We start from the raw sequence: 121896 nt of genomic DNA, 5'->3' as shown, positions 1-121896 counted from the left end.
GAGGGTGGTGAATGTCTGTAAATCCCCACCACAGAGGGTGTTGAAGACTCGGTGATCGTCCTCACATAAAACAGAGGCTGGCAGATGTGTGGAGACCCAAGGGATCGAGAAAATGAGGATCGGTAGAAGCATGTGGCTGAGATGGGAGAGTAGCCTCCATCTTGCTGATGGTTAAAGGGGCCGAATGGCCTCCTCCTGTTGTTTCTCACTTAATGCTTCAGTGTTCCTGTCCAGTAAGGCTAGAGGAATGTGAATAAAAATGAGTGTTTATAAACATAGACTGATTTAAATGACAAACACGAGGAAATTTGCAGATGCTGGAAATTCAAGCAACACACACAAAATGCCGGTGGAACGCAGCAGGTTAGGCAGCATCTATAGGGAGAAGCGCTGTCCACGTTTCGGAACGTTTCAGGACTGTCGAAGGGTCTCGGCCCGAAGCGTCGACAGTGCTTCTCCCTATAGATGCTGTCTGACCTACTGCGTTCCACCAGCATTTTGTGTGTGTTGACTGATTTAAAAGAAACCTGCTCATTTTCTGTGTGGGTCTGAATTGTGTGTCGGGATGGGAAGTGAATCAAAACTATAACTCTGAGAACTCTGTGACCTGGGGCTGGAGGGAAAGGGATCGGGGAAGATATGGAAGGAAAATCTAAATACGTATGGAAATGATATAGGGAAATAATGAAATAATGTGGAAAATGCGGCGGTGGGAGCAGTCACCAGTCACATGGGAGACCCTCCAGCGAAACGTGATCATGTTTTAACGCAGATCGGCCGCTTTTGCGGGTTTGTTTCCGTGGCCCCGCCCACCGCCTGTGACGCAAAAGAAGCACATTGCGCATGCTCACAGGCCCGAGCCCGACAGTGATGTTTTTTCGTTCTTTGTGGAAGTGGGTCAGCGGTGGGTCCAGGTTCGGGATCGGGAGGGGGTCCTCGCCCCCTTGGACGGGGAGCCAGAGACGGATTATTCTCTGCGGCGCAACACCTACAATTTCCCTTCGGTGAGTATTGAAGCCGGTCCCGAGCGGGGAGGTTTGACGTTGAGTAGTGAGTTAACTTTCCCGAACTCAAACAAGAGAAAATCTGCAGATGCTGGAAATGCGAGCAACGCGCACAAAATGCTGGAGGAACTCAGCAGACCGAGCAGAATCCAGGAAAAGAGTACAGTCGACATTACCGGCCGAAACCCTTCGGCAGGACTGGAGAATCAAAGGTGGGGGTGGGGAAGGGAGAGAGAAAGACAAGGTGATCGGTGAAACCTGAAGGGGGAGGGGATGAACTTTCCCGAACTGGCGGCCTCGCCTCGCTTCCTTCACAGAATCTGCCGGGGTCGGTCCGGGTTGTGAGACCTTCACACCGAACCGTCTGAGATGAGCCGCCGCTCAGCCCCTGTTGTTCTGGTCCTATTAGCCGGAGGAAGTAAAACATGTTTCTGAATTGCTACTGACAAAGAATTGTATAATTTGTGTCCCGTGTGTTATCTGAATGTACTTGCCTGTGATGCTGCTACAAGTCAGTGTTTCTCTGTACCTGTAACTTCCCGTACTTGTGCACTTGGCAATAAATTCAACAGGACCTGAGAAATCTCAGTGAGATTTGATTAGTGATGATCATCTTGGCAGCTCGGTAGGTCGAATGTATGCGACAGTACACTGTTAAATGCAAAACCCTGAACAGTGTTGATAATCAGAGCGATCTTAGACTCCAAGTTCATCGCTCCCCGAAAGAGACTGCACAGACTGATCGGGTGGTTAAGAAGGCAAATGGCATGGTTGTCTTTATCAGTTGAAGCATTGAGTTCAAAAGTCGGGAAGTTGTGTTGAAGATTTATAAAACTAGTTAGACCACATCTGGAGTGTTTCACACAGTTCTGGTCGCCCCCATTCTCGGAATGATGTCGGGGCTTTGGAGAGGGCGCAGAAAAGGTTTACCAGGATATTGCCTGGATTAGAGGGCCTGAGCTATAACGGGAGGTTGGACAAAATTGTGTTGTTTTCTCCGGAGCCGTGCCACCTGGGGTGAGACTGGATAGACGTTTATAAGATTACCAGAGGATTAGAAGCCATGTCTCAGAAAGGCAGCGTCCATTAGCAAGGACCTCCAGCACCCAGGGCATGTGGTTTTCTCAATGTTACCAGCAGGTAAGGAGGTGCAGAAGTCTGAAGGCTCACACTCAGTGATTCAGGAACAGTTTCTTCCCCTCTGCCATCCGATTGCTAAATGGATATTGAACCCTTGAACACTACCTCACATTTAAAATATATAGTATTTCTGTTTGTTGCACGATTTTTAATTTATTCACAGAAACATAGAAAACCTACAGCACAATACAAGCCCTTCGGCCCACAGAGTTGTGCCAACATGTCCCTACCTTAGGAATTACTATGGTTACCCATAGCCCTCTATTTTTCTAAGCTAGTATTTCTTTACTTTTCTCCAGTGTCTCCAGGTACCTATCCAAAACACCATATTCTACCCCCCTCCACCACCGTTGCCGGTAGCCAATTCCACACACTCACCACTCTCTGAGTAAAAAAACTTATCTGTAACATTTCCTCTGCAACTACTCCCCAGCACCTTAAACCTGTGCTGGCTTTTCATAACCATTTCAGACCTGGGAAAAAGTCTCTGACTATCCACACGATCAATGCCTCTCATCATCTTATACACCTCTATCAGGTCACCTCTCATCCTCTGTTGCTCCAAGTAGAAAAGGCCGAGATTTCTCAAACTATTCCAATAAGGCATGCTCCCCAATCCAGGCAACATCTGTGTAAATATCCTCTGCACCATTTCTATGGTTTCCACATGCTTCGTGTAGTGAGGCAACCAGAATTGTGCACGTTGGGGTGTGACCAGCATCACATATAGCTGCAACATTACCTCTCGGCTCCTAAATTCAATCCTACGATTGATGAAGGTCAATGTATCATATGCCTTCTTAACCACAGAGTCAACCTGCGTAGCAACTTTGAGTGTCCTATGGACTGGGACTCCAGGATCCCTCTGATTCTCCACACTGCCAAGAGTCTTACCATTAATGTTATATTCTGCCATCATGTTTGACCTAACAAAATGAACCACTTCACACGTATCTTGGTTGAACTCCATCTGCCACTTTTCAGCCCATTTTTGCATCCTATCCATGTCCCACTGTAACCTCTGACACTATCCACAACTCCCCCAACCTTTGTTTCATCAGCAAACTTGCTAACGCATCCCCCCACTTCCTCATCCAGGTCATTTATCAAAATCACAAAGAGTAAGGGTCCCAGATACACTGTAAATGATTTAGTTGTTTATTTTTATTATTTTATTTTGGTTTTTTTTCCTTCTGTAATATGTATTGCATTGAACTGCTGCTGCACAGTTTTCAAATTTCATGACACACACCGGTGATAATAAACCTGATTCTGATTCTGAGTGGACAGACAATCTATTTTTCCTGGGGGTTGAAATGTCTAATATATTTATGGTGAGAGGAGATGTAAGCAGCAAGTTTGTTTCTTTACACAGAATGGTGGGTAGCTGGAAAACTCTGCCTGGGGTGGGAGACCCGACTGGTCACGTGATCCCGTTTGCCCCTCCCATTTAACAGCAGATGGGCAGCACCTGTGCATCTGTTTCCGAGGCCCTGCCCTCCGGATGATGTGACACTCACTTCGCGCATGTTCACTGTCTCCGGCCGGGCGGTGTTTTCTTTTCCGCTCAGTGCTGAAGTGCATCACCTGTGGGATCGAGGGAAGGGTCCTCACCTCCTGGGTGGGGGAGCCAGGGGTCGGGATCACTGTCTGTGGGCCGAAGATATTGCGTTCCCATCGGTGAGTATTGAGACCGATCCCAAGCAGGGAGATCCAATGTGGGCCGTGAGCCCCGAACTGAGGACCAATTACTCATTTATTTTCCGATTATCCGGGCTGGTCAAAAATGTGTAGACTTCACTTAATCTGCATTGAATGATCCAAACCTGGAGCCTGGGCTGTCTATTTCTGCAGAGTTGAAATGGGAGACCCACCAACAGATCACGTGAGGCAGTTTACTGTCAATCTTCCCTACCCTTCACTTTGTGATGCAAGATGACGTGGTGTGTGCTCAGAGTCCCTGGCTGGGTCAGGATGCTTCCTGTATGTTGTGTTGGGGAATCTGATGTTGGTCACTGAGTCTCGTTAACTTCCCCCAACTCGCCTCGTTTCCTGAGGCTGCTCACATTTGCAGTTGAGCTTTCTGGCTGTTGTGTCTTCTCCCGGACTGGGGTGGGTGAGAAAGGAGAACGTCCCAGGTTTTGGGGATCTTTGATTTCACTGCCTGCTTTACCAAGGGACTGGGAAGTCTAGGGGGGAGACTGGTTTCTGTGATGTGCATGTGGCCGAGTGGTTAAGCAATCTGAAGGTCATGAGTTTGAGCCTCAGGCCAGGCAGTGCGTTGTAGCCTTGAGCATGGCACTTAACCACACATTGCTCCTGCACGTTTTAAGCCCAGATGGATCAAATCACCTAATCCTGTTCCTGTGTCTTATGTATTACCATGACAGAATGATGGCTCCTTCTTATCCCATATTGTTTTGTGATGTGTGAGGGACAATAAAAGATTGTTCACTGAGATTATTATATTTGGCTTCAACGATTAAATTTCAGTGAGTTTTGTTCTTAGTAACATTAAGCAGAAATGTTTGGTTCTCCTTTTCATTGTTAATGTGCTTCATTATCTCTCTGGTTAATGTTAGACCTGTGGTGAGAGGTTTATTGGAAGAAAAACCCCAACTGGAAGCAAACCATGACTTAAGATGTGGGAACAGCAAAAAGTGAACTGGCCCGAGGATTGAGGGCATCAACTGGAGAGAAGAACTCTGAATCAGCTGACTTGGAGTTCCCAGTAAGTCAGTGAGGAGGAAGTTTGGTGAGTCTCATTTACTCAAACACTGGTCCTTTATACATTACATACCTGTACAATAGAAGGTAGGAAATAGTTGGTGAGACTGAATGTGCCCAGAAGAACCATTTATGCCTCTGTCAGGCACAGTTGCAAGCACTCCAGGTCTGGTAATGTGCTTCCAGCAGCCCAGCCCTTTAAAATCACTTGCATTTTGTGGAAGTCAAATCTGGATAAAGTGGTGGAAATCGGGCAGAATCTCAAGTTGCTGGAGATCTGCACTAAAAACTGAAAATGTTTGAAGTCATCCTGACAAAATGTTATTAACCTGAATTGTACAGATTGTTCCTCTCCCCACAGCTGTTCCTTACATGCTGAGCAGTTTGGTAATTCCAATTTCTTTTCATTACATTCACTCTGGATTGGTTTATGTTTCCTGAAATGTACCGGTTTTAATGTGGAAGTGGAAATGGCTCACTCTGTGATAGTTGAACAATAAAGTAACCACAACTTTTCCCTGAAAATTACCCTGGTGCCAATTAGTTTGTTATTCCTAGAAATGTGTTCAGTACAGTTGTTGTGAACAAGGTTTACAAGAATAATCTCAAGAATGTTCGGTGTTATGTATGAGGAGCATTTGATTGTTTTGGACCTGTGCTCAATGGAGTTCAGAGGGACGATGGGGGTGGTGGGGGATGTTTGGTTAAGTAAACCTACCAAATGCTGAAAAGCCTGGATGCAGTGGACATGGAGAGGATGTTTCCATTAGACTGTGATCTGACAGCACAGTCTCAGAATAAAGAAGTTTCCCTTTAAAACTGAGTGGAGAAAAAAATTTGGCCAGAAGATATCTGATCTGTGGAATTTGTTGCCACAGAGGTTGGTTGAAGCAGCCATTTGGGTATATTTATGACAGAGATTAACATATTCCTGATTGCTGAGTAGTTCAGGGTTACAGGAGGAAGGCAGGAATATGGTGTTGGAATGAAAATCAGCTGTGGTTAAATGGTGGTGCAGACCAGCTGGATCGAATCACCTAATTCTGTTTCTGACTGAATGATGGCTCCTCCTTATCCCATATTGTTTTCTGATGTGTGAGTGACAATAAAAAAATGTTTACTGAGATCATTATATCAGCCTTTAACGTTTTGTTCGTAGTAACATTAACTAGAAATGTTTGGTTCTCCTTTTTATTGTTATTGTGCTTCATTGTCTCTCTGGTTAAAGTTAGAGGTTTATTGGAAGAAAAACCCCAACTAGAAGCAAACCACGGCTGAAGACGAGGGAACAGCAACAAGTGAACCAGCCTGAGGACTGAGAGCATTAACTGGAGAGAACAGCTCTGCCTCAAGAGACTTGGAGATTCCATTGATTCAGTCAAGAGAAAGTTTGGTGAGTCTCATTTACTCAAACATTGGTCCTTTAGACATTACATACCTGTATAAGGGAAGGTGGGATATAGTTGCAGTGAGACTGAATGTGCCTAGAACAACCAGTTATGCCTCTGTCAGACCCAGTTGCAATCACTCCAGGTCTGGTAATGAGCTTCCAGCAACCCAGCCCTTTAAAACCACTCCCATTCTGTGGAAGTCGAATCTGGATAAAGTTACTCAGAGACCGTACAGTACAAACTCTTTATTCCAAGCACCCGGGGCTTATTTAGTTAGTTGCTCAAACAGGACCAGTCTGTGACTGTTCCCACCCAATCCACTAACTGACTAACAATTCCCCTTGCACCACAGATATATCCATCCAGATACCCCCACACAAGACAGGCTGGAGCCAAAGATATTTACTACATGACAGGCTGGAGCCAAAGATATTTACTACATGACAGGCTGGAGCCCCTAAAGACAAACTACAAAATAGTCATAATGGTTTACACAAACAGAACAGACTGAAGCTGTCCTATCTCTACATGTGAATGCGCAACGAGATAGGCATCTTGAAACCCTAGCTAGCTACCCGCAAGAAGAAACATGGCTCAGCACATTGGTTGATCATCAGCAGTTTCTTTCAGAAAAACAGGCTGCTATTGTTTAACGACGTGTTAACCATTTTACAGACTTTATCCTTCCCTCCTTTTGATCATTACATTATCAACAACGCAGTAACTTTTTACTTTTGACTTATCAGTGGGTAAAGACAGTGTACAACAGTAATTGTAACAAAGATATGTACAACTATCAGGACATAATGCAGTATCATGCCCCACATATTACCAAACAGGCCTTCAAAGATCACCATTTCGACCCTTCGGTGAACCCGTGTAAATCCTGCCCTACTTTCTTGATGCTGTCAATCTCCTTTGCAGTGTGCTCGGAGAGGGGTGTAATGTTAGTAGATTCATCAGGGATATACGTGCAGCATTCTGTGTCAATAACAGCACAGGTTCCCTATTTCTCAGCTGGGATAAACTCTAAAGCTGTACGATTCTGTATGACTGTTTGCCAGATTGCTATCATTTCAGTGGATATTTCTGTTACTTGGGCCTGTGTTTCTGTCAGGGCCCTTGCAGTGTTGTGGCCAGCTCCTCAAGTGCTGTAGCCAAATTGATGATCTCTCGTGAATTCCTGGCTACTCCATAGGAGAGAAAAGTAATCATCCAAAATCAATCAGTCTCAGTTGTTCCTCTCGACTGCTGGGCACCTGCGGTTCTGGCTAGGATGCATGTTTCCCAGTACAGGAAGTTCCGTTTGATGGGCGCCTGAGACACCATCCCTCAAAACACTGACAGCCACAGTCATCTCTGTCTGGACCACAGGTCCTCATCTCACTTCCCCAGATGTTATTTGAGAAAGCCCAGGCTGAGAGTTCCTCACTCTGGTTGAGCAGGATTACTGACATTGGAACCATAGTTTTACCATGCTGTGGAATTTCAGCACAAACCCAGCAGGCCCCTAGTTCTACCTGTTTGGCATAGGTATGACAGAAAGACAGAAATGTGTTAACATAGGGGCCCCCGGATGCTGGGGTGAGCCCTCTCAAAGACATAAACATGAACACCACTAACAACCAATACATTTTCCATTAGTCCGAGAGAGACCTTCTGCACAGTTCCTTCAGTAACATGTTTGGCGCCTAATGATGTATCCACCGAGATTGCCCCTTCAGTTTCACAGCCGTGGGAATGGTCGGTAACACCTGATATGGTCCTCTCCTCCGAGGTCCAAGATTCCCTTAATTCCAGTTCTTCATCAGGAAAAAAAATCCCAGGTTCCATGGTGCGGAGTAGTTCTCTTCCTTGTAAGCCTGTCATACCTGTGAATGTATGCTTGGAAAATCTTGGTTAGTTGGCATATATATTTACCCATGTCTTCCCCTCGCGTATGAATATCCAATTTTGCTGGTAGACTTTCTGGGAGCAATGATACACAAGGTCTTAGTCCCCAGGGTGTTTCCATGGACCATCCATAAATGATTTCAGCTGGTGACAACCCTGTTTTCCCCTGTCGGGTAACCCTCATGTGGAACTGGGTGACGGTAGGACCTTCAACCGAGTCCAGTCTCCACTGTTAGATTGGCCAGTTTACTCTTCAGAATGCCATTGGCTCTCTGCACTGTGCCAGCGGCCCATGGGTGGTGTACACAGTGGAATTGTTGCTTGATAGCTAGTTTGTTACGTACGCCTTTGTTTACCTTCATCACGAAGTGTGGGTCATTGTCAGAGCTCAGCATCTCTGCCAGGCCGTACCCGGGAAGTATTTCCCATAATAATACCTTCACAACAGTCACAGCAGTATTATTGGTAGTTGGAACAGCTTCAACCCATCTACTAAACACATCTATAATATCTAAGCAGCATCTATAGCAATGTACTCTAGGCAATTCAATAAAATCAACCTGTAGACACAAAAAGGTCCACCTGGCAAGGGAGTCGTACCCGGTGTGCAGGGTACAGGTTACCAACTATTCCCTCCTTTCCCATGTGCATACAATTATGTATATAATCGACCAATATTGGTAAAAACTGTGTAGGAACACAAACCTGTCCCGCTAGGTGATCCAAAAACCCAGGTCGGGGTCTTTCTGGCACCCCATCTGGGACCACAGTTTGTGCTCCTCCTCAGAGGCGACCCCTGAGAAGAACAAAACTCGAGGTAGCTGTAGAGCAGTGAGTAAGTTGTTTACAATGGTGGCATTACTAATGGGGTGGCCAGAGGAAGTCAGGAATCCCCACGTTCCCAGAGAGCCCCATAGTCATGTACAATTCCAAATGCATAACGGGAGTCTGTGTAAACGTTCCCACTTTAGTCTGTTGCTGGGATACAGGCACGAGTCAGAGCAAACAGCTCAGCCTTCTGGGCGGAGACAGCTGCTTCAAAAGAGGCCTGCTCAATTACTTCACCGTCCATCATTATTGCATAGTCAGAATATTGTTATCCTGCTGGATCCACAAAAGAGTTTCCATCCTCATAAAACGTTGCCTCGGGATTGAGGGGATATTGCTATCTGGTGATCCAGACAGGGGCAGTTGGTGCGACAGACTTCTTGGCCTGAAATTGCACAGAGATGGGGTACAGCGTCTTGGGATCGGTCAATATTAAAAGGTTGTCTTACCAGATATCCCGTCTTCACCTCAGACTCCTTCCCGTATTAGACTAGACCCACGGCAACGTCTTGCCAGTCTCCCTCGGTGCTGGAGGCTTGTTTCGTTAGGGTTTAGGCCAGGAACCCTGGGCTCTTTGGCTTGAACCCAGTGCAAACCCTAATGGTGGTATGGGGAACTACCAGTTCTGTCTGTTGCCAAAGGAAATCTGGAAATTCGGCCAGTAATGCAAAACCGTCTCTTCCTTTAACCTGTCTAATCATCGTGACTGGGAACTTCTGTCCATCGAGGGGTGCATAATATTGGCTTTCCTCAGTGGCGCACCCCGTAGGGTCAAAGCACAGAGTCACATGAGGGTCGGCTGCTGGCAGAAGGAGTGGAGTCCAAACTAAGTGCCCTCCACTTGGGGGTCGGAAACTGGGGAAGCTGTCGGTTGTTCACCTGTCAAGGGTGACAGCATTGTCTGTGCAAAGAATCTCGACTTCCAACAGACAGAGCAAGTCTCTCCCTGCAAGATTACACCCCCGTCTGGTGGTGACTGTAAATGAAACCACACATTGGTTCCCCTGGAATTCCACCTGCGGTGGCTGGGTACGTGAATACGAACCTTCCATGCCTTCGAACCCAGACAGAGTGATTGTAGCATCTGATAGCTGGAATCACTTTTCCGATACTATTTCCTGATCGAGACTGGTTGTGGTTGCCCTCATATCAATCATAAATGGAACTGGATTTCCAGCAACTTGCAATATTACATTGGGCTCTTCCTGACGGTTGGCACTCATGGTTGGAAGCATCTTCTTGTCAATTTCTAAACGGGTTGTTGTCCCCACCTGTCCCTTGGTAGGTTTTTGTTCCCATTTCTGTTCCTCAGATATAGCCTGCTCGCATCCTTCTTCCAGCTGAGCATATTCACCTTTAATATTAGTTCCCTTCGGGGTTGATCGAGATTCGAAAGTTGGGTCCTAATGATATGTCAAAGCTCGTCGCATTAGATTTCGGTCATTGTCAGTCCAATCCATATTATTTGTTTTAATCATGTTGGCGAACTTAGTTGCTAAGCATTGGAGCAGTAGGGCATTGAACTGGGGGGACAGATTCCCATCATTAAAGTCTTGGTCTCCTGCGAAGGTGCCGTAGCAGGCCACAAATCGCTCTCAATAGTCTGGTCCCAATTCCCCAGGCTTAGGTTTGCATTCAGGTACTTTAGTGATGTTTACAGGTTGCTGGAGAGCCCTTTCCAAGGCTTGAATGATCTGGTCCATCTGTTCATTCTCATTATGTTTTCCCATCTGTAACTCCTGATAGGTTTGGTATCTCAATTCTGCCTTCCATTTCCACCCCTCATCAGCTGAGAGAATCATGCAGGAGAGACCGAATAAATCTTGCAGAGTCGCATTAAACATTTGTACAGTACTGTGGACACACTGAGCAAACTGTGCTGGTTTTTCTTTTCTATCTGGGGCCTGATTCATGATCACTATCATTTCTTGAGGCTTCCAGGGAGCATACACAGGATTCACTGAGGGCTGTCCCTCCTCCTAGTCCTAGGGGGAGCGTTTGCTACTGCTGTTCGGGAGGATTTAAACTAATGTGGCAGGGGGATAGGAACGAGTGCAGAGAGACAGAGGGGTGCAAAATGAGAGTAGAAGCAAAAAGTAGTAAGGTGAAAAGTAAAAGTGGCAGGCAGTCAAATCCAGGGCAAAAATCAAAAAGGGCCACTTTTCAACATAATTGTATAAGGGCTAAGAGTGTTGTAAAAACAAGCCTGAAGGCTTTGTGTGTCAATGCAAGGGGCATTCGTAATAAGATGGATGATTTGAATGTGCAGATAGTTATTAATGAATATGATATAGTTGGAATCACAGAGACATGGCTCTAGGGTGACCAAGGATAGGAGCTCAACATCCAGGGATATTCAATATTCAGGAGGGATAGACAGGAAAGAAAAGGAGGTGGGGTAGCTTTGCTGGTTAGAGAAGAGATTAACGCAATAGAAAGGAAGGACATTAGCCTGGAGGATGTGCAATCGATATGGGTAGAGCTGCGTAACACTAAGGGGCATAAAACGCTGGTGGGAGTTGTGTACAGGCCACCTAACAGTAGTAGTGAAGTTGGGGATGGCATTAAACAGGAAATTAGAAATGCGTGCAAAAAAGGAACAGCAGTTGTAATGGGTGACTTCAATCTACATTTAGATTGGGTGAATCAAATTGGTAAGGGTGCTGAGGAAGAGGATTTCTGAGAACGTGTGCGGGATGGTTTTCTGAACCAACATGTCGAGGAACCAACTAGAGAGCAGGCCATTCTAGACTGGGTATTGAGCAATGAGGAAGGGTTAATTAGCAATCTTGTCATGCGAGGCCCCTTGTGTAAGAGTGACCATAATATGGTGGAATTCTTCATTAAGATGGAGATTGACATAGTTAATTCAGAACCAAATGTTCTGAACTTAAAGAAGGGCAACTTTGAAGATATGAGATGTGAATTAGCTAAGACAGACTGGCAAATGATATTTAAAGGGTTGACAGTGGACAGAAACATAGAAAATAGGTGCAGGTGTAGGCCATTCGGCCCTTCGAGCCTGCACCGCCATTCAGTATGATCATGGCTGATCATCCAACTCAGAACCCTGTACCTGTTTTCTCTCCATACCCCTGATCCCGTTAGCCACAAAGGCCATATCTAACTCCCTCTTAAATATAGCCAAAGAACTGGCCTCAACTGTTTCCTGTGGCAGAGAATTCCACAGATTCACCACTCTGTGTGTGAAGAAGTTTTTCCTCATCTCGGTCCTAAAAGTCTTCCCCTTTATCCTTAAACTGTGACCCCTCGTTCTGGACTCCCCCAACATCAGAAACAATCTTCCTGCATCTAGCCTGTCCAATCCCTTTAGAATTTTATACGTTTCAATAAGATCCCCCATCAATCTTCTAAATTCCAGTGAGTATAAGCTTAGTCGATCCAGTCTTTCTTCATATGAAAGTCCTGCCATCCCAGGAATCAATCTGGTGAACCTTCTCTGTACTCCCTCTATGGCAAGAATGTCTTTCCTCAGATTAGGGGACCAAAACTGCACACAATGCTCTAGGTGCGGTCTCACCAAGGCCTTGTACAACTGCAGTAGAAACTCCCTGCTCCTGTACTCAAATCCTTTTGCTATGAATGCTGGCATACCTTTCGCCTTTTTCACCGCCTGCTGTACCTGCATGCCTCCCTTCAATGACTGGTGTACAATGACACCCAGGTCTCATTGCACCTCCCCTTTTCCTAATCGGCTACCGTTCAGATAATAATCTGTTTTCCTGTTCTTGCAACCAAAATGGATAACCTTATATTTATCCACATTAAATTGCATCTGCCATGAATTTGCCCACTCACCTAACCTATCCAAGTCACCCTGCATCCTCTTAGCATCCTCCTCACAGCTAACACCGCCGCCCAGCTTTGTGTCATCCGCAAACTTGGAGATGCTGCATTTAATTCCCTCATCTAAATCATTAATATATATTGTAAACAACTGGGGTCCCAGCACTGAGTCTTGCGGTACCCCACTAGTCACTGCCTGCCATTCTGAAAAGGTCCCGTTTACTCCCACTCTTTGCTTCCTGTCTGCCAACCAGTTCTCTATCCACATCAATACCATACCCCCAATACTGTGTGCTTTAAGTTTCTACACTAATCTCCTGTGTGGGACCTTGTCAAAAGCCTTTTGAAAATCTAAATATACCACATCTACTGGCTCTCCCATATCCACTCTACTGGTTACATCTTCAAAAAATTCTATAAGATTAATCAGACATGATTTTCCTTTCACAAATCCATGCTGACTTTGTCCGATGATTTCACCTCTTTCCAAATGTGCTGTTATCACATCTTTGATAACCGACTCTAGCATTTTCCCCACCACCGACGACAGACTAACTGGTCTATAATTCCCCGGTTTTTCTCTCCCTCCTTTTTTAAAAAGTGGGGTTACATTAGCCACCCTCCAATTCTCAGGAACTAATCCAGAATCTAAGGAGTTTTGAAAAATTATCACTAATGCATCCACTATTTCTTGGGCTACTCTGGAATGCAGACCATCTGGCCCTGGGGATTTATCTGCCTTTAATCCCTTCAATTTACCTAACACCACTCCCTACTAACATGTATTACCCTCTGTTCCTCCATCTCACTAGACCCTTGGTCCCTTACTATTTCCAGAGGGTTATTTATGTCCTCCTTCGTGAAGACAGAACCAAAGTAGTTATTCAATTGGTCTGCCATGTCTTTGTTCCCTATGATCAATTCACCTGTTTCTGGCTGTAAAGGTCCTTACATTTGTCTTAACCAATCTTTTTCTTTTCACATGTCTGTAAAAGCTCTTACAGTCAGTTTTTATGTTCCCTGCCAGCTTTCTCTCATAATCATTTTTCCCTTTCCTAATTCAGCCCATTGTCCTCCTCTGCTGGTCTCTGAATTTCTCCCAGTCCTCAGGTGTGCCGCTTTTTTTTGCTAATTTATATGTTTCTTCTTTGGACTTGATACTATCCCTAATTTCCCTTGTCAGCCACGGGTGCACTACCTTCCCTGGTTTATTCTTTTGCCAAACTGGGATGAACAATTGTTGTAGTTCATCTATGCGATCTTTAAATGCTTGCCATTGCATATCCACCGTAAACCCTTTAAGTATCATTTGCCAGTCTATCTTAGCTAATTCACGTCTCATACTTTTAAAGTTACCCTTCTTTAAGTTCAGAACCTTTGTTTCTGAATTAACTATGTCACTCTCCATCTTAATGAAGAATTCCACCATATTATGGTCACTCTTGCCCAAGGGGCCTCGCATGACAAGATTGCTAACTAACCCTTCCTCTTTGCTCAATACCCAATGTGGAATGGCCTGCTCTCTAGTTGGTTCCTCAACATTCATATGCAATGGCAAGCATTTAAAGATTGCATGGATGAACTACAACAAGTGTTCATCCCAGTTTGGCAAAAGAATAAACCAGGGAAGGTAGTACACCCATGGCTGACAGGGGAAACTAGGGATAGTATCAAGTCCAAAGAAGAAACATACAAATTAGCCAGAAAAAATGGCACACCTGAGGACTGGGAGAAATTCAGAGTCCAGCAGAGGAGGACAATGGGATTAATTAGGAAAGGGAAAAAAGGTTATGAGAGAAAGCTGGCAGGGAACATAAAAACTGACTGTAAAAGCTTTTATAGATAACGAAAAGAAAAAGATTGGTTAAGACAAATGTAGGTCCCTTACAGTTAGAAACAGGTGAATTGGTCATAGGGAACAAGGACATGGCAGACCAATTCAATAACTACTTCAGTTCTGTCTTCACTGAGGAGGACATAAATAATCTTCTGGAAATAGTAAGGGAATGAGGGTGAGTGAGATGGAGGAACTGAGGGAAATGCATGCTAGTATGGAAGTGGTGTTAGGTAAATTGAAGGGATTAAAGGCAGATAAATCCCCAGGGCAAGATGGTCTGCATCCCAGAGTGCTTAAGAAATTAGCCCAAGAAATAGTGGATGTATTAGTGATAATTTTTCAAAACTCCTTAGATTCTGGATTAGATCCTGAGGATTGGAGGGTGGCTAATGTGACCTCACTTTTTTAAAAAATGAGGGAGAGAGAAACCGGGAAATTATAGACCGGTTAGCCTGACATCGGTGTTGGGGAAAATGCTAGAGTTGGTTGTGAAAATGTGATAGTAGCACATTTGGAAAGAGGTGAAATAATCGGACAACGTCAGCATGGATTTTTGAAAGGAAAATCATGTCTGGCAAATCTTACAGAATTTTTTGAGGATGTAACTAGTAGAATGGATAGGGGAGAACAAGTGGATGTGGTATATTTGGATTTTCAAAAGTCTTTTGACAAGGTCCCACACAGGAGATTAGTGTGGAAACTTAAAGCACACAGTATTGGGGGTATGTTATTGATGTGGATAGAGAATTGGTTGGTAAACAGGAAGCAAAGACTGGGAGTAAATGGGACCTTTTCAGATTGGCAGGCAGTCACTAGTGGGGTACTGCAAGGATCAGTGCTGGGGCCCCAGTTGTTTACAATATATATTAATGATTTAGACGAGGGAATTAAATGCAGCATCTCCAAGTTTGTGGATGACACGAAGCTGGGCGGCAGTGTTAGCTTTGAGGATGCTAAGAGGATGCAGGGTGACTTGGATAGTTTAGGTGAGTAGGCAAGTTCATGGCAGATGCAATTTAATGTGGATAAATGTGAGGTTATTCACTTTGGTTGCAAGAACAGGAAAACAGATTATTATCTGAATGGCCGATTAGGAAAAGGGGAGGCGCAATGAGACCTGGGAGTCATTGTACACCAGTCGTTGAAAGTGGGCATGCAGGTACAGCAGGCAGCGAAAAAGGCAAATGGTATGTTGGCATTCGTAGCAAGAGGATTTGAGTACAGGAGCAGGGAGGTTCTACTGCTGTTGTACAAGGCCCTGGTGAGACCACAGCCGGAGTACTGTATGCAGTTTTGGTCCCCTAATCTGAGGAAAGACATTCTTGTCATAGAGGGAGTACAAAGAAGGTTCAACAGATTGATTCCTGGGATGGCAGGACTTTCATATGAAGGAAGACTGGGTTGACTAGGTTTACACTCACTGGAATTTAGAAGATTGAGGGGGGATGTTATTGAAATGTATAAAATTCTAAAGGGATTGGAGAGGCTAGATGCAGGAAGATTGTTTCTGATGTTGGGGAAGTCCAGAACGAGGGGGTCACAGTTTAAGGATAAAGGGGAAGCCTTTTAGGACCAAGATGAGGAAAAACTTCTTCACACACAGAGTGGTGAATCTGTGGAATTCTCTGCCACAGGAAACAGTTGAGGCCAGTTCATTGGCTATATTTAAGAGGGAGTTAGATATGGCCCTTGTGGCTAAAGGGATCAGAGGTATGGAGAGAAAGCAGGTACAGGGTTCTGAGTTGGATGATCAGGCATGATCATACTGAATGGCGGTGCAGGCTTGAAGGGCCTAATGGCCTACTCCTGCGCCTATTTTCTATGTTTCTATGTGTGGAAAATTAAAATCTCCCACAATCACAACATTGTGCTTACTGCAAATATCGGCTATCTCCTTACAAATTTCCTCCTCCAATTCTCGCTCCCAATTAGGTGGTTTATAATACACCCCTGTAGGTGTTACTATACCTTTCCCATTCCTCAATTCCACCCAAATAGGCTCCCGAAATGAGCCCTGTAATCTATCCTTTCAATGCACCGCTGTAATATTTTCTCGGACAAGCATTGCAATACCTCTCCCTCTTGCCCTTCTGATTCTATCACACCAGAAGCAACAAAATCCAGGAATATTTAGTTGCCAATCACACCCCTCCTGCAACCATGTTTCACTAATAGATACAACATCATATTTCCAATTATCAATCCATACTCTAAGCTCATCTACCTTTCTTACCTTGCTCCTAGCATTAAAATAGATGCATTCAAGAAACTTTCCACCCCTTTCTCTCTGTTTATCCCTAATGGTGCAAACAACTTTATTATCTCTTTTTTCCTTCTCCCCTACATCTTCGGTCTGAGTGCTCCAACATCAGGGAGGAAGTTCAAATCATCTCTGTGTTAAAAGTTTAACCATCACGGTGACTGAAGGCAGCTGCAGGTTCATGAGGGACTGTTGCTGTCAGATTCTGCAGTTCTTGCGGCTGCTCATCGCACCCAGGACTGAACCCTGGTCACTGAGCATTGGAGGAGTCCGTTCTGCTGATGTTAGCCTTAAACTAGACTGGTGTTTAATATTGTGGATCTGTGAAAGATAAATCAGTTCTGTATCAAGTCCCGTGTCTCAGGTACTAACTGTCTCTACCACACTCACAATGTACACTAGAAAGGCCACTCAGCCCATCTGGTTCCTGCCCATGTTTCTGTTCCATATCAGTAATATGAAAATCTACCCCTGCCATTCCCCTCTCACTCTCCCTGAGATGACAGGTTGCAAATAGTCACCACTCCATGGGATAGGAGATTTCCCATGAATTTCATGGAAACATATAAATGCACAACACATTACAGATGCTTTGTCCCACATTGCCGTGCCGACCATGTATCTTACTCTAGAAGCTGCTTAGAATTACTCTACCACATAGCCACCTATTTTCCTAAGCTCCATGTACCTATCTGAGAGTCACTTAAAAGACCCTATTGTATCCGCCTCTACCACCGTCACTGGCGGTGCATTCCACACACACACCACTCTTTGCTTAAAAAAGTTAGCTCTGACATCTCCTCTGTGCCTACTTCCAAGCAGCTTAAACCTATTCCCCCTCGTGTTAGCTGTTTCAGCCCTGGGGAAAAAACCTCTGGCTATCCACATGACCAATGCCTCTCATCATCTTATACACCTGCATGAATTTCCTGCATGATTTTCTCCGGGCTGAATAAGACGATGAGCTCACTGTGGTTGTGACGTTCTCTCTCTCCGTGTGTCTGATGTCACAGCCCCGCCTCACTCAGGCACTTAAAGCGACACTCACAGTAAACGAACCTGCGGTCTCATAACACAATGCACCTCTAAAGTCTGACAGCAGACTAGCGAGTGAATCTTCGATGGTGCAGAGTCAGAAACCGAAGATTTGCCAGTCTGAGTCAGGGGCTTCACAGAGAGATGGGGTCCAGAGGAGGAGGACGAATAAGACCAGCAAGATGTGGTCAAAAGTGAAAGATTAGAAGCATTTGGAAACTGGTTGATCGAAAAAAAAGGTGGTTAATTTCTGCAAAACACTGGTGGAAATCAACAGATCAGGCAACAATTGTGGAGAGGAATAAATAGACAACGTTTAGGCAGAGCCCCTTCAGCATGCCTAGACTGTGTACTCCGCTGCTTAGTTGCTCTCTGAATTGCAGAGTTCCTCCAGTATTTTGTGTGTGTTGCTTCCTCTACCTCCTCTTGCTCTGGACTTTTCTACCGGTGAGAACATGTTTTGTCCCATTCTCTCTGGGTACGTAATGATATCAAACACCTTTGCCCTGGGAAACAAGTAGCTTTCACATCACAAATGTGCCAGACTCCAATGAGACAGAGAACTGCCCTTCCCTTCATACTCATTGGGATTTCATTCAATGAGTTCACCACCGTCAGTCATTGGGGGAGGGTTCAGGGGGAATATTTATGTAGAATACAGAAACTGGTGATGCCTGCGTGCATTGTGGTGATGCAAAAGTTGCTGGAGAGTTTGCAAGTGGGAAGAAGTGGAGTGATATTTGGAAATCTGACTTTTTAAAGCGTAATTTAGCAATTTAGCACCTGTGGACAATGTGCAAAAGTTTTGGAGAAAATCCTTCATTACCCATTACAGGCCTGCTACGTAGGTTGTGTGAGAGTGCAGATAAACTGGATCGAACCCAGAGGAGATCAGAACGTGATTTGCTAGTGTGTCACTGTGCACATATTGTCACTGGGTAAAAAATGCACAGTACAAGATTTATCTGCACACTGGTTATTACAAATTAGAGGGGAGATTATTACAAATTAGAGGGGTATTGGAGGGAAGGAGGGGAGACCTCCAGTGTCCCTGATGCCCTCACCTACAAGATGTGCAGCTTGTAACCATGCACTTCAATGAGCTGCAACTTGAAATGGGTGAATTCCAGATCATCCAGCAGTTGGAGGGGGTGATAGATATAACATGAAGAGAGGTGAGTTACACCCAAGGTGCCGGACACAGGAAACTGGGTGAGAGTCATGAAGGGGAATGAGGTTAAATATCCATCGCAGAGTACTCTAGTGGCCATCCCCCACAACAACAGGTGGACCACTTTAGAAGCTGTTGGGGGGTGTTACCTGGCAGAGGAAAGTCAAAAGGCTGATCGGGGATTCATTAGTTAGAGGAACAGAACAAGTGGGGAGGAATATCCTAGTGGTAAGGCTTGATAGTGGTAGTGAGCAGGGGAGGGGGTGATGTGGTTAAAATAAGGTGGATGGTAGCATTTTTACACACCTGTCCATGTAAATGTACTGAGTCATGGAAAGTAGACTGTGCAATGTATAATTTCCTTGTTTATATTTAGAGACATTTTTTGGTGTATAAAATGATGAGGGGTATTGAGCGTGTGAGTGGCCAGAGGAGTGTTTTTTTATTTTCCCAGGGTTGAAATGGTTAATGCCACTTTTCCACACTCCCATAGACCCTTTGTCCATCTCCAGAGTAAGTAGAGATGGAAAAATATTTAAGATCTCCCCCATCTGCTTTGTTTCCACACGTGGATTGCCATTCCGGTCTTCCAGAGGACCAACTTTGTGCCTTGCAATCCTTTTGCACTTAATCTATCACTAGAATCCCTGAGAATTATCCTTCACCTTTTCTGTGACAGCAACCTCATGCCATCTTTTAGCCATCCTGATTTATTTCTTATGTGTTCTCTTGCATTTCTGATATCCATAAGAAACTGACTGCCTATCCCTGTTATGCAATTCCATTTTGTGCTTTACCAGGGTCTCAATATCTCTTGCAATCCAAGTTTCCCTACAGTTTCTATCTTTACCTTTTATTCTGACATACCCGCTTACTACTTTCAAAATTTTGCTTTGAAGGCCTCCCATTTACCAAGCACACCTTTGCCATAATGCAGCCTGTCCCAATCCACAGTTGCCAGATCCTAGTATCTTAATTACAGGTGTTGATCCATGCCCTGAACACATCCACCTTTCCAACGCTGCTCCTTGTATTGAAATATACAGGGCTCAGCATATTCACTGCACCAAGCTCAACTTTTTCATTCCTGACTTTGTCTGAGGCCTGAACAACATCTGTGTCCACAACCTCTCCACTATCTGTTCTGTTATTCAGGCTCCCATTCACCCTGCAACTTTAGTTTAACCCTCCTTACCCCCACCTCCCACCATGCAGATCTATCACCCCTTTGGCTTTCCTCTCCCAAATCAATAAAAAGGAGGTGCATACCAGGTATAGGCAGATAGGAACAAATGGGGTCCTTATGAAATACAGGAAATTCAGGTGAACACTTATGAAAGAAATAAAGGCATGAGGTTGCCCCAGCATACAAGGTGATGGAGAATCCTCAGGGATTCTGCAGACTTGTTAAGAGCAAAAAGATTGCAAGGGAAAAAAACAATTCTCTGGAAGATCAGAATGGTAATCCATATGAAGGGATAACATAGACTTCAGGAGATTTTTTTTTGCATCCGTATTTACTCAAGAGATGAACACAGAGTCTATAGAAGTGAGGCAAAGCCGCATCAACTTCATGGACCCTGTACAGATTACAGAGGTGGAGGTGTTTTCTGCCTTAAGGCAAATTAGCATGGATAAATCCCCAGGGCCTGACAAGTTGTTCACTAGGACCCTGCGGAAGACAAGTGCAGAAATTATTGGGGCATAAGCACAGATATTTAAATCATCATTAGTGACAGGTGAGGTACTGGAGGATTGGAGGACAGACAATGTTGTTCTGCTGTTCAAGAAAGGCTGTAAAAATGAACTAGGAAATTATACGTTGGTGGGCTTGACATCAGAACTGGGAAAGTTATTGGAATGTGTGTGCAGGAACCAAGTATATACTGTAAGTATTTGGATAGGTGTGGACTGATAAAGGATAGACAGCATGGCTCTAGCCAATCTTTCAGAGTCTCTCGAGGAAGTTATCAGGGAAGTGGATGAAGGCAAGGCAGTGGATGTTGTCTACATGAACGTCAGCAAGGCACTTGACAAAGTCTCATATGGGAGGTTGGTCAAGAAGGTTCAGTCACTCAGCAGTCAAGATTAGACAGTAAATCGGATGAGACACTGTCTTTGGGAGAAGCCAGAGTGTGGTAGCCGATGGTTGCCTCTCTGACTGGAGGCCTGTGTCTAGTGGTGTGCCACAGGGATCAGTGCTGGATCTGTTGTTGTTTGTCATCTATATCAGTAATCTGGATGATAGTGTGGTTAACTGGATCAGCAAATTTGTGGATGACAACAAGACTGGGGGTTTAGCGGACTGCGAGAAGACTATCATGGCTTGCAGTGTGATCTGGATCAGGTGGGAAAATGGTTTTAGAAATGGAAAATGGAATTTAATGCAGACCAGTGTCAGTTGTTGCACTTTGGTATGTCCTACCAAGGGAGGTCTTTCACAGTGACTGGTCGGGCATGGAGGAGTGTTGTAGAAGAAAGGGACCTGGGAATACAAGTCCTTAATTCACTGAAAGTGGTATCACAGGTAGATAGGGATGGAAAGAATGATTTCAGCCCATTGCCCTTCATGAACCAAAGTACTGATAACAATAGATGGATGTTATGTTGACTTCTAGAAGACATTGGTGAGGCCTAATTTGAAGTATTGTGTGCAGTTTTGGTCACCTACCTACAGGAAAGATGTAAAAGAAGTTCAGAGATTTCAGAGAAAATTCACAAGGATGTTGCCATGTCTGGAGGACTTAGGTTATAAGGAAAGATTGAACAAATCAGGACTTTATTCCTTGGAATGCAGAAGATTGAGGGGAGATTTGATTGTGATAGAGAGGCACAGATAGTGTTAATGCAAGCTGGCTTTTTCCACGAAGATTGGGTGGGACGACAACCAGAGGCCATGGGTTAAGGGTGAAAGGTGAAATGTTAAGGGGAACATGAGAGGAAACTTCTTCACACAGACAGTTATCCGAGTGTGGAATGAGCAGCCAGCACGAGTGGTGCATGTGAGCTCGATTTCAACATTTAAGAGGTTTGTGTTGGTACCTGGATGGTAGAGGTGTGGGAGTGGGCAATTTAAATAGTTCAGCACATACTAGATGGCCCAAAGGGCCTGTTTCTGTGTTGAAATTTTTTATGACTGTGACAACAACCTGAAATAATAGAAAAATTCACTCTAACCCCTTTTGACAGCTGTGAGGACCAACCAGTCATTTCAGCAGGAATTTTTAGGTGGCGTTTAAACTGTGGCACTTTAAGTTAATAATACATAAAAGAAGATCCCAGCTGCACGTCAAGAAAAACTATTTGTGTGAGACTGTTTCAGTTACTGTGGGGCCAGGCACCCATGCAGCTCAGCAGGAACAGGGAATAATACCAATGGAGAGAGTCAAACTGAGCCAGGTCACAAATTGGAGATGGCAGAAATGCCCCATTCTTATACAGACAGGAAGAGCATCAGAGAGATTGATGGTCATTCCAGATACCAGCACTCTGCCCAGTCAGGAGATGATTTCTCTGTCCAACTTGGCTTCAACCTCATTGTAACAGTGTGATACCAGATCAAACCTTGGCAACTCAAGTAATCTCATCTGTAATGTTGTCCTACACCCATTGATGGATTTTGTAAATCTTTTTACAGGTTAAAAACGAGAAGGAATTCATTTCCAGGAAGCTCAAACATGGCACACCAGTTTCGTTGTCTCTGTCTAGATATTTAAGGAGCAAGGGATTCAATCAACCATCCTTCCGGCTCAGACTGTGGGGAGGGATTCACTCGATCATTTGACCAACTGGCAAGACCATCATTTTGCACAGGAGAAAGGCCGTTCTCCTGCTCAGTGGGAATGGATTCACTCGGTTATCACAATTGAAGGTACATCAGCAAGTTCACACTGGACAACGCCATTCATCTGTTCTGTGTGTGAGAAGGGGTTCAGTCGGTCATCCCACCTGTGAACACACCAATCAGTTCACAGCACATCGGGCAGAGGCTGGTCATCTGCTGAATTTCTGGGAAAGGATTCACTCTGTCATCTGACCTAATGGCTCACCAGCGAGTTCACACCAGGGAGCGGCCGTTCACCTGCTCAGTCTGTGAGAAGACATTCACTCGGTCATCCACCCTCCTGAGTCACCAGCGAGTTCACACTGGGGAGAAGCCATTCACTTGCTCAGTCTGTGGGAAGGGATTCAGTCAGTCATCCACCCTACTGGTACATCAGCGAGTTCACACTGGGGAGAAGCTGTTCACCTGCACAGACTGTGGAAAGGGATTCACACTGTCATCCCGCCTACTGGTACATCAGCAAGTTCACACTGGGGAGAAGCCGTTCACCTGCTCAGTCTGTGGGAAGAGATTCACTCATTTATCCCACCTACAGAGTCACCAGCGAGTTCACACTGGGGAGAAGACGTTCACCGGCTCAGAATGTGGGAAGAGATTCACTGACTCTTCCACCCTACAGAGACATCAGCGAGTTCACACTGAGGAGAAGCCATTCTCCTGCTCAGTCTGTGGGAAGACATTCACTCAGTTATCCCACCTACAGAGTCACCAGCGAGTTCACACTGGGGAGAAACCGTTCATCTGCTCAGAATGTGGGAAGAGATTCACTGACTCTTCCGCTCTACAGAGACACCAGCGAATTCACTCTGGGGAGAAGCCGTTCACATGCTCAGAATGTGGGAAGAGATACACTGACTCTTCCACCCTACAGAGTCATCAGCGAGTTCACACTGGGGAGAGGCCGTTCACCTGCTCAGTGTGTGGGAAAGGATTCACTTGGTCATCCGACTTACGGAGTCATCACCGAGTTCACACTGGGGAGAAGCCGTTCACCTGCTCAGTCTGTGGGAAGAGATTCACTCAGTTATCAAACCTAAAGAGTCACCAGCGAGTTCACACTGGGGAGAGGCCATTCACCTGCTCAGAATGTGGGAAGAGTTTCACTCTGTTATCCCACCTACAGAGACACCAGCGAATTCACACTGGGGAGAAGCCGTTCACCTGTTCAGAATGTGGGAAGAGATTCACTGACTCTTCCACCCTACAGAGACACCAGCGAATTCACACTGGGGAGAAGCCATTCACCTGCTCAGAATGTGGGAAGAGATTCACTGACTCTTCCACCCTACAGAGACATCAGCAAGTTCACACTGGGGAGAAGCCATTCACCTGCTCAGAATGTGGGAAAGGATTCACTCAGTCATCTGACCTGCAGAAACACCATCCAGTACACACTGGGGAGAAGCCGTTCACCTGCTCAGTCTGTGGGAAGGGATTCACTCAGTCATTCACCCTACAGAGTCACCAACGAGTTCACACTGGGGAGAAGCCGTTCACCTGCTCAGTCTGTCGGAAGGGATTCACTCAGTCATCCACCCTACAGAGTCACCAGCGAGTTCACACTGGGGAGAAGCCGTTCACCTGCTCAGAATGTGGGAAGAGATTCACTCACTCTTACAACCTACAGAGACACCAGCGAGTTCACACTGGGGAGAGGCCATTCACCTGCTCAGAATGTGGGAAGGGATTCACTCAGTCATCTCACCTACAGAGTCATCAGCGAGTTCACATTGGGGAGAAGCCGTTCACTTGCTCAGTCTGTGGGAAGGGATTCACTCAGTCATTCACCCTACAGAGACATCAGCGAGTTCACACTGGGGAGAAGCCGTTCACCTGCTCAGTCTGTGGGAAGAGATTCACTCAGTCATCGCACCTGCAGAGTCATCAGCGAGTTCACACTGGGGAGAAGCCGTTCACCTGCTGAGAATGTGGGAAGGGATTCACTCAGTCATCGCACCTACTGGCACACCTGTCAGTTCGCAATGGGGAGTGGCCATTGTTATGAATCCCTAGGTTTTGTTTGCTGTGGACTGTCATTTTAAGAGAGATTAAGAAAGCGAATCAGTCTGACTTGCAGCTTGTTTACATTGCTCGCAGCTTTGTTTAGTTTTAACCGAGGACAAAGACACTCAGAGTCAGGTGGAGATGAAGGAGGAAAAATGGAAGGATCAAAACCAGGGAACTAGTGGCCAAGGGTCACTATTTAGAAGTTTCCTTTGCCCATAAGGGTGGGTTAATTATCAATTCACCATATAGCGAATGTGTGGTTGTCCCCTCATTTGATCCATAGGAGTGGATCTGATTAGGGATATCCTGTGGAGACCACTTATGTGTTAACCCTTGCCTGGCTGTGGTGTGGTCATTCATTTGAAGATGATACCCCTTATGACGAGTAACTTTTGGTGATAATTTGTATGTACATTTGTAAAGATGATGGATAAAATCTACAGTGACAGTTCTCTCATTTTACCACCATGGAATCTGTGGAATTCGACATAATTGCCTTCTCTCAACATTTACCCTGGATTACAAATATCTTTCTCTCATCACGTATTCCATGGTTGAACTGAACTTTAATACTTTACCATCTCAAGACTCCAAGCCCTGAGCTCAATAGTTTGGGAGTTATATTTACACACATATATACACATAACACTCATGAGGAAATCTGCAGATGCTGGAAATTCAAACAACACACACAAAATGCTGATGGAACACTGCAGACCAGGCAGCATCTATAAGAAGTACTGTCGACGTTTCGGGCCAAGACCCTTCGTCAGGACTAACTGAAAGGAAAGATAGAAAGAGATTTGAAAGTAGTTGGGGGAGGGTGAAATGCAAAATGATAAGAGAAGACCTGAGGGGGTGGGATGAAGCTGAGAGCTGGAAAGGTGATTGGCGAATGTGATACAGAGCTGGAAAAGGGAAAGGATCATGGGATGGGAGGCCTCGGGAGAAGGATAAGTAGGCGGGGGGGGGGGAGCACCAGAGGGAGGTGGAGAACAGGCAGACAACTAAACATGTCAGGTATGGGGTAAGAAGGGTAGGAGGGGCATTAACGAAAGTTAGAGAAGTCAATGTTCATGCCATCAGGTTGGAGGCTACCCAGCTGGTATATAAGGTGTTGTTCATCCAACCTGAGTTTGGATTCGTTTTGACAGAGGAGGCCATGGATAAACATATCAGAATGGGAATGGGACGTGGAATTAAAATGTGTGGCCACTGGGAGTAGTCTGTTGCTGCTGGTTCATTTTTAAAGCGTTACGGTTTGTAACAAAATGGGGCTGCGTCTGGGATATGAACAAATTTAAGGATTTATTTATTATCGATATCATTTGGAAATCCCTATTGATTTATTTGTGCCTGGAAAATCAGCAGCAATGGATTTTGATAGATATCTGGAAGTGTGAACCTCTCAGGCGTTAGAGGACACCAGAAGGATTGAGTTGTTGAGTATTGCTAAAACGTTAAAACTTGCTAACGTGAAATTGACAATGAGGAGGGCAGAGATGCAGAGGATAAAAGCTGAACATTATGTATCCGAGGGTGTGTTTAAAGTGGATGAGTTGGAGGTGTTTCCTGAAAGTAAACCTCGTGAGCTTGAGCTCCAGTAGAAGTTAGAAAAATTCAAGATGGAGGTTGTGGAAATGCAGAGGCAGTTAAGCAGACAGAAAATTATCTTACAAAGTGTAATTAAGGGGAAGGCTTAGCAAGCCTATTCTGCCTTGACAGTTGCTGAAGCAGCTGATTATTTTTTTATTTATGCTGCGCGCGCCCCCCCCCCCCCCCCCCATTCTCGCTACTGGGCTATAAACGTGCAGGAGCAGTGTGTAGTTCAGTGCTTTGTTCAGGGACACACACGCTGCCTCAGCTGAGGCTCAAACTCATGACTTTCAGATCGCTAGTTCAACACCTTAACCACATGGTCACGCACCACACATTATGACCTCATGATGCAGGCTGCGCTCAAAGCTGATGAGTTGGTCCCACAAGCATACAGGCAAAAGTTTAGAAATTTGAAGAAATCTGTGAGCCAAACTTATATGGAATTTGCTTATGAGAAATTTGTTTGTATTGCCCGCTGGTGCACATATAAAAATGTACATGATGATTTTAACAGCTTGAAAGAGTTGGTTTTAATTGAAGAATTCAAAAAGTGTGTCCCTGATGACATAAAGACGTATTTAGATGGAAATTATGCTGCCACTATGCAGGAGTCTGCTAGATTAGCAGATCAGTTTGCTTTAACTCATAAGGTTATGTTTACCCTGAATAAGAGTTTTGAAAAGAGTAGCAGGGATAACCAGGGTAAACCAGAAATTAATGCTGGGATTTGTCACACTTGTCAAGTTTTGGCTAAACCTAATAAGGTCATCCCAGTGGCCCCACTCCAGCCTATACCTGCATTCGGTGAACCGTTTTCCAAAGTTATAGTGCTTTGTGTTGGCCTATTGCCAAAGACTAAAGCTGGCCATCAGTATCTGCTAACTATTATGTGTACTGCATCCAGATTCCCAGAGGCAATACCTCTCAGAAATATTAAAGCTAAAACTGTGGCAAAGGCTCTTACCGAGGTTTTTTTTTTACTTTATTCGATTTGCCTCAAGAAATCCAGTCTGATCAAGGAAGTAGTTTTACATCTGGGTTATTCCAGCAGGTAGTTTATGAACTGGGAGCAAAACAAATTACATCATCTACATACCATCCGGAATCACAAGCGGCTTTAGAAAGATTTCACTCTACCCCCAAAACAATGATTAAGACATACTGTGTTGAAAATGGAAACGACTTTTGTTCGCAGTAAGAGAGTCGGTTCAGGAATCATTGGGCTTTACTCCATTTGAACTTGTATTTGGTCGCAGAGTGAGGTGAGCTTTGACCTTGTAAAAGGAGCGGTGGATTGATGGGGATGTACATGTTAATTTGTTAGACTATGTTTTAAAGTTCAAAAATAAACTACACCAATTCTGTAGTCTAGCGAGACAAAACTTAAAGATTTCTCAAAACAAAATGAAGTGTTGGTTTGAGAAGCAGGGTTGCGAAAGAAAATACCGGGTGGGGGATAAGGTGCTTGCCTTATGTTGACGAATCCACTTCAGGTGAAATTCAATAGACCGTATGAAATAGTCTCTCAATTTAATGATGTGAATTATGTTATTACAACACACGACCGATGTAAACTAACACAGCTGGTACACATAAATATGATAAAGCCTTATTTTGACAATCAGGCACCATCTGTGAATGTTGTTGTCAAAATATATGAATCTGGCAACCCTGAGAATGAAACAATTGACTCGTCAGAGACTTTTCACAAGCCGAACATGGTCCCAGTTAGACTAATGAACTCCGTTGTTCCAGAAAACATTGATAACAGGTTGTCTCATCTGCAACCAAAGCAACAACAACAGCTGAAGGAATTAATTCTGATGTTTAAAGATTTATTTCCCGATGTTCCCAAGCAAACCGCGGTCTCAGTACATGACGCAGATATTGGTCAAGCCAAACCCATTAAACAACACCCATATTGCATGAACGTAGAAAATGTATATTGGCTGAGCAATATGTAAGTGTGGAAACAGATTCAGTAGGTCTCAGAGGCACTGATTATGGGAAGGTAAATGCAGTAACAAAAACAGATGCCTATCCTATCCCTAGGGTGGATGATTGCATCGATAAGGTTGGAATAGCTAATTTCTTACAAAGATTGATCTGTTGACAGGGTATTGGTGTGTTCCATTGACGGACAGAGGTAGAGAAATTTCTGCATTTGTGACACCATCTGGGTTGTATGAATACAATGTTTTGCCTTTTGGAAAGAAAAATGCTCCAGGAACATTCCAGAGAATGATTGATTTTGAAATTCGAGGGTTAGAACACACAGATGTCTATATTGATGACTGAGTCACAGGGAGTGACACTTGGGAAGAGCGTATCTCTGCAGTAGAAAAGCTGTTTGACAGGCTTTCCCAGCCCAGCCTTACAGTTAACTTGGCTAAGAGTGAATATGGCCATGCCACTGTGACCTGTCTTGGCTGTGTTGTAGGCTCCTGTTCAGGCAAAAGTCCAGGCAATTTCTCAAGTTCCTATTCTGACTGCTAAGAAGGCTCTTAGAAGGTTTCTGGAAATGGATGGATATTATTGTAAGTTCTGTAAGAACTTTGCTGCTATCACTCTTCCTCTGACTAATCTCCTGAAGAAGGGTGAAAAGTTTGTTTGGACTGAACCTTGTCAGGAGGCATTTGATCGATTGAAAGTTATTATTTGAGATTAGGCCAATCAATCTAGTATTCTCAGCAAATTTAATTAGCAGATTGGAGTTGTGGGTGGCAACACAAGTCATGGGTGCACAGAAAGTAAAGGAGAGGGCTAAAGAGACAACCCTGTGGGTTACGTGTCCTGAGGGTCAGCGAGACAGAGGAGATGGAGCCCACTGTTACTACCTGCTGGCGATCTGACAGGAAGTCCAGGATCCAGCTACACAAGGCAGGATGAAGGCCGAGGTCTCTGAGCTCCTTGTCAATACTTCATGCCTTTGTATGGCTACTGCTCTGCCCATGACTACAAGGAACTGCAGAGAACATCAGAGAAACAAGCCTCCACTCCATGGACTCTCCCTACACTTCCCCTTCCTTGGAAAAGCAGGCCATGTACACAAAGAACCTCATAACCTGGACATTCTTGCTGCAAACCCGCTCCCACATTGGCAGAGAGATACAAAAGCCTTAAAGGTGTACCTGGTGTACCACCAGGCTGAAGGATGGCTTCCTGTCTGTGGTTATAAGCCAAATGAATGATAAAATGGACTCGGCCTCACAATGTAACTCGACGTGACCCTGCACCATATGTCTATCTGCACTGCACTTTCTCTGCAGCCAGAATGCTTTGTTGCAGTTATTTTTTTGTTGTATATGAGCTCAATGTACTGTTGTAATGTATCGATTTGTGTGGATGGTACATCAGGCAAGATTTTCACTGTAGCTCAGTACGTGATGATAATAAACAAATTCCACACTTTAATTGTGTGGAAATATTAGACAGACTGAGCTTCTGCTCCGGAACCACAGAAGGAAACTGACCTGTTGTCATTTCTGTGGAAAGCAAATATATGGAAAATGCTTCAATCTCTCATTACGATCTGCAGTAACTGGGATCAGGTGACCAGTGGTGGGCTCCCATATCAATATCAGAATCAAGTTTAATAGCACCGGCATATGCCATGAAATTCGTTGTCTCTGCGGTAGCCGTAGAACCTAATTCTTAACAAAAGATTTTAACAATTGTGATTTAAAATAAGTATATATATAGTACAAAAATAGAAAAAAATAAAAATGTTGTAATCTATTCTAATTGTGTAAATGTAATAAACTATTTTAATTGTGTGGAACTATTTGATCCGGATGTCACTGCGTTGTATGAAGGGTACAAAGGTGAAGCTACACGTACACGTAGAGCAGTGACCCGCAAATGCTGCAGATCTGCAGAAAAACGTGAACGGGAAACGGGACCACGTGACGGGTGGAGGGACTCCCACCTGAACCGGTGACTCTGCTCCTCACCCCTCACACACTGCCCGACCCATCTGCCGCATTCCCCACATTATTCCATATTTACACCAGATACATGTCTACTTTTCCATACCATATCTACCCCGATCCCTTTCCCTCCACCCCCAGGTCACAGAGTCACGGGCTCGATTCCCATCCCCTTTTTCAGAGACTGGGATCCCTGGTTCAACCGGTAAAGATGCTGTGCATTTCAATGTGTTCACCTCTCAGTCCTCGACTCTCTAAATGACATTTAACCATATAACCATATAACAACCATATAACAATCACAGCACGGAAACAGGACATTCTGGCCCTCCTAGTCCGTGCCGAACTCTTAATCTCACCTAGTCCCACCTACCCGCACTCAGCCCATAACCCTCCACTCCTTTCCTGTCCATATACCTATCCAATTTTACCTTAAATGACACAACTGAACTGGCCTCTACTACTTCTACAGGAAGCTCATTCCACACAGCTATCACTCTCTGAGTAAAGAAATACCCCCTCGTGTTTCCCTTAAACTTTTGCCCCCTAACTCTCAAATTATGTCCTCTCGTTTGAATCTCCCCTACTCTCAATGGAAACAGCCTATTCACGTCAACTCTATCCCTCTCAACATTTTAAATACCTCGATCAAATCCCCCCTCAACGTTCTACGCTCCAATGAATAGAGACCTAACTTGTTCAACCTTTCTCTGTAACTTAAGTGCTGAAACCCAGGTAACATCCTAGGAAATCGTCTCTGAACTCTCTCTAATTTATTGATATCTTTCCTATAATTCGGTGACCAGAACTGTACACAATATTCCAAATTTGGCCTTACCAATGCCTTGTACAATTTTAACATTACATCCCAACTTCTGTACTCAATGCTCTGATTTATAAAGGCCAGCGTTCCAAAAGCCTTCTTCACCACCCTATCTACATGAGACTCCACCTTCAGGGAACTATGCATTGTTATTCCTAGATCTCTCTGTTCCACTGCATTCCTCAATGCCCTAACATTTACCCCGTATGTTCTATTTGGATTATTCCTGCCAAAATGTAGAACCTCACACTTCTCAGCATTAAACTCCATCTGCCAACGTTCAGCCCATTCTTCTAACCAGCATAAATCTCCCTGAAAGCTTTGAAAACCCACCTCATTATCCACAACACCTCTTACCTTAGTATCATCAGCATACTTACTAATCCAATTTACCACCCCATCATCCAGATCATTTATGTATATTACAAACAACATTGGGCCCAAAACAGATCCCTGAGGCACCCCGCTAGTCACCGGCCTCCATCCTGATAAACAATTATCCACCACTACTCTCTGGCATCTCCCATCTAGCCACTGTTGAATCCATTTTATTACTCCAGCATTAATACCTAACGACTGAACCTTCTTAACTAACCTTCCATGTGGAACTTTGTCAAAGGCCTTGCTGAAGTCCATATAGACTACATCCACTGCCTTACCCTCGTCAACATTCCTCGTAACTACTTCAAAAAATTCAATAAGGTTTGTCAAACATGACCTTCCACGCACAAATCCATGCTGGCTACTCCTAATCAGATCCTGTCCAGCCAGATAATTATAAATACTATCTCTAAGAATACTTTCCATTAATTTACCCACCACTGATGTCAAACTGACAGGTCTATAATTGCCAGGGTTACTTCTAGAACCCTTTTTAAACAATGGAACCACATGAGCAATATGCCAATCCTCCGGCACAATCCCCGTTTCTAATGACATCTGAAAGATCTCCGTCAGAGCTCCTGCTATCTCTACACAAACTTCCCTCAAGGTCCTGGGGAATATCTGGTCAGGACCCGGAGATTTATCCACTTTTAAATTTCTTAAAAGCGCCAGTACTTCCACCTCTTTAATTGTCATAGGTTCCATAACTTCCTTACTTGTTTCCCACACCTTACACCATTCAATATCCTTCTCCTTAGTGAATACCGAAGAGAAGAAATCGTTCAAAATCTCTCCCATCTCCCTCGGCTCTACACATAGCTGACCACCCTGATTCTCTAAGGGACCAATTTTATCCCTCACTATCCTCTTGCTTTTAATATAACTGTAGAAGCCTTTCGGATTTACTTCCATCTTATTTGCCAAACCTAACTCGTAACTTCTTTTAGCTTTTCTAATCTCTTTCTTAAGTTTCCTTTTACATTCTTTATATTCCTCGAGCAATTCCTTTACTACATGCTGCCTATATCTATTGTAGACATCCCTCTTTTTTCGAACCAAGTTTCTAATAACCCTTGAAAACCATGGCGCTTTCAAACCTTTAACCTTTCCTTTCAACCGAACAGGAACAAAAAGATTCTGTACCCTCATAAGTTCACCCTTAAATGACCTCCATTTCTCTATTACATCCTTCCCATAAAACAACTTGACCCAATCCACTCTCTCTAAATCCCTGCGCATCTCCTCAAAGTTAGCCTTTCTCCAATCAAAAATCTCAACTGTAGGTCCAGTCCTGTCCTTCTCCATAATTATATTGAAGCTAATGCTATTGTGATCACTGGACCCGAAGTGCTCCCCAACACATACATCTGTCAGCTGACCTATCGCATTCCCTAACAGGAGATCCAACACTGCCCCATCTCTAGTCGGTACTTCTATGTATTGTTGCAAAAAACTATCCTGCACACATTTCACAAACTCTAAACCATCCAGCCCTTTTACAGAATGAGCTTCCCAATCTATGTGTGGAAAATTAAAATCTCCCACAATCACCACTTTGGGTTTACTACAAATATCTGCTATCTCCTTACACATTTGCTCTTCCAACTCACGCTCCCCATTAGGTGGCCTATAATACACTCCTATCAGTGTTACTACACCTTTCCCATTCCTCAATTCCACCCAAATAGCCTCCCTAGAGGAGCTCTCTAATCTATCCTTCCAAAGCACCGCCATAAGATTTTCTCGGACAAGCAATGCAACACCTCCTCCTCTGGCCCCTCCTACTCTATCACACCTAAAGCAACTAAATCCAGGAATATTTAGTTGCCAATCACACCCTTCCTGCAACCATGTTTCACTAATAGCTACAACATCATAATTCCAGGTATCAATCCACACTTTAAGCTCATCCACCTTTCTTACAATGCTCCTAGCATTAAAATAGATACATTTAAGATACTCTCCACTTCCTCCTCTCTTTTCATCCCTAGCAATGCATTCAAATTTATTATCCTTTTCTTTCTTCTCCCCTACAACTTCGGGCTGAGCGCATCCCTTCTCCATCACCTGCCTTCCCTCCCTCACACACTGTCTACTTACTTGCTCTACTGGTGAACTGACCTCCTCTCCCATAGTTTCCTCAAATTGATTTCCGCCTCCCCATCTTACTAGTTGAAAGTCTGCCCTGTAGCCCTAGCAAACGTCCCAGAGTTATCACATTTGATCTTTCTTCAGGTTATGGCCCCACCTCTCCAGGGATCAGTCAAGTGAATCTTCATTGCACTCTCTATAACAAATACTCTCTAACCTCTTTGTTCATCCTCTATGGAATTAATTTCCATCTTCTGCAGCCCCATGTTGCCCCCACCACAAACCTCCCACCTCCCACACTTGTCACTATTTTCACCTTCCACCTCCCCCCTCACCTGGATACACCTCTCACTCCCCAGCTCTTGCCCCATCCCCACCCCTCACCTCTTTTCTCTGACTATTTCCCGTCCACTCTCAGTCCAGAGGGAGGGTCTCGGCCCGAAATGTTGACGGTCCATTTCCCTCCACAGATGCTGTCCGACCCACTGAGTTCCTCCGGCAGTTTGTTCTTTGGTCTGTATAACCCGTGTTAATATGGGGACCGGGATTTTACACCATATTCCAGGGTTAGGGTTAATGGACTTTTCGGTGAGACAACAACATTAATCACGGGTTTCATCACTGAATCCAGTGTTGTGAGATGTAAAGTCCCCTGTTATGTGTCCGGCTGTGCCGTGTTGTTGGTGGAGTGGGCAGCGTGGTGTTCGTCTCGATTCGGGTCACAACACCAGAATTGCCAGCGGGGTCCACACACACTGTATTAGTCAACAGAAAACCTCCCGTCCCTGCAGTCTTTGTCTCCTGGTAAACTCAACACCCTGACAGTGTGGACCATAGATACCCCTTCCTCTCAGAGTCAGGGAATCTTCAGACAGCTGATCGCTGAGAGGAATTATATTTATTGGTCATTAGAGTTCACCCAGATTCGTTTGGACGGATTTGATGTGGAGTTCGGGGTGTCATAGTGAAGGGGCCGGACGGCCGAACTCTCTCCGTTGTCCAAACATCCTTCCAGGTGAGGCGACACTTCACCTGTGAATCTTCCGGGGTCGCCTGTTGTGTCCGCTGCTCCCGATGCGGCCACCTCCACACTGGTGACACCGGCTGCTCCGCAGTTGTGCCGGGTAGGAATGTTTTTTAACGGGTGTCGATATTTTTCTTCCCTTTTGTGCGGGAGGGGTGGGTTTGGGGGGTTAATGATCGGGATGCCGTCCTTTTTGATGCGGGGGGTGTGGACGGAGTTTCATTTTTTTTCTCTCTGAATGACTTTCATGCTTACTTTGTTTCGTGGTTCTCTGGAGAAGAAAAAAAACTCAGCGTTGTTTCTGCTTTGATAATAAATTAACCTTTGAACTATCCACTCTGAGCGGGACTTCCCGGTGTCCAAACATTTCAATTCCGATTCCCATTCCCGTTCCGACGTGTCATCCCATCCCTTGCCAAGATGAGGCCACCCTCAGGGTGCAGGATCAGCAACTTATATTCCGTCTGGGTGCCCCCACCGAAACTGATGGCATGAATATCGATTTCCCCTTCCGCTGAACAAATTTACCTCCCACCCCTCCCTCCCACTCCCTCTCATCCTCTCTGTCTTTGTACGTCCTCTCACCTGCTTACCACTTCACTCTGGGTCCACTGCTCCATCCCTTTCTCAATATATTGAAGTGCACCTGTCAGTGTCGATACTCAAAATATCCTCACACGTCAGGTGTTACATGGTTCGACATTTATACATCCTGTTTAGTGTTTAAATATATAAAAAGTTAAAGAAGCTTGAATCTTTACATAAATTATTATCGCAACTATACGAATAGAAAATATTGTATTTTGGAAGTGACAAATGTTAACGGGAGGAGAGCAACCATTTGGGAGGTTTGGAAATGCATTTCATCTCGTTCATTGCCTCACTAAATTACTCTTTTTCCTATCAACACAAAGAGAACAAGAGCCTCTTTTCAATCAACTACAATTGGTGGAGCGAGGCCAAGGATTTAATCAGCTACTAATGATATGAAATGACGTAAAACTAGCTTGTAGCCTAGAATTTTTTTTTTCCATTTGGCTTCCAAAACAAAACTAAATTTATCCAGGTGTAGAAGAGGATTTTGGATGATTACCTTGAATATTTCATCAAAATCAGGCCGAAGATGAGCGAGCAGTGAATTTTTGTTTCATTATTTTCGACTCTTAAACATAGGTTTCGATGTTCATTCCGTGCTTAATATAGCTCCTTCCTGGTCTCCAATGGTACCCATTGGAAAGAGTGGAAAAATGCTCACATTTGTGTACAGGTATTTTCCAGCTTCCTAGGACAATGGGTCGAGCGAGAAGGAATTTCACAAATACCTAAATTAAAAACAGTCACAGCTCCAGGATTTCACCAAAAATGATCAAATATCCTAATATTATTAGTGGTACTTTTCCCCACCAGCCAACACCCCCGCTTCCGTAAAATTCCCTCTATTTAATATCCGGGGTTGTTAAATTCCGTGCTTGTTTATTTTGACTGTTTTACAGAGGTGTCAGAGCGGCGCTCCGGTGAGCTCTGGTAGCACTGCACCCCTGAATGTATGAGACAGTACAGTGTTAAATGCAAAACCCTGAACAGTGTCGATGATCAGAGGGATCTTAGACTCCAAGTTCATTGTTTCCTGAAAGAGACTGCACAGATTGACCGGGTGGTTAAGAAGGCAATGGTATGGTTGTCTTTATCAGTTGAAGCAAAGTTCAAAAGTCGGGAAGTTGTGTTGCAGCTTTGTAAAACTTGTCAGCCCACATCTGGAGTGTTTCATACAGTTCTGGTCGCCCCCATTCTCGGAAGGATGTCGGGGCTTTGGAGAGGGCGGAGAAGAGGTTTACCCAGGACACTGCCTGGATTAGAGGGCATGAGCTATAACAAGAGGCTGGACAAACTTGTGTTGTTTTCTCCAGAGCGGCACAGGCTGGGGTGAGACTGGATGGACGTTTACAAGATTACGAGAGGAATAGATAGAGTAGACAGACGTTCTGTTTTACCTGGGGTTTGAAATGTCTGACACATTTAAGGTCAGAGGAGATGTGAGGCGCATCTGTTTATTTCCACAGAATGCTGGGGAGCTGGAGTCTATGCCTGGGATGTTAGACCCCACCGGTCACGTGATCCCATTTGCCCCTCCCATTTAACTGCAGATGTAACGATCTCTTTGTGCAGGTTCACAATCTCCAGATGGGTGGTCATGCATCCTCCATGTTGTGTTGGGAAATCTGATGTCGGCCACTGAGTCCCGTTAACTTCCCCCGAACTCGCCTCGTTTCCTAAGGCTCCTCACATTTGTCCTGGAGCTTTATGGCGGTTGTGTCTTCTCCCCAATTGGGGTGGGTGAGAAAGGGGAACGTCCCAGGTTGTGGGGATCTTTGATTTCACTGCCTGCTTTACCGAGGGACTGGGAAGTCTGGGAGGTGGGGGGGGGGTGTGGGGAGAGAATGGTTTCTGTGATGTGCTGATCTGGATCCAAAGGTCTTACCAGTTTCTCGCAGTCACGGGCGGAGTAGTTACCATGCAAAGCGTGAAGTGTCTGAATGGGAAACTTTCTATGGTGTGTTGATAAAAATTTTGGTGAGGGTCAAAGTATATCTGGCAAAGTTCTTGTTATTTTTGCTAATTCTGTCATTTTAGAATCTTTTGTACAATAGTATGTACTATTCATTCAGTAGCTATGTGTTGCTGGAGGACCATCAGTGATTGTCCTTGATCCCTTCTTCCACCTGGTTCCATCTGCTCATCTCCTTCAACCTCTGTCCAGTCTCCTCACACCCCCCAACCCCACCCGCTTCAGTGATATACATCAACCATCTGGGTCATCCTTAGTCCACCTTGTATCCCACCTCCTCAATGTTATATATCAGCAAACTTTCCTCCAACCCTTGTCTTCATTGTGAAGTGTTCTTTTGCACCTTTGGCCTCGCTGAGTCATTTCCAGAATCGGTTATTGTTAGCTGGAATGCCGGAGGGTCATCAGGTCCCAGTTCTGTTGTGTATTGGTGTGGAGGTGCTAGTTTATGAACAGTGACGGGCTGACACACTGCAGCATTTTACTGGCAGCAAAGAGTACTGGGAGAGTTGGTGCTTGGGCTCTAATTCTGTAATCTGCATTCCAGGAAAATGGGACTGTTGGTGTTTTGTCTTTGACTTTGGTTTGAGCTTCTACAGATGGGGCTGGATGCTCGTCTGCAATGAAGCAGAAAATTCGAGCAGCTGGACATTGTTTGTGGGGAAATCCCGGATTGCACTACCCAGTGTGAGATGTGGGGACAATGTGTGATACTCTTAGGGTTGGTGAGTGGCAGATTCAGCTGTGTGAGTCTGTGAGGTTGGCTCGGGAGATCACGGTTTTTGATCCAGGTAAAGTGGACCCAGGGATCGAGCTGTTTGGGCTTGTGAGGTGTTGATCGAGTATTTCTGGTCTGGGATCAGATGTTTGTTTCTGGGGTTCCTTTGGAAGCAATGACTGCCAATCTGAGGAGAGGATGAGTTCCCATTCCATCCTCACAGGGAGAGGCTGTGAGTAAATGGGCTGTTCCGTGTTTACAACAGTAGAAATAGACCCTGAGTTTGGTGTTCAAACTGTGTGTGGAAATCCCCCCCCCCCCACCCCCCCCCCCGCCCTCACTGTCACACAGTGGAAATCAGGCACCTGTGCTGGAGATCTGCACTAAAAACTGAAAATGTTTGAAGTCATTCTGATGAAATGTTATTAATTGAATTGTATTGTAAGCTGTTCCTTACCTGCTCTGTGTTTCTCTGGTAATTCCAGTTTCTTTTTATTTCTTGGTTTATATTTCATGAAATGGACCTGTTTTAACCTGGAAATGAAAATGGCTGTGATAGTTTGTAGGCCTCCGTTAGAGTCTCTGCAAGTCTCCCCTCTCCACACCACCGATGTTGTCCAAGGGAAGGGCATTAGGACCCATACAGCTTGGCACCGGTGTCGTCGCTCAAGGACACACAGGCAACCTCTGCCAATGCTCGAACTAGCAACCTTCAGATCACTAGACCAACGCCTTAACCACTTGGCCACGCGCCAACACATGTGATAGTAGAACAGTAAAGAGAGCACAACGTTTCCCTGTCAATTATCCTGGTACCAATTTGTCTGTTATTGCTGGAAATGTGTTCAGTACAGTTGTTGCTAACAAGGTTTACATGAATAATCTCAGGAATGATCGGTGTTATGTATGAGGAGCATTTGATGGTTCTGGACCTGTGCTCGATGGAGTTCAGAGGGACGGTGGGGGTGGTGGAGGGATGTATGGTTAAGTAAACCTACCGAATGCTGAAAAGCCTGGATACAGTGAACATGGAGAGGATGTTTCCATTAGATGCGGAGTCTGTGATAATAGACAATAGGTGCAGGAGTAGGCCATTCGGCCCTTCTAGCCAGCACCGCCATTCACTGTGATCATGGCTGATCATACACAATCAGTACCCCGTTCCTGCCCTCGCTCCATATCCCTTGACCCCGCTATCTATAAGAGCTCTATCTAACTCTCTCTTGAATGCATCCAGAGACTTGGCCTCCACTGCCTTCTGGGGCAGAGCATTCCACATATCCACCACTCTCTGGGTGAAAATGTTTTTCCGCATCTCAGTTCTAAATAGCCTACCCCTTATTCTTAAACTGTGGCCTCTAGTTCTGGACTCACCCATCAGCGGGAACATGCTTCCTGCCTCCAGCGTGTCCAGTCCCTTAATAATCTTATATGTCTCAATCAGATCCCCACTCATCCTTCTAAATTCCAGTGTATACAAGCCCAGTCGTTCCAATCTTTCAACATATGACAGTCCTGCCATTCCGGGAATTAACCTTGTGAACCTACGCTGCACTCCCTCAATAGCAAGAATGTCCTTCCTCAAATTTGGAGACCAAAACTGCACACAATACTCCAGATGGGGTCTCACCAGGGTCCTCTACAGCTGCAGAAGGACCTCTTTACTCCTATACTCAATTTCTCTTGTTATAAAGGCCAGCATGCCATTAGCTTCCTTCACTGTGTTGGGCTTGAAATTCTGCCCTGTGTTCGTTTAGGAAGAGAGACAACCAACAGCGGAATATTACAAAACTTGGGTTTATTGCAGAATCCGTAACTGGCACAGCGAATCCACGGAGTCGCTGGAGAAGGCGCGTTCCGATTTCCCCTTACAATCTGCTCTTATTTATACCCCTTTTCCCCCCAGCACAGCCCCCCGCTACATATTAGGTAATATCGGGCACTTGTGTCCATCTTATTGGCCCGATGCCATACACTCACGAGTTACCTGTTTCTTTTGTTTACTGTATCGCGTGACACTAGTAGTTTCGGTGTAGCGGAGTCCCCAGTTTCGCTTCCCCCCCCCCCCTCGCATTCCGGTCTCCTAATATTACGTGAGCCACTCCTGACCTGTAATGGCAGTCTCGAATTAACCCTAACATTAACCCTAACAACTGCCTGCTGTACCTGCATGCTTGCTTTCATTGACTGATGTACAAGAACACCTAGATCTCGTTGTACTTCCCCTTTTCCTAACTTGGCTCCATTTAGATAGTAATCTGCCTTCCTGTTCTTGCCAGCAAACTGGATTACCTCACATTTATCCACATTAAACTGCATGCTTTGCTTTGATCTTTGACAGCACGGTCTCAGAATAAAGATGCTTCCCCTTAAAACTCAGATGAGAAAAATTTTTTGGCGAAAAGATGTCTGATCTGTGTAATTTGTTGCCACAGAGGTTGGTTGAGGCTGCCATTTGGGTATATTTATGACAGAGATTAATAAACTCATGATTGCTAAGTAGCTTCAGGGTTACAGGAGGAAGACAGGAATATGGTGTTGGAATAAAAATCAGCCATGGTTGAATGGTGGGTAGACCAGATGGATTGAATCACCTAATTCTGTTCCTGTGTCTTATGTCTTACCATGACAGAATGATGGCTCCTTCTTATCCCATGTTGTCTGTGACATGTGAGTGACAATAAAAGATTGTTCACTGAGATCATTAGATCTGCCTTCAGTGTTTAAATTTCAGTGAGTTTTGTTCTTAGTAACATTAAGCAGAAATGTTTAGTTCTCCTTTTCATTATTAATGTGCTTCATTGTCTCTCTGGTTAAAGTTAGACCTGTGGTGAGAGATTTATTTGAAAAAAAAACCCAACTGGAGGCAAACCACGACTGAAGACGAGGGAACAGCAACAAGTGAACCAGCCCGAGGATTGAGAGCACCGACGAGAGGACCCATCTGACTCAGAGTTTCCATTGATTCAGTCAGGAGAAAGTTTGGTGAGTCTCATTTACTTAAACACTGGTCCTTTAGACATTACGTACCTGTACAAAGGAAGGTAGGAAATAGTTGGGAGTGAGACTGAATGTGCCCAGAAGTACCAGTTATGCCTCTGTCAGACCCAGGTGCAATCACTCCAGGTCCGGTAATGTGCTTCCAGCAGCCCAGCCCTTTGAAACCACTCCCATTCCCTCACAGTGGTTACTCAGTTCAAGATCTTGCATCCTCTGATGTAGCTTTTGGTCAGTTCTGAGTGGGGAGAGGGGAAGAGAGGGGAGTGTTCATACTGACTGTCTTTCAAAAAGATTAATTGTTTGAACTTGCTGCAAACTCTCTCCCCATACCCTGTACTTTCTCAACCAAATTATTGACATAGATGACAAGTAGCAATGGGCGTAACCTCAGGGAACGTCAGTAAGCACGGGACTCGAGTCCAAGAAACAGCCTCTCACCATCACACTCTGCCTCCTACCGCCCAGCCATTCCCAGACCCTGGGGCTCTGTAACAAACTCAATGTTAACAGGAAGATTAGTCAGTGATTAAGATGAAGAGAGAATTGTGGCCTCCTGAAAGGACACGCGAGCTGAGCTGTCTGATTCATTGGACCAGATCCACCCTCGTTGACAACGTAATTTACCCCTTGCCCATCCACCCAGGTCATGTTACTTCCGATCACCCAAAGTACCCCAACCACCCTGTGTCCCGCCAGTGGCCCCACACCCTTCTGACCATTCACCCCACACCGACATATAGACAGGTCCCCTTCACCCACGTCCACCCTCCCAGCTTGGGGAACCAGAGCAAACTGATCCAGCAATCTCGACTCAGTGCAAAACTAAAACCAGGGATGCAAGACTGGTGAGCCTGGAGCCTCCAGCTGTCCGGCTCGGTCCCGGCCCTTTCCCACTGCAACCGGCCCTCGATATACACAAACCCGAGATTAACACCTTCCTCACCGCCACCTGAACAGTAGAAACACCAGCATCAGCTGGGGTTGAGTTGCAGTTGGTCCCCGTATGTGTTAAAACTCCCCGCTGTCGGATATGGAGACCAGAATCGTACGCAGTAAAACCACATAACAATTACAGCATGGAAACAGGCCATCTTGGCCCTTCTAGTCCGTGCCGAACGCTTATCCTCACCTAGCCCCACTTACCTGCACTCAGCCCATAACCCTCCATTCCTTTCCTGTAAATCTACCCATCCAATTTTTTTTTAAATGATAAAATCGAACCTGCCTATGCCACTTCCACTGGAAGCTCGTTCCACACAGTTACCACTCTCTGAGTAAAGAAGTTACCCCTTGTGTTACCCCTAAACTTTTGCCCTTTAACACTCCCCTCATGTCCTCTTGTTTGAATCTCCCCTACACTCAATGGAAAAAGCCTATCCATGTCAACTCGATCTATCCCCATCATAATTTTAAATACCTCTATCAAGACCCCCCTCAACCTTCTACGCTCCAAAGAATAAAGACCTAACTTGTTCAACCTTTCTCTGTAACTTAGGTGCTGAAACCCAGGTAACATTCTAGTAAATCTCTGTACTCTGTTGACATCTTTCCTATAATTCAGTGACCAGAACTGTACACAATACTCCAAATCTGGCCTTAACAATGCCTTGTACAATTTTAACTTTACATCCCAACTCCTGTACTCAATGCTCTGATTTATAAAGGAGAGCATACCAAAAGCTTTCTTCACCACCACATGAGATTCCACCTTCAGGGAAATATACACCATTATTCCTAGATTTTCTCACACTGTCTACAAGCTTTCTGTATTTGTGAACTAACCTCCTCTCTCCTCGTCTCTTCAATTTGATTCCCACCCCCCAACCATTCTGGTTTAAAGTCTCCCCCGTAGCCTTCGCAGATCTCCCCGCCAGGATGTTGGTCCCCCTAGGTTTCAAGTGCAACCCGTCCTTTTTGTACAAGTCACACCTGCCCCAAAAGAGGTCCCAATGATCCAGAATCTTGAATCCCTGCCCCCTGCTCCAATCCCTCAGCCACGCATTTATCCTCCACCTCATTCCATTACTACTGTCACTGCCGCGTAGCACAGGCAGTAATCCTGAGATTACTACCTTTGCGGACCTTCTTCTCAACTCCCTTCCTAGCTCCCTATATTCTCCTTTCAGGACCTCTTCCCTTTTCCTACCTATGTCATTGGTACCTATATGTACCACGACCTCTGGCTCCTCACCCTCCCACTTCAGGATATCATGGACGTGATCAGAAACATCCCGGACCCTGGCACCAGGGAGGCAAACTACCATCCGGGTCTCCTGACTGCGTACACAGAATCGCCTATCTGACTCCCTAACTATCGAGTCCCCTATTGCTACTGCCTTCCTCTTCCTTTCCCTACCCTTCTGAGTTACAGGGCCGGACTCTGTGCCGGAGGCACGGCCGCTGTTGTTTCCCCCAGGTAGGCTGCCCCCCCACCTCCCAACAGTACTCAAACAGGAGTACTTATTGTCAAGGGGTACAGCCACTGGAGTACTCTCTAGTACCTGACTCTTCCCCTTCTCCCTCCTAAACGTGACCCACCTGTCTGCCTCCCATGGCCCTGGTGTGACCACCTGCCTGTAACTCCTCTCTATCAACTCCTCGCTCTCCCTGACCAGACGAAGGTCATCGAGCTGCATCTCCAGTTCCCTGGCACAGTCCCTTAGGAACTGCAGCTCGGCGCACCTGGTGCAGATGTGAACGTCCGGGAGGCTGCGAGACTCCGGGACCTCCCACATCCGACACCGAGAACAGCAAGCTGCCCTCACACTCATAATTCCCAGCATGGAACCATAATCCCACGGTGGATTTGTTCGGTGACTGGTGAACATACATGATTAATGACCCTGCAACTGGGGACTGAATAAATAGTTAGTCTAACAATTCTAATTATACATACCATCTCCTTGCCTTTCTTGCTTCCTCACCGCCTCCCTCGTCTCTCTTCATCTCCTCACTCTCTCATACCTCTCTTCATTTCTCTCACACTCTCTCCCCTCTATCCATCTGTTTCTCTTACTCTTCCATTCTCTCTCCCATCCCACAATCCCTATCCCTACCCCGTCACCCGCCACCTCACTCTCAATCTCTTTCACCCTCTGTCTTCCCCTCTCCATCTCCTCCTCTCTCACAAACTTGTCTCTCTCACTCACCTCCGCCACTCTGTAACCGCCTCCATTTCCAGCTCTCAAGCTCTCTATCTCTCTCCCTACATCCCACCCTCCCCCCTCTCTCAAACACTCTCCCTGCTGGCTCCCGTATCCTACATTGTCTTCCCCTCTTTCTCACCCTCTAAATCTACCACTCACCCCACGCGTTCTCCCTCTTCGCTCCCTGTCAGTCCCACTCCTCGTCCTCCTCCTCACCCTCTCTCCCGTCACACCCTGCGCTCTCCACCCCATCCCATACAGTGGTATGCAAACGGCTGGGCACCACTGGTCAAACTTCCTGTTACTGTGAATAGTTAAGTGAGTAGAGGGTGAACAGGTCTCCAAAAGTCATAAAATTAAAGACAAAACATGCTTTTCAACATTTTAAGCAAGAGTAGTGCATTATTAAAAACACAAAATGCTGGCAGAACTCAGCAGGCCAGACAGCATCTATGGGAGGAGGTAGTGACAACATTTCGGGCCTGAATTAGCTTGTTAGGACAATGGCTTGTTCACAGTCATTGTTAGGACAGGCAAATTGCAAATTGCAAAGCTTTATAAATACCCTGACTCCTCAAACCTTGTCCCAACAATCAGCAGCCATGGGCTCCTCTAAGCAGCTGCCTAGCACTCTGCAAGTTAAAATAATGGATGCCCACATAGCAGGAGAAGGCTATAAGAATATAGCAAAGTGTTTTCAGGTAGCCGTTTCCTCAGTTCGTAATGTATTTAAGAAATGGCAGTTAACAGGAACGGTGGAGGTCAAGTTGATGTCTGGAAGGCCAAGAAAACTTTCCAAGAAAGTTTACTAGAAAGGCAAATCAAAACCCCCATTTGACTGTAAAAATACCTTCAGGAAGATTTAGCAGCCTCTGGAGTGGTGGTGCACTGTTCTACTGTGCAGCGACACCTGCACAAATATGACCTTCATGTAAGAGTCATTAGAAGAAAACCTTTCCTGCGTCCTCACCACAAAATTCAGCATCAGAGCTTTTTCTGACATTGAGGGAGAGGTTGTTTTCTTGACACCAGACAGATGTTGTTCAGAGCTCAGATAGAGTCAGCAACCAAATGCTTGAGCATGGTGCGATGAATGTGTTGAGCTGTGGAAATCACGATGCAAGAAGCATCGTAGGAAAGCCAGATGAGCCCAGGGCATAGAATTATGATATCGTAGGCATTACAGGGAATTGGTTGCACCCAACAGTCTGAGGGATGTAGAGGAACAAATTTGTAGAGAGTTCACAGACTACACCAAGAAACAATAGTTGATATAGTAAGTGATTTTAACTTTCCATATATTGACTGGGACTCCCATACTGTAAAAGGACTAGATGAGGTAGAGTTTGTCAAATGAGCCTTAATCAGTACGTAAAACATCCGGCGTAGAAGTGTGCAATAAGCTGTTGGGAAACGATCCAGGGCTGGTGACAGAAATTAGTGTATGGGAACACTTTGTGTATAGTGATCATAATGCCATGAGATTCCAAGTAAGTACGGAAAAACAGAGGTCTGGACCTCTCTTGAGATTCTAAATTGGAGAAAGATCAATTTTTATGGTATTTGTAAGGATTTGACAAGGGTGGATTGGGACAGGCTGTTTTCTGGCAAAGGAGTACTTGGTAAGTGGGGGTTCTTCAGAAGTGAAATTTTGAGGGTGTAGTGTTTGTATGTGCGTACCAAAATAAAAGTTGAAAGGTAACTGGTGCAGGGAACCTTTGTTTTCAAGAGATATCGAGGCCCTGGATATTTTGTTCCTCTAAATTCCTCAGGCTGTTGGGTGCTACCAAGACACATTAATGACTACAATATCATATTTCCACACCCTGAGCTCATCTGACTTTCTTTAGTTGTCTTCTGTTGGTTTCTAAAAGCTTCCCAATAGTTTTTGCTCTATTATTTGTCCTCTCTTTGGCTTTTATGTTGACTTTGGCTTCTCATTTCAGCCATGGTTGTGTCCTCCTACCTTTCCATTTCTTCCACTTCTTTGGGATGTGTCTATCACTCAGCTCCCGAGTTGCTCCCAGAAACTCCAGCCATTGCTGCTCTGTCGTCACTCCTACCAGATTCCCCTTCCAGTCAGGTTTGGCCAGCTTCTCTGTCACAGAAACATGGAGAAGGTCAGAACTGAAACATGCCCACTCTGGACGATCAGAATGGTAATCTATACGGGAGACAAAATAGATGGGGGAGGTTTTAAATAGTAGTTTTGCATCTGTATTTTCTCAGGAGATGGACACAGAGTCGATACAGTTGAGGCAAGGCAGCATCAACTTCAGGGACCCTGGACAAATTACAGAGGTGGAGGTGTTTACTGTCTTAAGGCAAATTAGCGTGGATTAATCCCCAGGGCCTGACAAGTTGTTCCCTAGGACCCTGCGGAAGACAAGTGCAAAAATTGTCGGGGTCCAAGCAGAGATATTGAAATAATCCTTAGTGACAGGTGAGGTACTGGAGGATTGGAGGACAGACCATGTTGTTCCACTGTTCGAGAGGGGCTCTAAGGAGAAACGAGAAAATGTTACGTTAGTGAGCTTGACATCAGTAGTGGGAAAGTTATTAGAACATATGTGCAGCAACCGGATATATAAGTATTTGGATCGATGTGGACTGATTAAGGATAGAGAGCATGGCTTTGTGCATGGTAGGTCATGTCTAACCAGTCTTATAGAGTCTCTCGAGGAAGGTATCAGGAAAGTGGATGAAGGCAAGGCAGCTGATGTCAAGAAGGCTCAGTCATTCAGCATTCAAGATGAGATAGTAAATTGGATGAGACACTGTCTTTGGGAGAAGCCAGAGTGTGGTAGCAGATGGTTGCCTCTCTGACTGGAGGCCTGTAACTAGTGGTTGCCACAGGGATCAGTGCTGGATCTGTTGTTATTTGTCATCTATATCAGTAATCTGGATGATAAGATGGTTAATGATCAGCAAATTTGTGGATGAAACCGAGACTGGGGATTCAGCAGACTGCGAGAAGACTATCATGGCTTGCAGTGTGAACGGGATCAGGTGGAAATATGGCTTGAGAAATGGAAAATGGAATTCAATGCAGACAAGTGCAAGGTGTTGCATGTTGGTGGGACCTACCAGGATGGGTCTTACACAGTGACTGGTCGGACATGGAGGAGTGTTGTTGAAGAATGGGATCTGGGAATACAGGTTTATATTTCACTGAAAGTGGTGTCACAGTTTGATAGGGACAGAAAGAAAGGTTTTGGCATATAGTCCTTCATAAACCAAAACACTGAATGGTATGTTATGTTGACTTTGTACAAGACATTGGTGAGGCCTAATTTGGAGTATTTGCAGTTTTGGCCACCAACCTACAGGAAAGATGTAAAGATTTTGAAAGAATTCAGAGAAAATTCACAAGGATGTTGCCAGGTCTGGAGGACTTGGGTTATAAGGAGAGATTGAACAGGTCCGGACTTTATTCCTTGGAATGTAGAAGACTGAGGCGAGATTTGATGGAGGTATACTACAATTATGAGGTTTATAGATAGGGTAAATGGAAGCTGGCTTTTACCACTGAGATGGGGTGAGACTACAACCAGAGGCCATGGGTTAAGGGTGAAAGGTGAAACATTCAGGGGAACATGAGGGGAAACATCTGCCGGGTGAGTTTCCAAAGTGATCACCAGCTCATAACCCAGCACGGAAGGAAAGCGTGCTGGGGAGCCGGCTGGATTCGAACTCAGGACCTTTCGTCCTGAAGTCTGGCACTGATGCCACTACGCCACCAGCCAGGTCAGGAGATATTGACATGGCATTGAAACTGTGGCACTTTAAATGAACATTACATAAAGGAAAACCCCAGCTGCACGTCAACAAAGGCTATTTGTGTGAGAGGGTTTCTGTTACTGTGGGGCCAGACACCCTTTCAGCTCAGTGGGAAGAGGGAATAATTCAAATGGACAGAGTCAAACAGAGCCAAGTCACAGACTGGAAATGGCATAAGTGCCCCATTCTTACAGAGCATTGGAGAGTTTGGGGGTCATTCCAGATACCAGCACTGTGCCCAGTTAGAAGGAGATTTCGTTCTCCAATGTGTTGAACTTCACTGTAACAGTGTGATGTCAGATCACACCTTGGCAACTCAAGTGATCTCATCTGAAATGTTGTCCTTCACCCACTGATTGATTTTTAAATCTTTTTACAGGTTAAAATCGACAAGGAATTTGTCTATGGGAATTCAAACACAACACACCAGTTGTGCTGTCTCTGACTAGATATTTAAGGAGCAAGGGATTCAATCAACCATCCTTCCTGCTCAGACTGTGGGGAGGGATTCACTCGGTCATCTGACCAACTGGCACGTCCATCATTTTGCACAGGGGAGAGACCGTTCACCTGCTCAGACAGTGGGAATGGATTCAGTCGGTAATCTCAACTGAAGGTACATCAGCAAGTTCACACTGGGCAAGGCCATTCACCTGTTCTGTGTGTGAGAAGGGATTCAGTCGGTCTTCCCACCTGTGGACACACCAGTCAGTTCACATTGGGCAGAGGCTGGTCATCTGCTGAATTTGTCGGGAAGGATTCACTCGGTCATCTGACCTAATGGCTCACCAACGAGTTCACACTGGGGAGAGGCTGTTCACCTGCTCAGACTGTGGGAAGGGATTCACTCGGTCATCTTACCTACTGGTACACCAGCGAGTTCACACTGGAGGGAGGCCATTCACCTGCTCAGACTGTGAGAAGGGATTCACTCGGTCATCTGACCTACTGGCACACCAACGTGTTCACACTGGAGAGAGGCCATTCACCTGCTCAGACTGTGGGAAGGGATTCACTCAGTCATCTTACCTACTGGTACACCAGCGAATTCACACTGGAGAGAGGCCATTCACCTGCTCAGACTGTGAGAAGGGATTCACTCGGTCATCTGACCTACTGGCACACCAACGTGTTCACACTGGAGAGAGGCCATTCACCTGCTCAGACTGTGGGATGGGATTTACTCAGTCATCTCACCTACTGAGACACCAGTCAGTTCACACTGGGAAGAGGCCGTTCACCTGCTCAGATTGTGGGAAGAGATTCACTTTGTCATCTCAACTGAAGATACATCAGCGAGTTCACACTGGGGAGAGGCCGTTCACCTGCTCAGAATGTGGGAAAGGATGCACTCAGTCATCCACACTGAAGGTACATCAACGAGTTCACACTGGGAAGAGGCCATTCACCTGCTCAGACTGTGGGAAAAGATTCACTTCGTCATCTCAACTGAAGATACATCAGCGAGTTCACACTGGGGAGAGGCCGTTCACCTGCTCAGAATGTGGGAAAGGATTCACTCAGTCATCCACACTGAAGGTACAGCAACGTGTTCACACTGGGGTGTGGCTGTTCACCTGCTCAGAATGTGGGAAGGGATTCACTCGGTCATCCAACCTACAGAGTCACCAACACGTTCACACTGGGGAGAGGCCATTCACCTGCTCAGACTGTGGCAAGGGATTCAGTCATTCATCCACCCTACAGAGACATCTGCGAGTTCACACTGGGGAGAAGCCATTCACCTGCTCGAACTGTGGGAAGGGATTCACTCAATTATTTGATCTACAAAATCACCAGCGAGTTCACACTGGGGAGAGGCCGTTCACCTGCTCGAACTGTGGGAAGGGATTCACTCAGTTATCCACCCTACACAGTCACCAACGAGTTCACACTGGGGAGAGGCCATTCATCTGTTCAGACTGTGGGAAGGGATTCAGTGATTCATCTGCCCTACGCAGTCACCAACGAGTTCACACTGGGGAGAGGCCATTCATCTGTTCAGACTGTGGGAAGGGATTCAGTGATTCATCCACCCTACGCAGTCACCAACGAGTTCACACTGGGGAGAGGCCGTTCATCTGCTCAGTCTGTGGAAAGGGATTCACACAGTTATCCAGCCTACACAGTCACCAACGAATTCACACTGGGGAGAAGCCATTCACCTGCTCAGAATGTAGGAAGGGATTCAGAGATTCATCCGCCCTACGCAGACACCAGCGAGTTCACACTGGGTAGAGGCCGATCACCTGCTCAGACTTTGGGAAGAGATTCTCTCGGCTACCTCCAGCAAATGTGCATGATTGTCAAGTCATACTTGAGTTTCAGGAAGGTATTAAGAAAGAGCAAGAATTCACTGGCAGAGAGGATGGAACCTGCTGCCTGAGGGTGGTTTCTGCCCAGAACATTTGGGCAGAACCCACAGCGTCACATCGGCAGCCAGGAGCAGCGTCACAACCCGCGGTAAGATGCTGAACTTTAAATAATTGTTGAGACTGTTTCAGGGAAAGGAGCACAGCTGTCACTGTGTTTGGGTTAACTCCGCCATCGGGATCATCGCATGCAGGCACTTTTTGAAAACGGTGCGAGGCTTAAGAAGAGCTCGCAAACGTTCGAGAGAGTTCACCCAGTTTGGAACCATAACGGTCCAGTAGAGAAACGGAAGTGCAGGTCCGAAATCGTCTCCGAAGTCCGAGAGGCAGCCAGTTTTTCACCTGATCCTAATGCTAATGCTACTGCCACTGCCTTCTGACTAATGCCTTATGATTATCCTTGACTAGACTAATGACTGACTTACCGCTGATTATTTATGACTACTGACTAATAATTACCAACTGCCACACTTGCGAAAATAAAAATAAAAAAGGAAAACGAAGGAAAGTTGTTTGGTCATTGAGTGGAATCGTGTTAAAACCTTCGGGTAGGCGTATTCAGTCCCTTTCAAGTGGGGAAGCTGCACATGGGAGCAAGAACTCCGACTTGACAGTGAAAAACTGGTTGACAGTGAAAATACTGCTTGACAAAACTGTTTGACCAGGAAACAGAAATCTGGGAGCTTTGAGCTGGAACAGCAAGAGCAATAACCTGGAGTCCTGAAGAAGGAAGGAAATCAAGTTCAGATAAAACAACATCAAAGCATCACTAAAAAGTTGTACTTTCACCTGTGAACAGCCTGCAGAGGGAATCAAACATGGCTGATCAAGCTATTGGGAAATCAGTTGAGCAACTCAAGCTGGAGAGAATGACAGCAAAAAGATTGTTTTCTCGTCTGGCCAACAGCATTACCAGGACCTATGAAGACATGTCTGAAGAGGAGCTCAGAGTGAGTTTCAATAAACTCACAATGGAAGCCGAGAGAGTCATGGAAGCCAATGATGATGCGGAGGCCGGACTCACTGCAGAACGGGAGGCGGAGCTGAACACAGAGAAAGTAGCTGTGTCAACTGAACAGCAAAAAGCCGACGTGGCAAAGACAGCAAATGAGTGTGAGTTGAAACTAAAGGAAATCAGAAGGCTGATCCAGGAGACTCTTTGGACCAACTTTGGAAATGTTGAGTTGCTCACAGTACCACAAGCAGCAGAGGATGAATGTGATGATGTCGCTGCTGTACAACCCGATGGCCACCAGGAGGTGTATGGCTTCATGCTTAACCACCTGCAAGGACTGGGAAAGACAGCAAAGGAGGTGGGAACGATGGATCCCGCCAGGGGATCGGAAGCACCTTCAGAGTCGCCTAAAGGGGCTCGAACTCAACGTCCCCAAGTTGGTTTCCAACAAGGCCCACTTCATACAGGCAAGGAGAGAGGAGGATGCTGAAAGACTAACACTGACGGCGTTGGGCTTTTCCTCCAATTTTCCCACGCCAGCCATCAGACTGAAACCGACGTCCCTTCCCAAGTTTCCTGGCAGCAGACGTGATTTTCACAGGTGGAGAAAGGACTGGGAAGCACTCCAGAGGCAGGGAGAGCCGACCGGTTCAAGAGAGGTGAAAAAGGTTCAACTGCTGGACAGTCTTGACAACAAAGTCAGAAGAGACCTTCGCCTCAAAACTTATAATACTGCAGATGACATCTTCCGTGTTCTAGAAAACCGCTATGGAAATCGAGCGTGGAAATCGGAAGTGGGATAGTATCGGCGCAGCACGCGAGCCAAAATGCGGGGATTGCGGCTGCGGAAACTGCCAGCTGGGCGGCAAAGGAATGACTCTTGCTGAAGAGAGCAAACTTGTATACAAATTCATATAAAATCAAAGCAATAGTGATAAGGGAGAAAGAAAGGCACAAACATTGACTTCTCTAACTTCCGTTAATGCGCCTCCTCCCCTTCTTACCCCATCCCTGACATATTTAGTTGCCCATCACTCTGCCTGTTCTCCATCTCCCTCTGGTGCTCCCCTCCCCCTTTCTTCCTCCCGAGGCCTCCTGTCCCATGATCCTTTCCCTTCTCCAGCTCTGTATCACTTTTGCCAATCACCTTTCCAGCTTTCAGCTTCACTCCACCCCCTCCGGTCTTCTCCTATCATTTCGCATTTCCCCCTTCCCCTCCTACTTTCAAATCTCTTAGTATCTTTCCTTTCCGTTAGTCCTGACGAAGGGTCTCGGCCTGAGACGTCGACAGTGCTTCTCCCTATAGATGCTGCCTGGCCTGCTGTGTTCCACCAGCATTGTGTGTGTGTTCTTTGAATTTCCAGCATCTGCAGATTTCCTCGTGTTTGCACAATATACAAATGATACTTCACATTATGGATCATATATACAAAAAAACATCAAAGCAATAGTGATAAGCTTGGACGCTGAAAAGGCATTTGATTCAGTTAATTGGAATTTTCTTTACAGAGTTTTACATAGATTTGGTTTCCATAACAATTATTAAAACTATACGGGCACTATATGCCAACCCTACCGCTAGGATTAAAATCAATGGATATTTATCAAATAGTCTTACCCTAGAAAGGGGCACAAGACATTAAGGAAGATATAGCAAGATGGAACTGGATTCCTTTCTTTTAGTTTCAGTTCAAGGATTGAGTCTATTATAATGAATATACTGCCCAGACTGTTATATCTCTTTCAGACCCTACCAATAGAGATTAATCAAAATCAATTCCATGAATGGAACAAGATGTTATCAATGTATATTTGGCAAGGTAAAAGGCCTAGAGTTCATCTCAAAACTTTGCAATTAGCAAAGGAAAAGGGTGGATGCGGCCTAACTTCTCTTAGAGGTTATTATTTTGCAGCACAGTTGAGAGCTGTGATGTGCTGGAGCAACGCATCATATGACGCTCAATGGAAAAACATTGAGGAGCGGGTACTTCCCATCCCCATACAAGCAATTTTGGCTGATAATAACTTGCAAAGGTACATAAATCCATGGGTGAAATTGACTCTTAAAATATGGAAAACTACTATAAAAGAATATAATCTCGAGGGAGATACTGCAATTCTTAAATGGTGTGCATATGACTTGGATTTTACACCAAATAAATTGGATGCTAGATTTAAGGACTGGGCAGTTAAAGGAATAACAGTTCTTTGCAACATAATGAAAGAAGGAACACTGTTCAGCTTTGAAATGCTGAAAGAGAAACATTTAGAAAAACAAGATTTTTATCAGTATTTATAGATGCGACAGTATGTTAATAGGATGCTTAAAATTGTAACCAAGGCAAGTACATGCATGATAGAGCTATTTAGAAAAGCATATAATTCAGATAACGGTAGTAGAATTATTTCAAGTATGAATAAGGGTTTGTCAAATCTTAAAATACATTTGACTTCATACATTAAAACAAAATGGGAGAAGGAAGGAGGGATAATTATATCTGAGGAAGAATGGACAATAATATGGAGGTATCAATGGAAGTGTACCAGTTCTCAGAAATGGAGGGAGTTCGGATGGAAAAACTTGATAAGATATTTTATTACACCCTCTTAGAAATCCCATTATGATAGTAACCTCACTGTTTGCTGGAGAAACTGTGGAAATCGAAATGCAAATCATCATTATATTTTTTGTGACTGCCCTGTTATCAAAGACTATTGGAGGGGGATACACAATGCCCTACATGGCATCTTTAAATGTGAAATACCCTGGGGGAGTAAGACCATATATTTTGGATATATACCTCATGAAAAAAGATAAATATTTAATGAATATATTGTTGGCGGCTGGTATAAAGACTGTTACTAGGAAATGGTTATCACAGGAGAGCCCAAGTTTAAATGCATGGATGGAAATTACAATGGACATTTACAAAATGGAGAAGATAATCATAATCTGGAACAATTTGATTCACACTGGGAAAAATGGTTTAACTACATAATGCCTCATAGGCCTGATTTTATTCTCACAAATCAATGAATATGTTGTAAAAAAAAGATCACTCCCTACTTGTACATAGTTTTTTTTTCCTTTTGCTTGTTTTTTCTTTCACTCTTTTCTATAAGTGTATACCTCTGATAAATTCTATGCGGAGATTTGTGGCATATATGATTATATGATATATATATATATATATATATATATATATATATACTATATATATATATATATACAATGTCTGAAATACATCTTCTGGAAATGTTTGATGATGAACTTCAATAAAAAAAAACAGGAAAAAACAGATAAAACTTTTAAGTATATATTTTCATCAAAAATGAACAGGATTCAGCACTCCATGTGTGTATATGCAATCGTGATAAGAAATACAGACCAGAAAACTTAAATGAGAGGCCAACTCAGAACAATAAATCATCACTCTGGAAGAAAACATTAACCAGTGGAATGAGTATGACCCTCCATGGGAGACATCCCAACGATCTGATCAGACTATATGGTGACAAGGAAGCCTTGAGCACCTGATTGAGAGTTGGAGACCTCTCCCCAAAAAACAAAGGGGTTCCCTGCGGAAATACAGGACAAGATGCTTGACAAAAGGGGGGAAACATCAAAAATACAAGAAATATTAACAAACGAGGCAGTTAGTGCAGAAAATGCCAGAGAAACCAGACACAATCCAACACATTCCAGGATCCTGCAGCAGTAACTCAATCTGATTACTTACAAAGGTACAAACAAATGGCAAATATCATTCACCAAAATCTTGCTTTAAAATACAAACTCATGAATGCCCTCCATCACTTCATAAAGGTACCATAAATTCAAGCCCGATACAGTTCTAGTGTCAAAATCTTACAAATTATATGATAATCAATACATTATTTCAGATAGGACAATCCATAATAACCATCCGGATATAATATTACAGGATAAACAAGCAGGAACAACTCCCCCAATAGATAAAACCATTCCCAACACACATACGTTCCTCAACCAGTGGAGCACCTCACCACAGGTATTGTTTGTGTCATCAGACAACCAAATTATTTTCTGTCAATCAGCTTCCAGGTGTTGCTACTCTGCCATTCGGTGCCACGCCCCGCTGCTCATTCCCTTTTCCTCATCGTACTTTCTTACCCCGACCATCGTCCAGAGCCCCAAACTCTGCCCTGTGCAGACTCACCTCTGGTTTCTGACCCAGCTTCGTTGAACATCCAACAGATGGTTTCCCATTCTGCTTTCAGTCTTTAGAGTACAGTAGTGTTTTCAACAACCCTTCAGAAGCAGGGAAAATGACCCATAATGTGGAAATGAGTCATGATTGAGGAGGTTAACTACCAATGTCATTCTTCCTCAGCCCAGAGATGAGAGGGGCGAAGAACATCTCAGACAGAACTGTAGTCAGCTCGACTTCTTCAGTCTGCAGAAAATTCAAGGGAAACATCTTCACCCACAGAGTGGTGACTGCAACCCATTCCACAGGGAGAACGAGAGGGGAGCAACAGGGGAGGATTTAGAAGGACTGTCGTGGAACAGAATCAGTGGTAGGGTTTAGCAGGCCTGAGATGACTCTCTACAGTACACTAGCAGTGTTATAAATTCAACAGATTCCGAAGACTGACTAATGAAACCGACATTATGCAGGTGTTCCAAACTATAAGTGTACAGAAACGGAGAATGTGCGCAGTTGAGAGAATTCGGCCTTTTCTCCTTGGAGCGACTGAGGATGAGAGGTGACCTAATAGAGGTGTACAAGATGATGAGAGGCATTGATCGTGTAGATAGTCAGCGGCTTTTCCTCAGGGCTAAAATGGCTACCACAGAGGGCAATGGTTTAATGTGCTTGGGAGCAGGTACAGAGGAGATGCCAGGGGTAAGTTTCATACTCAGAGTGATGAGTGTGTGGAATGGGCTGCCGGCAATGGTGGTGGAGGCGGCTACGATAGGGTCTTTTAAGAGACTACTGGATAGGTACATGGAGCTTAGATAAATAGAGGACTATGGGTAACCCTCGTAAATTCTAATTTAGGGACATGCTCAGCACAACTTAGTGGGCCGGAGGGCCTGTATTATGCTGTAGGTTTTCTATGTTTATTTTTTTCTTTTACCCCATTTTTGTGGAATCAACAAACAGAGAGGACTGGTTTAAGGTGAGAGAGGATTGAGTTAAAAGGGATCCCAGGGGAAAACTATTAATCCACTCTACCTTCCGGTTCATTGTTTAACTAACACGATGAGTGCACTCTCAGGTTGGAGGAGCAACACCTCATATTCCATCCGGATGGCATGAGCATCGATACCTTTAATTTCTATCTCCACCTTTTCATTTCATCAACCCACACGCCAGTCTCCTCCATTCTGTCTCCTCACTTCTCTCTTCTCCACTGCGGATCGTCTTCCTCTGGTTCCCCTTTACTTCCCCATTGTCGGCTCTCCTCTCCTATCAGATTCCTCCTTTTCAGCCCTTTGCATTTTCCACCTACCACCTCACAGCGTCTCACTTCATCTCCCACCTCCCCCACACACTCACCTTCACTCTTATCTGGCTTCACATGTCATCTACCAGCTTCGACTCTTTCCACTCCCCGCACCATCTTATTCCGGCTTCTACCACTTCCAGTCCTGATGAAGGGTCTCGGCAGGAAATCTCTGTTTTGCTTTACCCCCTCTATAGAAGCTACCTGACCTCCTGACTTCCTCCAACATTTTGTGTATGTTACTCTGCATCTCCAACATCTGCAGAATCTCATCGGGACAGAGTGCAGAATGCAGAGACTAAATCGGGTCTCACTACTGTCGAGGAGGCCACACCTGGAAAACTGGAAACAGTAGATGACCCCAACAGGCACGATGTTGAAAATTTGCCTCATACGGAAGGACAGTTTGGGACCCTGACTAGTGATGAGGAGAGAGGTTATGGGCAGGTCTGGCACTTCATCCACTTGCAGTTGGCTTCCAGTCCACTACACCCCTCTTTATCGTTGTAAACCTCTTCCTTTTGTGGACAACACTGCCACTTGGTGGTGATTTACCACTATAACAGGACCCCCTGATTTGTGGACTCCATTGTCACCAGGTGGCGCTCTGCCGCAATAATGCTGAGAGACAGAAATGTGACGCTGCAGCCTGCTGAAATATTTATTCAAGATTCAGGGTTGTTTAATTCCATTTCCAGCAGACACGTGTAAATGACGTCGAAATAATTATTACTCCGGCTCCAATGCAACATAAAAACACAATAGTAACAACATATATCCACAGCTTATATACTGTGCACGGATTGATTGTATGTTCATAAAGTGACGCTCGGCATAGGATGCCTGCACACAAGATGACAGACGGGAAATGATAAAGTAGAGGTGTTTGGTGTTTTGGAAGGGTTTGTTAGTGGTTAGAGATATTTATCAGCCTTACTGCTTGGGAAAAGTATCTGTCCCAGAGGCTGGTAGTCCTGGTGAGGATGCTGAGCATCTACCCCCCGATGGGAATGGGACAAACAGTCCATGAGCGGGATGGGTGGAGGTAGATTATGAAAATTAGGTTGGTGCTTGATCTCAAGAGAGGGAATTTGGAAAATACTAATGAGGTGCTTTTAGAATAGCTTGTATTTGTGCCCTCTTGAGAAATGTTAATTCTGGATTGGGTGTTGTCCAAGGAACCGAATTTGATAAGGGAGCTTATGGTAAAGGAACCATGTGGACATTGTGATCATAACATGTTGCAATTCACCCTGCACTTTGAGAGGGGAAAGGTACAACAAGATGCATCATTATTAATAGGGTGAGGGGAACTACGGAGGCATGGGAGAGGAGATTACTAAAGTTGATTGGAAGGGGACACTAGCAGGGATGATGGCAGAATAGCAATGGCTGGAGTTGCTCCACCTGACATCCTCAGGGTTGAAGACAAACACATCATATTCCAACTGCATAGCTCCAACCTGAAGGCATGAATATCCATTTCTCCTTCCAGTAAAAAAATCACTGCCCATCGCCTTTCCTTCTACTTTCTCCCGAGTAACGTAACTTTACACATTCTGACCATTGACATCTGGGACTTTCATATTCCTGCCGGTATCTTCGAGAGATAAGAGTGATGTACAGTACTTATTCAGTTCATCAGCCATCACCTTTCACTCTCACCCCATTACTACATCTCCAGCATCATTTTCCATTGGTTTGATATCCGCTTCTGTCTCTCTTTTACACTGTATGTACCTGAAGAAAAAATAGTACCCTCTTTAATATTGCTGGCTAGCTCACCTAAGTATTCCAACTTTTCCTTCTTAATGATTTTAGTTGCATTCTGTTTGCTTTTAAAAGCTTCCCAATTCTCCAACTTCTAGTAATTTTTGTTCTGTGCCCTCTCTTTGTTTTATATGTTGTCTTCGCTTTCTCTTATCAGCCACGGTTTGGTCAGCTTACCTTTAGCATACCACTTCCTCTCTGTGACTTCCGAATTGCTTCCAGAAATTCCAGCCGTTGTTGTTCTGTTTTCATTCCTGCCCGTGTATTTTTCAAATCAATTTTGACTATTTTTTCTCTCATGCCTCTCTAATTCTCTTTATTCCACATCTGTATTTAGTTTCTCCTTCTCTAATGTCGTGGTGAATTTGATCAAATTAAGATCACTTGTCCCGAAGGGTTCCTTGAACTCAAATGACCTAATTAATTCCGGTTCATTACAGCACCCAATCCAGAATAGCTGATCCCCAAGTGGGCTCAACCACGAGCTGTTCTAAAAAAGCATCTTGTAGGCATTCTAGGAATTCCTCCTCTTGAGACCAACACCATCCTGATTTTCCTAATCTCCTGCATGGCAATCCCCCATGTCTATTGTAACATTGCCCTTTTGGCACTCATTTTCTATCTCTCATTGTAATTTGTGGACCACATGCTGTTTTGGGGTCACTATACAATTCCCATCAGGGATTTTTTTGTACATTTGCTGTTCCTTAATTCTACCCACAGATTCCACACTGCCCAACCCTATGCCACCTCTTATCTAATGATTTTATTTAATATTTTACCAACAGAGCCACACAACCCCACGGCCGGCTTGTTATTTCACTAAACATATAAATATCTGGGAAACAGGAGGACCTGCAGATGCAAGAAATCAAGAGAAATTCACACGAAGTGCTGGAGAAGCTCAGCAGGTCAGGCAGCATCTATGGATGGGAATCAACATTTCCGGCCATGACCCTTCACCGGGACTCGTGATAACCACGTATCTGGAAAATCAACAAGCAAAAGCAACAGAAACTAGTGCAATATTGGGAAAAACTTTGACAAAATTTATTTCAAGGCTTTAAAAAACTGCCGAACAGAGCTCAATAGTTAACAATTACAACAACGGCAATAAACACTTCCATCAATACCGACATTGACTTTTTTTAATGAAAATATCTTAGTCCCATTTCAATCAGTAAAATTTACAAAGATAAGTAAGAACTGAAATGACAAGTTTAGAAAAGACTATTTACACTCAAACCCACTGAGATTAACACTACCTTGGACAGAAGGAGGAAGAGGAATAACACAAATGAGGAAAAAAAAAATCACATAAGACCATAAGACAGAGGAGCAGAATCGGCCATTCGGCCCATCGAGTTTGCTCCACCATTTCATCATGAGCTGATCTAATCTGCCCTTCAGTCCCATTCCCCCACCTTCTCACCATAACATTTGATGCCCTGACTACTCAGATACCTATGAATCTCTGCCTTAAACACACCCAATGACTTGGCCTCCACTGCTACCCGTGGCAACAAATGCCACAGATTCACCACTCTCTGACTAAAAAAAATTATTCGCATCTCTGTTCTGAATGGGCGCCCTGTAAACCTTAAGTCATGCCCTCTTGTACTAGACTCCCCCGGTCACTCTCGAAATTGCATTCAGCAACGGGTATGGGCAAATATCCAGCCTACAGCTTATTGAAACTTTCTCCCAAAATGTGAACCCGGTCGTGTGTTACAAGGTTAGATTACTGAGTGAATCCCTTCCCATATTCACAGCAGGTGAACGGCCTCTCCCCAGTGGAACACAATGATGCAGCCTTGGTGGAGACGGTTGAGAGAATCTCTTCCCAAAGTTTGTGCGGACGATCGGCCTCTAAGTGATGTGAACTCGCTGGTGTTTTAATAGATGAGATGATCGTGTGAATGCCTTCCCACATTCACAGGTCGAAGGCCTCTCCCCAGTGGAACTCACTTGTATGCCAGCAGATCAGATGACTGAGTGAATCCCTTCTCACAATCTGAGCGGGTGAAATCCCTCTCTGCTGTGTGAACTGACTGGTGAGTCACTAGGTGAGATGATTTGGTGAATCCCTGTCCACAGTCTGAGTAGGTGAACAGCCTCTCCCCAGTGTGAACTCGCTGGTGACTCTGTAGGTTGAAAGATCGAGTGAATCCATTCCCACAGTCTGGGCAGGTGAACAGCTTCTCCCCAGTGTGAACATGATGGTGTCTCTGTAGGTTAGATGACTGAGTGAATCTCTTCCCACAGACTGAACAGGTGAAATCCCTCACTGCAGTGTGAACTGACTGGTGAGTCACTAGGTGAGATGATGTGGTGAATCTCTTCCCACAGTCTGAGCCACACAACCCCATCAGTTCCATTATCCAGATCACTGACAAACCATGTGAGAAGTAGCGGACCGAATACTGACCCCTGAAGACCACTAATCACTGCTGGCCAACCAGAAAAGTCCCCTTTTATTCCCACTCACTGCCTCTTGGCTGTCAGCCATTCCTCTGTCCATGCCAGTATTACTTCTGACTTTTATCCTGTTAAGCAGTTTCATGTGTGACACCTTATCAGATGCCTTCTGAAAAGCCAAGTAAATGATATCCACCGCCTCTCGTTTGCCCATCCTGCTTATGACTTCCTCGAAGATCTGTAACAGACTTGTCAGGCAAGATTTCCCTGTACATAACCTATGCTGGCTTTGACTTATTATATCATTAGTCTCCTAGTACCCCAAAACCTCATCTGTTATCATGACTCCACGCTTTCCCAGCCACTGAGGTTAGGCCTACTGGACTAGAATTTGCTTTACTTTGCCTTCCTCCCTTCTCAAAGAGTTGATTGACATTTGCAATCTTCCTGTCCTCCAGGACTATGCCAGGATCAAGTGATTCTTGACAGGTCATGACCGATGCATCTGTTATCTCTCCAGCAACCTCTCTCAGGACTCTGGGATGTAGCCCATCTAGTCCAGGTGACTTATCCACTTTAAGAACCTGAGTTTGCCTAGCACGTTTTCCTTTGTAATAGCAATGGCACTCACTCCTGCTCCCTGACACTCACGGATCTCTGGCACACTGGTGGAGTCTTCCACAGACAAGACAGATGCAAAGTACCTATCAAGTTCATCTACCATCTCTTCCCCATTTGTACCCCATGAGCATCATTTTCCAGTGGTCCAATATCAACTCTCGCCCCCCTTTCGTATATTTTATAACTGGTTTATATTATTGTATAGTTTGCTGTCATATTTCACCTTTCCCCTTATAGCTTTTATTTTAAATTTGCCTGTTGTTGGATGTTAAAAGCTACCCAATTATCCAATTTACTACTCACTTTTAATACTTTATATGCTTTTATACATTCCTTAACTTCCTTTGTCAGCCACGATAGCCTAGCCCCGCTGTTTGAGAACTACGTCTGTGGGACATATCTATCCTGCACATTATGAACTATTCCCAGAAACGTCAGCCATTTCTGCTCTGACGTCATCTCCACCAGCATCCTCCAATCCACCTGGGGAATCACCTCTCTCACGCCTCTGAAATTCCCTTTCATTTCATTGCGATACTATGCATCTTGCCTGTGCTTCTCCCTCACAAATTGCAGTAGGAATTCAATCATAATATGATCACTGCCTTCTAATGGTTCCTTTACATTAACCTCCCTAATAAGATCTGGGTTATTACACAACACCCAATCTAAGATAGCAGTTCCCCGAGTAGGCTCAACCATCAACTGCTCTAAAAAGCCATTTCGTTTGCATTCAATACATCCCGTCTTTTGCGATCTCACGCCAATCTGACTTTCCCAATCCTCTTGCAGATTGAAGTCACCCACTACAGTTGTGTCATTAAATTTATTACATAAATGCCAAACATTCAGCAGTACCTGGGGCAGAAGTGAGGATACATGCTTTTACCAAGGAGAGAAGGTGTTTTTGAAGCTGAAAGGCCTGAAGGTTCAGAAAGAGGTAGCTGAAGAGATTGTGAAGGCATTAGAGTCATAAAACTCTACAACACAGGAAAATGCCATTCGGCCAGTCTAGTCCGTGCTAAAGCATTAATCTTCCGAGTTCCAACAACTTTCACCTGGAACATAGCCCTCCATATGCTTCTCATCCAGTGACCTAAGCAAACTTCTCTTAAAGATTACAATCGTCCCTGCCACTTGCTCTGGCAGCTCGGTGCACACTCTCCCCGCCTCTGAATGAAGAAGTTCCCCCTTAGTTTTCTCTTCAAGTGATGAGTAATGATCTATCACAAATCACTAGATTTTGGAACGGTTCTGGTGGACCAGAAATTTGCAAATGTCACTCCACTCTTTAAGAGAGGGGGCACAAGAAAGAAAATTATTGGACAGTTAGTCTGACCTTAGTGGTCAGGAAGATGTTATAGTATACTAAGAGTGTGTTTTTTGGGTACTGTAATTGGGGAAACATGATGAAGTAGGCCAAAGTCAGCCGGATTGTTTCGAGGAAATCTTGACTGACAAATCTCTTGGAATACTTTGCGGAAATAACAGGCAAGATAGATAAAGCAGAGGCAGTGTATGTTGTTTGCTTGGATTTTCAGATGATCTTCAACAAGGTACCCCATGCAAGGCTTATTGAGAAAGTAAGGAGGCATGGGATCCAAGGGCACATTGCTTTGTGCATCCAGAACTGGCTTGCTCACAGAAGACAAAGAGTGGTTGTAGACTGGTCATATTCTTCATGGAGGTCGGTGACCAGTGGTCTGCCTCAGGGATCGGTTCTGGGACCCCTACCCTTCGTGACTTTTATAAATGACCTGGATGAGGAAGTGGAGGTATGGGTTAGTAAATTTGCTGATGACACAAAGGTTGGGTTAGGTTGCAGGGGGATATTGATCGTCTGCAAACCTGGGCTGAGAAGTGGCAAATGGAGTTCAACCCAAAGAAGTGTGATGTGGTTCATTTTCTTCGGTCAAATATGATAGAATATAGTATTAATGGTAAGCCTCTTGGCAGTGTGGAGGAACAGAGGGATCTTGGGGACGGAGTCCATAGGACACTCAAAGCTGCTATGTAGGTTGACTCTGTGGTTAAGAAGCCATAATGTGCATTGGTCTTAATCAACCGCAGGCTTGAGTTTAAAAGCCGAGATGTAATGTTGCAGCTATATAGGACTTTGGTCAGACCACACTTGGAATACTGTGCTCAGTTCTGTTCGCCAAACTACAGGAAGGATGTGGAAGCCATACAAAGGGTGCTGAGGAGATTTACGAGGAAGTTGTCTGGATTGGGGTACATGCCTTTTGAGAATAGGTTGAGTGAACTCAGTCTTTTCTCCTTGGAGTGATGGAGGATGAGAGGTGACCTGATGGAGGTGTACAAGAAAATGAGAGACATTGATCGTGTGGATAGTTCGAGACTTTTTCCCAGGGCTGAAATTGCTAGCACGAGAGGGCATAGTTTGAAGATGCTTGGAAGTAGGTACAGAGGAGATGTCAGGGGTAAGTTTTTTACACAGAGAGTGGTGAGTGCTTGGAATGGGCTGCCGGCAATGGTGGTGGAGGCGGACACGATAGGGTCTTTTAAGAGACTCCTGGATAGGTACACGGAGCTGAGAAAAATAGAGAACTGTAGGTAACCCTTGGCATTTCTAGAGCAAGGACATGTTCGGCATCGCTTTGTGAGCCAAAGGGCCTGTAACGTGCTGCAGGTTTTCTATGTTTCTAAGGTGCTGCACGTGAGGCTGCTGAACAGGATCACAGCTCATGGAATTACAGGAAAGAAACTTGTACTGACAAGGGAGAAAGAGTCAGAATAATGTGGGCAATTCTGTTTTGCTGTCGGTAACTAATGCTGTTCTGCAGGGGTCAGTATTGAGACCGCATCATTTCATGTTAAATCTGAATGATATGGATGACGGAATTGATACCTTGGTGACGAACATTGCAGTTGATACAAAGATAGGTACGGGACAGGTAGTTTAGAGCAAAGCGGGAGTCTGCAGAAGGACTTCCATAGGTCTGGAGAATGCCTGCAAAGTAGCAGTTGAAATACAGTGTATGCAAGTCATGTACATTTGGTAGAAGTAATTGGGCGTAGAAAAAAAAAATAAATGGGAGAAACTTGAAAAAATTAGAGGTGCATAAGTGCTTGTGAGTCCTTGAGAAAGAGGCGCTAAAGATTTGCTTGCAGATTGAGTTGATTAAGGATGACAACTGCAATGTTAGCAATATAAGAGCAAGGATGCGATACTATAGCTTTATAACGCATTGGGCAGATCACTGTTGGTGTATGGTGAGCAGATTCCGACCTGTACTTCCGACTTATTATCTGCGCAAAAGATGTGTTCGTATTGGAGTGGGTCCGGAGAAGTTTCAAAGAATGATTCCAGGAAGACCAAGAGAGGATGACTTGGATGAGGAAGTACGTGGGAAGGGATTCACTCAGTCATCCAACCTACAGAAATGTATCAATATCCACTGCTGCTGATTTCCACACACAAAAAAATCAAAAGGGATTTCCCCAATCAAATCGATAATTAATCGATCAATAGCCCCCAAGTTTGTTCAAATCCCAGATGCAGGCCCCAAATTTGTTACGAACCATAATGCTTTAGAAACAAGCCAGCAGCAATAGTCTACACCTGGAGTCTGGTTTTGATGTTAAATCTATCTTTATTAGAATCTACTTGTAATATTGCAACTTAAACAAGATAAACAGAAGTTAACAGTGTTAAGTTTATAAATGTGAGTAAATATAACTCCCAAACTATTGAGCTCAGGGGAAACAAGGCTTAGAGTCTTGAGATGGTAAAGTACGAAATTTCAGTTCAACTACAGAATAGGCAATGAGAGAGAGAGATTTGTAATCCAGGGTAAATGGCGACAGAACGCAAACATGTAGAATTCCACAGGTTCCACGGTGGTAAAACAAGAGAACGGTCGCTGTAGATTTTATCCGTCATCGTTTCAAATCCACATACAAATTATCACCGAAAGTGACTTGTCACAAGGTGTATCGTCTTCAAGTGAATTACCCCAGGCAAGGGCTAACACATAAGTGGTCTCCACAGGATGCCCCAAATCCGATCCACTCCTATGGATCAAACAAGGTGACAATCACATATTCGATGTACGGTGAACGATAATTAACCCATCCTTGTGGGCATAGGAAAGTTCCAAACAGTGACCCTTGGCCACTAGTTCCCTGGTTTCGATCCTTCCATTTTTCCTCCTTTGTCTCCGTCTGACTCTGAGTGTCTGTGTCCTCGGTTAAAACTAAACAAGCTGCGAGCGATGTAAACAAGCTGCAAGTCAGACTGAGTCGGCATCCTAATCTCTGTCTCTCTCTCTTAAAATGACAGTCCACAGCAAAGGAAACCCAGGGATTCATAACAACGGCCAGTCCCCACTGTGAACTGACTGGTGTGCCAGTAGTTGTGATGATTGAGTGAATCCTTTCCCATAGACCGAGCAGGTGAATGGCTTCTCCCCAGTGTGAACTCGCTGATGATTCTGTAGGTGGGATGACTGAGTGAATCCCTTCCCACAGACTGAGCAGGTGAATGGCTTCTCCCCAGTATGAACTCGCTGATGACTCAGTAATGTGGATGACTCAGAGAATCCCTTCCCACAGACTGAGCAGGTGAACGGCTTCTCCCCAGTGTGAACTCGCTTATGACTCTGTAGGGTGGATGACCGAGTGAATCCCTTCCCACAGACTGAGCAGGTGAACGGCTTCTTTCCAGTGTGAACTCGCTGGTGACTCAGTAGGGTGGATGACTGAGTGAATCCCTTCCCACAGTCTGAGCAGATAAATGGCTTCTCCCCAGTGTGAACTCGCTGATGATTCTGTAGGTGGGATGACCGAGTGAATCGCTTTCCACAGACTGAGCAGGTGAACGGCTTCTCCCCAGTGTGAACTCTCTGATGATTCTGTAGGTTGGATGACTGAGTGAATCCCTTCCCACAGTCTGAGCAGGTGAATGGCTTCTCCCCAGTATGAACTTGCTGATGACTCAGTAATCTGGATGACTCAGAGAATCCCTTCCCACAGACTGAGCAGGTGAACGGCTTCTCCCCGGTGTGAACTCTCTGATGATTCTGTAGGTTGGATGACTGAGTGAATCCCTTCCCACAGTCTGAGCAGGTGAACGGCTTCTCCCCAGTATGAACTGACTGGTGTGCCAGCAGTTGGGATGACCGAGTGAAACTCTTCCCACAGTCTGAGCAGGTGAACGGCTTCTCCCCAGTGTGAACTCGCTGATGACTCTGTAGGATGGATGATCGAATGAATCCCTTCCCACATTCTGAGCAGGTGAACGGCTTCTCCCCAGTGTGAACTCGCTGATGACTCTGTAGGCTGGATAACTGAGTGAATCCCTTCCCACAGACTGAGCAGGTGAACGGCTTCTCCCCAGTGTGAACTCGCTGATGACTCTGTAGGATGGATGACTGAGTGAATCCCTTCCCACAGACTGAGCAGTTGAACGGCCTCTCCCCAGTGTGAACTCGCTGATGTCTCTGTAGGGTGGATGAGTGAGCGAACCTCTTCCCACAGACTGAGCAGGTGAATGGCCTCTCCCCAGTGTGAACTCGCTGATGACTCAGTAGGGTGGATGACTGAGTGAATCTCTTCCCACATTCTGAGCAGGTGAATGGCTTCTCCCCAGTGTGAACTCGCTGGTGTCTCTGTAGGTGGGATGACTGAGTGAATCCCTTCCCACAGACGGAGCAGGTGAACGGCCTCTCCTTAGTGTGAACTCGCTTATGACTCTGTAGGTGTGATGACTGAGTGAATCCCTTCCCACAGACGGAGCAGGTGAATGGCCTCTCCCCATTATGAACTGACTGGTGTGCCAGTAGTTGGGATGACTGAGTGAATCCTATCCCACATTCTGAGCAGATGAACGGCTTCTCCCCAGTGTGAACTCGCTGATGATTCTGTAGGTTGGATGACTGAGAGAATCCCTTCCCACAGACTTTGCAGGTGAATGGCTTCTCCCCAGTGTGAACTCGCTGATGACTCTGTAGGTGGGATGACTGAGTGAATCCCTCCCCACAGTCTGAGCAGGTGAACGGCTTCTCCCCAGTGTGAACTCGCTGATGTCTCTGTAGGTTGGATGATGCAGTGAATCCCTTCCCGGAGACTGTGCAGGTGAATGGCTGCCCCCTGGTGTGAACACGCTGGTGTGCCATGAGGTCAGATGACCAAGAGAATCCCTTCCCCGAAATTCAGCAGATGACCAGCCTCTGCCCAGTGTGATCTGACTGGTTTGTCCACAGGTGGGATGCCCGACAGAATCCTTTCTCACACACAGAACAGGTGAATGGCCTTGCCCAGTGTGAACTTGCTGATGTACCTTCAATTGAAGTGACCGAGTGAATCCATTCCCACTGTCTGAGCAGGAAGGATGGTCGATTGAATCCCTTGCTCCACTTCTTACATATCTAGACAGAGACAACAAAACTGTTGTGCCGTGTTTGAGATTCCTGGAAACAAATTCCTTCCCATTTTTAACCTGTAAAAGATTTACAAAATCCATCAATGGGTGTAGGACAACATTTCAGATGAGATTTCTTGAGTTGCCAAGGTTTGATTTGGTATCACACTGTTACACTGAGGTTAAACCCAAGTTGGACAGAAAAATCATCTCCTGACTGGGCAGAGTGCTGGTATCTGGAATGACCATCAATCACCATATGTGTTTCAAGTTCCAACTCCTTAAAGTGCAGGGTTACAAGCTGCAGCTGGATGCATTTCTTGTAAGTGAGGGCATCAGGGACACTACAGGTCTCCCCATCTTCCCTCCAATACCCCCGCTAATTTGTAATAACCAGTGTGTACATAAGTCTTGCACTGCATTTTTTTTACCCAGTGACAAGATGTGCACAGTGAATTTTATATAGAGAGGTATTCATTTTCACAGCTAGCAAATCACTGTCAATAGGAACTTTGATCTCCTCTGGGTTCGATCCAGTTCATCTGCACTCTCACACAACCCATGTAGCAGGCCTGTAATGGGTAATGAAGGATTTTCTCACCAAAGTTTTTGTATATTGTCCATATGTGGTTAGCTTGCTAAGTTACACTAAAAAAAGTCAGATTTCCAAATATCACTCCACTTCTTCCCACTTGCAAATTCTCCAGCAACTTTTGCAACACCAGAATACACACAAGTATCACCAGTTTCTATATTCTACATAAATATGTACCCTGAACCCTCCCCCCCCATGACTGACAGTGGTGAACTCAGTGATGGTAATGCCAATGAATATGAAGGGAAGGGCAGTAGTCTTTCTGTCTCACTGGAGTCTGGCACATTTGAGATGTGAAAGCTACTTGCTGCCCAAGGCAAAGGTGCTTGATATCATTATGTACCCAGAGAGAATGGGTCAAAACATGTTCTCGCGGGTAGAAAAGTCCAGAACGAGAGGAGTGAGCTCAAGCAACACACACAAAATGCTGGAGGAGCTCAGCAGGCCAGGCAGCATCAATGGAAAAGAGTACTAATGCTGAATTCCGCCGGCATTTTGTGTGTGTCGCTTGGATTTCCAGCATCTGCAGATTTTCTCTTATTAGTGATTGGAGGTAGAACAAAGGTGATTTTCTCAACTGGTGATGTAAAAGATTTTGTTCCCTTTCTCCGAGTTCCTAATCCTTGCATTTAGATAGCTGGAGCTCAACTCTGTCTGAAAGATCCATCGGTTCCCATTCACTCATCAGCCGGAAGCTCCCCGGGGCCCGTGTACGGATCGTGGGGCTGAGAGAGAGGGACGAGAGCAGGACTGTGCCGGGATTGTTGGCCACGGTGACCGGATTTCACAGGAATCGTTCTGAAGTCGGTGTTTAAGATAAAAACACAGAGAATCGTTCACACCTGCACCCGACATTTTCAAGGCCTTCAGTGTACTGCGCGCATGCGTGATACTCGGGGACGTCCTCAGACTGACGTCTGCGTATTTCATCGGCGCTTCAGCGCCGGCGAAATTCTTAACGCATGGCCTTATGGGTAATCACGGTGCCATTAAACTTTTCTGCAAGCACCTGTTCAATGTCCATACCTCATTTTTTTCGTGTGTATAGAAAAATCTGCAGCTGTTTTAACGTAGAAAGCGGCTCCCATAAGCAATATACTCAATATCAACGTGTATCTAATGCCAAAGTAAAATGCAGTTATAAAACACAGGAGATTCTGCAGTTGCTGGGAATACAGAGACGCACACACACAAAATGCTGGAGGAACTCTGCAGTTCAAGCAGCAACTAAGCAGCGGAGTACACAGGCTAGGCTCGGCCTAAACTTTGTCTATTTATTCCTCTCCACATTTGCTGCCTGACTGTTGATTTCCACCAGTATTTTGCAGAAATTAACCAGCTTTTTTTTCAATCAACCAGTTTCCAAATGCTTCTAATCTTTCTTTTGCAGCTTTTCCTGCTGGTCTGATTCCTCCTCGTCGTCGTAAACTCTGGACCCCATCTCTCTTTGCAGCCCCAAAGCCCTGACTCAATCTGGCAACTCTTTGGTTTCTGACTCTGCATCATCGAAGATACACTCGCTAGTCTGCTGTCAGACTTTAGAGGTGCATTGTGTTACGAGACCGCAGGTACGTTTACTGTGAGTGTCCCTTTAAGTGCCTGAGTGAGCGGGTCTGTGACGTGTGTTACGTACCCGTGACACGTGACAGTGGTACCCTTGTCACGTGACTGGGGTTGAAGTTATACTGGACATGAGGTAATGGTTTTGTGATGGTGGAGTGATGTCATTTTCCCGCCAGTAGAGGTCATGTGACAGGTTTTTTCTACAGGGTATAAAAGGGAGACCCACCCTGTCAGGTGGGGCAGTTCGTGGCTAGATTTGCCAAGATGACTTCATGTTACTGTGTGATTTAATGTGATGACGCAGTTTAGTTAAAAATGAAGTTTTATATAATGCCTAAAGTTTAAAAGGTCAGAGCCAACGGTTTCTTTGCTGATGGAGAGTGAAGTTTGGAAGATGGACATCGAGAAGAACCGATTTTCGACGGTGGATTGATTTCGACCTTGTTTGATCCTCATTCGGAAGGATTTCGTTGACTATTCTCGCTGTTGATCCCTGGGATGACCAGAAAGGGTTTGAGAATAGTGTGGAAGAGAGGTCAGTCACTTTAAGCCGTTATATTTAATAAAATTCGACGTGGGAGTTCGACGCTGGGAATCGAAGGACATCGACGTGGAAGAGAATTTACATCGCTTTAAAAAGTCTCTCCTTTTAAAAGTACCGTGAGCTTTTGAACTGTCGGCATATCGTTTTAAAGTACTGTTTTCTTTCGGCATATCGCTTTAAAGAACTGAGTTCTTTTCAATACCGCTTTGAAGACTGTTTGGGACTGCAACGCTATTAAGGACTGTTTGAGCAGCTGAGCTCGGATCATTGTTTGGGTTTGTTTACATTTGAAGGGGGTTTGTTATCAGTGTTTAATAAACGTGTTATTTGTTATAAAACCCTTCGTCTAACTCATCTATAATTATTGTTGCCTGAATACGTAACACGTGAAACACAAAGGAGGGGAGGGAGGGAGGAAGGAGGGGAGGGAGGGAGAGAGAGAGAGAGAGAGAGAGAGAGAGAGAGAGAGAGAGAGAGAGAGAGAGAGGGGAGAGAAGGGGAGGGGTGGAGGGGAAGGGAGGACAGGAGGAGAGGAGGGGAGGGGGAGGCGTGAGAGGGTTGGAGGGGGAGAGGGGAGGGGAGGAGGGGAGGGTGAGAGGGGAGGGTGTGAGGGGAGGGTGGGGGGATAGTGGAGGAGGGGTTAGTGGGGCAGGAAGGAAGGAGGGGAGGGGGAGAGGGGAGGGAGGAGAAGGGAGGAGGGGGAGAGGGGGAGGGGAGGAAAGAAGGATGGAGAGGGGGAGGGGAGGAAAGAAGGATGGAGAGGGGGAGGGGGAGAGAGGGAGGGGGAGAGGGGGAGGGGCAGAGGGGAGAGGGGAGAGAACATCAAAACCACAGTGAGCTTATCGTCTTATTCAGACCGGAGAAAATCATGCAGGTGTATAAGATGATGAGAGGCATTGGTCGTGTGGATAGCCAGAGGCTTTTTCCCAGGGGTGAAACGGCTAACACGAGGGGAAATAGGATTAAGCTGCTTGGAAGTAGGCACAGAGTAGATGTCAGAGCTAAGATTTTTAAGCAGAGTGGTGTGTGGCTGGAATGCACTGCCAGCGACGGTGGTAGAGGCGGATACAATAGGGTCTTTTAAGAGACTCTCAGATAGGTACATGGAGCTTAGGAAAATAGAGGGCTATGCGGTAGGGTAATTCTAAGCAGTTTCTAGAGTAAGTTGCATGGTCGGTACAACATTGTGGGCCAAAGCATCGGTAATATGTTGTAGATTTCGATGATTCTATGAAATTGAAGAGAAATCTCCTATCCCACGGAGTGGTGACTAGTTGCAATCTGTCATATCTGGGAGAGTGAGAGAGGAACGGCAGGGGTAGATTTTGATATAATGATATGGAAGAGACTGCAGGAGCCAGATGGGCCGAGTGGCATTTCTAGTGTACATTGTGAGTGTGGTAGAGACAGTAAGTACCTGCGACACGGGACCTGATACAGAACTGATTTATCTTTCAAAGATACACAATATTAAACACCAGTCTAGTTTAAGGCTAACATCAGCAGAACAGACTCCTCCAATGCTCAGTGACCAGGGTTCAGTCCTGGGTGCAATGAGCAGCCGCAAGAACTGCAGAATCTCACAGTAACAGTCCCTCATGAACCTGCAGCTGCCTTCAGTCACCGTGATGGTTAAATATTTAACACGGAGCTGATTTGAACTTCCTCCCTGATGTGAAGTTGCTGGTGTTGCAGCAGCTGGGATGATTGAGTAAAACTCTTTGCTCACTCCGGACAGAAATGTGGCCTCTATTTATTGTGAACTCACCGGAGCATCACAAGGTGGGTTAACTGAATGAGTCTCTTCGCACACACGGAGCAGGTGAACGGCCGCTTCCCAGTGCGAAGCTGTTGGTGTATCTGCGATGGCCGACTGAATCCCTTCCAAAATGAGAGCCAGTGAATGACGTCACAGTGCTCTGAACGTCATGGCGATGTAACCAATCAGATCACTGACATGGACACGTGTTCGGGCTCCCCTTGTAGCGAGTGGGGCGCTGTCTTCTCCAGCATCTCCGCCTCCACATTCAAGGATCGGCGGCATTCAAGCGCTGGTGAACTGACAGATACAGCGGAACACCATAGTGGGGTGTGTCAGGAATGGACAGGAGGAGGAGTATAGGAAACTGATACAGGACTTTGTGATATGGTGCAACTCAAACTACCTGCGTCTCAATATCACCAAGACCAAGGAGATGGTGGTGGACTTTAGGAGATCTAGGCCTCATATGGAGCCAGTGATCATTAATGGAGAATGTGTGGAGCAGGTTAAGACCTACAAGTATCTGGGAGTACAGTTAGACGAGAAGCTAGACTGGACTGCCAACACAGATGCCTTGTGCAGGAAGGCACAGAGTCGACTGTACTTCCTTGGAAGGTTGGCGTCATTCAATGTCTGCAGTGAGATGCTGAAGATGTTCTATAGGTCAGTTGTTGAGAGCGCACTCTTCTTTGTGGTGGCGTGTTGGGGAGGAAGCATTAAGAAGAGGGACGCCTCACGTCTTAATAAGCTGGTAAGGAAGGCGGGCTCTGTCGTGGGCAAAGTACTGGAGAGTTTAACATCGGTAGCTGAGCGAAGGGCGCTGAGTAGGCTACGGTCAATTATGGAAAACCCTGAACATCCTCTACATAGCACCATCCAGAGACAGAGAAGCAGTTTCAGCGACAGGTTACTATCGATGCAATGCTCCTCAGACAGGATGAAGAGGTCAATACTCCCCAATGCCATTAGGCTTTACAATTCAACTGCCAGGACTTAAGAACTTTTTTTTTAAAGCTATTATTAATGCTTTTTGAGTTAGTGATTTAGATGCATATCATATTATTACTGAGTTAAGTATTGTAAGTAATTAGTTTTTGCTACAACAAGTGTATGGGACATTGGAAAAAATGTTGAATTTCCCCATGGGGATGAATAAAGTATCTATCTATCTATCTATCTGAACTAACGTGTTTGTGATATCCATACACAGATCTTTTCACTTTTCTACACTGCTAAAATTTTACAAAGCACGTCAGTGGGTGAAGGACAACAATTCAACTGAAATAATTTGAGTCTTCATGGTGCCTTCTGATAAAAACACTGTCACTACTCAAAACATTTTGAAGGAACAAAGCTTCATCTTTTAACTGGCCACAGTTCCGGTATCATGCACAATATAAAACTCTCTGCTTCCCTCTCTGTGTCAAAATGGATCACTCCTCCCCCTCATCAGTCTGTGACTTGGCTCAGTTTGTCTGTCTCCTTCGCATTCTGAGCATGCGCCACACACCTACTGAGATCACATTTTATTTACACGGCTGTGACTAGAGACTTTCTGATTATTATGTCCCTCCTGGCATTTGACGGTGGTAAACTCAGAGTCAGCAATGGTATTGAACCTCAGGAGTAGGTGATTAGGCTTTTTCGTTGGAGATGATAAACTGCCGGTAGTGTGTGGCTGGATGAGTGGGTCGTTTTCAGACTGGAAGGAGGTAGCGTTTGGAGTACCCCAGAGATCAGTCCCTGACCACAGTTGTTCACAGTTTAATGTCCTGGCGGAGGCAGCGAGATGTGAGATGTCCCAGTCTGCTGGTGAGGCAGAAAGAGTGGAGTTGGGGGAGGGGAGGCTATTCACATGCAATTCCGTAGCTTTGCAATCAGTACATAGTGCACTGTGGGGCTGCAGTGGCGGGTTCCAATCTGCTAATTAGATTTGCTGACGACACTACATTGATCCGCCGGATCCCAAATAATAACGAGGCAGCGTACAGAGAAGAAGTCATCACCCCGACACTATTGTGTCAAGAAAACAACCTCTCCCTCATTGTGACAAAAACAAAGGAGCTGGTTGTGGATTACAGGAGGAATGGAGACAGGGACCAAATTCAACATTTCCAAGACTGTTATTGACACAAAATGCACATTTCAATATTGATCATGACACAATGTATTTTATATATTGTTAATGACATAAAACATATTTACAGATTGTTACTGACAGAGAATCGTATAATTTATGTTCCGTGTGTTATCTGAATGTACTTGCCTGTGATGCTGCCACAAGTCAGTGTTTCTCTGTACCTGTACCTTCCCGTACTTGTGCACTTGGCAATAAATTCAACAGGACCTGAGAAATCTCAGTGAGATTTGATTAGTGATGATCATCTTGGCAGCTCGGTAGGTCGAATGTATGCGACAGTACACTGTTAAATGCAAAACCCTGAACAGTGTTGATGATCAGAGGGATCTTAGACTCCAAGTTCATCGCTCACTGAGAGAGACTGCACAGATTGATCGGGTGGTTAAGAAAGCAAATGACATGGTTGTCTTTATTAGTTGAAGCATTGAGTTCAAAAGTCGGGAAGTTGTGCTGCGGCTGTTACGAGCCAGCGGTCGTACTGCGACTGTTTCTTTAAGAGCGCCGGCGTGAGGAGGCATGGCTATGACGTCAATCACAGACCGACAGCGGTAACTGTGGACTGAACCATAAGAGAGAGAGAGCGATCTAGATAGATAGATAGATAGATAGATAGATAGATAGATACATTATTCATCCCCATGGGGAAATTCTACATTTTTTTCCAATGTCCCATACACTTGTTGTAGCAAAACTAATTACATACAATACTTAACTCAGTAAAAATATGATATGCATCTAAATCACACTCTCAAAAAGCATTAATAATAGCTTTTAAAAAGTTCTTAAGTAGTTTACTTAAATACATTGAGTCTTAGCCCGGCACTTTAACATATCTTACTCCTGGCGGTTGAATTGTAAAGCCGAATGGCATTGGGGAGTATTGATCTCTTCATCCTGTCTGAGGAGCATTGCATCGATAGCAACCTGTCGCTGAAACTGCTTCTCTGTCTCTGGATGGTGCTATGTAGAGGATGTTCAGGGTTTTCCATAATTGACCGTAGCCTACTCAGCGCCCTTCGCTCTGCTACCGATGTTATACTCTCCAGTACTTTGCCCACGACAGAGCCCGCCTTCCTTACCAGCTTATTAAGACGTGAGGCATCCCTCTTCTTAATGCTGCCTCCCCAACACGCCACCACAAAGAACAGGGCGCTCTCCACAACTGACCTATAGAACATCTTCAGCATTTCACTACAGACATTGAATGACGCCAACCTTCTTAGGAAGTACAGTCGACTCTGTGCCTTCCTGCACAAGGCATCTGTGTTGGCAGTCCAGTCTAGCTTCTCGTCTAACTGTACTCCCAGATACTTGTAGGTCTTGTAGGTACTTGTAGGTCTTCTGCTCCACACATTCTCCATTAATGATCACTGGCTCCATATGAGGCCTAGATCTCCTAAAGTCCACCACCATCTTCTTGGTCTTGGTGATATTGAGACGCAGGTAGTTTGAGTTGCACCATATCACAAAGTCCTGTATCAGTTTCCTATACTCTTCCTCCTGTCCATTCCTGACACACCCCACTATGGCCGTGTCATCAGCGAACTTCTGCACATGGCAGGACTCCGAGTTGTATTGGAAGTCTGATGTGTACAGGGTGAACAGGACCAGAGAGAGCACGGTCCCCTGCGGTGCTCCTGTGCTGCTGACCACCGTGTCAGACCTACAGTCTCCCAACCGCACATACTGAGGTCTATCTGTCAAGTAGTCCACTAACCAATCCACCATGTGAGAGTCTACTCCCATCTCCGTTAGCTTGTGCCTTAAGATCTTGGGCTGGATGGTGTTAAAGGCACTAGAGAAGTCCAGGAATGTAATCCTCACAGCACCACTGACCCCATCTAGGTGAGAGAGTGATTTGTGCAGCAAATACGTGATAGCATCCTCCACTCCCACCTTCTCCTTATACGCAAACTGTAGAGGATCCCGTGCGTGCCTGGTTTGTGGCCTCAGATTCTGTATTATCAGCCGCTCCATGGTCTTCATCACGTGCGACGTCAAGGCAACAGGTCTGAAGTCATTCAACTCCTTTGGTTGTGGTTTCTTCGGTACCGGGATAATACAGGATGTTTTCCACTGTCTGGGTACTCTTCTCTGCTCCAGGCTCATGTTGAAGATGCGCTGTAGTGGTTCTCCCAGCTCAGTCGCACAGGCCCTCAGTAATCGTGGGGAAACTCCATCCGGTCCAGCCGCCTTGCTGGTACAGATCTTCCTCAGTTGACCTTCCACCTGTGCAGCCGTAATCCTGGGCGTGGGCTGTCGTGGTTTTTCGTGCTTTTCAAATGACCAGGAGACGCAGAAAATTCTTCAAGAAGGGTTAAACTTTAATTTGCAAATCAAAGTTGAGACAGTCATTGAGCTAGTCGCTGATTGCCCCCCGATCCTCGGATACAGCCGCTTTTTAAAGCAAACCTGGTTTAGCTGCATTAACATATCCAAGCGGTGCATATCACAGTTACTACTGTTTTTACCTATTGACTTATTTGTTCTAGTCGACTATATAGTTTTAATTACACAGCAGACATGTTCAAAGCAAAATATCCCTACATATTGTCTCTACATTGCTTTAGTTACACAGCCGACATGTTCAAAGATCCCTGAGTTACTGTTCATTAACACATATTGTCTCTACATTCAATTGGATACCTGATTAGCATATATTGACACATCATTGTCCTTTAGCATTTCACACAGTTTTGGTTACACAGCAACTTCACAGCTGGCGACCGCTCCCAGCCACCTCTCCCTAGCATATACCAACACACCATAGTTTTTAGCATTAAGTTTTATACTCCATAAAGTTTTATACTCCATAATATTCATATTCTCCAATATATTCCCCCTTTGAGATCCCTCTGGGTCTCACACTCACACAGACAGAAGACTAAGAGTCTGCGCACAAAAACCCAAATAAACTCAAGCACTTATTCCCAAATCTCGGGTTAAACTAAAATTTCCTGCGCCAAGACCTCAAAGTATTCTCTCCCTGTTACCCTGGGCCGCTGAGCCAAAAACCTGTCCCTTTGTACCTGAGACAGGGAAAAAGACTCAAAAGCCCTTACAATCTACTCCCACACTGTCGTTCTGCTCCTGTTCATCCTGCAGGTGTTGTAGGCTGTAACGATACATTTCCGGTGTTTCTGTCTCCACTACGCCAGCTTCAGCAATCGTCACGAGCATCGGAAACTGTTTGGTTGCAGCACGCACTACAAAAGATTTGAGACAAGGAAGAAAACAGCACAGCACAAATGCACAACTCAACAACACAATACTGACAGTTATTACTACTTTAGTCATCCATGCTCCCCATCCTCCGAGTCTACTTTCTAACCAATCAAAGAACTGATGTCCGAACCCTGCATTCTGTTTGACCTCCGTCCGCAGATTCCTTAACTTATCCATTGCTCGGGTGAAAGACCCTTCTGGGCTAGTATTGTTCGGTATGAAAGTGCAGCATTGTTCTCCAAACATTACACACACACACACCCTTTTTCTGCCAAAAGCCAATCCAGTACCTGTCTGTTTTGCCACGCCACCCTGCTAGTTCAATCTAGCTGTTGCCCTAATGCCTCCAGTGCATCATCGGTGTAGTTGATGAACCTCTGTTGATTATAGTATATATAGTTTATCCATTCAACAGTTTTGCTTACCCCTATCACAGGTATGATAGCTTCCCAGTGAGCATCTCGTGCGGTGTCAGGCATGTTATTCGATTGGTTTGCATGCGGTAACTCATCAATGCTAACGGTAAAGCATCGACCCAATTAAGTTTAGTATCTGCACAAATTTTGTTTAATTTGGCTTTCAGGGTTCCATTAATTCTCTCTACCATGCCCTGCGACTGAGGGTGGTATACACATCCAAACCTTTGCTTTATCCTCAGCGCCTGTAGTACCAGTTTGACCACTTTCTGGATAAAAGCTGAACCATTGTCTGAGCTAACTTCTGTAGGTATTCCAAACCTGGGGATTACTTCATTTGTCAGGAATTTCACCACTGTCTTTATCATGTCTACGTAATCGATCATTAAATGTTTAAATGGTCCTTCAGGTACGGGAATGTGGCCTATTGGGGTTGTAATTCCCTTCCGAACATTATTTTGTGCGCATACCTCGCACTGTGATAAGATAAAGTCCACTGAAGCCTGTAAATAAGGTGACCAAAAACCATCCTTCTTTATTTTCCTTATCACTTCCCCCTTTGCACAATGGTCAATCCCATGTGCTTCTGAAATCAGAATCGTCAGTAGAGGGGTGGGCGCTACCAACAAACCGTCTTCCGTGCTCCACAGGCCTTCCGGGTTCTGCTTGGCCCCCCTTTTTCTCCACATTGTCTGTTCTGCCAAAGTTGCCTTACCTTGTATTTCAATTAGGTCCTCTACGTCAGGTTCTGGAGTTAGGCTTACCTGGGGGGCAATGACGGCTGACGTACATCCAGACGCTTTTCTAGCTGCCTCATCTGTAGCTTGATTTCCCTTTGCTATTACATCGTTTCCTTTTTTATGTGCCTGGCATTTTACTATAGCCAATGCTTTAGGTTTCATTATGGCTTTTATCAAGTCTAGAATTTGCTGACAATGTTGTATGGGATCTCCGCTACTTTTTTAAAAACCTCTCTGCTTCCACACTGCCCTGAACAAATGGCATACTCCGTGAGCATATGCTGAATCAGTATAGATATCTACTTTCTCACCTTTCATCATTTCACACGCAGCTGTCAGGGGTTTGAGTTCTGCTAGTTGGGCGGAACACGGTTGGGGACAGGACTCCATCCTAATAATCTTATAGCTCGACTGATCCTGCTGCACCACTGAGAATCCTGCGTGATTTCCATCATAATCCCTATAACAAGAGCCATCTACGAACAGAACCTTTTCATCTATCTCCTCTAGTGGTTCTGACCGTAAATCTGCTCTCAATTTGGTAAATGCCATCGTCTTCCCTACACAATCATGGGGTTCTCCTTCATAGTCCAAAGGGACAAAATCGGCTATATTACTGGTAGTGTATCTCTGTATAGTTATGTCTGGAAATGTCAATAGCATCTGATACGCTGCTATCCTGGCTGGCGTCAGCATAGATTTTCCCCTTTCTAGCAATTCTGCTACTTTGTGGTGTGTGTACAGAGTCACAGGATAGCTCAGGCTTACAGATGATGCCTTTTCATATGCATAGTACAGCGCCGCCAATCCATGTTAACAGGGTGGATACGCCCGTACCACCTCATCTAGTCTCGTACTGTAGTATGCTATCGGCTGCTTTGCTTTTCCTGTGCCTGTCTCTTGTGTTAGAACCGCTGTGACATAACCCTCCTGTCCGTTGGATATATACAAATGAAAAACCTTCTCGTAGTCAGGCAAAGCTAATGCTGGTGCTGAATGCAATTCCTGCTTAATAGTATTGAAAGCTATCTCCGCCTCTCCATTCCACTGTAAGCCGTTCTTCAAATTTGTAATTCCTGCTTCTTTCATTATCTTTCTCAAAGGTGCCACAATCTCAGCATAATCTCCTATCCAATCTGAGCTGTACCCTGCCATTCCCAAAAACGTCATCATCTGCCCTACGGTCTGGGATTTTGGGGCCTTAGTTATTGCCTCAATCTGATCTGGTGCTATCGCCTTCACTTCCTTGGATATTACCCTGCTTAAGTATTCCACTTGCTGCGTGCAAAATTGCAGGGTTTTTTTTTTTGGATACTTTAGGTCCTCTGCGCGCTAATTTCTCTAACAGAGTTATAGTGTCCTGCTTACACTGTTCCTCACTGTGGGAGCAAATCAACAGGTCATCCACATACTGTAACAATGTACTTTCCAATGGTGTGCCCTCTAGGTCTGCCTTCAATACCTGATTAAAAATGTGTGATGAATGTTTAAATCCTTGCGGCATTCTGGTATAGGTATACTGAGCACCTCTGTAAGCAAATGCAAACAAATACTGACACTGATCGTCTAGAGGAATGCTGAAGAAAGCCAAACACAAATCAATCACTGAAAAGTAACTTGCTTCTGGTGGAACATTAGTCAAAAGCGTGTGTGGGTTGGGGACTACCGCTGGCCAGTCCTCTACCACATCATTTACCGCTCGCAAATCATGCACCAATCTCCACTTAGATTTATCTGCTTTTAAGACCGGCAACAATGGGGTATTGCATGGATTGTTTGTTCTTTTAAGCACTCCTATTTCAAGCAACCCCCGCACTGTCGATGCTATTCCCTCTTCTGCTTCTGGTCTTAGTGGGTATTGTGGTCTCCTGGGTGGAATTGCTCCTTTTTTCAGCCTTATTTCCACCGGACTAGCTGTTTTTATTTTCCCTACGTCCGTGTCATGTTGTGACCACAGAATAGACGGCAACTCATCTAACCTTTCATCTTTCTGCTGGCCTCTTTCCTTTCCCAGCAAGGGCATGTGTGGTTGGGGAGTTATTTCGACCTCTCTCACTGTTCCTACCATATCTTCACTGACCATTATTTTAATACAATTGTTGTCTTCTGATATCCACACCTCTGGCGTGATTTTCCTCCACACTGTTACGGTTTTAGCACTCTTAACTAAAGGTCCTAAGTCTTTAGACTGATATCCCTTATTTACCAATAAAGTTACGTGGGGCGCAGCCTCCGGTATCCTGTACCATTTTTCTAAAAAGGTGTTCCACTTAACTTGTAAAGCTGCCCCTTGCTTTCCAATTATCACAGCCCCCCCTTCCAGGTGCTGTTGGGTACATACCTCCAGGTGTCATCTCTCCTCTAACTCCCTGTTCTGAGTCTCGTCAAAAATCACTGTACAATGTAGCTCAGATTTGGGCATTACAGCCCTGGGTAATATAGCCTGCACGCCCTTTTTCCATTTTTCCCAGGTTTCCTGAATCTGATCTGCGATGTCTCCTATCCAAAAGACATTAGCCTTCTTGTCTTCTTGCGCTATCAATTGAGCCCCTGCTCTTTTCACACTCAGTCCAGTTCTGGTGCATTCTAATTTTAATTCCAGTTTCAATAAGGCATCTCTGCCTAACAAATTAATCGGAGTTCCTTGAAATACTAGCACCGGCAAAACAATTTCTTTATTTCCCATTCTCAACCGCACTGGAGCCGGGCACTGTGTCAGCTGTGTTTTCCCCGAGTACCCTACCGTCTTAATAAACTTTCCTGACATGGGAAGGTGAAGGGCATACTGTGGCTGTACGCAAGTGTACGTGGCTCCAGTATCTATCATCATTGGTGTCAGTTGCCCTTCTAACATAACCTGAACAATGGGTTCCTCAACTGCCTCCCTTGTTATCATTGGGTAATGTCCCTTCCCATTCAAGTTCTTGGGGTACCCTAATACCTCGCATAGGGGTTCACAGGTCCGCTTGGGACTGGTCCTTGGCTAAACTTTAGTTCCCTTCTTATCGGGTCCTGCTGGTGTGTGACAGGCCATAGTATAAACGGACAATCTCTTCTCATGTGCCTGGCTGATTACATTCCCAGCACAATCTCTCTACCTCTCTTTCCCACTGTTTCCTCACTGGTCCCCTTTGCCCATAGCTCCTCTGTCCCCCTCCTTGGGACTTCCAGTCCTGTCTGGGCTGTTTGAATTTAGTCTGTCCCTGATAGGGCATTTGTGAGAATGCTCCCTCAAAGACATTTATTGGCATGAGGTTTTCCAGCCCTTGTCTTACAGTATGATCGGTCCCTCCATATAACAGTGCTTTGTCCAGTTCGATGGCTGTACTCGAACTGGTGGTTGCTGGCAGCATCTTTTTGTTTTTCTCTTTTTCCTTCTTTTTGAGTTCTTCGAGCTGCATTTGTATTAACTTTCTTTGCACCTCTTCCTGCTGCTCAGCCAACCTTCGTTTGTCTTTCCGGTATTTCTCAACCGCATGGACTACGTTGTCTCTAAATTCTTGTGGTCATTTACGTCAGCCCAACCACTTCCTCCAGTTTGGATTTTACTTGTGGAGGCATTGCATCCAAAATGCTATGTCGGAACAGTGAGGTCATAAATAAGATATTCTCCACCTCTTGCTCAGTCTCCAGTCTCCACCTTTTCAACTGGTTTTCTACGTAGGCTGCTGGGTTTTCAGTGTCTCCCAGTGGATCCCCTTTTAAGGCTTTGGGGTCCACTTTAGGTGGATAAAGCTTTCTGAGGGCCTGCCAGACCCTCTGCCTCACTCTGTCAAACCCATCTCCATCAGTTCTCGGGTCGTTCGAGTTTACTATGCCAGCCATTTCCATTAGTTCGTTAAATTTGGAGGTTCCCATCAACCTTATCAACAGTGCCTTCAAATCTCCCATAGCCAATAATCGTCGCGCTGTTTCTTCTTCGAAGGCTCTAATCCATTTCCCTGCTCCTTCATGTAAATTGGGCAGAGTGTTTTTCAGCCCTTCTAGGTCCTGGGATCCCCAAGGGATATACTGCACTTGTCCTGATCCTTTAACTAACAACGGCATCATTCTTCCTCCTTCTTCCCACCTGCCCCGGCTCTCCTCCTCACCTGACTCCCCAACTGCCTCAGGGTATGTCTTTACTGCCTCCCACACAAATGTCTCCGGGGTCCTGCTCTTCCCTCGGTCTCCCTGTGCAGTCCTCCCTTTCTGTCTTGATTCAATACTTGGTTGGCCCCTAGAGTATTTTTCGCATCTCTCCTGGCAATCCCCTTTCAGTAACTTATCTAGCTCTCTCTCTACTTCCGCAAGTCGCTCCCCTACTGCCTCCTTCTGTCCTTCTAGGTTTCTGCCCCCTACCTCTTCCCCACAAATTCTCGTATCCTCTCTTTCCACTTAACACTTGCTCCTCTGATGAGTCACTTTCTTTTCTAGTCTGTTTATTTCTATGGTATAACCGATACTCCTCATACTCCTTTTCCTCTCTCAAGTATTTCATTCGTTCAATCCCTTCTTCCATTTCTCTCTGTACCTGTTCTATCTTTATCCTTTCTGCCAGTATCTCCTTCCATATCGCCGCTTTTTCCTTCTCGTATTGTTTTTTTTCCTCCTCATTATCCCAAACCTGTACTTCTCCCTGCATGTTTACTGTTCCCGTCAGCAGGGGGCACTGTTTAGGGGTTCCTTCCTCATTATAGGGAGGGGGTTTTTCTGTTTCTTTCGCATCCGGGTACGGAGCCGAAGCCAGCTTCTCACCATACCCTTCTCTCTCTCTGACAGGCTGTTTCTCCAGCACCTTAGTGTTTTCCTCGCTTGTAATCAATATTCTACCTGTCCTCCTCAGCCTTTCCCCCTCCATTCTGAAGAGTTTTAGCACTTCCACTTCTCGTTCTCTTTTTTGCCCTCTTTTCTTAGATTTATCTGTTGGTTTGTCATTTTTTATTAGTCCCTCCATTTCTTCGCACAAATTTACATCAAACGTTCCTTCTCTTGGCCACTTTGTGACCAGGTTTTTGGTTCTTTTTTCTCATTTTTCTGAAGTTTTTCTGATCTCATTTTTAATTAACGGGATTTTTTTGCTCAGAATCTCTACTGCTGTTCCTTTACCTGTCATGTTATTCGCTCTTTTTAAGGTATTTCAGAGATTCATTTTGTTTACTGGATAATATTATTTCCTCTAGTCTAACACCACGTGGACTTTTTCTTCCTAGTCTAACACCACGTGGACTTTTTCTTAACTAAACTTACTCTAATTCTACGCCTAGTCTATTTTCCTTTCCCTGCCCGTTCAGCCCTTCGTTTCATACGAAGTGATACCCACAGGGATTTACCAACACCACGTGGAATGTTTCTTAACTTAACTTCTTATTAACTTATTTGTACTTACCCTCACTGCAATGTTCTTGATCAATCCTCTGAGCCTCCTCTATTAACCCCCAATTCTGCCAGATTCTTTGGACCGGAGAGACCCTTCGGCAGTGGTTCCACACTTCTGAGACTCCAAGACCTCCCCAAAGCCAACAGAATTCTTAGTCCAAATTGTCGCGAAAAGCACTTACCTTTTGTTTGGGTGTACCTTTAATTCTGTTAGCCTTGTGGGGGTCCCTAGAGGGCTAGGAAGCGTCCCCAATCTGCCGTTTCCTTTCCGCGGGTCTCTATCTGGTCCTGCCGCGGTCGCCAATTTTGTCGTGGTTTCTCGTGCCCCACCAATGACCAAGAGATGCAGAAGATTCTTCCAGAAGGGTTAAACTTTAATTTGCAAATCAAAGCTGAGACAGTCATTGAGCTAATCGCTGATTGCCCCCCCGATCCTCGGACACAGCATTTTTTATAGCAATCTCCTGATCCAGTTGTATTAGCATATGTAATAGGTCTATAGTTGCGTATTACACGTACCTCACGTACATCATGTCCCTATTGTTTCTACTCATTGCTTTAATCATGTTCTAATCTACATCTCTTAGCTACCTTTCATTAAGATACCATTGTCTTCTACATTTTTAGGATACATGCATAGCAAATAATAGTTCTAGGATTATGTGACTTAATTATGTTCTAATCTACATCTCTTTAGTTCTTTGGCTACCTCTCATTAACATACTATTGTCTTCTACATTCTTAGGATTTCAGTCTGCTACTAAATTGGGTACATGCATAGCAAATAGCAATGTCAGAACTGACCAATGTTCTAATCTACATTTATTTAGTTCTTTAGCTACCTCTCATTAACATACTATTGTCTTCTACATTCTTAAGTTTTCATTCTTCTACCCATGCATATCAAATAGCAGTTTCAATCAAATAGCAAGTTTCAAAACTGACTTCATAGTTTTGGTAAATTTATACTTTTATACTCCAATAACAGCAAGGGAGATGAGGCTGAGTACAGAGCTATGGTGGAAATCTTTGTCACATGGTACGAGCAGAATCATCTGCAGCTTAATGTGAAAAAAACTAAGGAGCTGGTGGTGTACCTGAGCAGAGCTAAGGCACCAGTGACCCCTGTTTCCATCCAAGGGGACAGTGTGGACATGGTGGAGGATTACAAATACCTGGGGATACGAATTAACAATAAACTGGACTGCTCAAAGAACACTCAGGCTGTTTACAAGAAGGGTTAGAGCCGTCTCTATTTCCTGAGGAGACTGAGGTCCTTTGATATCTACCAGACGATGGTGAGGATGTTCTATGAGGCTGTGGTGACCAGTGCTATCATGTTTGCTGTTGTGTGCTGGGGCAGCAGGCTGAGGGTAGCAGACACCAACAGAATCAATAAACTCATTCGTAATGCCAGTGATGTTCTGGGGGTGGAACTGGACTCTCTGGCGGTGGTGTCTGAAAAGAGCATGCTGTCCAAGTTGCATGCCATCTTGGACAATGACTCCCATCCACTCCATAATGTACTGGTTAGGCACAGGAGTACATTCAGCCAGAGACTCATTCCACCGAGATGTAACACTGAGCATCACAGGAAGTCATTCCTGCCTGTGGCCATCAAACTTTTCTAATCTTCCCTCGGAGTGTCAGACACCCTGAGCCAATAGGCTGGTCCTGGACTTATTTCCACTTGCAAAGATTAACTTATTATTATTTAATTATTGATGGTTTTATATTGCTATATTTCTACACTATTCTTGGTTGGTGCGACTGTAACGAAACTCAATTTCCCTCAGGATCAATAAAGTACGTCTGTCTGTCACAGGTTCCACAGTGTTAAAATGAGAGAACAGTTGCTGTAGATTTTATCCGTCATCTTTACAAATCTACATACGAATTTTCACCGAAAGTGACTTGTCATGAGGGGTATCATCTTCAAATGAATAACCACATCACACTCAGGCAAGGGTTAACACATAAGTGGTCTCCACAGGATATCCCAAATCAGATCCACTCCTATGGGTTAAATGAGGTGACAACCACACATTCGATGTATGGTGAATGGATAATTATCCCACCCTTGTGGGCATAGGAAAGTTCTAAACAGTGACCTTTGGCCACTAGTTCCCTGGTTTCAATCCTTCCATTTTTCATCCGTCTCCATCTGACTCTGAGTGTCTGTGTCCTCAGTTAAAACTAAACAAACTGCGAGCAATGTAAACAAGCTGCAAGTCAGACTGACAGTCCATATCAAACAAAACCTAGGGATTCATAACAATGGCCACTCCCCACTATGAACTGACTTGTGTTCCAGTAGTTGAGATGACTGAGTGAATCCTTTCCCACAGATTGAGCAGGTGAACGGCTTCATCCCAGTGTGAACTTGCTAATGTCTCTGTAGGTTGGATGACTGACTGAATCCCTTCCCACATTCTCAGCAGGTGAACGGCTTCTCCCCAGTGTGAGCTCGCTGATGTCTCTGAAGGGTGGAAGAGTTTGTGAATCTCTTCCCACATTCTGAGCAGATGAACGGCTTCTCCCCAGTGTGAACTCGCTGATGTACCAGTAAGGTGGATGACTTAGTGAATCGTTTCCCACATTCTGAGCAGGTGAAAGGACACTCCCCAGTGTGAACTTGCTGGTGTGCCAGTAGTTGGGATGACCGAGTGAATCCCTTCCCACACTCTGAGCAGGTGAATGGCCTCTCTCCAGTGTGAACTCGCTGATGACTCTGTAGGTTGGATGGATCAGTGAATCCCTTCCCACAGACTGAGCAGTTGAACGGCCTCTTCCCAGTGTGAACTCGCTGATGCTTCTGTAGGGTGGATGAATCAGTGAATCTCTTCCCACAGACTGAGCAGGTGAATGGCTTCTCCCCAGTGTGAGCTTGATGATGTCTCTGTAGATTCGATAACTGAGTGAATCTCTTCCCACATTCTGAGCAGGTGAATGGCCTCTCTCCAGTGTGAACTCGCTGATGACTCAGTAGGGTGGTTGACCGAGTGAATCTCTTCCCACAGACTGAGCAGGTGAATGGATTCTCCCCAGTGTGAACTCGCTGGTGTCTCTGTAAGTTGGAAGACAGAGTGAATCCCTCGCCACAGAGTGAGCAGGTGAATGGCTTCTCCCCAGTGTGAACTCGATGATGTCTCTGTAGATTGGATAACTGAGTAAATCTCTTCCCACATTCTGAGCAGGTGAACGGCTTCTCCCCAGTGTGAACTCGCTGATGCTTCTGTAGGGTGGATGAATCAGTGAATCTCTTCCCACATTCTGAGCAGGTGAACGGCTTCTCCCCAGTGTGAACTCGCTGATGACTCTGTAGGTGGGATAACCGAGTGAATCTCTTCCCACAGACTGAGCAGGTGAACGGCTTCTCCCCAGTGTGAACTCGCTGATGACTCTGTAGGTGTGATGACTGAGTGAATCTCTTCCCACAGACTGAGCAGGTGAACGGCTTCTCCCCAGTGTGAACTCGCTGATGACTCTGTAGGCGTGATGACTCAGTGAATCTCTTCCCACAGACTGAACAGGTGAACGGCTTCTCCCCAGTGTGAACTCGCTGATGAACCAGTAAGGTGGATGACTTAGTGAATCCTTTCCCACATTCTGAGCAGGTGAAAAGCCACTCGCCAGTGTGAACTTGCTGGTGTGCCAGTAGTTGAGATGACCGAGTGAATCCCTTCCCACACTCTGAGCAGGTGAATGGCTTCTCCCCAGTGTGAACTCGCTGATGACTCTGTAGGGTGGATGACTGAGTGAATCCCTTCCCACAGACTGAGCAGGTGAATGGCTTCTCCCCAGTGTGAACTCGCTGGTGACTGTGCAGGTTGGATGACCGAGTGAAAGTCTTCCCACAGACTGAGCAGCTGAATGGCCTCTCCCCAGTGTGAACACGCTGGTGTGCCATTAGGTCAGATGACTGAGTGAATCCTTTCTCAGATATTCAGCAGATCACCAGCCTTTGCCCGGTGTGGTGTGAACTGATTGGTGTGTCCACAGGTGGGAAGACCGACTGAACCCCTTCTCACACACAGAACAGGTGAATGGCCTTGCCCAGTGTTAACTTGCTGATGTACCTTCAATTGTGATAACCGAGTGAATCCATTCCCACTGTCTGAGCAGGTGAATGGCCTTTCTCCTGTACAAAATGACGGGCTTGCCAGTTGGTCAGATGACCGAGTGAATCCCTCCCCACTGTCTGAGCAGGAAGGGTGGTCGATTGAATCTCTTGCTCCACCTTCTTAAATATCTGGACAGAGACAACAAAACTGGTGTGCCATGTTTGAACTTCCTGGAGACAAATCCCTTGTCATTTTCAACCTGTAAAAGATTTACAAAATCCATCAATGGGTTTAGGACAACATTTCAAATGAGATTACATGAGTTGCCAAGGTTTGATCTGGTATCATACTGTTACAGTGAGTTTCAACCCAAGTTGGACAGAGAAATCTTCTCCTGACTGGGCAGAGAGCTGGTATCTGCAATGACAATCAATTCCCTGATGCTCTTCCTGTTTCTATAAGAATGGGGCATTTCTGCCGTCTCCAATCTGTGACCTGGCTCAGTTTGACTCTCTCCATTGGTATTATTCCCTGTTCCTGCTGAGCTGCATGGGTTCCTCAACCCACAATAACTGAAACAGTCTCACGCAATTAGTCTTTCTTGATGTGCATCTCCCCATTGTAATATTCCCATGGGGATGAATAAAGTACCTATCTATCTATCTATCTATCTGGGATTTTCTTTTATGTATTATTAACTTAAAGTGCCACAGTTTTAATGCCATATAGAAAATTCCTGTTGAGGTGAATGGTTGGTCTGCACAGCTGTTCAAAAGACAGAGTGAATTTTTGTAATATTTCACATTCTTGTAGAAAATTACAACACAGAAACATGCCCTGTGGGCCATCTGGTCTGTGCTGAACTATTTAATCTGCCCACTCCCATACCCCTACCATCCAGGTACCTACATGAACCTCTGAAATGTTGAAATCGAGCTCGCATGCACCACTTGAGCTGGCTGCTCATTCCACACCCGGATGACTCTCTGTGTGAAGAAGTTTCCCCTCATGTTCCCCTTAACATTTCACCTTTCAGCCTTAACCCATGGCCTCTGGTTGTATTCCCACTCCATCTCAGTGGTAAAAGCCAGCTTACATTTACACTATCAATGCCCTTCTATCACAATCAAATCTCCCCTCAATCTCCTACAGTCCAAGGAATAAAGTCCTGACCTACTCAATCTTTCCTTATAACCCAAGTACTCCAGACCTGGGAACATCCTTGTGAATTTTCTCTGAACTCTTTCAAAGTCTTTACATCTTCCCTGTAGATTGGTGACCAAAACTGCACACAATACTCCAAATTAGGCCTCACCAATGTCTTCTACAAGTCAACATAACATCCATCTATTGTTGTCAGTACTTTTGTTCATGAAGGCCATTGGGCTAAAATCTTTCCTTCCGTCTCTATCTAACTGTGATACCACTTTTGTTGAATTAAGGACTTTCTTCTACAACAGGTCCCTTTCTTCTACAACACTCCTCCGTGCCCGACCAGTCACTGTGAAAGACCTCCCTTGGTAGGTCAGACCAAGGTGCAACAACTCACACTTGTCTGCATTACATTCCTTTTTCCATTTCTCAAACCATTTTGCCAGCTGGTCCAGATCGCACTGCAAGTTTACATGCTTTTTTGGCATTGTCTAGATGGGACAAAGAGCCTGTTTCTTTACTGAACTTGTCCATGTTTCTATGGCTGAGAAGATGGCCAAACTTGTTTGGAAGGGAAAGGGTAGGAGTGACAATTGAGCAGCAGTGGCTGGAGTTTCTGGAGCAATTCGGGACCTGAGTGATTCCACAGAAGTGGAAGCATTAGAAAGACAGGAGGACACAACTGTGGCTAAAATGAGAAGCCAAAGCCAACATAAATGTCAAAGAGAGGGCAAACAAAAGAACAAAAACTATTCAGAAGCTTTGAGAAACCAAAAGAAGACAACAAAAAAATTCAGATGAGCTCAGTGCGTGGAATCATGATTTGTAGTCATTAATGGGTCTCGGTAGCGCCCAACAGTCTGAGGCATTTAGAGGAACAAAATATATGAGGCTTCAATTTCTCTTCAAAAGCAAGGTTCCCTGGACCAGTTACCTTTCAACTTTCATTTTGGCAGCCACATACAAACTCTGCATCCTCAAAAATTCACTTCTGAAGGCCTCCCACTTACAGGTACTCCTTTGCCAGGAAACAGCCTGTCCCAAACCACACTTGTCAGATCCTTTCTGATACCATCAAATTTGACCTTTCTCCAATTTAGAATCTCAACCCGTGGTCCAGACCACTCTTTTTCCATATTTACTTTGAATCTCATGGCATTATGATCACCAATTTCTGTCACCAGCCCTGATCATTTCCTAACAGCTTATTGCTCACTTCTACGTTGGGAAATCTACGTACTGATTATGGGCACATTTGAGAAACTTTACCCCATCTAGTCCTTTTACATTATGGGAGTTCCAGCCAATATATGTAAAGTTAAAATCACTTACTGAATCAACCTTTGTTTATTGACATGGCCCACAATCTACCTACAACTTTGTTCCTCTAAATCCCTCAGACTGTTGGGTGTAAACAAGTCCCAATAATGGCTACAATATCATAATTCCCTGTCCTGAGCTCATCTGGCTTTCCTATGATGCTTCTTGCATTGTGATATACACAGCTCAGCACATTCATCGCACCAAGCTCAACCATTTGATTGCTGACACTATCTGAGGTCTGAACAACATTTGACTCATGTAAAGAAAACAAACTCTCCCTCATTGTCACAAAAACAAAGGAGCTGATTGTGGACTGCAGGAGGAATGGAGACAGGCTAACCCCTGTTGACATCAAAGGATCTGGGGCTGAGAGGGTGAACAGCTTTAAGATCCTCGGCATAAACATCACCAAGTATCTCACATGGTCTGTACATACCGGCTGTGTTGTGAAAAGAGCACAGCAGCACCTCTTTCACCTCAGATAGTTGAAGAAGTTGGGAATGGGGCCCGAAATCCTGAGAACTTTCTACAGGAACACAATTGAGAGCATCCTGACTGGCTGCATCACTGCCTGGTATGGGAACTGTACTTCCCTTAATCTCATAAACCTGCAGAGATTGGTGCGGACAGCCCAGCGCATCTGTAGATGTGAACTTCCCACTATTCAGGACATTTACGGAGACAGGTGTGGGAAAAGGGCCCAAAAGATATTGGGGACCCAATTCACCACAACCACAAACTGTTCCTGCTGCTACCATCCAGGAAACGGTACCACAGCAAAAGGACCAACAGGCTCCAGGACATCATCTTTTACCAGGCCATCAGACTGATTAATTCATGCTAATACAATTGCATATTTATGTTATACTGACTGTTCTATGCACAAACTATTTATTATAAATTACTATAAATTACACATTGCACATTTAGATGGAGATGTAACGTAAAGACTTCTACTCCTCATGTATATGTATGTAAGAAAGTCAATTCAATTCAAATCACCCTCTCCACTATCTGTCCTGTCATTCTGGCTCCCATTCCCCCTACAAATCATTTTAACCACATCAGCACCCCCCTCCACCACACTTGCTCTCGCAGCCTTACCACTAGGATATTAGTCCCCTTCCTGTTCTGTTCCCCTAACTAATGAATCCTCTATCACACCTTTGACTTTCCTCTGCCAGGTAATCCCCCCCACTACTTTCTAAAGTGTTCCACCTGTTGCTGTGGGGGATGGCCACAAGAGGACTCTGCGATGGGTATGTAACCTCATTCCCCTTCCTGACTCTCACCCAGTTTCCTGTGTTCCGCACCTTGGGTGTAACTCACCTCTCTTCATATCATATCTATCTCCCCCTCCACTCCTGGATGATCCAGAATTCATCCATTTCCAGTTCAAACTCCTTAAAGTGCTGGGTTACAAGCTGCAGCTGGATACACATCTTGTAGGTGAGGGCATCAGGGACACTGGAGGTCTCCCCACCTTCCCACCAATGTCCCCTCTAATTTGTAATGACAAGTGTGCACATAAATCATGTACTGTGTATTTTTTTTACCCAGTGACAACATGTGCACAGTGAATTTTATATAGAGAGGTATTCATTTTCACAGCTAGCAAATCACTGTCAATAAAAACGTTGATCTCCTCTGGGTTCGATCGAGTTCATCTGCACTCTCACACAACCTATGTAGCAGGCCTATAGTGGGTTATGAAGGATTTTCTCGCAAGAGCTTTTGCACACTGTCCATATGTGACTTGCTTGCTAAATGACGCTTTAAAAAGTCAGATTTCCAAATTTCACTCCAATTCTTCCCATTTGCAAATTCTCCAGCAACTTTTGCATCACCACAATACAGACAGGTAACACCAGTTTCTGTGTTGTACATAAATATTTCCCCTAAACCCTCTCCAGATGACTGACGGTGATGAACTCGGAGATGGCAATGCCAATGAATATGAAGGGAAGGGCAGTGGTCTGTCTCATTGGAGTCTGGCACATTTCTGATGTGAAAGTTACTTGTTGCCCAGGGCAAAGGTGTTTGATATTATCATGTACCCAGAGAGAATGGGTCAAAACATGTTCTCACCTGTAGAAAAGTTCAGAACAGGAGGAGGTAGAACAAACTACACAGACGCAAAATGCTGGAGGAACTCAGCAGGTCGGGCAGCATCTATGGAAAAGAGTACTAATGCTGAGTTCCTCCGGCATTTTGTGTGTGTCACTTGGATTTCCAGCATCTGCAGATTTCCTCTTCTTTGTGACTGGAGGTAGAACAAAGGTAATTTTCTCTACTGCTGATGCAAAAGATTTTGTTCCCTTTCTCCGAGTTCCTAATCCTTGCGTTTAGACAGCTGGAGCTCAGCTCTGTCTGAGAGATCCATCGGTTCCAATTCCCTCATCAACCGGAAGCTCCCCGGGGCCCGTGTACGGATCGTGGGGCTGAGAGAGAGCGGGAAGAGAGCAGGACTGTCCCGGGATTGTTGGCCACGGTGTCCGGATTTCACAGGAATTGTCCCAAAGTCGCTGTATAATATAAACACACGGAGAATCGCTCTTACCTGCACCCGACATTTTCAAGGCCTTCAGTGTACTGCGTGCATGCGTGATACTTGGGGACGTCCTCAGCCTGCCGCCTGCGCATTTCATCGGTGCTTCAGCGCCGGCGATATTCTTAACGCATGGCCCTCTGGGTAATCACGGTGCCATTAACCATTTCTGCAAGCACCAGTTCAATGTCCATACCTCATTCTTTTTCCCTGTGTATAGAAAAATCAGTAGCTGTTTTAACTCAGAAAGTGGCTCCCATAAACAATATACTCAATATCAATGTTTATCTAATGCCAAAGTAAAATGCAGTTATAAAACACAGGAGATTCTGCAGTTGCTGGAAATACAGAGCCGCACACACACAAAAGCTGGAGGAACTCTGCAATTCAGAGAGCAACTAAGCAGCGGAGTACACAGGCTAGGCATGCTGAAGGGGCTCAGCCTAAACATTGTCTATTTATTCCTCTCCACATTTGCTGCCTGAAATTAACCACCTTTTTTTCCGGTCAACCAGTTTACAAACGTTTCTGATCTTTCTTTTGTAGCCACATCCTACTGGTTTGATTCCTCCTCCTCCTCCTGGTAAACTCTAGACCCCATCTCTCTCTCTGGAGCACCAAAGCCCTGACTCAGGCTGGCAAATCTTCGGTTTCTGACTCTGCACCATCGAAGGAGACAGGCAAGAGTTGGCTGCGGGTCTGGTCCAATACGGGAAGGAGTTTGAGGTGAAGACGGGATATCTGGTAAGACAACCTTTTAATATTGACCGATCCCAAGATGCTGTACCCCATCTCTGTGCAATTTCAGGCCAAAAAGTCTGTCGCACCAACTGCCCCCCTGTCTGGATCACCACAAAAGAAGGACAGACGCTCCCATCCATTTAGCAATATCCCCTCAATCCCGAGGCAACGTTTTATGAGGATGAAAGCTCTTTTGTGGATCCAGCAGGATAACAATATTCTGACTATGCAATAATGATGGACGGTGAAGTAATTAAGCAGGCATCTTTTGAAGCAGCTGTCTCCACCCAGAAGGCTGAGCTGTTTGCTCTGACTCATGCCTGTATCCCAGCAACAGACTAAAGTGCGCACATTTACACAGACTCCTGTTATGCATTTGGAATTGTACATGACTACGGGGCTCTCTGGGAACGTGGGGATTCCTGACTTCCTCTGGCCACCCCATTAGTAATGCCACCTTTGTAAACAACTTACTCACCACTCTACAGCTACCTCGAGTTTTGGCTATTATGAAATGTGCTGCCCACACACGCATGTCCGACTGTGTCACTAAACACAATGCTCTAGCAGATCAGACAGTGAAAAGTGCGGCACAATCCTCAGTAGTTGTAGCCTCCTCGGGTTCCCGTCAAGCAACCCTCCATGACTAAAGCAGAACGGGTTTCCCGGACATGTGGGAGGTACGTAATTTTCAGGGGGACACCTCTGAGGAGGAGCACAAACTGTGGTCCCAGATGGGGGTGCCACAAAGACCCCAACCTAGGTTTTTGGATCACCCCAGCGGGACAGGTTTGAGTTCCTACACAGTTTTTAAGAATATTGGTTGATTATATACATAATTGTACACACCTGGGAAAGGAGGGAATGGTTGTTAACCTGTACCCTGCACACCGGGTACGACTCCCTTGACAGGTGGACCCTTTTCTGTGTCTACAAGTTGATTTTATTGAATTGCCTAGAGTACATTGCTATAGATACTGCTTAGATATTATAGATGTGTTTAGTAGATGGGTTGAAGCTGTTCCATCTACCAATAATACTGTTATCACTGTTGTGAAGGTATTATTACGGGAAATACTTCCCGGGTACGGCCTGGCAGAGATGCTGAGCTCTGACAATGACCCACACTTTGTGGTGAAAGTAAACAAAGGGGTACGTAACGAACTAGCTATCCAGCAACAATTCCACTGTGTACACCACCCACAGGCCGCTGGCAGAGTGGAGAGAGCCAATGGCACTCTGAAGAGTAAACTGGCCAGACTAACAGTGGAGACTGGACTCACTTGGTTGATGGTCCTACCGATACCCAGTTCCACATGAGGGTTACCCCACAGGGTAAAACAGGGTTGTCACCAGCTGAAATCATTTATGGACGGCCCATGAAGACACCCTGGGGACTAAGACCTTGTGTACCATTGCTCCCAGAAAGTCTACCAGCAAAATTGGATATTCATACCCGAGGGGAAGACATGGGGAAATATATATGCCAACTAACCAAAATTTTCCAAGCATACATTCACAGGTATGACAGGCTTACAAGGAAGAGAACTACACTGCACCATGGAACCTGGGATTTTTTTTCCTGATGAAGAACTGGGATTGAGGGAAACTCGGACTGCGGTGGAGAGGACCATATCAGGTGTTACCGACCGCTCCTATGGCTGTGAAACTGAAGGGGCAATCTCGGTGGATACATCATTAGGCACCAAACATGTTACTGAAGGAACTGAATAGAAGGTCTCTCTCGGACTAATGGAAAATGTATTGGTTGTTAGTGGTGTTCATGTTTATGTCTTTGAGAGGGCTCACCCCAGCATCCGGGGGCCCCATGTTAACACATTTCTGTCTTTCTGTCATACCTATGCCAAACAGGTAGAACTAGGGGCCTGCTGGGTTTGTGCTGAAATTCCACAGCATGGTAAAACTAAGGTTCCAATGTCAGTAATCCCGCTCAACCAGAGTGAGGAATTCTCAGCCTGGGCTTTCTCAAATAACATCCAGGGAAGTGAGATGAGGACCTGTGGTCCAGACAGAGATGACTGTGGCTGTCAGTGTTTTGAGGGATGGTGTCTCAGGCCCCCATCAAACGGAACTTCCAATACTGGGAAACATGCATCCTGGCCATACTTGCAGGTGCCCAGCAGCCGAGAGGAACAACTGAGACTGATTGATTTTGGATGATTACTTTTCTCTCCTATGGAATAGCCAGGAATTCATGAGAGATAAATCAATTTGGATACAGCACTTGAGGAGCTGGCCACAATACTGCAGGGGCCCTGACAGAAACACAGGCCCAAGTAACAGAAATATCCACTGAAATGATTGCAATCTGGCAAACAGTCATACAGAATCGTACAGCTTTAGAGTTTATCCCAGCTGAGAAAGAGGGAACCTGTGCTGTTATTGACACAGAATGCTGCACCTATATCCCTGATGAATCTACTAACATTACACCCCTCTCCGAGCACACTGCAAAGGAGATTGACAGCATCAAGAAAGTAGGGCAGGATTTACACGGGTTCACCGAAGGGTCGAAATGGTGATCTTTGAAGGCCTGTTTGGTAATATGTGGGGCATGATACTGCATTATATCCTAATAGTTGTACATTTCTTTGTTACAATTACTGTTGTACCCTGTCTTTACCCACTGATAAGTCAATGCTGTCGTCAGTTGCTATCTCTGTAAGAAGTTACTGCGTTGTTGATAATGTAATGATCAAAAGGAGGGAAGGATAAAGTCTGTAAAATGGTTAACACTTCGTTAAACAATAGCAGCCTGTTTTTCTGAAAGAAACTGCTGATGATCAACCGATGTGCTGAGCCATGTTTCTTCTTGTGGGTAGCTAGCTAGAGTTTCAAGATGCTTATCTCCTTGCGCATTCACATGTAGAGATAGGATAGCTTCAGTCTGTTCTGTGTGTGTAAACCATTATGACTATTTTGTAGTTTGTCTTTAGGGGCTACAGCCTGTCATGTAGTAAATATCTTTGGCTCCAGCCTGTCTTGTGTGGGGGTATCTGGATGGATATATCTGTGGTGTAAGGGGAATTGTTAGTCAGTTAGTGGATTGGGTGGGAACAGTCACAGACTGTTCCTGTTTGAGCGACTAACTAAGTAAGCCCCGGGTGCTTGGAATAAAGAGTTTGTACCGTATGGTCTCAGAGTGACTTTATCCAGATTCGACTTCCACAGAGTGGGAGTGGTTTTAAAGGGCTGGGCTGCTGGAAGCACATTACCAGACCTGGTGTGTTTGCAACTGTGTCTGACAGAGGCATAAATGGTTCTTCTGGGCACATTCAGTCTCACCAACTATTTCCCACCTTCTATTGTACAGGTATGTAATGTATAAAGGACCAGTGTTTGAGTAAATGAGACTCACCAAACTTCCTCCTCACTGGGATCTCCAAGTCAGCTGATTCGGAGTTGTTCTCTCCAGTTGATGCTCTCAGTCCTCGGGCCAGTTCACTTGTTGCTATTCCCACATCTTTAGCCATGGTTTGCTTCCAGCTGGGGTTTTTCTTCCAATAAACCTCTCACCACAGGTCTAACATTAACCAGAGAGATAATGAAGCACATTAACAATGAAAAGGAGAACCAAACATTTCTGCTTAATGTTACTAAGAACAAAACTCACTGAAATTTAAACGTTGAAGCCAAATATAATAATCTCAGTGAACAATCTTTTATTGTCCCTCACACATCACAAAACAATATGGGATAAGAAGGAGCCACCATTCTGTCATGGTAATACATAAGACACAGGAACAGGATTAGGTGATTTGATCCATCTGGGCTATAAACGTGCAGGAGCAATGTGTGGTTAAGTGCCATGCTCAAGGATACAACGCACTGCTGGCCTGAGGCTCAAACTCATGACCTTCAGATTGCTTAACCACTCGGCCACATACACATCACAGAAACCACTCTCCCCACTAGACTTCCCAGTCCCTCGGTAAAGCAGGCAGTGAAATCAAAGATCCCCACAATCTGGGACGTTCTCCTTTCTCACCCACCCCAGTCCGGGAGAAGACACAACAGCCAGAAAGCTCAAGGACAAATGTGAACAGCCTCAGGAAATGAGGCGAGTTGGGGGAAGTTAACAGGACTCAGTGACCAACGTCAGATCCCCCAACACAACATAGAGGAAGCATCCTGACCCATCCGGGGACTCTGAGCACACACCACGTCATCTTGCATCACAAAGTGAAGGGTAGGGCAGATCTGCAGTAAACAGCCTCACGTGACCTGTTGGTGGGTCTCCCATTTCAACTCTGCGGAAATAGACTGCTTGGGCTCCAGGTTTGGATCATTCAATGCAGATTAAGCAAAGTCTACACATTTTTGACCAGCCCGGATAATCGGAAAATAAATGAGTAATTGGTCCTCAGTTTGGGGCTCACGGCCCACATCGGAACTCCCTGCTTGGGATCGGTCTCAATACTCACCGATGGGAACGCGATATCTTCGGCCCACAGACAGTGATCCCGACCCCTGGCTCCCCCACCCAGGAGGTGAGGACCCTTCCCTCGATCCTACAGATGATGCACTTCAGCACTGAGCAGAAAAGAAAACACCGCCCGGCCGGAGACAGTGAACATGCGCGAAGTGAGTGGCACATCATCCAGAGGGCAGGGCCTCGGAAACAGATGCACAGGTGCTGCCCATCTGCTGTTAAATGGGAGGGGCAAACGGGATCACGTGACCAGTCGGGTCTCCCACCCCAGGCAGAGTTTTCCAGCTACCCACCGTTCTGTGTAAAGAAACAAACATGCTGCTTACATCTCCTCTCACCTTAAATATATTAGACATTTCAACCCCCAGGAAAAATAGATTGTCTGTCCACTCAGAATCAGAATCAGGTTTATTATCACCGGTGTGTGTCATGAAATTTGAAAACCGTGCAGCAGCAGTTCAATGCAATACATATTATAGAAGGAAAAAAAAAACAAAATAATAAAAATAAACAACTAAATTATTTATAGTGTATCTGGGACCTTACTCTTTGTGATTTTGATAAATGACCTGGATGAGGAAGTGGAGGGATGGGTTAGCAAGTTTGCTGATGACACAAAGGTTGGGGGAGTTGTGGATAGTGTGGAGGGCTGTCAGAGCTTACAGCGGGACATTGATAGGATGCAAAAATGGGCTGAAAAGTGGCAGATGGAGTTCAACCAAGATAAGTGTGAAGTGGTTCATTTTGTTAGGTCAAACATGATGGCAGAATATAACATTAATGGTAAGACTCTTGGCAGTGTGGAGGATCAGAGGGATCCTGGGGTCCCAGTCCATAGGACACTCAAAGTTGCTACGCAGGTTGACTCTGTGGTTAAGAAGCCATATGATGCATTGACCTTCCTCAATCGTGGGATTGAATTTAGGAGCCCAGAGGTAATGTTGCAGCTATATGTGATGCTGGTCACACCCCACTGTGCTCAATTCTGGTTGCCTCACTACACGAAGCATGTGGAAACCATAGAAATGGTGCAGAGGATATTTACACAGATGTTGCCTGGATTGGGGAGCATGCCTTATTAGAATAGTTTGAGTGAACTCGGCCTTTTCTACTTGGAGCAACGGAGGATGAAAGGTGACCTGATAGAAGTGTATAAGATGATGAGGCATTGATCGTGTGGATAGTCAGAGACTTTTTCCCAGGTCTGAAATGGTTATGAAAAGACAGCACAGGTTTAAGGTGCTGGGGAGTAGTTGCAGAGGAAATGTTATGGATAAGTTTTTTTACTCAGAGAGTGGTGAGTATGTGGAATTGGCTACCAGCAACGGTGGTAGAGGTGGGTAGAATATGGTCTTTTGGATAGGTACTTGGAGACACTGGAGAAAAATAAAGAAATTCTAGCTTAGAAAAATAGAGGGCTATGGGTAACCATAGTAATTCCTAAGGTATGGACATGTTGGCACAACTTTGTGGGCCGAAGGTTTTGTATTGTGCTGTAGGTTTTCTATGTTTCTGTGAATAAATAAAAAATCGTGCAACAAACAGAAATACTATATATTTTAAATGTGAGGTAGTGTTCAAGGGTTCAATATCCATTTAGCAATCGGATGGCAGAGGGGAAGAAACTGTTCCTGAATCACTGAGTGTGAGCCTTCAGACTTCTGCACCTCCTTACCTGCTGGTAACATTGAGAAAACCACATGCCCTGGGTGCTGGAGGTCCTTGCTAATGGACGCTGCCTTTCTGAGACATGGCTTCTAATCCTCTGTTAATCTTATAAACGTCTATCCAGTCTCACCCCAGCCGGCAAGGCTCCGGAGAAAACGACACAATTTTGTCCAACCTCTCGTTATAGCTCAGGCCCTCTAATCCAGGCAATATCCAGGTAAACCTTTCTGCGCCCACTCCAAAGCCCCGATATCCTTCCGAGAATGGGAGCGACCAGAACTGTATGAAACACTCCAGATGTGGTCTATCTAGTTTTATAAAGCTGCAACGCAACTTCCCGACTTTTGAACTCAATGCTTCAACTAATAAAGACAACCATGCCATTTGCCTTCTTAACCACCCGATCAATCTGTACTGTCTCTTTCAGGGAGCGATGAACTTGGAGTCTAAGATCCCTCTGATTATCAACACTGTTCATGGTTTTGCATTTAACAGTGTACTGTCTCATACATTCGACCTACCGAGCTGCCCAGATGATCATCACTAATCAAATCTCACCGAGATTTCTCAGGTCCTGTTGAATTTATTGCCAAGTGCACAAGTACGGGAAGGTACAGGTACAGAGAAACACTGACTTGTGGCAGCATCAAAGGCAAGTATATTCAGATAACACACGGAACACAAATTATACAACTCTCTGTCAGTAACAAGATAGAAACATGTTTTACTTCCTCCGGCTAATAGGACCAGAACAACAGGGGCTGAGCAGCGGCTCATCTCAGACGGTTCGGTGTGAAGGTCTCACAACCCGGACCGACCCCGGCAGATTCTGTGAAGGAAGCGAGGCGAGGCCGCCAGTTCGGGAAAGTTCATCCCCTCCCCCTTCAGGTTTCACCGATCTCCTTGTGTTTCTCTCTCCCTTCCCCACCCCCACGTTTTATTCTCCAGTCCTGCCGAAGGGTTTCGGCCGCTAATGTCGACTGTTCTCTTTTCCTGGATTCTGCCCGGCCTACTGAGTTCCTCCAGCATTTTGTGCGCGTTGCTCGCATTTCCAGCATCAGCAGATTTTCTCTTGTTTGAGTTCGGGAAAGTTAACTCACTACTCAACGTCAGAACTCCCCGCTCGGGACCGGCTTCAATACTCACCGAAGGAAATTGTTGATGTCGCCCCGCAGAGAATAATCCGTCTCCGGCTCCCCGTCCAAGGGGGTGAGGACCCCCTCCCGATCCCGATCCCGAACCCGGACCCGCCGCTGACCCACTTCCACAAAGAACGAAAAAAACATCACTGCCTGGCTCGGGCCTGTGCGCACGCGCAATGTGCTTCTTTTTGCGTCACAGGCGGTGGGCGGGGCCACGGAAACAACCCCGCAAATGCTGCCGATCTGCGGTAAAACATCATCACGTTTCGCTGGAGGGTCTCCCATGTGACCGGTGACTGTTGCTCGCCCTTCACATATTGCCCTACCCACTGCCGCATTTCCCACATTATTTCATTATTTCCCTATATCATTTCCATACGTATTTAGATTTTCCCTCTATATCTTCCCCGATCCCTTTCCCTCCAGCCCCAGGTCCCAGAGTTCTCAGAGTTATAGTTCTGATTCACTTTCCATCCCGACACACAATTCAGACCCACACAGAAAATGAGCAGGTTTCTTTTTAATCAGTCAACACACACAAAATGCTGGTGGAACGCAGCAGGTCAGGCAGCATCTGTAGGAAGAAGCATTGTCGACGCTTCGGGCCGAGACCCTTCGACAGTCCTGAAACGTTCCGAAACGTGGACAGCGCTTCTCCCTATAGATGCTGCCTAACCTGCTGCGTTCCACCGGCATTTTGTGTGTGTTGCTTGAATTTCCAGCATCTGCAGATTTCCTCGTGTTTGTCATTTAAATCAGTCTATGTTTATAAACACTCATTTCTATTCACATTCCTCTGGCCTCACTGGACAGCAACACTGAAACATCAAGTGAGAAACAACAGGAGGAGGTCATTCGGCCCCTTTAACCATCAGCAAGATGGAGGCTACTCTCCCATCTCAGCCACATGCTTCTACCGATCCTCATCTTCTCGATCCCTTGGGTCTCCACAAATCTGCCAGCCTCTGTTTTATGTGAGGACGATCACGGAGTCTTCAATACCCTCTGTGGTGTGGATTTACAGACATTCACCACCCTCGGCGTGGAGACATTTCCCCTCATCTCAGTCCCGACATTTTCACTGCCATCATATTTGACCTACTAAAATGAACCACTTCACACTTACCTGGGCTGAACTCCATCTGCCACTTCTCAGCCCTGTTCTGCATCCTATCAATGTCCCGCTGTAAACTCTGACAGCCATCCACACTGTCCACAAAACATCCAGCCTTTGTGTCATCAGCAAACTTACAAACCCATCCTTCCACTTCCTCATCCAGGTCTTTTATAGAAAAACACAAAGAGTAAGGGTCCCAGAACAGATCCCTGAAGCACTCCACTGGTCACCGGCCTCCATGCAGAATATGACCCGTCTACAACCACTCTTTGCCTTCAGTGGGCAAGCCAGTTCTGGATCCACAAAGCAATGTCCCATTGGATCCCATGCCTCCTTACTTTCTCAATAAGCCTTACATGGGTTACATCATCAAATGCCTCGCTGAAATCCATCTACTGCTCTTTCTTCATCAATGTGTTTAGTCACATCATCAAAAAATTCAACCGGGCTCGTAAGGCACGACCTATCCTTCACAAAGTCATGCTGACTATTACTAATCATATTATACCTCTCCAAATGTTCATATCCATAGCGACTTATCCAACTTGATGCTTTCCAAAAGCTGCAACACATCCTTTTTCTTAATATCTACATGCTCAAGCTTTTCAGTCTGCTGCAAGTCATCAGTACAATCAGTAAGATCCTTTTCCATAGTGAATACTGAAGTAAAGTATTCATTAAGTACCTCTGCTATTTCCTCCGGTTCAATACACACTTTCCCACTGTCACACTTGATATTTCAGGGTGAAAGATGAATTATTTTTGGGGAATCTGAAGGAGTTCTTCACTCAGAGGTTGGTGAGAGTGTGGAATGAGCTGCCAGTGGAAGTGGTGGATGTGGGTTCGAGTTAGACACTAAAGAGAAATTTGGTTAAGGACATGGATGGGAAGTGTATGCAGGTAGTTGGCAGTAAAAACTCAAACGGGTCGGTATTGACTAGAGGGGCCGAAAGCCTGTTCCAGTGCTGCTGGGCTCTGTGACTCTAATAATATTCTGATTTGTAATTTCCACAGTCAGTGCTTTGCTGCTAATTACCGAACCCAGTAATTTACAGAATGGGTGTAGAGGCTTCCCAGTGACTGTTCCTGTGATCAAAGTCACTGGGACGTCTCATCACTGAGCAGATAATGTCTTCTCCATTCTCTTTCACTCAGTCCATCACTCAACACCTTCCATGTTTACAGGAAATCACAGAACTCACAGAGAAGGAAACCGCGACAGAGGATTCGCCGCTCTTCCTCAGACCTGGTGATGGGGAAAGGCTCCCAGTCCCAGAGAGTGATGTGGGACTCAGGAATGATTTGGCAAAGTTGGACAAAATGCTGAAAGGATTTCTGCAGCTCGGTACGGTAAAACAATGCACCGAACTGAAAATAACATGGAAATATTGCTGAAGTAACAAAGAACGTCAACAAAGTTCGGCCGATCATGTTGAGCTCAACCAAATAAATTAGCGACCAAATGGCCACTAAACTGATTCCTTGTGTCTGTCCATCTCCCTCCATGTTCTTCACATTTATGTGTCTGTCTCAGTGACTCTTAAAAGTCTCTAATATATCTGCCTCTACCATCAGCCCAGGCATTCCAGACACCCACCAATCTCTGTGTGAATGAACTTGGCTCTCACATCTCCTTTGAACTTACCCCCTCTCAGATTAACTGAGAAAAAGAATCACAATAAACATGCGATTGTACTGGAGTGAGTGTCATGGTCCGGTCCGTGAAATCCGCATTCCGGTTCACGGTCCGGTTCATCGATCCTCATTCCGGGATTTCCTGTTTTCCCTGGGTCCAGTGGCTGCCTTAATTGAGGCACCTGATTCTCGTTTGGCGCTGGTTCCATAAATAGCTTCGGGATTCCGCTTCAGTCAGCTGGACTGTTCTCTCTCTTCTTCCTGTTCCCGCACTTCTGAATCCCTGGCAGTTGCTTCGGCAGCTTATCTCAACAGTTATTTTTGCACTAACCTTCGTCAGTTTCCTTCGCCTGCGTCCTTGCCTGTATCGCCGTCAAGTTCAACCGCCGGAGTGAGACTGGAGCCTCGGCATGCCAAGATATGGAGGTATCTATTACTGAGTTTGGATCTGTCTCTTTGTGTCCCTGTGTTTAGTGTCCGTCAAGGAAAGAGTCCCGGCCTTAGGAGGGGTCCTGACTCTGTATAGATCCCCGGCCCTAAGTCCTGTTTCCAAGGAGGGGTCCTGGCTCTGTGTTCTGTGTAGAACCCCGGCTCTCAGACATGTTTCCAAGGAGGGGTCCTGGTTCTGTGTTCTGTGTAGAACGCCGGCTCTCAGACCTGTTCCCAAGGAGGGGTCCCGGCTCTGTGACCCTGTATTCCAACACCAAGGCTCTGTGTTCCAAGATCAAGTCAGGGCGCCGTGTTCCAGCCCCGTCCAAGTCTGAGCTTCGTGTCCTCATCCAGTTCTGGTGCCTCACTGAGCCCAGGAGTACCTCGCCCAGCCTGGTTCTGGGGATTCCTCGTCCAGCCCTAGCCACGTCCAAGATCCTGGTATAGTCCAAGCCACGTCCCTGTGATCCCAGTGTTATCTTGTGTCTAGTCTGTTCCTAGTCCCGAGTCCTCGACTGGATCCGGGTTCCGAGCCCGAGTCAAGACCCATGTTCCGGGTCACTGTCCAGTCTCTGTCTCGGAGTCCTAGTCCAGACATCTAGTTCCAAGTTCCTCATCCAGGTCCCGCTTTCACAGTCTGAGTCCTAGAGCCGGCTCGGTGTGCTTGTCTCGTCCAGGGCCTGTATCCATGTCCAGCGTCCTTTCCTCCTGACTTTCGTTGCATTCCGGATAATCTTAGCCCTGCTCCCAGTACTTCAGTGTCTGTGTCTTGCATTTGGATCCACTACCAGCGCCAACCCCCCACCCTCCCGCTGGAAACATACATAAACCAGCCCTAACTGTTCCTAACTGTGATTTCGTCAATATAACGAACATTACGGAGAATCTGGAATCTGCAGCGTTCGCGGTTACAGAGCTACTGACTTGTTAAGTGATCTTTATATGAGCGTGGAGGTAGAGGTAGAACGCTACCTCCCTCCATTGCTGAGTAATGGGAGGAGAGTGAGGTGTTGAGAAAGTTGTGTGTGGAAAGTGGAGAGCGGGTAGCTGCAGATGAAAGTGAGTGTGTGGAGAGATGGTGGGGAAAAGAGAGGAGGAGAAAGAGAGACCATAAGACATGGGAGCAGAATGAGGCCATCTGGCCTATCGAGTCTGCTCCGCCATTTAATCATGACTAAACCTTTTTCCCTCCTCCTCAATCCCAGTTCCCGCTCTTCTCCCTGTAATGTTCATTGTCATATCTAATCAAGAACTTGTCAATCTCTGCCTTAAACATACCCAATGATCTGGCCACCACCGCTGCATGTGGCAACGAATTCCACACATTCAACATACTTTGGCTCGGGAAATTTTTCCGGATCTGTTTTGAAAGGGCGCCCCTCTATCCTGAGGCTGTGCTCTCATGTCCTAGACTGTCCCACGATGGAAAACATCCTTTCCACACCCACTCTGTCCGGGCCTTTCGAAAGGGTTCAATGATATTCCTCTCATCCTTCTGAATTCCAGCGAGTACAGACCCAGAGCCATGTAACGCTCCTAGTGTGACAACCCTTTCATTCCTGGAATCATCCTTGTGAACCTCCTCTGGACCCTCTCCAATGGCAGCAGATCTTTTCTAAGATGACGGGGTCAAAGCTGTTCAAAATACTCAAGGTGAGGCCGCACCTGTGCCTTATAAGGCCTCAGCATCCGATCCTTGCTCTTGTATGCTAGACCTCTTGAAATGAATGCTAACATGGCATTTGCCTTCCTCACCACCGACTGAGCCTGTAAGATAACCTTCATGGTGTTCTGCACAAGGACTCCCATCTCCCATTGCATCTTAGATTCCTGGAATTTCTCCCCGTTCAGAAAATAGTCCGCACATTTGTTTCTGCTACCAAATTGCATGACCCTGCATTTTCCCAACATTATATTTCATTTGCCATTTTCTTCCCCATTCTCCTAATCTTAGTCGTTCTTCATCCTACCTGTTTCCTCAACACTATTGCCCCTCCACCAACCTTCGCATCATCTGAAAACTTGGCAACAAAACAATCTATTTCATTATCTAACTCATTTATATAAAGCATAAAAAGAAGCGGTCCCATTACTGACCCCTGTGGAACTAGTGACTGGCAACCAACCAGAAAAGGGTCCTTTTTATTTTAACTCCTTACGTCTTGCCAATCAGCCAATGCTCCAACCATTTTACTGAATTTCCTGTAATACCATGGACTCTTAACTTGGTAACCAGTTCATGTGTGTGCACCTGGTCAAAGGGCTTCTGGAGTTCCAAATGTACAGCATCCAATTCATCACCTTTATCTAATCCACTTGTAATCTCCTTCGAGAATTCCAAAAGAGTCGTCAGGCAGGATTTTCCCTGAAGGAAACCATGCTGACTTTGTATTATCTTGTCCTGTGTCACCAGATACTGCATCACCTCACTCTTAACAATTGATTCTAACATCTTCCCAACAACTGAGGTCAGGCTAACTGGTCTATAGTTGCCTTTCTGCTGCCTTCCTCCTTTCTTAAAGAGTGGAGTGGCATCTGCAATTTTCCAGTCCTCCGACACCATGCTGGAGTCTAATGATTATCGCAAGATAATTTCTAATGCCAGCAGAATCTCTAACGCTACCAGTTTCAGCACCACAGGGTCCAGTTCTTCTGGTCACGGTGACTTGTGTACCTTTAGGTCTTTCAGTATTTTGAGCACCTTCTCTCTTGTAATAGTAACTGCACCCACTTCTCTTCCTTCCCACACCACAATATCAGGCGTGTTGTTAGTGTCTTCCACAGTGAAGAATGATGCAAAATACTCAATTAGTTTCATCAGCCATCTCATTGTACCCGGTTATTATTTCTCCTGCCTCGTTTTCTAGCGGTCCTTGATCCACTCCAATTTCTCTTTTATTTTTAATATACACTTGGGGAAAAACTTTTATATTCCACTTTGATATTATTTGTTACCTTGCTTTCATATTTCATCTTTTCCCTCCTAATGATTTTAGTTGCTCGCACTCGTGTTGCGATCACATTTTCCAAAGGTTCTTCTACTTTAAGCTCCGTAATCGCCTCCCGTTCATTATATAGCACCCAATCCAGTACAGCTGATTCCGTAGTAGGCTCAACGACAAACTGCTCTGAAAGGCTATCCCTCGGGCATTGAACAAACTCATTACCTTGAGATCCATTACTAACTTGATTTTCCCAGTTGACCTTCATGTTAACATGTCCCATGACTTCCATAATATTGCCCTTTTGACTCGCCTTTTCTATTACCTGTTGTAACCTGTGGTCCACCTCCCAGCCACTGTTAGAGGCCTCTATATAACTGCCATCAGCGTCTATTTACACTTGCTGTTTCTTAACTCAATCCACAAGGATTCAACATCTTCCAATCCTACGTAACATCTTCCTACTGATCTGATGTTATTCTTTACCAGTAGAGCCACACTACCCACTCTGCCTGCCTTCCTATCCCTCTTGTATAACCTGTAACCTTGGGCATTCAGCTCCCAACTGCAATCATCCTTCAGCCACGATTCAGTGATGGCCGCATCATCATACCTGGCAATGTATGATGTTGAGAGTGGACAGTCACGGGGGATATAGAGGGGGGGGGCTTTAGAGATGGTTGGAGCAAGGCGAGCGATCTTGAGAGTGAGGAGAGCGATCTTGAGAGTGAGGAGAGCGAGGTAGAGAGAAAAGGATAGAGGGGTAAGAGAAAGGGAGTGGGAGGGTTTTCTTGCGGAGGTTGGGAGGGAAAGGCGGAATTGGGGGGAGGAGTGTTGGGCGACAGAAAGTGGTGAGGGAGGATGGGTGTGCAGGGTACCGAGGTGGTGTGGGTGAGCGATAGGGGCGGCGAGGTGAGTGAAAATGGCGTCAAGAGAAAGGGGAAGGGGAGAGAGTTTACAGCAAAATGAGTGAATGTGTGCAGTGTGGAGGGTGTGGTAAACTGACCGGGTTCCTGGAAAGGAGGGTTCAGTGTTTTGTGTGGCGAGGAGAGTGGAGCGATTTGGAAGGGAAGAGGGAGAGGCTGGAAGAAGAGTCCACTGTGAAAGGGAGCGGCAGTGAGGAGTCATGGATGAGTGAGAGGCGGTGTGTCTCGTCAGAATGATTAGACTGACTAGTTATTTATCTACAGTGGCGAATTTGTTAGTCATGGTTGAGATTGTGGCCCTCGTCTCGGAATCCCACAGCGAAACTTTTACCGCACATGGCCCCGGTTCTGCAACCCGACGCTGGGGTGGGGTAGGGGGTGTTGTGGGGTGAGGCGGGGGTTGGGGGTATTGCGATTGCCACGCACTGCTCCCGGTCTCTGTGTCGAACTGTAAATCCGTCAGATCATGCCCTCCCATCCGTGTACTTAACCAAGTTTCTCAAACAGAAATTAAGACTTCCGACAAAGTCAGGAATAAAAAAAATGTTGGCAATGTTGCGACTAACATGAACTGCATATATTTCAATGCAAAGAGGTAATGAAGGAAAGGGAGATGGGCTCATGTCTTGGATCAACACAAGGAATTACGACATGGTAGCCATTAGTGAGACTTGGCTCCAAGAAGGACAGGATTGGCAGCTCGATATTCCGGGGTTCTCTCCTTTTAGAAGCGACAGAACGAGGGCAATTAAAGGGGAAACTGTGGCGCTACTAGTATTGGGAATATGTCACGCCACTGCTTTGTCAGTACAGACCGGGGAACTCGTCCAGTGAGGCTTTATCTGCAGGGTTAAATGGAGCAGTTTTTAGAGAGACCGCACCCTGTTGTAAGAAACATAATCTGTTACGGGAGGTGTTTTAACTTTCCAGGTGTGGCAGGCCTCCGTTAGTCTCGATAGACCATGGATTTGCGCCTTGGAAAGTTTCCAGGGCGCAAGCCTGGGCAGGATTTTTTTCTTTATGGAAGACCTGCAGGTCTCCAAGCTGCAAGTCTCCTCTATTCACGCCACTGATGTTGCCCAAGGAAAGGGCATTAGAACCCATACAGCGTCAGTGTCGTCACCATGGCACCACTGTCGTCGCAGAGCAACGTGTGGTTAAGTGCCTTGCTCAAGGACACACACACGGCCTCGGACAAGGCCCGAACTAGCGACCTTCAGATCACTAGATGAACGCCTTAACCATTTGGCCACGCGCCAACACCCACGTATGGGCTGGGATACCAGAAGAGAAAGGAGCAGAAGTCGGCCATTCGGCCCATGGCATCTACTCCGCCATTTTATCATTAGCTGATCCATTCTCCTATTTAGTCCCACTCCCCCGCTCTCACGATAACCGTTGATGCCCTGGCCACACAGATACCTATCAATCTCTGCCTTAAATACACCGTATGACTTGGCCTACACTGCTGCCCGAGGCAACAAATTCCACAGATTCACCACCCTCTGGCTAAAAAAATTTCTTCGCATCTCTGTTCTGAATGGTCGCCCTTCAATCCTTAAGTCATGCCCTCTCGTACTAGACTCGCCCACCATGGGGAAACAACTTTGTCACATCCACTCTGCCCTTCAACATTCGAAATGTTTCTGATGTCCCCCCTAGTTCTTCTAAATTCCAAGGAGTACAGTCCAATAGCGGTCAAACGTTCCTCATATGTTATCCTCATTCCCGGAATCATTCTAGTGCATCTTCTCTGAACCCTCTCCAACGAACTGTGAAATGCTTAAATGTGCTAGAGTTTGTCAAATGTGTTGAGGAATGCTTTCTAAATCAGTACTTTGAAGTCCCAACGAGAGAGTGTGGCAGCGTCGGATTGTGAGGGGTTGAGACTCTGCGTATGACAGACGTTAGTGTAGGGAAAGTCTTTTCACCTAGTGATCACAAGCCTTTAGGCCAAGGATAGCTCTGCCTCATCGGTTGAGACCCTAAATTGGAAAAGAAACTATTTTTAAGATATCCGGAAGATTCTGTTAAGTGTGATTGGGATAGGCTGTTTTCTGTCAAAGGTGTACTTGATACGTGGGAGACTATCAAAGGTGAAATTGAGTGTTCAAAGCTTGTGTGTGCATGTCGGAATAGAAGGTACTGTAAGTAAAACCGGTTTTTGGGAACCTTGGTTTTCAAGAGAAATTGAGGCCATGGTAAAGAATATAGATGGAGGATCATAGCACGTTTAGGGAGCGAGGAATTTGTGGAATATAAGAAATTGCAAGAGGACACTTAAGAAAACACCCGGAGGGTTAAGAAAAGTCACGAGTTTGTCCCAGTAGAAAAGGTGAAGTAGAATCCCAAGGGATTATACATGAATTGTAAGAGAAAGGGAATTGCAAGGCACAAAATTGATCTTCTGGATTACCGATGGGTAATCTATGTGTGGAACCAGAAAACTGGGGAAGATCTTAAATGGAGTCTATGAGGCAAAGCAGAGTGAGTTCAAAGACTTCGTGCAGATTATAGAAGAGGACGTTTGCAAAGATTTACGTTAGGGTGGGTAAGTCCACAGCGACTTACAAAATGTTTCCTCGGACCTTGAGGGATGCAGATATACTTAAGTTATGCTTAGCGGCAGCTGAGGTACCGAAGGATTGGAAGATGGCTGAGGTTGTCCCGCTCTTTCAGAAAGGTTCAAAAAATAAACAAGGAAACTTAAGGCCTCGATACCTGACATGGTAGTGAGAAGGCAATTTAGTGGATGTTGTCGGCATAGACTTTAGCAAGGCATTTGACAAGGTCCCGCATGGAAGGCTGCCCAGGAAGGTTCAGTCGCTGGGGTTTCAAGTGAAGTAGTAAATTAGATTAACCATCGGCTTTGTGGGAGATCCCAGAGTGCGGTAGCAGATGTTTGCCTCTGGGAATGGAGGCCTGTGGCTAGTGTAGTGCCGCAGGGATCGGTGCTGAGTCTGTTGTTTCTAGTCATCTGAATCAATGATCTGGATGATAATGTGGTCAACTAGATCACTGAATCTGCGGATGACTCCCAGAGTTGGGGTATATTGGACAACGAAGGAGGCTATCATACCTTGCAGAGGGATTTGGATCAGCTGGATAAATAGCAAATGGAACTTCAGTAGGAACCAGGAGGCTAGGATTTACAGATTAAAGGTCGGACACTGATGAGTTTGGTACAGCATTGGAACAGGAGAATACAAGGTCATAATACGTTGGAAATGGCGTCATATGTGGATAGGATCGTAAAAAGGTTTTGACACATTGGACTTCATGAATATATGTACTGGGTACAGGAGAGGGGATGTTATGTTGAAGTTGGTGAGGCCTAATGTAGAGTATTGTCTGCAGTTTTGGTCACTTAGCTCCATGAAATATGAAAATAGATTTGCAGGAATACATTGAAAATTTACAAGGATGATGCCGTGATTAGAAGACCTAAGTTATAAGGGAAGATTGAAGAGGTTAGGATTTTATTCTTTGGAACGAAAGTTTCCGGAACATTTGATGGAGATCATACAAATTATGAGGCTTATAGGTAGGGTTAATGGAGCGGAAGGATGGGGAGAGAGAGGGATAGACCGGGGAGAGGGGAATAAAGGACAATGTATGTGCAGAGGGGAGTGTAGTGGTGGTGAGAGGGGCGCTGAAAGAGAGGTGCAGAACTAGAGGCGAGACTGGGGCGGAGAGCGAGCGGGTGAGAGAGTGCAGAGTGAGTGGAAGCACAGGGGTGGAGAGAGGGACAGAGATATGCAGGGTGAGGGGAGATGGAGGACACAGGGGTGGTGATGGTTTTATTCATCTTTCCTCCTCTTCTCCACTTCCCTTTCCTCACTCCCTTCCCAGATCTCTTCCCATCCCCTCTCCCGCCCTCCATGTCCCCTGTAGAAAATGGTCATGATCGACACTAACCAACTCGCACCTTCAAACCTCGCCTCCATGTTGCACAGAAATCCATTGAAGACACCTTCCCCGCTCTACAGCCTGAAGAGGTCAGTCCATTTCATCATAGGTGGCCATTTCCAATCCACGGGTCACACCTTCTCTGATTGTCAATTCGGGCATGTTAACATAGGTGGACATTTTCAGTGAGTGCATCTTTCCCTACCAGATGACATTCTGACAACAATTTTTACTGAGGTTCTTGCCTCACTCCCTCCATGGTTCCCAGTTTGGATCAGCCCATTAATCTTTCCCATTTGGCCCTTTGGAATATGCCACATTCCAAGAGGATATCGAAAGATTCTTTCGAAACATACAGTCGAAAACAAAATGCAAAACTAGATGCCGGACGCTAGGAGAAGACGCTGGAGAGATAGTAATGGGGAAAGGAAATGGCGGACGAACTGAAAGAGTATTTTGCATCAGTCTTCACTGTGGACGACACGAGCAATATGGTGGAATTTCCGGGTGTCATGATTCATGAAGTGTGTGAAGTTACCATCATTAGAGCGAAGGTTGTTGGGGAACTAAAAGGTCTGAAGGAAGATAAGTCACCTGGACCAGATGGTGAGATCCCAGGATTCTGAAAGAGGTGTCTGAAGAGATTGTGGAAGCATTAGTGATGATCATTCAAGAAGCACTGGTTTCTGGAAAGGATACGGAAGACTGTAATTTTGCATATGTCATTCCGTTCTTCAAGAAGCGAGAGAAGAAAGGAAATTGTAGGCCAGTTAGGCCGAATTCGGATTGGAAAGGCGTTCGAATCTATAATTCAGTAACTGAAGGTACTTCAGAAGATTGTGACTTACGTGCCTGATCGAGTTTTTTGAAGAGGTAACAAAATAAATTGAGGGTAGGGCGGTGGATGTGGCCTACATGGACTTTAGCAAAGCATTTGACAACGTCCTGCACGAGAAACTCATCCAGAAAGTCATGAGGCATGGATAAGTGGAACCTTGGCTGTTTGGATAAAAAAAATTGATTTAAAGGAAGAAAGCAGGGGAAGTTGTTGAAGGAAAATATTCTGCCTGGAGGTCGGCGACTAGTGGAGTGCCGCGGGGATCTGTCCTGGCACCCCTGCTATTTGTGATTTGTATAAATGACCTGGATGTAGAGGCGGAAGGATGGGTGAGTAAGTTTGCAGATGACACGAAGATTGGAGGAGTTGTGGAATGAGCTGCAGGTTGTGGAAGGTTACAAGAAGATATAGACAGGCTGCAGAGTTGGGCAGAAAAATGGCAGATGGAGTTCAATCCGGATAAGTGTGAGGTGACGCATTTTGAAAGGACAAACCAGAAGACTGAGTACAGGATTAATGGTCAGTTACTTAAGAGTGTGGATGAACAAAGAGGCCTTGGGGTTCAAATCCAAACATCTCTCAATGTCGCTGCACTGGTTGATAGGGTAGTTAAGAAGGCTTATGGGATGCTAGGCTTCATTAACAGGGGGATTAAGTTCAAGAGTAGAGAGGTCATGTTGCAACCCTACAAATCTCTGGTGAGACCGCACTTAGAGTATTGTGTTCAGTTCTGGTCACCTCATTATAGAAAGGATGTGGAAGCTATGGAGAGGGTGCAGAGGAGATTTACCAGGATGTTGCATGGTTCAGAGAACAAGTCATATGAAGCAAGGTTAGCAGAACTGGGACATTCCACTTTGGAGCGTAAAAGAACCAGAGGGGAATTGATAACGGTTTACACGATTATGGGTGGCATAGATAGGGTAGATAGTCAGTACTTGTTTCCAAGGGCACCAATAGCAAACACCAGAATGCATAGGTACAAAATTAAGGGAGAGGAGCATCAGGGTAAGATTATTTTTTCTTTTTGTACAGAGGGTTGTGAGTGCTTGGAATGACTTGGCAGGGATGGTGGTGGAGGCTAAAACATTAGAGGTATTTAAGAGCCTCTTGGACAGGCACATGGATGAAAGAAAAATAGAGGGTTATGGGGTAGTGTGGGTTTAGTACCTTCTTTTTTAAGGATTATATGGGTCGACACAACCTGGAAGGCTGAAGGGCCTGTACTGTAGTGTTCTATGGTTCTACTTGCAGGCACATGATAAGATAAGAGGCAGTCAGCATGGTTTCCTCAAAGGACAATCTCGCCTGATAAATCTGTTGGAATTATCTGAAGACATAACAAGCAGGAGAGGCAAAGGAGAATCGATCGAAGCTGTGTACTCGGATTTTCAGATGGAAGGATATTCTCACTGAGATCTTCAACATCTCCCTGAGCAGCGCCACCGTTCCAACGTACACCATCACCCCGTGCCGACGAAGTCTTCAGTGTCCTGCCTAAATGATTAGCGTCAAGTTGCTCTCACGTCCATCATAATGAAGTGTTTGGAGCGGCTCATCATGAGGCAAATCAGGACCCTGCTGCCGCCCTCACTGGACCTCCTGCAGTTTGCGTACCGTCCCATCTGCTCAACAGATGACACCATCGCCATCACTTCCACCTGGCCCTAACCCACCTGGACAAAAAAGACACATACGTTCGGATGCTGTTCATAGACTTCAGTTCAGCATTCAACATCACCATCCCTCAGAAACTAATTGGAAAGCTGAGCCTACTGGGCCTGAACACCTCCCTCTGCAACTGGATCCCAGACTTCCTGACTGGGAGACCTCAGTCAGTCTGGATAGCGAGCAGCAACTCCAACACCATCACACTGAGGGGGTCCCCAGGGTTGCGTGCTCAGTCCACTGCTGTTCACTCTGCTGACCCACGACTGTGCTGCAACACACAACTCGAACCATATCATCAAGTTCGCCGATGACACGACCGTGGTGGGTCTCATCAGGAAGAGCGACGAGTCAGCTTACAGAGAGGAGGTGCAGCGGCCAACAACCTGTCTCTGAATTTGAACAAAACAAAAGAGATGGTTGTTCACTTCAGGATGGGACCGAGCAGCTACTTCCAGCTGAACATCGACGGCTCCTCGGTAGAGATCGTTAAGAGCACCAAATTTATTGGTGTACACCTGGCGGAGAGTCTCACCTGTTCCCTCAACACGAGCTCCATAGCAAGGAAAGCCAAGCAGCGTCTCTACTTTCTGCGAAGGCTGAGGAATGTCCATCACACACCCCCCATCCTCAACACATTCTACAGGGGTTGTATTGAGAACATCCTGAGCAGCTGCATCACTGCCTGGTTCGGAAATTGCACCATCTTGGATCGCAAAACCCTGCAACGGATAGTGAGGTCAGCTGAGAAGATCATCGGGGTCTCTCTTCCCGCCATCACGGATATTTACATTACATTCTGCATCTGCAAAGCAAACAGCATTATGAAGGACCCCATGCTCCCCTCATACAAATTATTCTCCCTCCTGCCGTCTGGGAAAAGGCACCGAAGGATTCGGGCTCTCACGACCAGACTATATAACAGTTTTATCCCCCAAGCTATCAGACTCCTCAACAACCAGAGCCTGGACTGACACCTTACTGTCCTATTGTCCTATTTATTATTTATTGTAATGCATGCACTCTTCTGTGCACTTTATGCAGTCCTGGGAAGGTCTGTAGTCTAGTGTAGTTGTTTTTATTTTCCTCTCTGTGTTGTTTTTTTTACGTAGTTCAGACTGGGGTTTTTTTGTACTATTTCATGTAACACCATGGTCCTGAAAACCGTTGTCTCATCTTTACTATGTACTGTACCAGCAGTTATGGTCGAAATGACAATAAAAGTGACTTGAATTGACCTTGACAAGATTCCATACATGAGGCATCTCCCCACCCCCCAATCGTCAAGATCTTTGAGGACCTAATCTGGTCCAAACATATCGATGCAGCTATGAAGAAGGCAAGGTAGAGACTGTACTTCATTAGGAGTTTTAACAGATTTAGTATGTCGACAAAAACACTCAAACATTTTTTCTAGATTCATCGTGGAGAGCATTCTGACAGACTGCATCACTGCACAGGACTGAAGGAAGCTGCATCCATCTTGGAGCCCTAGCCTGCAGAGTACCCAGGATATCTTCGAGGCGTGGTGTCTCAGAAAGGCAGCGTCCATTATTAAGGACCCACGGCACCCAGTGTATGCACTTTTCTCACTGTTACCATCAGCTAGGAGGGACAGAGACCTAAAGGCACACACTCAACGATTCGAGAACTGCATCTTCCCCTCTACCATTTGATTTCTAAATGGATATGGAACCCATAAACACTACCTCACTTTTTTAACATATTATTTCGGTTTTGCACGATCTGTTAATCTATTGAACATACATATAGCTTCAATGACTTTTTTCTATATTATGTATTGCATTGAAATGCTGCTACAAAGTTAACAAATTTCATGACGCATGCTGCTGATAATAAACCTGATTCTGATTCTGAAGTTATCTGTTTGTGTCTGGTACTGCAAGGCTCCGGAGAGAGCGAACAGCGTCTCAAGGCACAGATGAACTCATGGTTCTTCACTGGAACCAAAAAAGAGATCACTTTAGGACGCTTGATCCTACATGAACCCGTGTTACGGACTTCTAAGGGCAAGAAAGTGGAAGTTTCCCAATGCAATGGCTTTTGTACCTTAAAAAACACTGCGCACACGTTTCATGTACAAAACCATTTTATTATGATGTTATGAAAACTGGCCATTAAACACTTGAAACGCGACAGAAAGACCAAGTGTAAAGGATAATAATGTTCTCTGTCTCTGTGACAATGTGTGTCTGTGTGTGTGTGCGTCTCTCTCTCTCTCTCTCTCTCTCTGTCTCTCTGTCTCTCTGTCTCTCTGTCTCTCTGTCTCTCTGTCTCTCTGTCTCTCTGTCTCTCTGTCTCTCTGTCTCTCTGTCTCTCTGTCTCTCTGTCTCTCTGTCTCTCTGTCTCTGTCTCTCTCTGTCTCTCTCTCTCTCTCTCTCTCTCTCTCTCTCTCACCTAAAATCTCAGGCAATATTCAAAATACTTTTGAAGCAAATTTCATTTCCCTTTAAACGAGAATCTGCACATTTTATCTTTATCTCGAATCATTTTTCGCTAAATCTACTGAAGTGTTTCGACGCAAATTATAAACAAGTAAAACTCAAATGTTGGAAATTATTTGTCACCTCCCCGCACCTGATGCTCAGGTACTATGCAAAAAGGGTTAACTGCATGTGTCATTTCATTAAATGCCGATATCGTTATTTCCACGGAGGGTTTCAGCGTCACAAGGGAGTTTCCCTCTCCTATTAATAAGCACCTGAATCACTGAGCTCTCACTGAACAGCCGCTCCGGCACTCACGGTGATTCGCCGATCCACACAGCGGGACAGAGAGAGCACGCTGCAGAAGGAAGGTTTGCTGGTTCCGTAATGGATCAGAGTCCGGGAACAGCAGCGTGGAGTGTGACAGAAATTCCGAAGAATGTCTTCTGGGCTGCTCAGTTTGTCTTTGCGAAGTATGAATGGTTGAACTTGGATCTTCGAATCTCACACGCATTAAAAGTCATTCAAGTGATTTACTACCCCGTCCTCGCTATCATTGCAGTTCCCGGTGAGTGTCTGTCCAAATTAAACTATACAACAGTATTTAACTGTTCGCTAATGTTCATCAACCGTTTGAAATTATTGCTACTGTCGCTCACTCCAGGTAAGAAATCTCCAAAGCTTCACATTCTGCAACGATGCTGTTCACTGTGGCTCTTGTAATTGTGCGGGTGTAATGGCCAATGATCCAATCGGTAAACTCCGTTCAATCGTTGCTCACATCATTTCATGACCGAGGCTTTGATATTTTGTTTCCGGGAGCTTTACCGCCTTTCAGCTTCTACATCTTCCCCTCGAAAATATCGGCTTTTGAATTAAGTTGCTTCAACTCCTTGCGTTTGCAGCGGAATTTATTCTGACTTCCAAGTGCGCGTTATTCTCGCAGACAACCGCTCTGTCAACGACCCGCCAACGTCACTGCAGACCAAGCACTGCCAAGCTTCGTACGTGCCTGCCACGTCATCGGACAGAACATTCTCCCTACTTCTCCCAGAACCAACTGTCTATTCAAATACTCTCGGGCTGTCCAGGGAATCCGTGGTCCTTTCCTCACGGTTCACTGTTGGCATTAATCCGGTTACAGCTCCATTTCCGCATGATCGGAATTGTCATTGAAATGTCTGAATTGTTTCAACTCTGACCCTTTCCTGTGGAAATTCACGTGATTTAAAACAATCCTTCATTCGCTTTTCAAATGTCTCTTTTGAATGACAAAAGTGAAAGTCAAATGCTTCTGAGGCTTTCGTAGAGTTGGGTTGTAATAATGATGAAGAGAGACGGCTCGTTACCTGTCTTCACCTGTGAGGAGTTACATTACGGTGAATATTCCCGACACTTTTATTCTCTGGTCATTTCAAACAATATTCATCTGAATAACAAAGTGTAGCAGAAAATGTAATTGACGGTATGGACTGAATTCTGCAAGACCGTTCGAAGTTTAGAATTCTTCCTTGAATTCCATTGGCATTTAATTCAAAAATTAAGGGAAGAGATCTCAATTTTTACTATATTTTCGCTAAAATATTCTCACAATCATTCGCTCTCCTCTGACTATCCTCCTCCACACGATGTCTGTATCAGATTTGATTCTATGATTGGATCTCAACAATTATAAAATACCATTGTCCTTGCTGTGTCTGTTTTACTGTTGAACTTTTGACCCGCGAAAGTTGACTGTTATCTCAGTGATTTAAAGTAGTCCTGGTGAAAAACTGATTCCACTCTCCGATTGCAATTCAAAATCTTCCTCAACTAATTATTTTATTATCGTCAGCGTTTGAATTCGACTGTCAATTCGGTCCTGTTCTGAAGCGACAAAAATATGCAGACTGAAAGATCAGAAACAGGCCATGAAATTCTGACAGTGATGCGTTTTCATTTGGGGATAAAAGAGGGTCATTATTGCTAGGAAGTAAAGTTTTACCTCGAATGAAATAAAATGCAAAGGAATGGAGGAAAATTTCTTTACTTAGGGCAGGAGTATCTGAAGGGGATGAAGAACCGTGGAGGAAAAAAATCCACAGGAATATCATTTGCCCAGTTAACTTCCGGCTTCTGAACATAACATCGGCTGCAGCAAAATCCGATCTCCCGCTGAACGTGTCAGAGAGTCGACCGGTTTCTCCGAGCTTCGGGTCAGCAGCTCCAAAGCGCTTAATGGGTTGTGCGAAACTTGGACAGACTCCGCTGCTCGGAATAACTCGCACATTGAGCGAATTCACCGGAGCTACTGCTGACAGGATGATCAGCGACAGTATTTTATATCTAGCGAGGATGCCCGCGGTCCCTCCACAGTACCGTAGTAATTATATGTATTCCACTTCATCACTGACAGGATGATCCGTGACAGTATTTTATATCTAGCGAGGATGCCCGCGGTCCCTCCACAGTACCGTAGTAATTATATGTATTCCACTTCATCACTGACAGGATGATCCGTGACAGTATTTTATATCTAGCGAGGATGCCCGCGGTCCCTCCACAGTACCGTAGTAATTATATGTATTCCACTTCATCACTGACAGGATGATCAGTGACAGTATTTTATATCTAGCGAGGATGCCCGCGGTCCCTCCACAGTACCGTAGTAATTATATGTATTCCACTTCACTGCTGACAGGATGATCCGTGACAGTATTTTATATCTAGCGAGGATGCCCGGGGTCCCTCCACAGTACCGTAGTAATTATATGTATTCCACTTCACTGCTGCCACAGAAAAAGGAACTGATTTCTTGATTAAGATGGTGATATTAAACCTGATTCTGAGATGGGTCTCGGTTGTCCATTCAGAGTGGGAAGGGGTGGTAGTGAGAGAACTGTAGTTGGGAAAAGTGAGAGGGAGAGAGGAGGGAGCGGGTAGCACCGGGATGACATTCTGGAATTGACAATAATTGACAACATCGGTTTCTCCTTCCAGATATGCAATCCGTTTCTCCGCTCTACATGACAATACTCTATTGTGTGAAACACTGGGCTGCCTAATTATATATGTATATATATATATATATGTTTGCCAAAGACTTTTGCAGAGTAGTGAATAATGATCAGGGCAGGGAGCCTACCCTTGATCTAAACAGTCATTGTTGAGGAAATGTATCTAATGGAATTTAAGTTTCTGTAGATTTCGTATTTGAAGTTTCATTCGCATCTTTCCCATCAACATATACAAAGTTACCAATATCAGTGGTCGTTATCTATGTTGTTCACTGCTGTTTCCTGTGTGATATCGGCCCGCAAATACTGCGGCTGATTTTTCACTGATTTCACAAACGATTTGATTCTAATAATTGATTTTCTTGATAGACTTCCCGAGGAGCAATTATTTACTCACGTGAGTGGACACAGCGAACAAATCCGATCAATTGTGTGATAATAGAGAGCGCTTCCGGATGTGTCCCCACTGATAATTTTTTATGCTTCTCGCAGTGAACCTGCTGACGATTTTAATCCTGTCCAGAGGAAAGTGCGGTCTCTCCAGAGTTGTCACTCGCCACCTGGTTGCCATGGCAGCGGCGGATCTTATGGTTGTTGTCATGGACCTGATATTGAGCAAGATTCCGAATATTTACGTGTCATTTGAACTTCTCATTTGGGCTGCGGGTACACCAGTGTGTAAAATCCACGCCGTCCTGCTTTACGCCGCCACCGATTGTTCGGTCTGGTTCACCGTCAGTTTCACCTTTGACCGGTTTGTGGCCATTTGTTGCCAGAAGCTGAAAACAAAATATTGCACCGGTAAAACTGCGGCTGTGATTCTGGGGACAGTGACTGTGATCAGCTGTTTAAGGAACACGTACTGGTATTTTCGGCTCTCAGGGTATTATGCAATGCTGATCGCTCCATTTATTTGTATGGATACCGCATATTATGTTCCTTTATTTGTCGGAATGTCAATTGATTTTTTTAATTACCTTCTCACCCCTGTAATCCCATTCCTGCTGGTTCTCCTGACGAATGCATTAACCGTCCGGCATGTTTTAGTCACCAGCAGAGGGCGCAGGAGACTCCGGTGTGCTGACAAGGGACAGGGTGCCGGGGACCCGGAGATGGAGAGCCGCAGGAAATCCCTCGTTTTACTGATGATCATCTCTGGCAATTTCGTCCTGCTGTGGGCACCGTTCACTTTGTATTCTTTGTGGAACCGACTGTCTGCGGTCACTGCGGCGTATCTTCCTCCGGATTCTCTGCGAGGACTGGGCTTGATGATGCAGATTTTGAGCTGCTGCACAAACACGGCTCTTTACGCCGTCACCCAGACCAAGTTCAGGGAGCAACTGAAGGACGCGATAAAATATCCCCTTGCTCTAATTGCTGGGAGGATGTCATGAATTAGTGATGTTTCCCTGCCTGGCCCAACTAATTCACCACTCATTGCAGGCAAACTCTGCACCACAAGGCGTTCTCCCTGTTCGCTTCATTCCTCGCCAGCTTTACCATCGCGCATGATCCCTCACTCTGGCTCACTGACAATCAT

The 121896-nt window shown here is 45.3% G+C and overlaps 4 protein-coding genes and 1 long non-coding RNA gene across 5 annotated transcripts; 3 read left to right on the top strand and 2 right to left on the bottom strand.

The window, feature by feature from the left end:
* Window positions 1-887: 887 nt before the first annotated feature.
* On the top strand, window positions 888-59487 carry LOC140720920 (uncharacterized). Its single transcript, XR_012097273.1, has 5 exons — window positions 888-1004; window positions 4727-4899; window positions 6100-6264; window positions 40898-41063; window positions 59383-59487. It is a non-coding gene; the product is annotated as an uncharacterized lncRNA (long non-coding RNA).
* On the top strand, window positions 14797-25074 carry LOC140720882 (uncharacterized). The gene is made up of 2 exons (XM_073035730.1): window positions 14797-14802; window positions 23278-25074. Exons 1-2 carry the CDS (start codon window positions 14797-14799, stop codon window positions 24859-24861), a joined length of 1590 nt encoding a protein of 529 aa, XP_072891831.1. The 3' UTR covers window positions 24862-25074.
* LOC140720881 (uncharacterized) lies at window positions 47821-50248 on the top strand. Its single transcript, XM_073035729.1, has 2 exons — window positions 47821-47841; window positions 48881-50248. The coding sequence occupies exons 1-2, from the start codon at window positions 47821-47823 to the stop codon at window positions 50240-50242; spliced, it is 1383 nt and encodes a 460-aa protein (XP_072891830.1). The 3' UTR covers window positions 50243-50248.
* A 6474-nt stretch (window positions 59488-65961) lies between the features above and the next one.
* Window positions 65962-68946, bottom strand: LOC140720880 (uncharacterized). The gene is made up of 2 exons (XM_073035728.1): window positions 68915-68946; window positions 65962-67150 (listed from the first exon to the last, which is right to left on the bottom strand). Exons 1-2 carry the CDS (start codon window positions 68944-68946, stop codon window positions 65962-65964), a joined length of 1221 nt encoding a protein of 406 aa, XP_072891829.1.
* Window positions 68947-82354: 13408 nt separating this feature from the next.
* LOC140720902 (uncharacterized) lies at window positions 82355-97680 on the bottom strand. The gene is made up of 2 exons (XM_073035746.1): window positions 97582-97680; window positions 82355-88295 (listed from the first exon to the last, which is right to left on the bottom strand). The coding sequence occupies exons 1-2, from the start codon at window positions 97678-97680 to the stop codon at window positions 86793-86795; spliced, it is 1602 nt and encodes a 533-aa protein (XP_072891847.1). The 3' UTR covers window positions 82355-86792.
* Window positions 97681-121896: the final 24216 nt, after the last annotated feature.

Source organism: Hemitrygon akajei, unplaced genomic scaffold, assembly GCF_048418815.1.
Source record: "Hemitrygon akajei unplaced genomic scaffold, sHemAka1.3 Scf000048, whole genome shotgun sequence".
NCBI lineage: Eukaryota > Metazoa > Chordata > Chondrichthyes > Myliobatiformes > Dasyatidae > Hemitrygon > Hemitrygon akajei.
The sequence above is the reverse complement of the archived record's forward strand: the minus strand, read 5'-3'. Positions and strand labels throughout refer to the sequence as shown.

Excerpts from the sequence above, each read along its gene's own strand:
- LOC140720881 (XM_073035729.1), top strand. The coding sequence starts at position 47,821 with ATGAGGGGAAACATCTGCCGG. Across the intron at positions 47,842-48,880 it reads TGAGGGGAAACATCTGCCGG|CGAGTTCACACTGGAGGGAG; the intron begins GTGAGTTTCCAA and ends CTGGTACACCAG.
- LOC140720880 (XM_073035728.1), bottom strand. The coding sequence starts at position 68,946 with ATGATATCAAGCACCTTTGCCTTGGGCAGCAA. Across the intron at positions 67,151-68,914 it reads ACCTTTGCCTTGGGCAGCAA|GCCATTCACCTGCTCAGTCT; the intron begins GTAGCTTTCACA and ends CACTGGGGAGAG.
- LOC140720902 (XM_073035746.1), bottom strand. The coding sequence starts at position 97,680 with ATGGCTAAAGATGTGGGAATAGCAACAAGTGAACTGGCCCGAGGACTG. Across the intron at positions 88,296-97,581 it reads CAGCTGACTTGGAGATCCCA|AAAGGATTCACTCAGTCATC; the intron begins GTGAGGAGGAAG and ends TGAATATCTGAG.